General features: G+C 37.6%; 9 protein-coding genes and 1 long non-coding RNA gene across 15 annotated transcripts in view; 5 read left to right on the top strand and 5 right to left on the bottom strand.

Moving 5' to 3' along the window:
* LOC108252350 (visual system homeobox 2-like) overlaps positions 1–6,810 on the top strand; it is a 49,254-nt gene extending 42,444 nt beyond the window's left edge. For 3 of the 4 annotated variants that reach the window (XM_026823316.1, XM_026823315.1, XM_026823313.1), the window contains 2 exons: positions 1,933–2,029; positions 2,388–2,855. In XM_026823316.1, the coding sequence (XP_026679117.1) occupies positions 1,933–2,029; positions 2,388–2,553 (263 nt within the window). In that variant the 3' untranslated portion in view covers positions 2,554–2,855. Of the gene's footprint in view, positions 1–1,932; positions 2,030–2,387; positions 2,856–6,699 lie in introns of those variants that run through there. The other variant, XM_026823314.1, reaches the window with a different exon arrangement.
* Positions 6,811–57,519: 50,709 nt separating this feature from the next.
* Positions 57,520–62,241, bottom strand: LOC103508805 (probable asparagine--tRNA ligase, mitochondrial). Its single transcript, XM_026823309.1, has 8 exons — positions 62,180–62,241; positions 61,778–62,003; positions 61,331–61,503; positions 60,836–61,042; positions 60,120–60,372; positions 59,279–59,573; positions 58,061–58,260; positions 57,520–57,573 (listed from the first exon to the last, which is right to left on the bottom strand). The coding sequence occupies exons 1-8, from the start codon at positions 62,239–62,241 to the stop codon at positions 57,520–57,522; spliced, it is 1,470 nt and encodes a 489-aa protein (XP_026679110.1).
* Positions 62,095–68,024, bottom strand: LOC103508802 (set1/Ash2 histone methyltransferase complex subunit ASH2). Its single transcript, XM_008473377.3, has 11 exons — positions 67,862–68,024; positions 67,487–67,639; positions 67,089–67,267; positions 66,676–66,848; positions 66,299–66,458; positions 65,676–65,878; positions 65,072–65,249; positions 64,381–64,525; positions 63,836–63,971; positions 63,011–63,271; positions 62,095–62,351 (listed from the first exon to the last, which is right to left on the bottom strand). The coding sequence occupies exons 2-11, from the start codon at positions 67,633–67,635 to the stop codon at positions 62,256–62,258; spliced, it is 1,680 nt and encodes a 559-aa protein (XP_008471599.1). The 5' UTR covers positions 67,636–67,639; positions 67,862–68,024; the 3' UTR covers positions 62,095–62,255.
* A 573-nt stretch (positions 68,025–68,597) lies between these two features.
* Positions 68,598–76,774, top strand: LOC103508801 (peptidyl-prolyl cis-trans isomerase FKBP4-like). The gene is made up of 10 exons (XM_026823312.1): positions 68,598–68,822; positions 69,135–69,337; positions 69,793–69,935; positions 70,236–70,356; positions 70,592–70,732; positions 71,166–71,201; positions 71,334–71,404; positions 71,579–71,899; positions 72,041–72,229; positions 76,562–76,774. The coding sequence occupies exons 2-10, from the start codon at positions 69,142–69,144 to the stop codon at positions 76,574–76,576; spliced, it is 1,233 nt and encodes a 410-aa protein (XP_026679113.1). The 5' UTR covers positions 68,598–68,822; positions 69,135–69,141; the 3' UTR covers positions 76,577–76,774.
* On the top strand, positions 72,772–93,213 carry LOC103508800 (tRNA (uracil(54)-C(5))-methyltransferase homolog). Of its 2 annotated transcripts, none has more exons than XM_026823311.1 (10): positions 72,772–72,981; positions 83,827–83,955; positions 86,863–87,046; positions 87,894–88,024; positions 89,572–89,801; positions 90,249–90,486; positions 90,881–91,076; positions 91,321–91,580; positions 91,751–92,540; positions 92,715–93,213. In XM_026823311.1, the coding sequence occupies exons 1-10, from the start codon at positions 72,970–72,972 to the stop codon at positions 92,732–92,734; spliced, it is 2,190 nt and encodes a 729-aa protein (XP_026679112.1). In that variant the 5' UTR covers positions 72,772–72,969; the 3' UTR covers positions 92,735–93,213. The 2 variants fall into 2 exon arrangements, with proteins under 2 accessions (XP_026679112.1, XP_026679111.1); XM_026823310.1 differs by lacking the exon at positions 72,772–72,981 and adding an exon at positions 81,523–81,771.
* LOC113467238 lies at positions 86,857–88,562 on the bottom strand. The gene is made up of 2 exons (XR_003391387.1): positions 88,302–88,562; positions 86,857–87,108 (listed from the first exon to the last, which is right to left on the bottom strand). It is a non-coding gene; the product is annotated as an uncharacterized LOC113467238 (long non-coding RNA).
* A 3,067-nt stretch (positions 93,214–96,280) lies between the features above and the next one.
* LOC103508798 (translocon-associated protein subunit alpha) lies at positions 96,281–103,099 on the bottom strand. The gene is made up of 6 exons (XM_026823308.1): positions 102,958–103,099; positions 99,384–99,507; positions 98,469–98,571; positions 97,870–98,156; positions 96,999–97,278; positions 96,281–96,699 (listed from the first exon to the last, which is right to left on the bottom strand). Exons 2-6 carry the CDS (start codon positions 99,474–99,476, stop codon positions 96,617–96,619), a joined length of 846 nt encoding a protein of 281 aa, XP_026679109.1. The 5' UTR covers positions 99,477–99,507; positions 102,958–103,099; the 3' UTR covers positions 96,281–96,616.
* Positions 99,710–104,471, top strand: LOC103508804 (FGFR1 oncogene partner-like). The gene is made up of 6 exons (XM_017443920.2): positions 99,710–99,852; positions 100,198–100,303; positions 100,650–100,937; positions 101,223–101,362; positions 102,021–102,282; positions 103,969–104,471. Exons 1-6 carry the CDS (start codon positions 99,710–99,712, stop codon positions 104,059–104,061), a joined length of 1,032 nt encoding a protein of 343 aa, XP_017299409.2. The 3' UTR covers positions 104,062–104,471.
* A 217-nt stretch (positions 104,472–104,688) lies between these two features.
* On the bottom strand, positions 104,689–106,546 carry LOC103508799 (mitochondrial import inner membrane translocase subunit Tim13-like). Of its 2 annotated transcripts, XM_017443919.2 has the most exons (4): positions 106,304–106,546; positions 105,829–105,897; positions 105,342–105,477; positions 104,689–105,289 (listed from the first exon to the last, which is right to left on the bottom strand). In XM_017443919.2, exons 1-3 carry the CDS (start codon positions 106,403–106,405, stop codon positions 105,376–105,378), a joined length of 273 nt encoding a protein of 90 aa, XP_017299408.1. In that variant the 5' UTR covers positions 106,406–106,546; the 3' UTR covers positions 104,689–105,289; positions 105,342–105,375. The 2 variants fall into 2 exon arrangements, with proteins under 2 accessions (XP_017299408.1, XP_008471594.1); XM_008473372.3 differs by having other exon boundaries at positions 104,689–105,477.
* A 980-nt stretch (positions 106,547–107,526) lies between these two features.
* On the top strand, positions 107,527–113,160 carry LOC113467236. The gene is made up of 6 exons (XM_026823307.1): positions 107,527–107,643; positions 109,209–109,333; positions 109,618–109,870; positions 110,367–111,050; positions 111,518–111,660; positions 112,168–113,160. The coding sequence occupies exons 1-6, from the start codon at positions 107,598–107,600 to the stop codon at positions 112,876–112,878; spliced, it is 1,962 nt and encodes a 653-aa protein (XP_026679108.1). The 5' UTR covers positions 107,527–107,597; the 3' UTR covers positions 112,879–113,160.
* Positions 113,161–143,032: the final 29,872 nt, after the last annotated feature.

Here is a 143,032-nt window from a genome sequence, read left to right as displayed (position 1 = left end):
ACTTGCGGAAGTAAGAAATAATATCGTCATCACAGAAACAAAGAAGTGTAAAAGAACAATCTGTATTTTACAGGTGAAGCAAATTACGTTTTTTAGGGTGCATTAATCAACGCCTAAACTAAAAGTCAATAGATCAATATAACTGTTTATCTGGTTGTGCTACATTTACGCCTTTTCGTGCCGTAAAAAAGAAGATGCACAGGGGGACCTGTGAATCTTTTATCTCAAAATCGCCATTTTTTCTTTTACACTTCTTCGTTTCTAGAACGACGATAATCTGTATTATGAGGAGAACAAATTACAACGCCTTTTATCATCATTATTTTGATTTCCTTTCTTTCTGGTAACCCTATCCTTTTGTTGGCTTGTGAACTCTAGACTGTAAAAGAGAGAGAGAGAGAGAGAGAGAGAGAGAGAGAGAGAGAGAGAGAGATCGTGGCCATAGTAAAATAAATTATTAGAAAATTACTGCATTGGAAAAAAATGGCACATCCACTAGAAGCAAAATATTAATTACCGTGGACATTTCTAGAGTGATTGTAAAACTTAGTCTTAATGAGAAAAGTAAATATGACACATCCACCAATAAATAATTAATATTTGTTGGTAAATAGGTAATTCACTGAAGACACCACTTTTCGTCTGATCACTAAAGTTAAGCAACTTCAAGCATGGATATGGCTTGTTTGGTTAGTTCATGCTCGTATGTGTTTTCTCTGTATGATTTATTCGTATCAGAAAATTGTATGGTTATCTCATGAATGTCTTCTTCTCTGGATGTATGCACAGTAGAACCTCGTTATAGCGAAATAGTCGATATTACGATCTAGCCCATTTCGTTGCAATTCAAAATACCCATGTAACAGAACTTTGCTGTAGCCGAAACGCGTTATAAGGAACAAATCAGCATATCCCTTGAAATATTTCGTTATATGCAGGGTCTACTGTATAAATGCCAGCTTAGAATAGAGGACAAGAATGGTTCAGGATAGAAAATAGTATAAGAATACGGATAAAAGAGCAAGAGAGAGAGAGGGCAAGAAAGTGTATACTTTTCTCTCTCCCTTCTCTTCTGCTTCTTGCTCTTTTTCTAAAATAAATTCAATAAAAAAAATATACACCAAGTTATGTATCGTTTGTATCCCCCAGGGATGTCTTGTCTTATAAGCAAGGCGCCGACATAAAGAAGCAAAAGAAAGAAAAAAAAGCTAGTCGTTTTAACAAGAAAGAATTTCCCTACAAATTATCTTATTATAAGGGATACAAGCACAAAATGTATACAGCAAACTTATAATTTTATTTTATATAGGTATCTTCCTTCTTAAAATTCATTCTCCATTTTACTTTTTTTTTCTTCTTCTTCTTCTTCTTCTTCTTCTTCATCTAACTTTACATACCTACACAATGTTTTTCTCCTCTTTATGCAATAAAATTGTTACGTTATTGTGAGTGTGTAAGAAAATGGGAGAGAAGAGTAGGAAGGGGAGATGAATATTGACTTTCTTTCATACGTGTTTACTATCAAAAAGATCAGAAGTGTGAGGTTTTTTGGGGGGTTTACGAGTATTATAACGTAAAGATGAGAAAGATTTCGCTTCTCAGACCAGGACTACTGGTAGAAGATTTACTAAATCCGATAGACTGGTCTGGATCAATTATTATTGATATATTGCTACGAAATAAAAACGGCGGTGGAACACTCATCTTTTAAATAAACAAAACAAAAAAAAATACCTAATATCTAAATTTACTTATCGTATGTTTAATTAAATGGATCTTGAACATTTTAATTCGATTCTTTGGTTTAATTTCCAGCAAAAAATCACCTGATTGATTTATTTTTTTAAATATATTGTATTGGTTATTGGATGTAATATTCCCTCCCACAACTTTTATTAATTTTTTCTTGCCTTGATTTTGCTCTGTCCACAGGTTTAACCCATTTTCAACAAGATAACAATAAAGATTTTAGTACAGAAGCACTGGTGTCTTTTGGGAGCAGTAAAAAGAAAAAGAAGCGGAGACATAGGTAAGACACAAGTTCATGTATTCTTTGTTTTTTCACAATTATTATTTAGGCCTGGTTGAAAATGAAAGCAAAATTATGGATCGAAAAGAACTTGTTTCCTTGGTGGTTACTTTATTTGGTGTAAAAATGGAATTGGACTTTGAGGAGATTTCAGATCAGTAACCAAATTTCAGGAGGATTCCAACTACAGTTCCTAAATAGCCTAATAAGAAACACTGATCATGTGGGTGACATCATCACTGCCCTTTACTTGTAATTCTTTTAGACCCAATATTAATAGGACCTTATTTGGTTACCAAACTGATTAAATTTCATGATCAAAGTTACTTTTATATTTACGATTTCATTCTGACTTCAGGACAATATTCACAAGCTACCAACTAGAAGAATTAGAGAAGGCATTCAAAGAAGCTCATTATCCTGATGTGTACGCCAGGGAAATGTTGTCCTTGAAAACAGATCTACCAGAAGATAGGATACAGGTTAGTTTACATATTAAGTTATCTACTCTATTTTTTTTTTAATGAAAGTACCTACTTATTTCCAGGTCTACAATCTCTTTTGGGCTTTGGGCTTTTGGGAAATATATTTTGGGCTTTTAAAATACGTCCAAAATCGGACACACATAAAGTTAACATAAGGCTGTAGATCTGGGGCTAGTATTTTAGTAGAATTTCCTTGTGAAAAAACTTTTATAATATTTGAAATCCTCAGGTTTCGGTCACTTTTGGGTACTTTGTTTAATTTTGTCAGATTGTCTCGTGGAAAACCTGCCTCGGTGGCGTAGTGGTCAAGACGCTCGCTTGGTAAACAGGAGGGCGTGGGTTCGATCCCAGCCGAGGCATGGAATTTTATCCTCATTTATGTGAGATTTTGACCACATAATAATCGAGTTCTAAGGGTTAGCTGGTATAGAACGCCTCCGGCGTTAACCTCGCCTAGTGGTTACCTTCCACTCAAGAGTTTATTATTATTGTTATAAAAATTGACATTCGATTAATTAGATACGAAATACTAGTTATTTTTCAATTACATTATTGACTGTCTATTATGTTTGCTACATAATAATTTAATATCAACATAATAATGAAAGCTAACCTAGCTAGAGTGTTGGATGATTGGTCATACTATTATAGTGATTATATCAACAGTTAGTAAACGTATCAATTTTCATTTGATTACTGTAAAAAAGCGGTAGCGGTTTCCTTTTGATTTATTGTACCTCCTACGCATTCGTAAGAATATTTATCTAGAACTGATGTGATTACCTACGTTTATGATATTCTGTGACAAAACAGTTAGTATACCACGTAATATGGTGGCCATATTCTAATTGGAAAGCAAAATTTTCCGTACACCCCAATCCGCGAAGAAAATGAATAATTTATGTTATTTCTGAATAAATTTTCTAACTGAAAAGAGTCATAAATAATGTTTAATGTCATTATGAAATTTATGGAATCAAAAATTGAAAATGGAGGATTTTTGCACTTAGAGAAAGAGAATTTTTTTATGCATGGGTTTTTTTTATGTATACAAATATTTGTAAAAAAAAAACATAATATATATGTATATGCTTTTAATTAAGTATAAAGTATATTCATAATTTGAATATGGCTGCCAGCGACTGCAATAATGGCTTCTAATGTTGAAAAAAAAGTAAAGAAAACAAGGCCTGAGTTAGGAAGGGGTTCGGAACGAAAAAGTCGAGAAGTGAAGTTGGTAATGGGAAGGGAAAGAAATGAGCAAAGATTCTTTTCAGTAGTGACACTAAGAGAGTAGAAAATTGAACTTTTTGTGCTAGGAAATGGATTCTTTTGCTGCAGCCAAAAAGAGAGAATTTTATAGGTAAGTATCTGAGTAAAAACAATACTTTCCAATACCATAGCAGGTATACTATACTTCGTATTAGGACAAAGAAAGTAAAAAGCATGTTTTTTTTACAGCTTTAAGAAAAAAAAGTTAATTGGGAGACCGATGAGTCAATGACCGACCAATAAATAGGTTGAGCTAAAGTTTGATGCCGAATGATATAAAAAAAGAGGAATGGTTTTAGGGAAAAAAAATAAATAAAAAAAATAATAAGACATGTGTATTTGTAAATCAAATCCCAAATCCTTCCCTCTTATTCTAGAGCCTGTTTCAACTGCAAGCCATAATGTGTATCCAACATTGCCTCAATTATGAATAACCTCACTTTACCTCCGCAGCCTTTTTATAACTCAGCGGGGGTTTATATCCAATGTCTAATATTGGAAAAATTAATATATTGATTTCGACTTCAAAACATGCGTCTACGATTTCTTCGATGAAATTTTGGTAGGTGCCGCGAAAAGAGGGACAAGATAAACATTTGATGTTTCTAAGAGACCTATAATACCCATAATTCAGGATTTAAATGTTCACATTAATGCCAAGCTGTTACCTACGAGTATTGGACTGGATTGGTTTATCTTTAGGAGTAGATATTATATTAGTCAGAAGTTCTTTTTTTTCTTCTTCTACTACTATCCTTTATCTGTCGGAAAAGATTTTCCCTCATTCGATAGCCACTACACCAACCTAATCACCCAACACAAGTAGTCACAAGTAGCCCACAATCTCTCCAATAGTGGAGCAAAAAATAAACAACACCCCATCAGTTCTGTCAATAGAGTACAGAAATAAACATTCCCCCTTACGTACCGGCCTCCCGACTGTAAGTTTGTAGCACAGAATATAAAGTGGAATGTGAGGCAAAAGAGAGAAAAGAGTTAATGAACAGACTGGGAGTTGACAAGACAGTGAAATGTATACAACATAGATAACTTCTCACTATTATGGGATGGAACAGTGAGACGACAATGGCGTCTTGCCATGTTCTCTCGGTCAGATTATCAATCGGTTTATTTCTCCTGTAAACTCTGTAAAGTAGGCTGGAACCTGAAATCTGGAAATCAGTCCATTTCTTATCTGAATACAGTGGAGTGGTGAGAGAACGGAACAGTAAATTCAATAGGTAGGAGATGCTTTGGATGTGATGACCTACGTAGACTGTGATTCTTTCTCTACAGAGACCAAAATGTGGCTCCGCGAATATAAGCAAGAAGTCAAATAAAACGAAGACGTGAAACTAGTAATCAAAGAAAGATTCTTAACAATCAAACTTCCGAGAGTTTGGTGCCATACACCAAAAATTTAAGTTGTCCACTTGAAATCTGGCTCCTGTCTCAAGTGTTGGATGATTTAGAGAGGTACTTGTACAAATTATTGTGGATCATTTTGAAATGATACAATGGACTTATAGATACTCAGTTCGTTATTAGAAGACTCGGTTAAAAAAGTGGGTGGTTATCACGTGAGTCTTACATAAAGCGTGTGGTTGATCATAATTAAATCTACTGGTTTGATTATCGATAGGTATGTTGAATAGTTCATACTTGTAGATTTATTGTTTTTAATGTCCTGAATTGAAATTGAGAATATTTGAGATCTATTCCGCTAACAAAGCATAGGTACGCTGAACAACTGAACATAGATTTGTAAATATGACCCATCCACTAAAACAAAAATCACCTTTTTGGACTCGAGGTGCCCCTAAAACATTCTAATAATTTTATTAGAGAAAAAAAAATCCTTTTCTCTTTTTATGAAAATTAGGCTCCGGAAAAGTACCAACTCATCCTCATTTTTTAAGCACAAATCTTGGACTCGTGTCTTTTCTTAAAAGCAATAGCTGCTGTTATCTAATTTAAATAATAATTCAATTAGAAATTTTAAACGAAAAAAAAAAGACACGTTTCTCACGACTAAAAACGTTAATGTTGTAAAAAATAAATTAAATTATATCAAGAATTTATTTAAGAAAGTTAAGGTTGTGATTTTTTTTATGTTATCATTTAATTATAGAACAATATTCGTTGTTAAGGAAAAACATGCAATGTTTAAAGACTAATTCAATAAGATTGTGGTTAATGTAGCGATATTAATGTCATTAGATTTTGAACTCTCTGTTGATGGGATACGCAAAGATGTTGCTATATTGTTTAACTAGGGTGTCGTAACAGCTAATGAACAAAATTTGATACTTCAATGTTTTCATATTATGTATGATGTGTAACCAGAAATAACGTCGCCATTGAGGTCGCAAGAAGTACCTCATCAAGCGAAATATTTTCATACTTGAAAACCCACTGATGGAACTCATGTGGAAATTCAAGCAGGAGTTTTTACCGTTATTAATATTTTTCCTACGACCCTTGTCCTTGGGCAGCCTTTTTACATGTATTAATGGTAGTAATAATGGTTTATTTCTTGTAGGTAACTCAAACAATCTCTTTCTGATGTTCCTATATAAGTACACATTAGTACTTTTCAGGAAACAGTCCAATCTGACCAATTTCTGATAATAAAGACATATTTTTCAGTTTTTTATTTGGATACATACTGATATATAAAATAATACGTAGATTATATAGGTAGTTATGTAGAAATTAAAAAAAGAAGAAAAAAAATACGAATAAGATATATAATACGAATAAAAACACTAATATTGTAGTTATAATAAAAGCCAAAAAAAGAGAGAAAATAGTGTGATAAAAAGATAGGTAAATAGGATGTAAAGAATATTCTGCTACAGAATATCATAATATCGTTGACTTATTAATTATTCTGGGTTTTTTCCCTTCTAGCCCAAAAAGAATATTCTCGAACCTCTCTGCAAAATTTGAGCGACCTTATTGTCTTCACGGCTACTTGTATCATTCTGATTCAATGATCTCAAACACCCAGTACTGAAGGATAATCTACCCTATCTGTTTAAGAAGTAAATATAATTAAACGACAAGTGTGTGCGGATTATGTATTTTAGAGAATGGGTGACAATGTTATTGTCCCAGGGGTCTAGCTCCTTGTTGAACATCATTTAATAAAATATAATAGTGTAATGTAGCCTGTTTATATTTATGTGTTCGTGTTCTGTGAAATGAAATTAAATTTTGATACCCCATAATGATCTTGTATTTTTATTTACATTTATTGAAATTTATTGACCAAGCATTTATTGATCTGGGAAATGACGAGGCTTAAAGCACTCACCGTGGAGAGTTTTATAATATTGATCATGAATTGGTGGAGATGTCAAATTTCCCTCATATCTTGCAGGGAAATGCAAGTTTCTCTCTCATATGAATACAAATTTGAGTTAATATTCGATTCAGGATGAACATGATTTAAATGGCTAGTTGTACTGGTGTTGGGATAGTGTCTTATAGTTCTTGCTCTAGTAGAATTTCCGAATATGTTCTGTGGAATATTCTTTTGTAGGTAGTTGTTGAATATATTGTCCTTTTGTTGCCATTTTTTCGAGATTGTATAAATGAAAAGTACAGTTTGGGGTAGATTTACTTGCTAGCCATGTTGTATTAAAACCATTGAAATCTCTGGTAGTTTGCAATGAATTTTGAATACGAAAAATATCTGAAAAAGTCTCACATTCCGAAAAAACATCAGTCAAATTTCTGGCGGGTTGGAAACTTTCGCTCGTAGAAATATTATGATTGACGTTGAAAGGGTTTGCCACATTATTTGAGTTTGCAGTAGAATGAACAAACGGTAATACCGAAAATTTTAAATTCCTGGTAGGTTGTGTGGACATTGGCTTTATAATGGGAAGATTAAAAAAATTAGCTCTTTCAAACACACAAAGTGGACTATAACCGTTAACTAGTCCTGGGGAACCTTCGTTTTGGGGTAGTTGTTTCATTTCCTCAGTTCGAGTTGGTATATTTTGTTGTTTTTCAGATATCAAAGATTCCTTGTGCTGACGAGCTATTCCTCTTGTTGATGGTTGAATATTTCTTTCCTCAAATATGATTGACTTATTCGGATTAGTTGTTTCCTTTGGAACAAAAATTGGAGTCTCCATTTTTTCATTGTTGGTACGTTTCTGATTTGCTAATATCACTTTATTTGGAAAATAAAATCCTTCCAATTTTTCTTCCTCCTCCCCCTCGTCTTCTTTCTCTTCTCCTCGTTCTTCCTTCTTCCATTTCTTCTCTCTCTGCTCTTCTATAATTACCAGTTCCTTTCACCGGATTTCTATCGATATTTGAATCTGCCTGGGAACTTTAATTTCTAATCAAAGTTTCATACAATATAGGACAATATGACGAATTATTTACATTGCTCGTATCTTCTCCATTACTTGTGTTATCAGTTATTTTTGCAATGATTTCTTCGGTTTCTTCACTTTCATTTGCTTGGTCTTCTTTGGTTAAAAGTATCAATATCTTTCGAATAATCTGTTTTCTTATTTTCGCTGATACTTTGTGTTTGGCGTTCGTCTTTCTCTGATTAATGTTTCTTCTATATTTTAGTGTCATTTTAAAATTCTTTCTTTGCTCTATCTTGGATTTAAGGTCTCTTATTGGCGTTTTCATGGAAGATTTTGTGTTTCTTTTCGGTTTTAATGTTGTACTGACTCTTCTATTTGTCATTGTTTGCTAGTTCATCAACAGATAGGTACTATTTTTCTGCTTATCTGATTTTATCAATTCTCAACATAGATACCTATAACAGGAAATTAAAAAAGTATATTTCATTGGGTCCCTTCCCCTATGACTGTTTTCAGAACCATTTAGTAAAATCTGAAGCAACAATAGATACTTCTATAGATATTAAAATTTTGCTAACACTTACAAAATTCAAATAAAAGTACATTGTTATAATACAAATTCCATTATTTGAAAAGTACCAATTAGTAAAATAATAAATAGAAAATACAATGGCAATGATACATAAAACGAATGGGGAAAAAGTTCACCCGCAAAAGAGGAGATAAATGGAAAATAAGAAAGAAAATTAAGAGAGGAATATAAAAAAATGTGTAAAGAAGAAATATAAAAGTCATTAGTGAGGATGAAGGTGTTTGTACTTCCTCAGCAAATTTAAGGAAATTCAGCTAAAAATGTTACTTTTATATATTTTTAAAAACGAGATTTGAACACAACTACCTACCCTCCAAGACCATCTCATCTTCAATCGTACATGAATTTAGATTAAAACCTTACCTTTGTCCTGGTTATACAATTTTCAAGTGATAAAAACTTGGGTATTTCTTAGCTGTATTATGGAAATTGGTGGTTCTTCATGATAGGCTGTTGGAAAAAAGGAAAAGTTACCTGATATATCAATTTTAAAGAGGGGAATAGAAATAAAATAAACCTATAGTTACCTAAACGTTATAAAAGTTAAATAACGGAATAGCATAAACAAGGCTTTTAGGTAAACATCACTCAAAAAGAAAATTGAGCATTTTCCTTTTTCCCAAACCTATAATTTAGTACTTATTGTATTTCTCTCTTCTTCCCTCTCACCCTTTGATGCTTTTATTAACCGATAAAACGTTCAGAGTATTTTTGGACTCAATGTTTTATAGGTTTAATAATTCCTTTTAACCTGTTAGAAACAGTTCAACGAATTTATTCATACTATAAGCGTATAACGTCCATAACGTACACTAACTGGAGCTAATAAAAAAATGACTTCTCTATCAAAAAAAAATTACAGTTTTGCAATGAACCAAGAACTTCCCTTACCTTAATTAATTCAAGTAGAAAATTTGAAATTCATCACATCACACATGAGTGTCCACCTATTTTGACTCACTAGAAACAAATGACCAAGCTGGACTGTTCGTCAAAAGTTCTCTAGCCCCGATAGTATTAGCCTGTTATCACCAAAGTGAGTCATAGATTTTGCTACTTGCCAATGCGGATGGATGCTGAAATATGAGCTGAAGCAGGCAGTTTCATAGCACCTCTTTGTACCCTAGTGTTTGACTGTTGACAATTTGTAAATCATTGAGAAAAAAAATCCCATAGGTATTTACGTATAAAATGAAATCCAGTGAAGATAACTTGAGTTCAGCTCCAATTTCTTCAAATTATTAAAGGCTTCATTTGAGCAGTCGAGGGATAATGGCTTGGAAAGAACAGGTAACAGAAAGCTAGAGGCTAAAAAATATACACAGCCATGCTAATAAATTCAAGATAGGTGAAAAATACAATACATTTTTATTAGGATGATTAGAGCACATGGAAAAAATAGGTAGAAAAAATATTCAAGACCACTCAGGATTTGTATACAAATATCTGCTAATGGAATAGAATAGAATAGAATAGAATAGAATATACCTTGTTTATCCTGCCAGAATGAGACTGATCCTGCCAGAATGAGACTAATAGGATCATTCAGAAAAGAAAGCGGTTATAGAATAGAAAAGCAATGGAAAAACTAATATTTCCCTACTCGGAAATTCAAGCTTAAAAATCTGGAACTCATTTGATTCTTCAGGATAGGCCTTATGCTCTGGCCTCACAATTTAGTCAGCAGGATCTGAAGAAGACAGATCGATATTGGATTTACATTAATCTTTCGATTCTGATTTCTCTCCTCCAGAGCTAAATGACTAATGATAGGAAAATTAACAGCCTATTACACGTTATACCTACCTATACGTAGGTCTACAACAATCGACAGTACAATAAATTTACCTATGATAGGGGAAAGGGGGGAAAATTAGAAAACATCAAGTGTACCTAGGTATCAAGTTTTGGGAATAATGAACGTAATAAATTTATTGTTCCAGAGCTAACCTCGGAAAAGTGGGCTGGAAGTAAGAAAAATTTCAGGAGGGGAAATCTTTTGAGAGCGTCTCCTGGCTTTTTTCTTATTTGCTGAAAAAATGCTCTCCTCTCCATCGTTCTTATTTTGATTATAAAATCCAGTACAAACCAAGTGTAATGGTCTGTATAACGTTTTCAAACTTTTTTTCTAGCCAGTGGCGGAGCTATCGTTTCAACTATTTGGGGAAAAATGAGAACAAAGGATCAACAGAAAGTATATTCCGCCAAAGAACGACCTAATAGGAACATCAGGTTCAATCTACCTCCTAGTTTGGAAATTGTTACAATATTGAAGTTGTTATTGGAAAAGTTAGTTGTATCTAATTCTATTCTGAAGTTGAAAGATTTCCAATCATTGTAAAAGTTATGATCTGTAGTGTGGTCAATTTCATGATTTTGCCTTCGTAGGAATACTTTAATTTGGTTATTTTTTCTATTCCACATATTACAGTTATTACAATTCCTTGAATTTTCTAGACAATGTTAAATTTCTATAAACTCTTATCTTTGTCTAATTCCCTCCATTATTTAGTGCCTACCTATTTCCCTTTTGACTCTCCTCCTCTAGCTTTTCACTTAGTTACTCGGTCATTTCGCCACTGTTGCGATGTTATTACTTAATTTCATCTTTTTTGTATCCCTTATTCCCTTCCCAAAATCCCCACCCTACTTTAAGCTGTTTAAACATATCTGTATAAATTCTTTTTAAGTTTTTTCCTCTCTTGTCGTTTTTTTTCTCTCTTTTTCTTTAACGTCTCCATTCTCCATTTTCCCTTCTTCAAATAATTTGAAATTATCTTCTCTTTTTTCTCCGTCTCACTCCCTTTAGCTGTAACAAAAATGTCAAATTTCGTCTCTCCCTCTTTTCTTTCCACGTTTTCCTCTTCTTTTTTTCTGGATGATGTAATAAAAAATACTAAATAAAAGATATTTATAACTACTATAATGGTCGCTGTGATTTGTCTAATGTAATATAAAATTCTATGCTTTTCTTCTTTCGAAGGGAATCTTTCGGGACTGAGGGGAATACGAGTACATACTTTCTTTTCGCTATGAAATGTATAGGCCACCGGTACGATCTTACAATGATGTATGGTTACATATAAAACTTTTATATCTATGTTTCGTTTTCTAGCAGCCAATCAGAACAAGGAAGATAGAGGCTGGGCCTAGTATCGAGATTTTAGAGGGACGAGTTATTTTTGCTCCGACGGAACAATCCTAAATCCTAGATGGGTCGACTTTATCATCTCGAAGAATATAACATAGTCCATCTATGATTCTAAGCTCCAAAATTTAGATTAATTTTATGCAACAAATTTGTTTGAATACTATTTGGTCTAATCATAGCCACTAATTTGGTAATACAGTCGAACCTGTCTAAGTGGGACTCGTCTAAGTGGGAAACCTGGATAACTGGAAAAAAAAATCGTGGCCCCTTCATTTTTTACTAAAAAAACCTGTTTAAATGGGAAAATCGAGCCTCTAATAAATGGGAATGACTTTTTCTAGATACTCGGTCCGGAGCCTCTGTAACTGTAATTGGGAAAGGTTGCCATTTTCCTAGGTCGGGAGCCTTCTACGGACCTCTGTAAGTGGGAATTTGTAGGAAAACATAGCATTTTCCACTTCCTCCAAACCAGTCTTCATATTTACCTCTATAAGTGGGAATAGTGAAATGGCAACCTCTCTAATTGGGACACTTTTCAACTGGGAAACCTGGATAAGTGGGAAAAAAATTGTCTGTCCCTTGGATTCCCACTTAGACAGGTTCGACTGTATTATGTATGTACCTATATTTATCAACCAGAAGGGTCCAATTCTCCCTTACTGTTTTTGTCAACTTTTACCTGTTTCCTTTTCCCAGATGACTAGGTATCTACTATCTTCTTTGTTTTCTCCTATTGGTCTATGAAGTATAGCCAACATCTGTCTTTTCTGGACATCTTTGCTTTTTTTTTTCAACTTTCACTTTTAAAGTGGAGTTTTCAAGGACTTTTCGTTGTCTCTCCTACATTTTTTATCTATTGCTTTCAATTGCTCAATATGTAGGTATCTACTTCTTTCAATATTTTCTCAGCTTCAATGGTTTCAAACAGGTGGCTTTCACTTTATTGTGACTGTGTATGAGACGTATTTTCTCTTTCCACAATTCATTGTTTCTAATGTTTCCTTAGTAGGTGAATATGTTTAGAACGGTTCAATGGCTGATAGTAAGATTGAGCATCAGTATAAAAATATGTATTAAGTATTGCCCAAATGCTTCATTCAATATATCATTATTTTCTTTACCTCTTAATGTTTTGGCTAACAGTCTTAACTGGCAGACATACTTAGTCATATTTATAAATTCCATTTCAAATACAATACAGATAGAATAATTTTATTTATACTGTAACTCAGTATTCTACGTGCATAAGTAGATGTGTTTCGAACGTAGATATTTATAGTTGATATGTATAGTTATAATAAAGTAATCATGAATATGTAGTTGTATGCCTTCATAACTTTTCAGAAGGTACCTATCTTGAAGACTTGTTGGCATCCTCTTCTTTTGTTATCTCCTGAATTCTCATGCACAATGACAAGAGGTATGGAAGTTAGAATTATAAGCAGAAATGATTGACTATTAGAATAGTAAAGCAGCCATGTTTTTTTTCTAACTGCCTGGCCATAGCACGATGAGTTTTGTATATTATGTTAATTGTTAGTTGAACAATATAATTATTAATTTTATTCGAGAAATAGAAACACAAGTAAAGGAAAAGAATAGGAAACCTCTTCAGTGAGATGAACTGTTTAAAGTTTCGTCTCAAAAGAGGGGATGTGTAAGAATTTGCTTAACGGAGTCATTTGGAACAAAAACATCCACAGCAGGGAGATTCCCAAAGCAAAGACAGGAGACATACATATAATTATTATATTTACCTATCATCAGTTGGACTCAACAACAACAAGTCTTAACACGTTAGTTATAGCCTTTGCAGGAATAAATAGAGGTTGGAATAATCACAGGAATAACTATTTACTCCTTTACAGAAATGAATTGATGTTAGTTTGTATTATTTTTTCACTACAAAACAACCTACATTTGGCCACGTTCTAGAAATGTAGTCAAGGGATGGAAGAGGTTTTGGAATAAAATAAATAGAATAATACAAAGCCGAGCTGTGTGGCGAGAACTGGCGTGAACAAAATGCAACCTCATCGTAATTATCTTGTCAGAATGATGGCTAGATCAAGAGTCTGTTACGCTCCTCGTTCTGGCTTACAGGGTTTCTGGGAAACTACAAACTTCCACGTTCCATATCGGACATAACTGGGTTTATAAGGGCCTCTAAACGTATTTTGGTAATGAAAACTGGCCATCGAAAATTTCAGCCGAATACATTACTTTCCTTCCTATAAGCAAGGAAAGTAAAAAGGAAATTTAATTGTGTCAAGCATACTTAACAAATTCTCGACAGATTGAAAATTTGTACACTTAGATAAACATGTTTTCCTTATGAATAATAACAACTATGATGAGGCTGAAATGTGCTGGCTGTAAAAAATAGTGAAGGTAGGTATTTAAAATCTGTAGTAAGTATACCTACTCGTATTGTACAAGGAAGATATACATAATAAGTTGATACTAAGTAGTAAGTACCTGTCATTATGTCAATATTTTGTACTCGTGTTCCAAATAATTTGAAAATAGGTGTGTACTTTTTTTAATTAACTCGAAATAATGAGTTTTAATTACATACAAGTGGCATTGTTTATTTTCGTTAAGACTCAATAATTTATGCAAAAAAACAACGTACCTATTGGGTGATGCCAAAATTAACCCTTTGGTGATTGGTTACAATTTATTTCATCCAGGTAGCTAGTTCAAAGTCAAAATCAAAATTATACATATGGTAATTGTATAATTACCAGAGTTGTGGTAACATAACAAATAGATACTTAAGTAATACCTAAATCTACATTTTATCAAAATGATAAGCGAGAATAATACCATAGGATGTAAAGAACATTTTGAATAAAATGGGAAGAAGAGAGACCGCTTTCACAAATAAATAATAAAACATTCAAATGAGAAAATTACAAATGTACCAAAAAAGCATAAAGACACTCCTAAGCCTAAATCAATAGGAGAAGTTGGAAATGTAACAACAAAACAATGTTAATCTTGTTCATTACTAATTTAATTATTTAACACGCGTTATAAATTATATAACACGAAATAACCCTTTTATGTGTGTAGAAACAAAATATTGTGAATTATTTTTTGTCATTTAAAATATATTGCGTGAAAATAGCTGAAATTTTACACCCCAAGATATCGAAGGGAGAGGGGTAGTAAACCCTCGATCGGCTCGAAAATGCCTGTAGAAAGACACATATTATTATTGTTGGTTGTTGGTGTTGTTGGTGTTGTTGGTGTTGTTGGTGTTGTTGGTGTTGTTGGTGTTGTTGTTGTTGGTGGTGTTGTTGTTGTTGTTGTTGTTGTTGTTGTCGTCTTCGTCGTCGTTGTCGTCGTTGTCGTTGTCGTCGTCGTTGTCGTTGGGTGTTGTTGTTGTTGTTGGGTGTTGTGTGTTGTTGTTGTTGGGTGTTGTGTGTTGTTGTTGTTGTTGTTGTTGTTGTTGTTGTTGTTGGGTGTTGTTGTTGTTGTTGGTGGGTGTTGTTGTTGTTGTTGGTGGGTGTTGTTGTTGTTGTTGGTGGGTGTTGTTGTTGGTGGGTGTTGTTGTTGGGTGGTCCCGATTTTGAAAATTTGGACCGATTGCAATACTTTCATTACTAGTATAGCTCCGCTATACTGTAGTAATAGAAAGTAAAAATGCACCGCTAACTTTTCGATTAGGTAAGAATCCCATTTTTCTTTTTCCTCGATTTTTTTTTCTTTTTCTTTATTTTCGGAATTGGAATTCGGAATCGAAAGATATTCTTCGTCTTATAAGATGCCCTCTGGGTACAATTTGGAAAAAAATAAATTGGACTTTACTTTTTTGTTTTGAATTTGGAAGACAAGGAAGAAAGAAAATCAGTGAAAAGAGAAAGTTGAATAAGTTTGTTGTTGTTGTTGTTGTTGTTGTTTTGTTTTGTTTTGTTGTTTTTATTATTATTTTATTATTCACTGTAATCTACATACCAAGGAACTAACATAATATCAGCGCAAATAGGGAAAATCAAAATAAATAAAGCCCTAAATAAAAAATTATTAGGTTGAATATTTATGTTTAATCGATAAATTTTTAATCAAAATAATCGATTTATCGAATAATAATCACCTCATCAAAACAATCGATAGTATAAAAACTTCTTCTTCTTCTTCTTCTTCTTCTTCTTCTTCTTCTTCTTCTTCTTCTTACTCTTCTTTCTTATTCTTCGTCTTCTTCTTCTTCTTGCTCTTCTTCGTTTTCATCCTTTTCTTCCTCCTTCTTATTTTTCTCCCTCTTCAATTTCTTCTTCTTTTTTTCGTCTTCCTCTCCTTTTTTCAGTCTTCTACTAATGTTCCCTTCCACACTTTTTTTTCTTTACCTCCCTCACATTCTACTTGTTCTTCTTAATCTTGTTGTTGTTGTTGTTGTTGTTGTTGTTGTTGTTGTTGTTGTTGTTGTTGTTGTTGTTGGTGTGTTGTTGTTGTTGTTGTTGTTGTTGTTGTTGTTGTTGTTTTTGTTGTTGTTGTTGTTGGTGGTGGTGTTGGTGTTGGTATTGTTGTTGTTGTTGTTGTTGTTGTTGTTGTTGTTGTTGTTGTTGTTGTTGTTGTTGTTGTTGTTGTTGTTGTTGTTGTTGTTGGCTTGTTGTTGTTGTTGTTGTTGTTGTTGTTGTTGTTGTTGTTGTTGTTGTTGTTGTTGTTGTTGTTGTTGTTGTTGGGTGTTGAGAGATATCCGAGTTTCTGTGAAACTTCTCAACCAGTACATCCGCTATTTTTTTCTTGTCTGTGATGGTTTCAGTGCCAATGATGTGATTTTCAGCTAAATTTAAAGAACATCATATCAAACTTTTTGTAGCCTCGTACCTACTTGCAAACCCATTTACATAAGAAGAATATTACACCATGTAAATATGTACTTATAATGTTTATTCTCTAACCACATAATTTCTGTATAAATTTCTTCTTAAATCCCTACCTAACTAACCTACTTTAATAAAAAACATTTCCGCAGAAGGTATTACATATTTATTCAGAATTAATACCGAATTTCATTAGATGAGTATGTTAACCACCAAGAAAATTCATGAGCAGGTATTAGGTACTACCCACATATTCAAGAAGTTTGATAACCATCAGCACTACATACCCTAATGGCATATACATATAGGTACGTATACCCATCAGCACAAACAAATTAGTCGTGTTCCCGCAATATTTAATGAGTTGAAACAAACAAGCTATGAGTCTGTGGGACAAAATAAACATATTCCCCTGGTGGGAAGAAAATTCAGGGGAAGAAACCTATTAAACATAATAATTACGCCCTGTGGCTTTCCTAAGAGACCAATAACTAAGCGTCTTTGAAATTAACTCTTCTTTTGTGATAGTTACTTTACTTTCTGTGTCAGTAATAGTTGTGGGGCGGATTTCACCAATCTACATTTTAGCCCCTAACAGCCCATTATCAAACCTGTTAATCCTAATCAAATTAAATGGAACTTAACCCATTAGCGCCTAACATTACCATAGCATTGCCATATGGCAACACTTGCACTTGTCTCAGTTTTTGCTAATCCTAGATGGCAGAACATATTAACAGTAAATAAAAATCAGAGGGGAAAAATAATTCAGGCACTAATGGGTTAACAGGTGGTTAGTTTAACGGGCCTGTGGATATGAGAGAGAGATAGAGAGAGAGGAAGAGAGAGAGGGAGAGAGAGAGAGAGAGAGAGGCAGGTCTCTCCCACTAAAAATATCATGGATAGTGTTAGAAACAGGGAAAGACATTATATCAATAAAGAGGTGCTCTATTAAACTATTAGAATAATAAGACATCTCTCGGTCTTAACTTACAGTCCAAATAAAGCACTACTTATATTGATAGAGAGTGACAGAATAAGAAAATGCAAGAGAGAGAGGGAGAGAGAGAGAAAAAGAAAAATCCTTTGAAATAAAATACATTAGAGAGAAAATCGAGAGGGAGAGAGAAAGAGAGGGAGAAAGAAAGGGAGAGAGATAAAAAACAAAAGGAACTTACAAAGCAATGTAATAAATTTAATGCTCAATAAAATTCACAGCTGTTTGATATGACAGCAGCACTACGCTCCATGCTCTATCTTATCATCTATTGTGTTTTCGCTTGACGAATCACCATTATTGTTCCGGGAATCTTGCTAATGTTCTGGAAATCAGGGCATTGTTCCAATGCATTTTATTCTTGAAATTTTGGTATCATTCCGGGAACCCTGCTATTGTTCCAGGAATCAGTGATATTATCTCTGATTGAAAAGAACAAGCACAAGTACTCACGATGGTTGACTGCGGTTCAGGACGAGCCAATTAAACATGGCTGCAGACCATCACCCTACCTAGTGTATGGCTTATAAAAGAGATATTTTCTCTAATTTGTCAACACTTTTCGGCTATAGCTAAAGCCGCTACAACAACAACAACCACAACGATCGATTAGTACCTTACAGGAACTTCGCTTCTAATCTCACCAAACGTTTTCCCACCTGTATTAACTCCTCCTATATTCCTCTTGGAATTACACACGCACCCCAATGAAGAACAAAAGAACAAATATCCCTCTGAACGAATCCAATGGTAAACACTATAAAGCTCAGCTATTTGTAAAGCATAAAGCTCTTGTTTGTAAACAATAAACCCGGCGAGTAGTGTAGTTTCGAGAACTGCTCTTTGTTATTGAGAACACGTTTTCCTTCTCTCTTCGATTTCGGGACGATAAGACCATAGCAGTTAAAGTTCCCTCTGTCAAACCTCTTAAAAAAAAAAATAAATAAATAAATAAAATTTTAGTAATAAACAGTTCGTCATAATGTTGATGAAATTTGGCGAAAATATTCGTCACAAAGGAAATTTTTTAACACGTAATTTTGTTTGTACTTTTTCTGAGAAATTTCTACAGTTCTATTGGCAGAAATGTCGAAAAAGGTGGTTACTGGTCGGATTTAAATTGGTACATCGGGAAAGTACAGTCTACACCTGACTAATTTGACAAAACCATCCATGCAGGAGCTCAGATATTTCCCTCAATGTACACGAGCAGAAAAATACAATGCCCTACAAATGGGGCACAAGGTTTTCCCCTTTTAGAGTGCCCTATTTTTTGCCCGTTTCATTTTTAACATCTTCCATATTAAACTGCATGACACATTGTAAGTGAAAGAAAGCGTTAGGGAGAAAAATTAGAATGGGAGGGAGAGAGAGAGGAAAAGGAAGAGATATAGAGAGAAAGAGAGTAAGAGAGAGGCATGATGTTTAAGATTTTATCAAGTCTCTCTCTTTTTTCCATCCTCTTCACATACTTTCAAGTTACTTTATACTTTCCTTCTCTTTTTATCACCCTTAAAAAGTAAAATTTTCTCTGATACACACAAAATGAATTTGGCTTTCTTCCTGCCTCTCTCTCCTTTTCTCTCTCTCTCTCTCTCTCTCTCTCTCTCTCTCTCTCCATCTCTCTCTTTCTTCCTTTCTTGTTTTTCTCTGAGATAATTTTGCTTTTATTTCTGAGATGTCTTCTGTGAATTTTCGTAACTTTTCGTCCCATCTTCCACCATTTGTATCGAAGAGGTCAAAGGAGCATTTTACGTCAGTCTCGCTGAAAAGTGTAACGAAGCATGTTCTAAGTTTGATTAGACATGAACGAGAGAGCATGTGACAATATCTGACATGTCACAAGATGACTGACAACCAGGCTGCCTGCCTGCCAAGCCTGACTTTGCCTGTATTCCTGTCAACCAGCCCCCAGCCAGCCTACCTCCTTCCTCCCCTACCAACCAGCCTTCTCAAATACCAGTCTCTCTTCCAACCTCCTATCCTTCTCTCTTTCCTGTCTGCCTTTTTGCCTGCTTGCTTGCCTGGAAATGTCGTTTTGTTCCAATTGAAAATCCTCCGTCCCTTCCCATATGCCTGAGAAAAAAGTAAACTATACCTAGGTAGGTTGAAAGGTAGGTCAACTGATTGAAAAAGACTTGATTTTATTATTGGGTATTATTTTTATTTTATTTTATTTATTTTTTTTTTTTTTTTTTTTTTTGTGACAAAACCACGTCTCTCTCTCTCTCTCTCTCTCTCTCTCTCTCTCTCTCTCTCTCTCTCTCTCTCTCTCTCTCTCTCTCGCTCGCTCTACTTAATCGTAGATTTTCCAGTTTTTTAATGAAAAAATGTGCACACATTAATGCAATGAAAAAATATGCATGCAAGGTTGGATTTTCAAGGTTTTATTCCATAAATATTCCTTTATCATATTACTGTAGAATTTTACTGCCTGAAAGAAAAACTAAGTAAAGAAAAACATAATTATTTTGTTTCATCTTCTCTCCCTCTTCGTCTTACTTTTTTTCTTCATTTTGTCCTAATTTTTTTTTCTTTTCCCCTTCTTTCCTCCTTCTTCTCTTCTCTCTTTACCTCATCCACCACCATTTTCTCTCTTTACTTTCTCATTCTACTTCTTCTCTATCTTTTCTTTTACATTTCCAGTCTCTTCTTTTCGTAATTATTCCTTCCCTTTCTTTACCACCTCCTTCTGCTCCCCTTTATCTCCTTCTTTCTTTTTCTATATCTCCTGTTTTTCTAATTGTTCTTCTTCCTCTTTCTCCTCTTCCTCCTCCTCAAAACCTCATCTCTTTCACTTCTTCTTCCTCCTCCTCCTCCTCCTTCTCTTCCAGTTGTTTCGTTTTCTTCCTCTTCCCTTTCCACCCTTTCCTCCTCCTGAATGTTCTTCCTTTTCTCCTTGTCAAGATGTAAGTAAGTATGTGAAGACTGGGAATAAAATGCATACAGGAAAAGAAAATCTCAACAAAATCCCTCGTCATCTTTTCCAACAGCTAACTCAGCTCATGGAAAATTCCTTTTGATCAAAAGAATCTGACAAAATATAAGTACCGTGGAAATATTTTCTAATTACTACACAAAACCCTTAGAACAGAAGCAAAATACCAACAGAAACAACAGCTATAATCTCACAACATCAGGTAAACACCTAGAAGAAAAGCTAAAGAGCAACAACTATAATCAAGGGTATAAAACATAATCTTACAGGAAAACACAACTAGAAAAATCTGGAACATCACACGACTTTCTATTACATTTACACAGAATACGTATTTTTGGTGGAAAATTTTATATCTCAAAATACTCCCCATGTAATAAGGAATCATTTAAAAGTGTCCAAAAATTGAACTTTTTTTTTAATTTTTTTCTAAAATCGGCCGCCTGTGGTGGTCCGTTGTCTGAACGTATACAGGGTGTTCAAACAGATTTACCTACGGTTTTCTAGTTGTTTTTTTTTTTTTGTTTTTTTTTTTGTTTTTTTTTTTTTTTTTTTTTTTTTAACACAGCAGGTACCGACTTACAGACCATTTTTGTGGCCTACGAAGCTTTTAGCTTTTAGGGTGAGTCCCTCGGGCTGAAAAATGGAGCATCCACCCTCCATTCTTTCAAAAGAAAAAAAAAAATTCTGGATACGGGCCTTTTCCCCTGTGTTTGTGGCCCCCGCAGAACCTTACTTCTCATTTCTTGTTTTTGTAAACCTTGTTTATTTTGTATTTAGCTAATGTGCAATGGAGTGGGGTAGATACTTATATTTTTTTTCAGGAAAGACCCCGTGGCCCCATAAGATTTCGGGACAAAAGCCCAGGGCTGGCATAGACAAAAGTCATTTTGGTAAATGTGATTTATGTATCTACCTAACTATTGAGTCCCGTGAAATGAAGAAGAGAAAGAACAAGCTGGGTCCGTCCCTGCGGGAATTTTTTAGCCCGTAGTTTATTCGATCGTGGTTAAAGAAAATCAGTACCTGTTTACCTACCTAATTTGTTTAATATTCAGTTTATTATTTTTTTATTCATTATTTTTTTAAATTATATAAAATTACTTAGTTTATTAAATTTGTTATTACTATTTTAATTTTAATAAAGGAAGGACGGACTAAAAATCAAAGTAGATAATTCATTTATCTGTACTCACCTATCGACACCAATGGCGGCCAAAGTATACACGGAGACAATAACTGACACGTGTTGCATCATCATAACCACAGGACAGAACCAGGTGGGAAATAGCCATCGCCCGTACAGAAACCTGTAAATATCAGACACTGAGATGAGTATTCTGAGTAACTTAGCGGCTATTGTCTCCGAACACCCTATCCCTAACCCATGAGAGCCGATACATTGAAGTCACACCAAACCTGACCAAACCCTTCTCCAGTGGCTTAGCGTCCATGTAGGGCGTGTATGGCGGCCATACACTCTAAATTTACTCAAATACCCTTAAATATTGACTTTAAATATTTATGAAGAAGCATCTGCATAACTTATGTAGTAATGTGCATGGTGATGGAAATTAGTGCCCTACACGCCTTACACTTGACTTTAGACCACGCTACGCCACTGGGAGAAGGATAGGAGAAGAAAGGAAGAGAAGGAGAGGAAAAATAGGAAAAGGAGTAGAAGAAGGAGAGGAAAACCACAGGAATAAATAAACAAAATGCAGCTGGTAAAATTTATAGTTTTAGTTTGCCTGGAGGTACAATTTGTTTGAAACATGTTCCATAGCTTACTTGTAACTAGCTTGAGATACATTATAGTAGATATTACTGTATTTTAAGAGTACGGGTACCTATAGCTAGCTAGCTACCTAGTAATATGTAGTACAAAAGAGACTTGGCTCACAATTCATTCCCTCAATTTGTGCCACATTCAGGCTCGTTTCACACAGATACGGTTTTCATTCCGTTCGATTCGTTTTCGGTCCATTTCAGACCAAAAACGAATCGATAACGAACCATAGTATAGGATACTTATAGTTATAGTATGTCACCAGAGAATGTGTAGCTGTAGTTTGATAGAAGTCCGATATACTTTGCGAGTTTGAGAGAATGAGGTGAAAAGTTTCATGTCAAAAAGCTTCAACTTCAAAGTTATGAAATAATGCATCGGAGAGAGAGAGAATGAAAGAGAGAGAGGGGGAGAGAGAGAGAGGAGGAAGGGAGGGAGAAAGAGGGAGGGAGAGAGATGGAGGGAGAGAGAGAAAGAGAGATTTGTTCGGTGTCTGTGTACGTGATTTTGGTTTGATCCTGGGTTTTAATTGAATGGTTTTTCCTAGAAAATTCTGGAGTTCGTAGGTAGATTCGTATAAGCTTAACCCATGTTTTGGGGGAGTTACCCCTACACCTAAGCCTCAGAAAGAACTTTTTGTGTATGGACTTAATCTAGCTCCTAACTAAGCTTGAGTTTTTCCGGGAAAATTGGCGAGTTCGTTGAAATCCCAGCAAAAATTAATGACTGGGCTACTGAGGTTGCGAGGTTGCTCTAATGACTGAGCTACTGAGGCTGCGAGGTTGCTCTAATGACTGAGCTACTGAGGCTGTGAGGTTGCTCTAATGACTGAGCTACTGAGGTTGCTCTAATGACTGAGCTACTGAGGCTGCGAGGTTGATCAATAAAGAAAAAGAGGATTCTTATTTTAAAGCAGAGGTTCTCAATCTGTGGTACGCGGAAGTATTTCTGGTGGTACGGCAGCCCTATACTTTCTTTACTTAACCCCCAAACCAAACACCAAAAGAACCTTGAGGTGTCAGGTGATACTCAAAAGTTTGGAAACCCCTGTTTTAAACCAAGAGTTTTAGCATTGGAAGCAAAAAATGTTTTTGGCATTAGAAGCATAAAATGCGTGTCCCAATTTGACCCATAAAAAAGTGTCTGTCGTATTTTAGTATCTGAAAAAACTGCTGCACTGTACAGCTGTACACATACCATTACAGTTTGGGTCGTCAGTTTTACGTAACCCAACTACATTAGTATCATAAATAAAACATGCAGCTGTTAACTTACTTTGAAGAGAGAAAAAACCCTAGGGTTGTTCTATTTTTTCCAGGGACTCCGTCCCTACAGACTGGTAGTTCATTCTTCAGTACAATTCACTCGGAAAAGAAAGTAAAAATGAAATGCAAAATTGTTGAGTTACAGGAAGAAGGACAAAATTTTGCCAACATTCTTGCCTAAAAATTTCTTAGGCCTGGTCTACACAAGTTCATGTGAAACTTTTTGTCTCTCGGAGACAGTTCTCCGAACGGTCTCACAGATCCTTTGACCTTTGAACTTTTAGCTCCGGACTTTCGGGACGGAGCCCTCTGACCTTTCACTTAAAATGGTGGAATTATTATTTCCAACTAGGTATATTACCTTCCCCATGAGTTACTTTACGTTTGTAAATTATACTAGCAGTACTAGCCATGAGAGAGGAAAAGACCATGCAGGGTGGCACGCACAATTTAACATATCTCCCTCTATGGTGTAGTGGTCAAGATGCTCTCGCCTGGTATACAGGAGGGCATGGGTTCAATCCCAGCTGAGGTATGGAATTTTATCCTCAATATAATTTGACCACAATAATAGTACCTAGGAGCATACTGCTGCAGTAAAGGGACTTTTTCAGTCCTATATGCGAGCAGGGTATGTATAAATAAGCATTATTATTACATCTACCACTAGCTTGATTGAGGTCTAACATTATGCTCAGGTTTTTACCCTCCATTTGACGACTAGCAAACAAAGCAAACCACCTTCTCACAACAGTATGCTGGTTTTGCCATAATGGTCACCCATCCAGTTACCAACCACGCGCAAAGTTGCTTAGTGAATCAATGGGAAATAGTACACTCAACGTACCATAGCCGCTGGCTCTAATTAATGGTGTACACATGTTTCTCGTCCATCCCCATCCAATGGAGGTGAAGAAATGAAGATGCCACGTGTCCTCAGCCATTTTTAAACTTCCTCCTCCTCCCTCCTCCTCCTCCTCCTCCTCCTTCTTATTCCTTCTTCTCTTCCTCCTTGTTCTCCTTTTTTTTGGCATTTCAAGATGGGAATAGGTGTACACTTTCCACTGTTCTCTTACAAATATCTAATGGAGTCCAAGAGTTCCAATTGGAGGAGCTAATATTAGGAGGAGAGGGGGAATATGAATTAGGGAAGAAGGAAGAAAATGAGGAGTATAGTATTTCGTGTGACTCAACAAGTGGGTAACTCGGTCTACCGCAGGGAATTGGGATGGTTTACATACTCGGATATACAGGGTGTACCAGACGAGAAGGTATTTTGGGTTTAATTGAGGGGAGGGGGACAACAACAAACAATCCCCACCCAAATTTAATTTGGGTGGGAAACTTTGGTACAAGATTCTACACACTAAGCAAAATATTTTAATGCCGAGAAATCTTAAAAATCCAATGAAAAATGTTGTAAAAATTTACAAGGAAGGATGGTTGTAAAACTAAATCTAATACTCTGTGATAGTGTGATAATAATGATAAATCTTCTAGGAAACCGTTAAAAAATCGACAAGTTTTAAAAAAACCTTTTCCAAAGTCATCGCTAGGAAATAAAACAAAAAAAATGACGTAAATTTACTGTGGTGACTACCCCATTTTCAATTGAGGTCATAAAATTTTATGGAACGTCCATAAAAAAACGAGCGAGTTGAGCAGAAAATGTATACATAGTTTTTTAAGTGCACTATTTATGTGTATTGGTAAGACGCGGGTAGTTGGTAATGAAAATATTCACAGAGCGGTATTCGAAAAGGGGTCTGTCTGTCTGTCTATTAGCTAACATTGGCATGCATGTTGTCAAAACGAAAAAAAAAACACATTATGAACTGGCTAAGATTCCAAAAAAGCCGATTTTTCTGATCGTAAAATTGAAGATACCTTTTCCCTAAGTACGGTGTGGGCGTATCGTACCGTCTTTAAGGAAAACTCAACTCTTTTCCACAAGGAAGGGGGAGCTACTGTCCCACTTTATTCCGGAAACGTATCTTTTCAAAATCTCTAATTTTTTTTTTTTTTTTTTTTTTTTTTTTTTTTTACACGTGAACATTTCTCTCTTTGTGATGCACTTCGCATCCCAACAGCGACATCATAAAATGAAGAGGATGGTTTAGTTTATCTCTAATATTGAGTTGAAAGAAATATGTATGTACATAGATTGTAGATTCATTTCTCCTAATTGTAAAGTAGGTACCTACCTACCAACCTATTGTTTTAAGATGCAGATGCTTAAACTAGATCAGGGTTGTCCAACCTTAGGGCACCCGAGGGCCGCAAGAGACCAAGGTAGAGAGTTGGCGGGGGCCAAAAACTCAACTCACGGGGGGGGGGGATGGCCTGGTGTAATGTAATTATAATATAATTTTATTTTATTATGAAAACTAACTATGAAATTTAAAAAAAAAAAAAAAAAAAAAACACTCTTCAGGTTTAAAAATTCCGGGTTCACAGTAATCTGAGAAGAGCTTTTTCAATGTAAAAACCATGGGAAGATAAAAACATGCCCATTTCGGGCTTTAGCACGGTGTGTTAACACGTTGACTCCCATGTAGGTACATCAAATGGGTGAAGAATATTTGTCCTATTATCGGCTTCGCTGTGGAATGTGTAGTAACTTTAGTAAGAATAAGTGTAGAGCAAAATTTTGAGTGTGAAAAACAGCTCTCTACGTGTTATGATAGTACAGAAAATATTTACCTACATAATATAATAAATTTTGTCTTTGCAAAGGTATTTATACCTACATAAAAGGTACAGAATTTTACTGTGTAAGTATAGCAAAATTTACTTTTATATTCTTCAAATCAAACAAAACTGAGGCCTTCATTATAGCCAGAAAAGATAGAGGGAAAATTTACTTTTATATTCTTCAAATCAAACAAAACTGAGGCCTTCATTATAGCCAGAAAAGATAGAGAGAGAGAGAGAGAGAGAGAGAGAGAGAGAGAGAGAGAGAGAGAGAGAGAGAGATCATTCAATTCAGCTGGTCCCCCTGGAAGTGAACGTGTTGAATTTAGCAATTAAACCCCATGGAACACGATATAATGGAGTAAGAGGGAGAGAGAGAAAGAGACGGAGAGAGATAAAAGAAAGGGAGAAAAGGCAAAAGAGAGTGAGAGAGAAGCTTAGAAACAAAATAACCGACAACCCAGCATTTTAAAAAAATCTTCTTAAATTACACAACACTTTTTTTCCTTTAAAAAAGTGCGTTTTAAAATTCCAAACATGTACCTACCTATACCTAGCTGTTTACAAAAGCGTAAAAGAAATAAGGCCCCCTATTACAAAAAAAGCCTCTGTAAAAAAATATCCATAGATTCCATAGATATTAGATATCGAAATTGTGCCACCCCAATCTCGTTTGTAAAGTTTGTAAGATCCTTGGAAAATCCGTATTACCTGTGTTAAAGGCCCATTAAAATTCTATTTGTATTTTAGGGCACTTTATTCCACAAGTTCTCATTAAAATGTCGGGAAAAAACGGCCTGTTTTCAGACAAAACCACATTAACAACTTACAACCCTTGGTGTGTTTTGTATGTTTTCGAAAATGGTTGCCGAATAAAAATAAAACATGTTGTCCCCCAAAGGAAAGACTAAATTTTATTTCAGAGGTTATATCGATTCTGAAGAATATTGTAGAATTGTACATAATATGATGAACACAGAAGCATTAGGTACAGAAAATCAATGGCAATTATGAATACCTACCTGATGTACTCGTGAAAATTACAGCGAAGATAATAAAAGCAGTGTAAAAGGGATTCTGGAGCATTGTCCATTAGGACTCGGAAAGAGCCTCCTTAGAGAGAGAGAGGGAGGGATAGGGAGGAAGGGAGGGTTAGGGAGGAAGAGGAAGGGAGGGAGAGAGATCGGGGCTGTGTAAATTAATGTCAATAATAAACATTATTCTTACCGTTTCTATTATTACTGGATACTAGGTAATACCTAGTATCCAGTAATAATAGAAACGGTAAGAGTAATGTTAATACATAGGATGTCTAATATAAACCTAACAAATAATCGTCAATAATAAAATAAAGTATTATTTTTTAAAAGCTTTTTTTACGAAATTCTACTGAAATAAAATACTGGTACATTTTCTCCGATTTTCAGTGCAGTTTAGGTATGTAGCAGTTTTTTTAACACCAAAGTTGAACACGTGCTGAAATTTATTGTTGATCAACTTCATCATATTTAAGAATTATTATTATAGGTACCTACCTACCTCCTTCTTTTTTTTTTTTTTTTTTTAAATTTTAAAAATTTTTTTTTTTGGTCCCCCCCCCCCCCCTTTTTTTTTTTTTTTTTTTTTTTTTTTTTCCTTTCAATTTTCGGTCAAGTTGTGAAATCATGCTCTATCCAATTAAACTTCGTGTGATGTCCGAATTCTAACGAAGTTCTTGATAAAAATGACCCAAGCTTAAATTTATCAAAAGACGATATTGTGTGCCGAAAAAAAAAACTCAACCCCGTCCCAAAGTTTTTACTTTTGCCGAGAATTGAATAGCTCATCCCCTAAAGGGGATTTAGCCATTTAGGTATTTAGCTAATTAACTATGTTGAACCACTTCCATAAAAAGAGTAAGCCGCGCAAGATTCATCAATTGCACAATAATTGAAGGAATGAAGCACGTACGTACTAAGTTAATAGAAAGACAAGATAAATCCATGCTATTTGCATGCATTTCATTAGAGATAAACGAGATAAAAGGACAGAATGCTTCTTGTCAATTGATAAGAGAAAGTCTCTTGATATCTTGACAGTATCTCTGAGCTCTGAGCGGAATAGTTTGAATCTAACTCGACAAGAAGAAAAAGAACAAGGAGAAAAAGGAGGAGAAGAAAGGGGTGGGGAAGGAGAAAAGAATGAGGAAAAAGAGATGAAGGGGAAGAAGAAGGAAGAGGAGAGTTAGAAGAAAAAGAAGAAGGAGGAGAGTTAGAAGAATAAGAAGGAGGAAGAGAGTTAGAAGAAGAAGAAAAAGAAGAAGGAGGAGGAGGAGAGTTCGAAGAAGAAGGAGCAGAAGATAAAGTACGAACAGGAGGAGAATCAGACGAAAGAGAAAAAAAAATAGGGAAAGGAGAAGAAGAAGGAGGAGGAGAAGGAGAAAAATAAGAAGGAAAAGAAGACGAAGGAGAAAAATAATGGCAGAAATAGTTAAACATAGTAGGAAAAGCTCACCATTAGAGCCTACTACTGAAAAAAAAAAAATATATGAAAAGGAAATAAAGATAACTAAAATAAATGCAAATATGTAACCTAACATTACGAATAAAACTGAAAAGCCTGAGTGAGCTTGTCTCGCATTCAATTTAGCGTTTCACAACTTGCACGAGCAAGTCTCAAAGGCAAAAACAATTGGGAATTCAATCAAGTTCAAGCGCGTACTTAATCATCAACAATGAAATAGGGCGCTGGGTCCCGCCCCTCATAACTTTCTGTGCAAAAAAGCTTATAATCAGCGCTTTTGCCCGGAAAAAGTTGAAAATCAGGGAAAAGAAAAGTTAGGCAAAATGCATGAAGGTATCAAAAGTTTTCATCTCAAAGATGTGCAAGGAGAAAACAGATATAGAAAGGAGGGAGTAAAGGGGCAAGGGAGGGAGAAAGGGAAAGAAAAGGGAGGGAGAAATAAAGGAAAAGGGAGGGAGAAATAAAGGAAAAGGGAGGGAAAATTAAAGGAGAAGGGAAGAGAAAGACAGAGTTGAAGACAAAGAGCTTAGAGAGCGCTTAATTTTTCCCAGCATAAATTATAATTTTTATCTCTGTTCTTGTGCTTGTGAGTGAACTTTTTTTTTTTTGAACAAATGGAATTTCTTACTGAAATCTACCTTATGCTGAAAACTCTTCAGGGTTACCGTCCCCAATGTGACTTTTAACGGGTAAAAATTTTAGTGACAAAATTTATTCTATTCGGTGACAAGTTTCCCGCAATATTGCTTGAATTTTTACTGGAGTTTACCAACTTGGGATTGAGATGAAAAGAGGATTTCCCTATACTTACCACCCAGGTCAACCTCGTATTGAGCTCCCTCGGATCCTGAGACAATCCATGCCAAAACTCGACTTTGGTGATCTATTGGGAAGGAATCTACATAAAGAGATCTATAGCCGCCCTTAGCCGCTGACATATTTAGGTTTTTTTTATTATTTATTTATTAAGGGCTTTAACATCCAGCCAATGGCGTGGTTTCTCATTTTATAGCTAAGTGAGTCTGAGTAAGTGGGCTTGAAGAGAAAGGTGCAGATGAGTGCTTAAATAATTACACAAAAAGAACTTTTCGTGTACCTAGATTTATATATCTTTTCTTCTTTTCTCCCTTGAAATGAAGCAAAAAACTGAGAGCTTTAGAATTTCCTCAGGATGATAAAAGGTGAAATTCCATCCTTGTCATCAGTTTGAGAAAATGACATTTTGAAAAAAAGAAAAAAAAAGTCCTTTTTCCTATTTCTCCTATTCCTTTTCTTTTCCATCTGCTCTTCCTCTGCCCTCTTCGTTCATTGGCCCATATACATCCTTCTCATATTTCTCCTCGTCCTCCATCCCACCCTTCTCCTTCTTCCACTTCACCTTCTCCTTCTCCTCCTCCTTATCCTCTTCGTTATCCAGCTTCTCAACCTCCATTTCGCTTTTCTTCCTCTCCACCACCATATTCTTCACTTCTACCTTCTTCTCTTCCGTCTCCTTCTTTTTCTACTTCTCCTTCTCGGCTTCTCTTATGCCTTATTCTTCTCCTCCTCCTCCTCCTCCTCCACCACCTCCTTCTCTCCGTGTATCCAGCACAGTCTCTCAGGCCACAACGTTTCCCAAATACAAACACTTCACAATATTCCGTGCCAGGAGTTCTCTCTGTGATTTATTACTTCGCTTCTCCAATGTTACCTCCAGTCCCTCCTCCAATGCTCCCTACTGACTCCTCCACCTCTATACCTCCTCCAGTCTTCATTATTCCTCCTCCAATTCTCTCTTTCTTCCATGTACCTCCTTCCACCTACATGCTCCGTCCTATTTCCTCCCTTCTCGTTTCTCCCTCCTCTCTCATAAACCAAGCTCCCTCCTCCCTGCTCCCTGATTCTCCTCCTCTATACTTCCTCCAGTCTCTCCTCCTAGCTCCCTTTTCTCCCACCTTTATGCTCTATGCTACCTCCTCCTTCTCCTCCTCCTCCTCCTCCTCCTCGCTCCCTTTCCTCCCTGATACTCTCTGCTCTCTCCTTCCACCTACATGATTCCTACTCTCTGATTCCTACTATCTCATTCCTTCCTACATGATTCCTACTATCTCATTCCTTCCTACATGATTCCTACTATCTCATTCCTTCTCGTTGCTACCTGCTCTCTGATAAACAATTCTGCCTGCGCCTTTTCCTCCCACTTTTTAATCTCTAATTCCAACCTCTAGTTTCAATTAGCAATCAGAAGGTCGTAAGTTAAGATCCGAGCCAAGGGATTACATTTTATCATTATTCTAGAATTGGACCCAGTTCGCCATGACCCAGGGGTTTCGTATATACGTAATATATGCATCAAATCGTACATGTCCTTTCTGAATGGGTTGAGACTCTCAACTCAAGAATGGGGTTCTGGTACCCAATTCTGCTTTTCACCCTCTTGTTTCGGTACCTACATTTTAGCCCCGTATAACTTTACCTTTTCTGAATCCTACTCTCTAGAACTGGGATAATTTTTATAAATTTGAAAATTTTCATGCATTAATTATTTTATTTAGTATATTTACTGTTATTTCTCATTTTCGTTAAAATTTTTTAGGCGGGCCTTCGCGGGCCGCAAAAATGTGCTCGCGGGCCGCGGGTTGGACAAGCCTGAACTAGATAGAAGTTTCTTTCTCAGTCTTATACAATATTTAGTTATTGTGAACAACGTTTTAGAAGAAAAGGGCTCCTTTCGTACGAAAATAGCTGCGAATTTGACCTTTTCTAGCAGAAATTTACATCAAGTTCCAACTTTCCTTCAAATGGGAAATTGGGAATGAACTTAGAATCCAAATTAATAATTTTCCAACAATCGGTCTGTCAGATTTCAAAAATATTACAATATTTCCCCAAACCGAACACTCTTGTCGCATAAATAATTCTGCGACATGAAAGTTTCCCCTTTTTCAAAAATTTTCGTGATTAAAAAACTTCCAACTTTGCTGTTTAATTTTTCTCCAATAAATGAATGTTTTAGTTTTGTGACATTTTCACAAAAAAAGTAAAAATCCCACCCAAATGTTGAAATTTTCAAGTTGAAACTACATTAAAAATTAAGAGCAGAAATTTCTGAGCAATGTATTTCATGAACGCATGGAGGGATTAGGTTTTTAATTTACTGGGGCCCTAATGACATTAGAATTTTATTATGTTTCGCCAAGAGCACCAGGCTTTATAATGAAAGTTACTATGTCATTATGTTTTATTTCTGGAATAATGTTATTAAAATGTTTTATTTGAAAATTTTGAGAGCTTTCTCCCGGTTTTTTCCTTCCTCGCGCTCATCGCCTTTTTTGCAATTTGTCCTCATGTCCTCCCGAGTAAATACATAGGCACCTAGGTAAATACATAAATATTGATAGAGGACTCAGTAACTTTTTGAAGTTCCATGAAATATTGAAATTAAAATCATTTTCTTTTATCATTTTCCAGTTATCATTTTCCTTTCAAGTACATATGTAAATGTTGTAAAATAATTTCATCCGATCAACAAGATGGCTTTCCCAATTAAGTATTGCCCTACTCAAAATTAGTATTCGTAGCCTTGGTTGCACAAAATGGATTGCCCTACTCAAAATTTTGGCACAAGCCCCACTTATTAGGCATGCTATTGCACAAAGTGGGTTTCCCTCCACAAGTACACACCCAAAATTTTGGCACAAGCCCTACTTATATTAGACGTGTTATAAAAAAGCATATCAGTATTTCAGCGTTGGTTTATGTTAACAAAGTACTTTCCACGTTGTTACCCGCTCAAAAATCTACCTTTTGTTTCGGACAGACAGAACGAGCAAAAAAAAGTAAAAACGAGAGAGAGAGTGTGTGAGACAGAGAGAGAGAAAGAGAGAGGGAGAGAGAGTTATGGTCGGTCACCTGGGGGTTTGAGTTAAAACAATAGAGAACTTGAAAAACAGGAAAAATAGGGGAAGAAGAGATGGTATCGCCCCCCATCCACAAAATGGACCCCTGCAAGTTCCCCCCCCTTTTTTCCCCCGAAGCTTGGAATGGATCCCGTTCTGTGGCGTTCTGCGAGTATCTCCCTGAACCCTGGCTTTTTCTTCCCTTCTCAATTTTTACTTTCCACCCACCTTCTTCCCCTCCTTTTCCCTCCTCCTCCTCTTTTCTCCCTCCTCAGCTCACTATTTTTCTCCTCTCCCTGAACCCTGGCTTTATCTTCCTTTCTCGATTTTCACCTACCCGTGACTATCCCTAACCCTATTCGCTCTCTCCCTCCTCTCCTTTTCTCCCTCCCCTCCTCACCATCTTTCCCCTCTCCCGCCTTTCCCTCTATTATCGTCTTCCCTCGATCTAGCCAAATCCCTGTCCACCACAGCCTGTCATTTCGTTCCTTCTTTCACCTACCCCTTTTTTCGAGAGCTACCTAACCCAACCCCCGCCATCTTACTGCGCCACACATCCATTTAGCTAAGTAAGTTTAGGCACCAAAACTTCCACCCATTCCTCCCTCCCTTCCGAGATGTAGAAAGGTACTACTACCTTTTTGTTCTCTTAATTCTCTCCTCTATATCCACCAATCTCCCTACCTATGTTCCAAACACCAAATCCGTCTCTCTCTCGCTCTCTCTCTCCCTCTCGCTCTCTCTCTCTCTCTCTCTCTCTCTCTCTCTGTCTCTCTCTCTCTCTATTTTCCTATCTACCAAATCTCTATTCATTTTACTGCCATATCTGCCAAATAGCTACCTTTACCCCTCCTTAGATCTGTTCAGGTTCCAAAAGGGTGAAATTTTCCAGTCCCTATCTTCCGTTCTCCCTCCTCCCCCCCCTTCGTCAATTTATCTTCTTTCTCCTCTTGTTTCGTCTTTAAGTTACTCCTCCTCCTCCTCCTCCCTTTTTCCTATTTCTCCTATTCCTTTTCTTTTCCATCTGCTCTTCCTCTGCCCTCTTCGTTCATTGGCCCATATACATCCTTCTCATATTTCTCCTCGTCCTCCATCCCACCCTTCTCCTTCTTCCACTTCACCTTCTCCTTCTCCTCCTCCTTATCCTCTTCGTTATCCAGCTTCTCAACCTCCATTTCGCTTTTCTTCCTCTCCACCACCATATTCTTCACTTCTACCTTCTTCTCTTCCGTCTCCTTCTTTTTCTACTTCTCCTTCTCGGCTTCTCTTATGCCTTATTCTTCTCCTCCTCCTCCTCCTCCTCCACCACCTCCTTCTCTCCGTGTATCCAGCACAGTCTCTCAGGCCACAACGTTTCCCAAATACAAACACTTCACAATATTCCGTGCCAGGAGTTCTCTCTGTGATTTATTACTTCGCTTCTCCAATGTTACCTCCAGTCCCTCCTCCAATGCTCCCTACTGACTCCTCCACCTCTATACCTCCTCCAGTCTTCATTATTCCTCCTCCAATTCTCTCTTTCTTCCATGTACCTCCTTCCACCTACATGCTCCGTCCTATTTCCTCCCTTCTCGTTTCTCCCTCCTCTCTCATAAACCAAGCTCCCTCCTCCCTGCTCCCTGATTCTCCTCCTCTATACTTCCTCCAGTCTCTCCTCCTAGCTCCCTTTTCTCCCACCTTTATGCTCTATGCTACCTCCTCCTTCTCCTCCTCCTCCTCCTCCTCCTCGCTCCCTTTCCTCCCTGATACTCTCTGCTCTCTCCTTCCACCTACATGATTCCTACTCTCTGATTCCTACTATCTCATTCCTTCCTACATGATTCCTACTATCTCATTCCTTCCTACATGATTCCTACTATCTCATTCCTTCCTACATGATTCCTACTATCTCATTCCTTCCTACATGATTCCTACTATCTCATTCCTTCCTACATGATTCCTACTATCTCATTCCTTCCTACATGATTCCTACTATCTCATTCCTTCCTACATGATTCCTACTATCTCATTCCTTCCTACATGATTCCTACTATCTCATTCCTTCCTACATGATTCCTACTATCTCATTCCTTCCTACATGATTCCTACTATCTCATTCCTTCCTACATGATTCCTACTATCTCATTCCTTCCTACATGATTCCTACTATCTCATTCCTTCCTACATGATTCCTACTATCTCATTCCTTCTCGTTGCTACCTGCTCTCTGATAAACAATTCTGCCTGCGCCTTTTCCTCCCACTTTTTAATCTCTAATTCCAACCTCTAGTTTCAATTAGCAATCAGAAGGTCGAGTACCTCCCCCCCCCCCCCTCCAGTTCCGGTAGTTCCTGTCGAAGGATTTCAACTTGTCAACTCCAGTGGTTTGACAGTTCGAAATTTTCAGCCTCTACGTGAGGAGAATATTTTTGGGGACAAAATTTTCGTCGTTGTTGTTTTTTTTTTTTTTTTTTCAACCCGAAGTTTTGGAAAACTCGAAAAGTTTTTCAGGGGACTAATACCGAAGATTATAAACCACAGTCTAGTAGCTAGATCAATATCGGAATTCGGTACTGATTGGGGACAAATGCGATGGGAGGTTCAAAGTTCAAATATGAAGGAGCTGAGAGGAAGGAGATTATCCGAGAGAGGGCGAAAAGATGGGAAGAGGGAGGAGATGGATAAAGGAGGAGAAAGAGGAGAGTTTGTAGAGAATTTGGAAATTTTCGAAAATTTACAGCATGTACATTAATGAAAGGATACAGGAGGTGGGAACCGCAGACTCCTCTTCGATCCCCACATTTGACTAAATCCCTTTGCTTGCCGTCACTGGTTGAGCAACGTTCCACGGGGTTGGCATCTGGATGGGTGACTATGTAGACAATCACATGCTGTTGATCTTTCCCATTGCTGCTGCCCCACTCAGGCTAAGTGGGGTCATGTGAGGAGGTGGGTAGCTTATCCCCGAACTTAGGGTAAAACCCCGTCACTGAAAACCTTAGCAGTTATAAAGTGACGTTAAACCCTTTAATAAAGTGTTTAATCAACGCTTTTAAAGTGTTCCAAATAAATAGAAACAGTACCAAAAACTCCCCTGAGTCCTGCGGGACCTGAACGGGATAAGAATTTCAAGTCCCTTTTCTTTACTTTAAGTTTTCAAGGAGAATAAAATTTAAAGTCATTCGGAATTCACAAATCCCGACCAAGGAAAAGGAGAAGGAGGAGAAGGGGGGAAGAAAGAGTCATGTTCTTACGGGAAAGAGGACAAGCCGTTTGCTTTTGTCATTACCATTAAAATAACTGACAGGGAGGGGAAGGTTAAGAAGGTTTAGGAAGACATAACAGGGAAAAGGGAGGGAAAATGAGGGAAAAGGAGTGGGGGAAAAAAGAAATGCCTCAAGAAAATACGAAAGAGAAAGTTTGGTGACTTTTGAAACAAAATGACCTGCTGGAAGGGACTGGATATTTTTTTGGAATTTCATGACAAATTCCGACAATGTGGTTACCCAAGAGATGCCGTTGTGGTTAACGCCTAGATGTGGTTAAGACCTAAAAAGGACCTATTTCCTGGATGTTTTCAAAATGGAGTGGAAGTTGTTCTTGCAAAACTGACTGTTTTATAGTCGTTGGTCAATTTCACTGTGGATATGGGATTTCGATAGCTATTGTTGCATCATAAATATTACTGTCCCTATTCCATCATATTGTATATCACATTATTGATACTTTCATACCTGTTTGGAAGAGCCATCTACTTTGAAAAATGAGTTTTAGTTCTTCAAACATGGGTCCATTTTGGCCCTTCCTCAGGACTTCATAAATCGTCCTTACGAGCCCAAATGTGCCATTTTTAAGCCAAATAGGAATCAATCTTGAACATGCTACAATCTATATACTAAGGCTAAGCCATCACGTTAGGTTTCTCCCTCCATCCCTACACAGTGAAGGTTAATACGAAGGTAAATATTATACCAAAGGCAGGTATATTTTATGTACGCATAAATTTAGTCAGTTCAGAAGAAGAATAGTGTGGAGGCCCTTTATAATGGTATACCTGCTTGTAAAGCTTTATAAATATAAAAGCTGTTAAACCGAGAATAAATTTACACTCTACCCAAATTAAATGTGCCTTTTACAATTTTCCTCCATATTTAATGCGTTTTTGCCTCTTTGTGCCTCGGTTCCTGGTACTGGACCAGCCGTTCCGAGAACAAACCTCAAGTGTTTCAGATAAAGTTCGCCCCAAGCTAGAATGGTACCCGCGATCTATCGCTTAAAAGACAGGTGCGGCACCCCCCAAGCAGTCCAAACTAACCAGGTTTGTTTTCAAATATTATGAGATGGGGAGTAGAGTAGGTAAGTTCGTATTTGTGAATTTCCTAAAACTAATAAAACTATCAATTCGATGGTGTAGTTGGTGTTGTGGTCAAGACGCTCGTCTGGTATACAGGAGTGCGTGGGTTCAATCCCATCTAGAATATGAAATTTCTCAATTGGTATAGAGGTAATTTGAAAATATGAGCTCACAAATTTTATTTCGGGTCCATAGGAAAGTATTGAAGAGTACCCACCTTGTTAAATGAAACGCTCTTTCTCTTTTTCTCTCTCTCCATCTTTCTCGCGCTATCTATCTCTCTCTCACACACACTCTTTCACTCTCTTCCTCTATTTCTTATCTTGTTTCTTTTTATCACGCTTCACTTTGCCATTATCATATTCCTCTCTCCCTTTTCTCTCTCTCTCTCTCTCTCTCTCTCTCTCTTTTCCTCCTTTCTCTTTCTCTTAGATCTTTTGCCGTACACTATTTTCACCATCTCTCTCATACACACTACTTGAGTTTCCAGATCCTCTCTTTCTCTCTCTCTCTCTCTCTCTCTCTCTCTCTCTCTCTCTCTCTCTCTCTCTCTCTCTTTCTATGTGAGAATCTAGCGAGATGTGAATTTGAAGTGTTTATAGGTCGAACAGGGGCGTTCAAATAACTACTGTTTGAAATCTCGGCTCTTCGAAATTGGAACAAAATAACCATAAGTGTAGGTATAGGGCCCTAACTAATGGGAATAGTGATAATAATATTATGTACTTTTGAAAACAAACTTAGAGACCTCAAAGCTCACTTTTCATCAAAATCGGGAGCAAAAAGTTATGAAATCTCGCCTGACCTTTGTTTTCAGGTTAAAGTCTTTGTGACTTCTTATTTTCTTCTCGAGAGATAAGAATTAAATTTCTCAACCTTCTTGAACGTAATGCGCGTGTTAAAAATATATCTATGCATTTGTAGAGACTAGAAAATATATAATATCTTTGTAGAAAATGTGTATTATCTATTTGTGTTAAGAACAGATTTAAAAGACAAAAAATTCTTCTCTTTTCATTTCAGAGCTCTCTCTCTATCTATCTCTCTCACTCTCTTTCTCTCTCTCTCTCTCTCTCTCTCTTGGATGACATAGATTTGGAAAAGTAAAAAGCTTTGTCTTACTTCAGTACCTACCTATCCACCTACTTATGCAAATACCTGATTTTGTATTTAGCTTTGTAAGTAAATAGTTAATGAAGGTACAAAAAATTACAAATACCTAGGTATGTAGGTACTAGAAGGTAAAATAATGATAATAGACACCATAGAATGATCTAGAAATCCTAGAATACCTAGGTACATTCTAATTGTTGAAGACAGAGCTTAAATTCGAATAGGATTTTTCATGGCAAGGAATTTGTATGAACGCCGTGAAACTTTGATGATTATGCAATGTGCAATGTATCAAAAATTAGTGGAGATGTCACATTTTCAACAAACGAAACTGTCACGTGCAATTCACCAGCCAGGTTTACGGCCTTTCCTATCTCCTCGGGAGCTGTGGACCAATGATTTATAACCGAGAGGGCTTCGGTTCGAATTCTAGAAGGGACATAAAAAATCGAGTCATTAGAGGCAATTTGTAAGACCAAGAAAAATGACGTCAGTGACGTCACCCATTTGATTTACACATGCCAGTATTTCTATAACATTGGATCAACTGAAAACTCTCTGCGCCTGTGGTAAGATCGATAACTGAGTAGGTTGTTGAGGTCGTTAAGTCATTTTATCAAGACATTCTAATGAGCGGAACCCCAAGTAATTAACAATAAAACTTAATCCAGACTTTTATTACCTTACTGAGAATATTGCCCTGATTGAAAAATCAATAAACACCGGATTTCCTTCTTTTTTTATTTTTCATTTTTTTTTCTTCTTTTTTCTCCTTACTCTACTTTTTCCTTACTTTTCTTCTTCCCTATTTTTTATTCCTTTCGCTCTATTTTTCTTCTTTTTCCATTACATATCTATTAATTTTATCGGAGAACTTCATAGGAAACTTATTAATTTGAACTTTTCACCAAGTGAATCAGATAAGTTCTTTTCTCTCTCTCTCTCTCTCTCTCTCTCTCTCTCTCTCTCTCTCTCTCTCTCTCTCTCTCTCTCTCTCTCTCTTTTAATTTTCTACCCTTCTCCCTCTTCGTTTTCCTTGGGAAAATTCGTTAGTCATTAGGAAGAGTGGAAAACAAATAAATTAGACTTCATTATCAATAGAAAAATAAATCGCTTCGTGAAGAAGAAGTAGGCGAAAAAAATCGGGAGTGAACATCACCCGACTTTTATTACCCACATTATATGGAATTCCAAAATTATTTGGACTTGGAAAATTGTATATGAAAGAAGAAATGGAAAATCAAAAGAAAGAAAAAGAAGAAACGAGATTATTTCAATAATAACTTACTTTAATAGGTGTAAGTTCGTAAGTCCGATTTCTACAGAAATATTACCGTTGCGTCCTTGGGTGTCCCCTGAACTTAATGTAATAGAAATACTGACCCCAAATAAAATTGGAAAAAGGTTCAATAAACGAAGGAGAAGAATGTAATAGAAAGTAAACAAGAGAGGAATAAATAATTACTATTAATTATTCCGCGTAATAATCTTTTGGAGCGGAGAAGTAAAACAAAAAGAACGATTCATCTTCTCGATAAAGGTTTTGTGCGCTGAAAATTCATAGGAATGTTTAGACAATGAACGCCATAGACGCGACGGCTCGAGTACCTAGGAGAAAACAAAAGAGAGGAAGAGAAGAAAAGGAAGGAGAAGATAAGAGGGTAGAAGAAAATAAGAGAGCGAGAGATAGAAAAGAGAATAGAAAGAGGAAGAAGGATGATAGAAAGAGGAAGGGGAAATACACGATGAGGGAAGAAAATGAAAAAAGAGGAATAAGAAGAAGAAGAATAGAAATAAGAAAAAAAGGAGAAGAAAAAGAATAGAGAGGAAGTCGAAGAGGAAAAAAGATAAGAGACAGAGGATGAACAAGAAGAGAAGAAGGAGAAAAGAAAGAAGGGGAAGTGGAAGAAGAATATAAAGATGACGACGAAGGAGAAGAAGAGTAGAGAGAGGAAGGGCAAAAAAAAAAGAATGAGAGAAAGGGGAAGCACAATATGAGGGAAATAGGAGAAAGAGAAGAAGACGAAGACAACGAAGAAGGAGAATAAGAAGAAAGAAGGGGAAGAAGAAGAAAAATAGAAAGAAGGGAGAGGAAGAAGAGAAGATAAAAGAGTAAACTGGGGCATTAGATAAATAGGACATCATAATGGGTTTCATTCATGAGTGATTTTCATTTTACATCAGACGGAGGGGAAAAAATATCTTTGAATGACTCAGCACATGTTTATGGTAGATAACCCATTTCTACGTACATAACTCACAAGTCTTACGAACACATAAACAATTCACTCCCACGTATATATAGAATTATCGTTTTAGTTATTTAAGCAGGGCTCAGAGCCAGGGTAGCATTTAGGGGGGGGGGAATCCGGCCCCCTCTCAAGGTTCATTTTTCTCGTTTACTGTAGGCCAGACTCCGAAAATTTGGAGCATCCACACCCCCTTCCCGGTAAATCATAGGCCTAGGTCTCTCAGACTGTGTGACAGAACCAGATCTGTGAGACCACAATCTTTAATAATATCTTTCAGACGGTCTGAGCGTGAATGGCTAAGACTGCCAATACTTGAGCTCCTGTAAGTTCCCTTCACTGTCACCAATTCATAATCACGCCCTGCTCCACATTAATGCAGATACAACGGTCAAAAAAGTGTAAACTTTATCACTAGAAATTAGAAATTCAAAAACACAGCACGAGTACGTTCGAATTCCTTTTTTATGCGAGTACGTACCTTCCTTTTTATGCGAAATCTGACTCCCTCCCATGTAGTGCCAGGTCCAGAGTACGAAATGGGACAAAAAACTAGCAACTAGCTCCCAACTTTTTGCACTATGCATTTTTTTTTTATCCATTTAACCTCAAGGGACTCTAGTTTAACTACGAGAACACACATTTCCCCTCTCCCCTTGCTCCTAAAGGAGAGGAGGGGACTCTATTTAATTATTGACCGAGGAGGGGGAGGGGGGGAGGGGAAGGATACTCTTGTGAGGAGCTTTTATGTTTCGCCAAGGACGAAATGGACAAAGGCCAAGACTTATTAAGCTGCAGGCGACATCCAAGAGCTTTACAAAAGGGCAGTAAATAGAAAAACTAGGATGAAAGGGAGGAAATGAGCTAAGGGGAAGAAAGGAGGTATAAAAAAGGAGGTAATCTAAGGAGAAAGGGGGAGGAAGAGGAACTAAAATGAGGGTAATCTACGGAAAAGAGGGGGAGAAGAAGCGATAAAAAGGGGATGTAGAGAATTAAGGCGGAGGAACTGAAATTGTTCCGGGATAAAGATCGCTCGGGGGAGGAAGAAGGGAGAAAGATAGGAGCAAGGGAGAAAGGAAGGATAAAATGCAATAATGCATCCCAGTAAAGTTTGCTACCACAGAGTTTTTAATACCTTCCAGCATCCTGGGATTCCCTCAGCTTTCTGTGGAATTGCGAAGAAATTTATCCCCCGCCCAAAGAAAGTTTTCTTCGCAAGAATTGGCAACATGGGTGAAAATTCTAGTGAAGGGATATGTGTCTGAAGCTCTGAAGATAATTATAATGGCACATGTGGCAACTCCCTCCACAAAATACATATTATGTACAAGTACATACATAATTATGTATATTATAAATGTTGATATACCCGTAGTTAGAATATAGTCAAATATTTTCATAATATTCTGCAATTTCCTTTATCTATGCACTTTTCTTCATCTATTCACCCACTTATGAGAGGAACAAGGGGGTATTCAAGGGAGTTCCAAGTCATTTTTTTTTTCTTTTTTTCTTTCTTACTTCATTCTTCATTTCCTTCCTTCTTACTTCTTCATTACAATTTATTTCTTCCGGTCTTTTTTAAGGAACTACTGCCCCTGTCAGCAATGAGAAAGCCAACGGAAGATTCAGAGAAGCACTAGGGTAAGTGTACCATTTATTCGCCCATCTAAAAAACGTACCATTTATTGGCCCACCTGCCCACATTTATTTTTCTAATTTTTGTTTTTATGACTACAATTTTTGAATAGCACTGGTTCGATAGCAGTCTTTAAGCCCTTTCTTTTGATGAAATTGGATCTTGAAAAAGTTCGTCCAGATCAGACTTATGTGGCGTATGGTACAGGTGGGCCAATAAATGGTACGTTTTTTAGGTGGGCGAATAAATGGTACACTTACACTAGTGCTTCTCTGAATCTTCCGTTGGCTTTCTCATTGCTGACAGGGGCAGTAGTTCCTTAAAAAAGACCGGAAGAAATAAATTGTAATTTTTTTTCTCTCTCTCTCTCTCTCTCTCTCTCTCTCTCTCTCTCTCTCTCTCTCTCTCTCTCTCTCTCTTTCTCTCTCATTCTGACTGCCATTCTCCTAATTTCCTCCTGGGACTTTGCCCGGGGACTCTGGCTTTTGAAAACAAAGAGCGAGTTCTAAACTCCTGTAATTCAAGTGACAAATGGGACACTATATTCTCTTCTTGTTAGCTGAATTCCGTCTTCCTTTCTTCTTTTTATTATTTTCCTTCTTCTTCCCTTCCTTTTCCCTATTTTCTTTTTATTTTTATTCACCTCATTCTTCTTCTTTTGACCTTTTATCTCTTTTACTTACTTCTTCCTTTTTTTACTCCTTCTTCCTTATTTCTTCTTCTTCTTCTTCTTCTTCTTCTCCTCCTTCTTCTTGTTCTTCTTCACCTTCCTGTACGTACTTTTCCCTCTTCCTTTTTATTCCACTCATTCTTCTTTTTCATACTTCCTTTCTTCTAATACCTACTTCCTCTTCTTCTCTCTTTTCTTCTTCTTATTTTTTCTCTTTCATCTTCTACATTTTTCCCTTACTAACCCCCCTATTCTTCTTCTTTTTTTTTACGAAAGCATCACTTATAAACTTCGTTTTTTTTTTTTTTTTTTTCTCGTATGTTCTCTTTTCCTTACTTTATTTCCTCAATCTAATAAATTTAAAAAATCTGCCTCATGGAATGAATTTGAAAAGGGAAATGAGAGAATGGAGAAGAAACATGGGGGTAAGATAGGGAGAGAGAAGAGGAAGGAATAAAGAAAAGACGACGAAGTTTTTTATTTAACGTAGGTGCCTAACCTACGTGTCCTTTCATGCTTTTTATTATATTATTATGTTATCGAAAAAAAGCGGAATATTGCACACATGAGTATTTTAGGCTTAACTTATAACTGAATTGCCTTGGATACTGTGATTATTGTGTTACAAAATCAGTGAAAAAATTGGTAATATGCTTTAAACTCTAACAATTCAATAGTGCTAAATACCTAATTGTGAATTTTATTTAAACTAATCTCTGATAACGATAACTGATAAGGCTTTCCTACATTTCAAATGACCCCCTCATATCTCCTAGAAATGATCTCCTATAAATTTTCTTGTTACCTAGGTACCTGCTTCCTACGAGTACTTTGAGAAATAAATTATGAAAAAAAAAAAATAATAATATTTGTAAAATAATTAAATAACAAACGAAGAACTTTGAATCTTGTAGAGGGTTTCTAATTAGCACCAGATTTTAAAGAGGGGGATTTGTGTGGAAGAAAAAATAAATTAGAAAAAACAAGCATAAGAATGAAACTGGTGGAGTAAAAAAAAAAAAGAACATTTGTTAGGGGCGAATAATACAAAAAAATGAATCTCATAACAATTATGAAAAGGATGCAAAAGGAAAACGAGGAAGGGGGAGGAAGGAAAATAGAAGAAAGAAAAAAGGAAACTGAAAAGAATTTAGAAAAATAATAATGGGAATTATTATTCAGTTCCTTTATTATGAAAATAGATCAGAGGAAAAAGGAGCGTAATTGAGAGAAAGAGAGAGAGAGAGAGGGAGGGAGGGAGAGAGACTATTAGTGTAAGTGTACCATTTATTCGCCCACCTAAAAAACTTACCATTTATTGGCCCACCTGTACCATACGCCACATAAGTCTGATCTGGACGAACTTTTTCAAGATCCAATTTCATCAAAAGAAAGGGCTTAAAGACTGCTATCGAACCAGTGCTATTCAAAAATTGTAGTCATAAAAACAAAAATTAGAAAAATAAATGTGGGCAGGTGGGCCAATAAATGGTACGTTTTTTAGGTGGGCGAATAAATGGTACACTTACCCTATTGCCTTTGTCACACAGTGTGCCAGTCCCAAAAGCTTTCCAGTAGCTTAAAAGTAATCCTCTGGGTATAAATATATCGCTACTGACTGTATAGGTATAAATACTGTATAGGTATACTTATTCTTATACAGAATTTATATTTTAAGTTTCATTTGTCATCCTTAGGACACCGAAAACTCCGAAAAGAAAACAATTCAAAAAACTTTGGATCCTTAATTATCCCCCTCTCTCTCTCTCTCTCTCTCTCTCTCTCTCTCTCTCTCTCTCTCTCTCTCTCTCTCTCTCTCAGCATCATTTATGTCTCATGTCATTTCCAAACATCTCTCTCCCTTTTCCTCTCCTCCTATTCATCCCCCCTTTTTTCCATCCTCATTTGAGTTGCACTCTATTTTTCTCTCTCTCTCTCTCTCTTTCTCTCTCTTTCAATCTCCTTCTCTTTCTACCCCTTGGCCTTTTTAGGAATATTTTGGGGTGCACCCCATTTCCAAACATATCCGTCTTTTCTTTCCCTTTTACTCCTTGTTTGTCTCTCTTTCTCTTTCTTTTTTGCTTTCTCTCTCTCTCTCTCTCTCTCTCTCTGTTTTCTATATTATTTTATTTATTATTTTTCTTTTTGTCATTTTGAGTTGCACCCCAATTCCCACTCACTTTCTTTTTCTCACTCTCTTTCTTTCCCTATGTAGTTCTCTAATTTTTTATCTCTTCCCTTTTAAAACTTTTTTTTTTTTTTTTTTTTTTCTCGTATGTTCTCTTTTCCTTACTTTATTTCCTCAATCTAATAAATTTAAAAAATCTGCCTCATGGAATGAATTTGAAAAGGGAAATGAGAGAATGGAGAAGAAACATGGGGGTAAGATAGGGAGAGAGAAGAGGAAGGAATAAAGAAAAGACGACGAAGTTTTTTATTTAACGTAGGTGCCTAACCTACGTGTCCTTTCATGCTTTTTATTATATTATTATGTTATCGAAAAAAAGCGGAATATTGCACACATGAGTATTTTAGGCTTAACTTATAACTGAATTGCCTTGGATACTGTGATTATTGTGTTACAAAATCAGTGAAAAAATTGGTAATATGCTTTAAACTCTAACAATTCAATAGTGCTAAATACCTAATTGTGAATTTTATTTAAACTAATCTCTGATAACGATAACTGATAAGGCTTTCCTACATTTCAAATGACCCCCTCATATCTCCTAGAAATGATCTCCTATAAATTTTCTTGTTACCTAGGTACCTGCTTCCTACGAGTACTTTGAGAAATAAATTATGAAAAAAAAAAAATAATAATATTTGTAAAATAATTAAATAACAAACGAAGAACTTTGAATCTTGTAGAGGGTTTCTAATTAGCACCAGATTTTAAAGAGGGGGATTTGTGTGGAAGAAAAAATAAATTAGAAAAAACAAGCATAAGAATGAAACTGGTGGAGTAAAAAAAAAAAAGAACATTTGTTAGGGGCGAATAATACAAAAAAATGAATCTCATAACAATTATGAAAAGGATGCAAAAGGAAAACGAGGAAGGGGGAGGAAGGAAAATAGAAGAAAGAAAAAAGGAAACTGAAAAGAATTTAGAAAAATAATAATGGGAATTATTATTCAGTTCCTTTATTATGAAAATAGATCAGAGGAAAAAGGAGCGTAATTGAGAGAAAGAGAGAGAGAGAGAGGGAGGGAGGGAGAGAGAGAGAGAAAACGAGCGAAAAAGTAAGAGAGAGAATTACGAAAATAGAACCAACTGGGGGAAGAAAAAGAAGGGCAGTGAAAATGAAAACACAATTATTTTGGTAATTTCATTATTGAAGAAGAACTAGGAAAAGATGGAGCAGAAATTGGGAGAAAATTGATGAAAAAATTCAAGGCTTCCTTTTCGAATGACGTCTGTCTCTACGTGACAAAGTATCACACTAGGCTTGCAAACCGGAGGTCCCTGATCCGGGCAGAGTCGTAGTTTTTTCGGCTCTGTACTGGAAATACAAGGTACACTCGGGCTCGTGAAGACAATATTGGAGAAAATCAAGTATCGACCAGTGGCGGCATGACCAAAGAGAAAAAATCGAAAAATATATAGATGGCAGAGATAGTAAAGGAGGCTCTTATTAGTAACCTTGTTATGTCTTCAATTGACGAAATTCAAATTGCAAAGTTTTTCCTGAAATTGATTCCTTTTCCGCCATCACTGTAAGTGTTTTCTGGAATAGCCTCCTATATTTCCACCTGATATTCCGCCGTTAATATTTTCCAGAATGGTCTCCCATTTTTGGCTGTCACTAGAGTCTTTTCTGGAATGGCCCCTAGATTTTCCTTCTTTTCTCCGCCGCCACTGGGATTCGAACGGAGCACGAAGCGTTTTATCTTCGCCGCTTGTTTTTCAAGTGCAATTTCTTCAAACTTTCTAATTTATGTGTGCACATCCTCGCATGCTTTTCTTCAAAATGAATATCACGAGTCCTCGTGCTAGCTCCGAGAATCCGAGATGTCTGTATGTTGAAGTCATTCTACCGTATGAAGAGTTAGAGAGAATAAGATGAAAAGAAAGAAGAGAAGACGAAGAAAGAGGAGGAGAAGCAGAACTAATATAAGAAGAAGAGGATAAAGGATAAGAAGAAAAAGAGGAAGGAGAAGGGGTGAGAAGAAGGAGGAGAAGGATAAGCAGAACTAATATAAGAAGAAGAGGATAAGGGATAAAAAGAAAAAGAGGAAGGAGAAGGGGTGAGAAGAAAGAGGAGAAGGAGAAGCAGAACTAATATAAGAAGAAGAAGAAGAAGAAGAGGATAAAGGATAAGAAGAAAAAGAGAAAGGAGAAGGGGTGAGGAGAAGAAGGAGAAAAGAAGAAGGTACACACCTACTGTACGTTAAATTATTACTTACAAGAGCCTCCATTTATTGTTGGTGAAACCGTTCTTACCTGCAACAAATACAAAAAGGTAAAATAAATAAAGTAAGCATTATAAGATACGGGTGACTCTTCCCCCGATTAATACAAATCCCTAAATTTCATACCATGGCATGGACTCACACCGCCAAACTCTGCATCTGACTACGTTAAATACTACACCAGTACACCACAAAAAGGTAATTAGACGGAAGGAACACAAAAAATACGAGGAAGTGGCAAGGAAAAACAGTTGGAAGAAATGAAGAAACTGGAAAACGAAACGATGAAGAAAATAAATTCATAGTTCCAAAACATTAAGTTTAAACCTGTACAACTACAAACACATCTCGCGATATTTTTACAGCTCAAATTTCCTCGTAAATAATGTAAATTTGCAGTAACAACTGCGTTTGAATGAATAAACAATACGTTTCAAACCCTTCCTTTTGGCCCTTAGAACCTCCCCCTTGGCCCCTTCAGAACCCCTCAGGGCTTCTCCAGCCCTTTATTGCCCTTATTTTCCTCACAGAACTGAAAATAAACAAATAACTCCCGCGAGTTAACTTTATGGCTATGGGAGGTACTTTGAAATAAATGCTCATAAAATTAGAATTTCCACATACTTCAAGCAGTTCTATTCTTCCCCTAGCTACATAGGATCTAGAAGTTTATGTATGACTGCTACGAATAAATGAGAACTGAATGTGTGACAATACTTTTCAATATGGGTATTGGTATTTTTATTTGCGTTTTTACAATGAATTTAAGTGTCTGCATGTGTCTAAGTGGTTATCAAGGGCATGAGTTGGCGTCAATCGTAAAGGCTAGGAATTTATTTATTTATTTATTTTACTTGATAGAGGGAACAGTAACTGCTACGCGAAGAGAGAAAGAAGACAAGATAGGAGAAAGTCAGCCGTTCCGAGAATGAACCTTTATTTGTTTAGGATAAAATCCGCTCCGGACGGGAATCGAACCCGCGATCTAGTACTTACTAGGCAGACAAGCTACCTCCCAAGCTAACTAGGCTGGCGATGACGAAAAAAACTTCAAGTATAGGTACTTGATTTCTTTTACACAGATCCATTTATCTGTATTTTTTTAATCAGCATTCAGCTTACGGTAATAACTCTGGATTATGTCCTGCTTTTCCATTACGCCACTGATTAAAAGCTCAAAACTTCACAAGTGGAAGCAACATGATATGAAGAAGAAGAAAAAGAAGAAGAAAGGGAAGAATAAGAAGAAAAGGGGAATAAGAAGACGACTGTGTTGGAAACATGAGAGAAGCTGATAAGAAATGGAGATAGGATAAGGGAAAATAGGAGATAGGGAGAGAAATAGATGTAGGAGGAAGAGAAGATAGAGAAGGGGAAAGAAGAAGGTAAGAAAAAACGGTTCCGGAAAAGGAAGGATCGTGCGAAGGAAGACGGAATATTTAGGAATTCTGTTGTGCTAGAGGTCTCAACTTTGACATTTTCATTAAATTTTGTGTAATTTATCATTTAGGAGGAAAAAATTCACTTCACAATAAATTTTTATCTAAGAAAAGAAGCAGGAAAAAACCTCGAGCTCCGTTCAAAAGCTCAAAGTTTCAAGAGGAAGAGGAAAACGCGTGAAGTTAACGGTGCTTCCTCGCTAAACGCGAATAAAACGGGGAGCTTTGTGTTTCTGAATCTTCACAGTGGTGTAAACTCGAAAAAATGGATTTCACATGGACAAAGCCGGCCCAGTTAGCTTGGAAGGTAGATCGTCTTCCTTGTAAGCGCTAGGTTGCCGGTTGAATTCCCGCCCGGGGCGAACTTCTTAATCCTACATAATATGTGTAATTATGTAGATAAGGTTCGTTCTCGGAATTTGCATTTTGCACTCATGCATAAAAAGATCAAACAACTGAATATAGGTATATTATACGAAGCTTTTTCTCCGTTTCTGCGAGAGGTTCTCCGTTTTCGCCAAGTGTTCTCTCCGAACAGTTGGCGTTCAAGCACGTCCCAGGCTGACAATCCCTGATAGAATATTTCAGTCCTGAATATTTTCTGGATTCATTCTGGACTGAGCCAGGATTAATAAAACAGGCAAGGATTATTGCAACGAATCCTGACAGACATGATTAATTACCACTATAGGTACCTGTACCGAAATGAATGACATTTATTCGCGTTTTTTTTTTTTTTTTTTTTTTTCAATTTGACTGACAAGTTTTTGATTTGTGAGGACTCCATGCAAAAATGTCATACATGGGAGGAATTTGAATTTTTATGTCGTTCCCAAAATTTGCGATGTTTCCAAACATTTCCGATGGTGATGATTAGGTTCCACAAAACCGTGGAACCGAAATTTCGCTTTTGCGAAATAGTCTGGCCCTCAACCTAGTTAGGAGGGAAGGTAGAAAAGAGAAAGGAAAAGAAGGACAGAAAAAGAGAAATAAAATAAAGGTAGCCACAAGGAGTCGAGTTCAAATTATAGGAGGAGGGAAAACCAAGGAATTTTGACTGAGTTGAGGCACAAACGCTTCAAACGATATTACTATCGTTCCCTGATCAATTTTATGACTTGGACTTGAACCACCAACCTCGAGTCGTCAACGCTAACCAATACACCACTGATGTTGGTGAATAAAACAACCTCCAAATTTACCCATTTCTCATAACCCAATTTCTCGCAATAGCTGTACCATGAAAAAGGTTCAAAAATAGCCTAATACCTAAATTATTAAGATAGGCACTAAGCACTTAGTTACGAAAATTTTTGAGGTAGGCACTAAGTCTCTACGTCAATTGGACCAGGTCAGTTTTCACCAAAATCCTGACCACCATGCACAACCAAATCCGAGGCAAAAACACAATACAATCCAGAAATAAAAAGCAAAAACGATCCCAAATTCTCCGCCCGAAAGTTCTCCAAACTACTCGCATTCTTGCTGAGTCTATTGTTATCAAATTAAACTTTCATACGATCCAGCACATACAAAAGTTTTTCCGCGTATAATGAGATTTAAGCTTGAGCTTTTTTGTACAAAAGAGGCTTTTGTACAGCACACATACGGCTTTTGTATCGGGCTTTCCTAGCAGCACCACATCCATCGGCGCTTAGAAAATGAAACCACCTATCAGGAGAAGTTTTCGATTTTTATGGTACCTAATGTAGAAGATCAGTTATTTTTTGAGCGAAATTTACATGGAATTGTGGCTGAAGTGCAGGAGGCATTTCCACTACTTTGTGTGTGGTGTATGGCGTATTGCATACACATTATAGATACACGGCGTTCATACAATGCTCTCACCCGTTTTACCTTGTATTTGTCTAACTCTAACTAAAGTAGGTATTTGAGGGTAGTGCGGTGGCTTTCCCCCATCCTCTCCCACGTCTCTCTTCGGTTTCGGTAAGTTAAGAGCTCCGTTGTTACAGTTTGTTCTCTCTATCAAATCTCCCGAAAAAAAAAAAAAAATATGCATGTTTATTTTGTAACAAACGTCACATCGATAGGTATGCCAAATTATTTCTGAAACGCCCATAAAGAGGTTATTCAAAAGCCCAACAATGTGCTGGTGGGAGGCGCTTTTGTGTGTGACTTGTGATGCCCACTCATACTCCCCTCTATCCCTTGCTCTCTTAACTTCCCCTCTTCTCCTTTTATTTATCAAAAGCCAAGTATAACTCTCCGGCAATGAGTGGGACCCTGCCGTTTTTTTTTTTTTTTTTTTTTTTTTTTGTCTAAAAAATAAAAATAATAAAAAAGTCCTATGAGAAAAAATATTGACAGTAAAGAAGATAAGTGTCATGTCTTGGGCAAGATAGAACCCGCATCCTTCTATTTACCTGACGAGTACTTTAACCACTCTCCTGCTGAGGAAGGTACATTGTCCAGTTAACATCCTCAGACACCAACACCCTATCACACTCAGTCGGTCTGAGATATCTCGGTCGGACACACCACAGGCCTAAGGTCTTTCAGACGATCTGAACATGAATGTTGGGCATAAGAGGCTAAAAAATTAATTAATGAAATAATAAAAACTGAATTCCATAAGTATAAAAACGTACAAACGTACAAGCCAGTGGAAAAGCCCTAATACTCACTTTGTTGAGTAGAGAATTAGAGATATACCTACATAAAAAAAAATAGGTCATTTTGGTTTTCTATGTTCGAGTTGAAATAAATACCCCCCACGGCCCGTGAATTCACTCTAATTTATTACGATGATTATGTAAATTGATGCAAGCGAATGATTTTATACAGATTTTCTGTGGAAAAACATAAAATTCTCTGCACAAGCCTTTTACATGTGAGTACACAAACACATTAAAGTTCGTCTCCTATTGGCAGTATGGGCTTTTCGCGTTTTGCTCGTTGTAACGCGTTATGTGAATGGTGTATTCTGTATTCTATTCAATTCTATCAGTGTTCTGTTCTCAATTTCTATCAGTAATCTATCCTAAATTCCATCAGTATCTATTCTCAATTTTTATCAGTGATCCATAAATACTCAATCAGTAGGATATGGAAGGAACCCAAAGGGTATTGTTTATATTCGGCCAAGAGGAGTTTAAACCCCAATCTTTCCAACAACGTGAGATAGGCATCGGATCTAACGTAAATAGTAGGGGTCGAGTGGATTAGAACACACATCATGTCAGGCACACTTCATTTGTCAAGGGACTAGGTTTTCCTTGGAATTGTGGGATCAATATTTGAGGAAACCATTTACTGATGATTGATGATGATTTGAAATAGGTAGGTACCTACTAGTATAAAATATGTATATGAATATACTACTGAATCTCCGGAAGCCAGTCACGAAGTTACTGGCCTTTTTGGGGTACCCACAGTCAGCCTCGTGCGGACAATTAAGAAGCTAGTTCAAAAGTTCAAATCCCTGCGAAAAAAAGGTAGCTGTTAAAGTACCTCCTGATAAAGTTTTAGCAAACGAAAGAGTAATGAAGCTGAATAACTGAATGACAAAGGTCGGGAGTGTCATTAAAGGCAAGTATATTAATGGTATTACATCATGATGGGCTTTCACAAACAAACTTACAAAAGGAGCAATGCCTATTCGCTAATGTTTGGACACATTTGTACAGAGTGGCTCAGAAAAAGGGTGAACACTTTTCTAAAAAAATTTCTCAGATACAGGTTGGTTACTGAGTTTACGAAAATCAGGTTAACAGAAGAAAAAGATCTCTGAAACGCTCTCCAAATTACCACAAATAGGTAGTTTATGTCATATCAAACTCCCTGTATAACACTAGAATAGTGAAGATTAATTACTTGAATATTGTTTCATTGCAAATTTTCATCAATAAATGGTTTCCTCAATGATCCCAAGGGCAAGGAAAACCTAGAGACCCTTGACAAACGGAGTGGGTCTGAAGGCATGTGATGTGTTCCAATGCACTCGACCCACTCGAAGTTGTACCCCTATATACTTAATATTAATACACTGATCGTGTATCGTTCGTTCGTTCGTTCGTTCCGAACGACCGAAAAATCGTTCAAATTCTTGCAGTATGCTATCCCGCCAAGTTGTTGGAATATTGTGCAAGTAAAAAACCTATATGTATACTTGGACTTTTCTCTATCTTCTTGAATCCAAATCTCTTATCGTGTTGTGCCATCTTCTACAAACTATCAAACCGTGAACTGTGATCTTACATCTAAATCTCAAACGCCATTAATTCGCGACTCGTTCGAAAGCGATTTCCTTGAACCTCCGACTAACAGTTTCCTCTAGCTCTACCAACATATAATTTTCTACCTCTAGCTCTACCTCTAGCTCTACCAACACTACCATTCGTGAATTCTCCATGTATAATCAAAACTATGTTGCGACTATGTCGTGTATTTTCTGCTTATGTAAAGCAGGGTAGAGGAAAGCCATTAAGAAAATTGTTTTCTGCTCTTGTCAGCTGGAACTGTGTGTCTCATGTGGTGAGGCTGAGACCCCTTGTCAGGGATGTTTACAGCGCGGGCCCCCTCGGGGCCAACTCCAAAAATGAGGAACCTCGATCGCCCCTCGTCACAAAATTTTTACTAGGTAGGTAAGTATATTTTTCAAAAATCTTCTCCACAAATCCCAACAAATTTCCTCAAATCCAAATAGGTAGGTAAATGTAGATAATTCAAAAGAAGAATACCTACCTGCTACTAAGTCGTATTTTTTTATTTATTTGAACAAATTCACAGCTAAAGCTGTACTTTTTTTATTTCCCTTAAAAAAAAAAAAAAAAATAGCCAGCCTAGTTAGCTTGGTTGGTAGCGCGTCTGCCTTGTAAGCGCTAGGCCGCGGGTTCGATTCGCACCCGGGGCGGATTTTATCCTGATGGGATATTGTTCGGTCTCGGAACGGCTTTCTCCTATCCTGTCTTCCTTCTCTCTTCGATTTCGGGACGAAAAGACCATAGCAGTTACAGTTCCCTCTGTCAAACCTCTTACAAAAAAAATGCTGTCTCCGGGCGCCTTTTGTGATCAGCCCTGCCCCTTGTCTTAGCTCCTCCCCACACCCCCACCTTTCTGTATAACCCTTCCCCCCCTCTCCGTTCTACCCTCCCACCCCTTTCCTCAAAATCGTAACCCCTCTCCCTCTATCCCTTCATTCCCTTTGTTTCTATCATCTTTTGCTATTTCTCTACCCCTTCTATTTTCTGTCTTTTTTGTGCCGATACCCTCCTCTCTCTCTCCCTCTCTCTCTCTCTCTCTCTCTCTCTCTCTCTCATCCTTTCTATCACTTTCTGTCCCTCTTTCCAAGTACCATTCTTTCCCAGTAGCCCAGTACCATTCTTTCCCTTTTCTCGGGGACCATTATTTCCCTGTACCACTCAGTGTTTGTTTGATGAAATAAAATAATAATAATTGATTCTATTCTTCCCATGTACCATTCTTTCCCTCTGTCTCAGTACCATTCTTTCCCTCTGTCTCAGTATCATTCTTTCCCTCTATTCCCTTTTGCCCACTATAGTAAAAACGGATATATCCGTTTTGCTCTTTCGACCCTTGTATCGTCATTACAAATACATTAAATTCAGATTAAGACGAAGAAGGAGATGAGGGGAAATAATAGGGGGAGGGAGAGGATAAATGAGAATGTGTGGAAAGAAATGGATATTGTATAGGAGCGTGTAGGAGAGTGAGAGGAGAGAGAAAAGAGAAGGATAGAGAGAGCGCGCAAGGGAAGAGGAGGTTTATATGGTAGAAATGGGGAGTTGGGAGTGAGAGAGAATATTGAGAGAGATTCAGAATCGATAGAGAGGCCGAGGGAGGGAGAGAATGTGAGATAGGGGGAAAAGAGAAATTTGGAAATAATAAAGGTAGAGAGAGAGAGAGAGGGATACTTTTAGAACAAATAAAGAGAAAGAAATGAGAGAAAGGGCGGGGAAAGGAGAGAGAGAGAAAGTATGTGAAAGATGAAAAGAGACAGGAAATAAAGGGAGGAAGGGAGAGAGAGAGAGAGGGAGACGGACAGAAATATCTAAATTGTGATGTAAAAGTAAATATCGTTTGACAGACATAAAGAGATAGTGACAGAAAGAGAGAGAGAGAGAGAGAGAGAGAGAGAGAGAGAGAGAGAGGGTAGAGAAAACGAGAGAATTAGGGATAGAGGTATGAGAGAGGAAAAGAGAGACATAGTTAAAATAAAGGTTTTTCCCGTGTGTGAGAGAGAGAGAAGGATAGATAGAGGTAGGTAGTGTCCATGGAAAGAGTGTGTGTGAGAGAGAGAGAAGGATAGATAGAGGTAGGTAGTGTACATGGAAAGAGTGTGTGTGAGAGAGAGAAATAGAGGGAGGGAGAAAGAGAGAGAGACAAATAGAGGAGAACGGATCAAAAAATAAAGCTTTGATCTTTTTCAACATTTTAATGGTTTGCAAATATAACGAGTAAATTATTCAACAGAGAGAGAGAGAGATAGGAAGAAAAAATAGAGGGAGAAGGAAATGTAGGGAGAAAGAGAGAGAGGAGGAAAAATAGGGAGGGAAATAAAAATCATTAATTAATCAAACACAAGTTCATTGCTCTATTTTTTTATTTATTTGTCTATCTATGTGTTTATTTAGCTTATTTCACTAGAATTCTGTGCAGAGAGAGTAAAGGTATGTACTGAAGAGAATTTTTTCGCTGTAGAATTAAGAAACGCTGTAGATTAGAGACGGAAACAATGTGAAACGTTCTTCTTGCCAGCCTAGTTAGCTTAGTTGGTAGTGCGTCTGAGAAGAAACTTCAAAAAGCACCATTACAAGTGGGTAGGCACATAATTATTTCTCTTCCAACTTTCTCATAAAAAAGAGCACATCCCAAGCGCCCAATGCGTCATCCCAATCAATAATTCACCTGTTTTTCCCTCCTCCATCTCCTCCTCCTCCTCCTCCTTCCCCTCCTCCTCCATTCCTTCCCCTTCAAAATTAATAAGTCCTATTGGAAAATAATGCTCGAAGAGAAATATAAGAAATTCAAAGAAATATAGAAGTTCTGGGCTCTCCTCGTTTCAAATGCTCAAGGATCGGGTATTGGCTTGAAATAAATGGAGGGAGAATTGAGAAGGAGAGGGAGAAAAGCTACAATATGAGAGAAGGAGGAGGGGGAACAAGTGTAAGAAAAGTGGAGGTGGGGGGAGGGGAAATTGCTTATTTATATGTTCAGGGTGTGAAGGAAGATTTTGAAGATTTTTCTTAGGGAGTGAGAATGGGGAACTTTTGTTTGAATATTTGTAAAATGATTTTTTAGGAGGTTTGACAGAGGAAACTGTAACCGCTAAGAACCTATCATCCCGAAATTGAAGAGTGAAGGAAGACAGGATAGAAGCCAGCCGTTCCGAGAACGAACATTATCCCATCAGGATCAAATCCGCCCCGGGCGGGAATCGAACCCACGGCCTAGCGCTTACAAGGCAGCTCGTCTAGACGAGCTATCAACCAAGCGAACTAGGCTGGGAGGAAACTTTTGTTTGAATATTTGTAAATAAATTTTTTTTTTTTTTTTTTTTTTTTTTTTTTTTTTTTTTTTTTTTTTCAACGGCAGGGTTCTCCTGAAGGAGCTCTCTGTTTTTCGAGAGCGGCATTTGATATCAAAAGGATTTCATAACTTTTTTTTTCTTCTCTCAATTAGTCGAGTATTTCTCCAACCCTAATCTTTTTATATACTGTGTGAAGTAGTCATAAAAACCAGGGGTAAATTAAAAACAGAACAACTAACATTTTGCCGCCACGCATTTAATGGTCAAGTGGTTAAATTACCCTTCAGCAGACTTGACATGTGAAGGGTAAATAATATGACCCTACAGAAACAAGATCAAAGAAGATTTGAAGGAGAAAAACATGGATTGCAGCCTCGCCCAAAACTGAGCAGCTTGGAAAACACAAACACGAAATGTCGACCCCACTTGAGTGGGGAAAAGACTAAGTAAAAGAAGAAGACAGAAATCCTACAGAAATCTGAACCCTACAAAAAACTCAGCTTTAAAGGGTATTTCGAGGGATTCAAGATTCACACTAAGAATATCCCTCGCTATTCAGCGGGAGAACTCGGCAGCCGTCATGGGAACCCTAGAACTTCACTGGGTTCTTCAAAACTGGAAGAGATTTTTTATTATTATTATTTTTTTTATGTAATCCAGTTTTACAAAGTTCAAAAAAATAGTCAGTCCAGGTCGTTTTAAAATAGACATAGGTGTACGTATGTACGTAGGTCGAATTTATGTATGTTATCAACTTATAACTTATAGAGAGAATATTTGTTAGATATTTCATATACCTACCTACACACATTATGTATGTAACTAACTGCATACACAGCAGCCAAGAGAGAGAGAGAAAGAGAAAGAGAGAGAGAGAGAGAGAGAGAGAGACCGACCGAGAGTGTCAATGACACTTATAAGGATGATGGTATAGTTGTCACTGGTTCGACTATTGGAAAAGTACGTACCATAGGCTGTTCACAAAGTACCTCTATTAGTCCAAGAAAGTTAGCGAAAAAGGGGCGTTCTCTTCCACCAAACCCTAAAAGCTCTATTTTGTTGTGGTCAATTTCTCAAAGGAAAAAAAAAATCAATTAAAGGCCTCTCCGGGCTCCAAAATATTGAGAAAATTTCCTTTGTATGTTGAACAACTGTACTAAATTTCATCAAAGTCTGACAAAAATGCCACTGTCACTGTGATTTGTTCAGAAAATTTCCGCCTCAAAGCCGGTTCTCACTTGAAACGTGTTTTGGCACTAAAAAATGACCATCGAAATTTTGACCCGATTACATTACTTTCCTTCCTATAGGATAAGGAAAGTAAAAAAGAAAGATAGTAATTTTGTCTCGAAACATTTTCTTTTCTTCTTAAGCCCTTCTTTCACAACCTTTCAATTAGGGCTTAACAAGCACCAGCCTATCTGATGGTGTAAGATATGCCATCGGGGACTAAAAATTAATGAAATTGTACAAAGTAAAATCGTAAAGGATCCATTTAGAATTGAAATTCAAGGCACGTAGAAAAAATGTAATCTAATAAATAAAGTTGGTTTATCGACAGTAAAATAAGGGCACTTAAAGGTGTGGTTAAAGGGTTACAATGAAACTTTATGCTCTATGAACAGGGCAACTCAAATATTCTCAATTCGAGGTACCTACACTCTACAGTCCCTAAATAGTTAAATAAACAAAGGGAGTCCTAACTTTTCGCTCAACAAATAAATGGTGGTTCATTTAGAATTAGACTGTCGTTTTTCCTCCTATTTAAAAAAAAAAAAAAAAAAAAAAAAAAAAAAAAAAAAAAAAACATACTGCGCGAGCGACCTTACTATCATAAGACAAGTGTTAAAGCGCCTAATCGAAGAAAACAAAACATTAATTTTTGGGTCAAATTTTTCCACCACCAAAAGAGACTCGAATCCAAAGGGTGACTTACCGTATAGAAGGGAGCAGGGGCACAAATGAATACGGGGGACGGTGCAGGTGGTGGTGCCGCCACTGTTGACACTGTCCGACTACTGCCTATCGTCTGGTGACCTAACCAGTGCCGGACCAGTTTCTGTTTGGAGTTGTTCGAGCTGCAGAAGGAGTTGGCCGGAGAGTCCGGATGCGTGGGCAGACTCATCCGGTCCTTGCCTGTAAACCGGACGGGAATTAAGGAAGAGAGGATAAAATTGGAAAAGACTGAAAAGAGTCAAATTCAATATATATCAAAAGATCAACTACGGTTTACTGCACTACCCATTAAATAACAGAATAACGCACGTTAGTGGAGATGACAAAATTCCCAAAATCAGCCAGCCTAGAGCAGCTAGTTAGCTTGAAAAGTAGCGCACCTTGTACTTAAGTGTTAGGTGACGGGTTTGATTCTAGTGGGGTGGGGGTGGAGGGGGGGGGAGAGAGGGAGAAACTTACTTCTTATATGCGCGAGAAAGAGAGAGAGAGAAAGAAAGAGAGAGAGAGAAGGAAGCAGCGGAATGTGACGTAAGAAAAAAAGTCTGAAATTATATAAACATCTCTCTCTCTCTCTCCCTCTCTCTCTCTCTCTCTCTCTCTCTCTTTCTTCCTCTTCCTCTCTCTCTCACACACACACATGTACTCGCATCTTATATGCTTTTAGTATATTATCCGTTTTTCCAATTTGTATTTTCCCCCCACCATTTTTTTACCTTCGTCTCTCTCTCTCTCTCTCTCGCTCTCTCTCTCTCATTCTTATTTCCCCTAAACACACATACTCACTCTCTTCCTCTTGTTTTCTGTTTTTCTCACTCCTATAGCGCTCTCTCTCTCTCTTTCTCTCTCTCCCTCTCTCTCTCTTGTTAGGTAGGTGTCGTTGTTGATTGGAATGGATTTGAACAACTAGAAGCTATGAGAGAGAGAGAGAGAGAGAGAGAAAGATATACACAGTGTGAGTTAGATCTTCCCAATTCTTATACATATAGGTACAATGTATTTCGTTCATATACAATTTATCTTGTTAACATTAAAGGAGTAAGGAGGTGTACCATTTTGAAATCCCTCCCATTATTCCTACAATCACAGTCCCTATTAGATTTACATTCCGGGAATTTAATGGGTTTGAAATCATTGTTCTCTAAAATGGGCATAGACATTCATTTCGTTGGAATTTACTAAACTTTGGTCTAGCTTATACTTTTTATGGGACTTAAAGTTGGCACGTACAATTTACAATGGTGTGGGTATCTAGGATACGGAATCACATCCTTAATGTTCTCCTGGCCCAGGACTACCTGCACAAACCTCTCCAGTCCTACACCAAACCCTCCAGTAGGTACATTACCAAACTTCCTCAGCTCTAAATACCAATCCAGCTTCTCTTGTAGACCTTGTTCGTACAGGGTGGACTGTAGAATGGAATAGTCGTCCTCTCTTAGACCGCCACCACACACCTCACCTACCAGGGGACACAGTAGATCTACCGCCAATACCTGTTGTAGAAGAAGAGAAAGATTAGATTGGATTAGAATGTTATTAGTTATTAGCCAGCCTAAGTAGCTTGAAAAGTAGCGCCTGCCTGCTTGTTTAGGTCACAGGGCTCGTAAAATAAGCCTCAATTTATGTAAGTAAGAGGCAGTGTTTTTTTAAGAGGTTTGACAGAGGGAACTGTAACAGTGAAGGCCTTATCGTCCCGAAATCTCATCGAGAAGTAGGACAGGAAAAGAGAAAGCCAGCCGTTCCGCGAACGAACGTCATCTGTTTGGATAAAGTTCGCCCCGGGCGGGAATCGAACCTGCTGCCTCGTAAGCGCTAGGTCACGGGGTCGATTCACACCCAGGGCGGACTTACCCCTAATCAGACAAGGTTTGTTTTCGGAACGGGTGGCTTTCTACTATCCTGTCCTAAGCTCTTCAATTTTGTGACGTCATTTTCTCCTATCCTGTCTTCCTTCTCTTTCGGGACTATAAGACCTCCGTTCTCCGTTGTTAAGTTCCCTCTATCATTTTCCCCACTGAAGTATCTATTCTAGATCTTACCTGGTCTGGATCTTCACCGCTTCTCTTCATATAGAACGGCTTCACATGTTTCGGCCAGTTGATAATGAATATGGGCACATTATTCGTGTATTTGACCAGGAATAGTTCATGCTGTTTGCTTAGTCCACTGTCTGGGTTCACATCAAACCCATGTCGAGTCAATATAGTGACGGCTGCAGAGTAACTCATACGGATAAACGGATTATCATGAATACACTGCAGATCAGTGATGTTGGCGAGGTTGATCAGCTTCCTGAAACAAACACGAACACGTTCGATGAAGTATATTAAAGAAAAGTTACTAAAGTGTTGAAAAGAAATGGGAGAAAAGTTGATATAAAAATACATAAATATACTAAAACTTTTTTTTGTTTCGTGCGATAGGCAATCTTTTAACTGCTATGGATGGTATTATCAGGCTTTTCTGCCAGGGATTTTAGCTGGGATCCCAACCAGCCCTTCAATTATCCTCACGATGCTTAGTACAGCCCGAAATAGCCAGCAGGACGTTTTGTTCCATAAGAACACCCGGATAGTGTAACCTTGAACAGATACAAGGTTCGTTCTCGGAACAAACAACTGTCTTTCTCCTATCCTGTCTTCCTGCTCTCTTTGCTTTCAGAACAATAAGACCTTAGAAGTTATAGTTTCCCCCATCAAACCTATCTCTCTCTCTCAAAAAAAAAAAACCTAACTGGTTAGGTTTGGCAAAGTACCTGTACGTCAGTAGCTCTTCCTCATGACTCTCCAGTACTCTATTTAGTACTGATTTGATAAACTGTTCAATGGTATTACACAGATCATGAATATTGTCTAGAAATGCAAGTTCTGCTTCTATCATGTAGAATTCAGCTAGGTGAAGACGGGATTTGGAGTTCTCAGCGCGAAATGTTGGATTCAGAGTGTACACTTTGGAGAGAGATCTGAAATAAAGAAGATGAAAATAATTACTGTCCAATAAATAGCGGCAATGGATCAATGCACCAGTTCTCAATTAATCACTGAAGTTAAGCAATATAGTGAATGATTAGTGTTGAGTTAGGTGACCATCTAGAAAATAGTGCTATGGGTGAGGTTCATGTAGGTTAAAAACCCCTGTCCCAAAAGACCTGTTTAAATTCAGATTTGTCTGACATAGTTGAGAAGATATGAATCTGGGACTCAGCAAATTCAAGAATATTTTTATCAATCCCATTGCTCATAAAACTTACCTTGCCATTGCTTCTAAATGCAGTTGTCCTGATACAGTCAGGTATGCTTTCTCTCCAAAGAATGTTTCCTTAGGATCTAGGATTGGAGAGGAGGTACCTCTCATTGGGTTCTTATCTTTGTTGATTTGTTCTTGTGATGGCGTGAGCTCTGAGTCTGGTATCACAGTAAATACCTAGGAGAAACAAGAGTCAGCTTTTCATTGAGTCCTGTGGTTTATTCCACAAAGAAAGGAGGACTTTACACTCCAAACTTTGTAATCCTTATGCAGTTGAAATTAACAAAGGCATTTTTTTTTTTTTTTTAAATTTAAGCTTAAAACTCATGTAGAAATGGAACAACTTGTAAATAATATGTCCTTTTTTTACATACCTACTTATCAGAAACAAAATTGATAAAGTGGATATGGATACTAAGTCCACAACTCTATATTAATTTTTGTTCCTTACCTCTCCAGCACCTTCACAGTCATTTGATGTTAAAATAGGAGTGTGAATGTTTACAAATCCCTGCTGATGAAAATATTGATGAGTGTATTGGGTCATGAAACTCCTCAGTCGTAATAAAGAAGCAAAAGATTTGGTTCTACTCCTCAGATGTAAGTACTCTCGCACATAATCACTGTCATGAGATTTACGAGGTTGAAATGGATAGCCTGGAAGAAATTGAAGTGGTCTTATCGTCCCGAAATCGAAGAGAGAAAGAAGACAGGATAGGAGAAAGTCAGCCGTTCCGAGGCGGAACAGTATCCATTCGGGATAAAATCCCCCCCCGGCGGGAATTGAACCCGCGACCTAGCGCTTACAAGGCAGACGCGCTATCAACCAAGCTAACTAGGCTAGCAGTGGCACCCATCAAGTTGACAATGACTGGAGATCGAATAATGGAGACAGAATATAATGCTCACAGCCATCTGTTGGCTGATTTTCACAAGTCCAGTTTGAGTTTGCCACTGTTCTCAGTCAAATACAATACGTCCGCCATACTCTGCTCGCAAATACTTTCCTCTGATCTCTCCCACATCTGAAACACAATACAATAGAATTTGTTTTTTCAAGAGATTTGATAGAGGGAACTGTAATTACCGAGGTCTTGTCATCCCGAAATAAAAGAGAGAAGGAAGAAAGGATAGGAGAAACCCAGCCTTTCCAAGAACAAACCTATCGGCCAGCCTAGTTAGCTTAGTTGGTGGTGCGTCTGCCTTGTAAGCGCTGGTCCGCGGGTTCGATTCCCGCCCGGGTCGGATTTTATCCTGATGGGATAATGTTCGTTCTCCGAACGGCTGGCTTTCTCCTATCCTGTCTTCCCTCTCTCTTCGATTTCGGGACGATGGGACCATGGCAGTTGCAGTTCCCTCTGTCAAACCTCTTAAAAAAAAAAAAAACTTTATCTCGAATCGATCCTGCACCATAGCGCTTAGTAAATTAGTTGGTTCAACTCATGAATGCTGTCAATCCTGCTGATTTCTATTACCATTAGAAATGTATTAGGAACCTGTATAAGGCATATAAGGCAATGAGAAAGTATTGCAAATAGGTCCATTTTTTTTAACCATGTTTTTTTTTTTCAACAGGTTTTAATTTACCTTGTGATCTCCGTTTCTTTCTCATCTTTTTGTCTTCAGTATTTTTCCTTGCAGTGCGCGCAAGCATACCATCTGTCTGCTGTTCATTGGTACTCACCCCTCGTACATTCGGAAACTCCTCAGTGGGCAGTGCATGTTTGAAGTGAGGACCAAAGTTGACCGACACCGTACAGTTCTTATGCAGAGATACGCACGGGTAATAATACCCGGCATAGATGTCCTGGAATGCAACGCCCTGGGATTTGCCATTCTTGTAGAACACGATCTGACTCTGGTCTAGTGTTTGGAGACGTTTGAGCGCTTCAGTTACCTTGTCCTTCTCCTCGTAGTACAGATGGCACTTGAACTTCACCAGGGGCTGCCGAGAGAGGGAGAGGGGAGGGAGAGGGGAGAGAGAGAGAGAGAAAGGGAGAGAGAGAGAGAAAATTGGAAACATTAGAAACCTATTTTATTTTTTAAAGGTCGAGTGAATTGGAACACATGCCTTCAGGCACACTCCATTTGTCAAAGGTTCAGGTTTTCCTTGCCCTTGGAATCAATTTAATTTGAAAACCCATTTACTGATGAAAATTTGTAAAATGATTTACTTAAAGTCTTTAATTTTTACTCTCACTTCTAGGACGACAAAGGCCTATTCAAGCAACAGTTTAAAAAGGTTTGATTTCTTTACATCAAATTATCAATTATACTTCGATAATTTAATTAACGAAGTGTTTCTAGGTAACTCACTAAATTTTAGGGCCACCCGGCCGATTGCGCTTTGGGGGCCCCATAGCCATGGGTCTCTTTTTGGGGCTCCGTGGGGACTTTTCTGAGCGAGTTCTATCTATGGTGGTCCTTCTTTTGTGTAAATCCTAGAGTTCACTGGACTACACGTTTTCTGGTGTAGTCAGATATTAAAGAGCCAAGACTCAACACTTACTTTATCTTTGAAAGTTCTCGGTACGTATGAGTTCTGATTCCGGTAGGGTAGATGTATGAGGAACCCCAGGGTGTCCCCTTCTGAGTAACCCTCGCTGTAATGTTTACCCCGACACTCGTGAAACCGGGTGCCTTTCCTGAAATCAGACAGTACGTTTTCTATTAGAATTAGATAATATCGGAGCCCTATTTCACGAACCACTCTACACTCCCAACTTTTCCCTCCAGGAAGGAATCTGCACTTCTCACTCACTTTTTTTGACAGAAACGTCGTTCCATTTGTCAATATTTACTAATCGAGGAATAATAAAGATAGTCTTGCGTGGAACAGACCACAAGTGTTATTTGATCCAGCCGAGTTAGCTTGGAAGGTGAGCCTGTCTTGTAAGCGCTAGGTCGTGGGTTCGATTCCCGCCCAGGGCGAACTTTATCCTAAACAGATAAGGTTCGTTTTCGGAACGGCTGGCTTTCTCCTATCCTGTCTTCCTTCTCTCTTCGATTTTAGGACGATAAGACCATTTTTTTTTTTTTTTTACTAGAAGTTACCTGGATCGCCAAGAGTATCCAAACTTGTCATATCCCAGCGGTGTTTGCAGGTTGGCATATTCCTGACCCCAGCCCATCCTGGTGGCTGACCCTTCTGGCATTTCCTCTATGGTAGCTTCCCAATACCATGTACCGTGACCTACGTCTGAAAGGAAAAAAGAGGGCAGAGTTGAATTTAATAGAAGTTGAGCGTAAAGAGGTGAATAATTATGAAGCTTGTCTCTCTTAGGTTACAATCTTAGCCTTGTAAAAAGGATAGATTTTTCGTGGAAGTCAGAAACTGACTTGGGGGGGGGAAAATACGTCAAGTATAGCGAATAGCCCCTTCACAACAAAAGTTAGGGTTTCCTTCGAAATTTCTTGTCATTACAAGTTAGGGTTTCCTTCGAAATTTCATGTCATTTCTTTTCAATCTTTGTACATAAATCATGCTGCCACTGGTCGCTACTCATTCGTCCTCAGAGTCTGTGTGCACTCGCACCACTCAGAACTCCAAGCAGAATCTAATTAACAGTAAAAAAAAGTACGACTTCGCCGGAAATCAAATCCGGGACTTCCGGCATAACTGCCCTAGTATACTCACTCGGCCACGGAAGTAACTCTAGTAAAGTAAGTATCTATCAAAGATTCTACCTAACTATTGAGAGAGAGTTCACTGTATACAATTATCGCGCGCGTTAACGTTACTTACAGTTAGTAGCGCGCACCATACAATATCCCTTGTCTCCAGTCACAGCCAGTCTGTCTTCGCTAATCCGTAGCTGCGGTGCTCTATCATGTAGTGCTAGCAGTACATGGCTAGGGGCGAGGGTTCGATACAACCAGCCAGGGATGGGCTTACCAGCTGTTTCCGTGGACTCGTCAAACTCCTGAATGTGAGAAGAGAAACGAAGATAATGTGAATTAATAACACTTGCACTTGCACCAAATAACAATGTAGTATCATAGCATCATATTGTATGCAATTATGAACAGGGTTGAATAAAGAATATTCCTCTGGAGTTAGGAAAAAAATCGCCCTTTCCTTGAAACCAAGTTTTCTTAGGCCAGCCTAGTTAGTTAACTTGGTTGGTAGCGCGTCGACCTTGTAAGCGCTAGGCCGCGGATTCGATTCCCGCAAGGGGCGGATTTTATCCTGAATGGATAATGTTCATTCTCGGAACGGCTGGCTTTCTCCATAGGGAAATACCTACCAGGTTTGAGACAGCCAAACTCCCTTTTCCTTTAAAGAGATTCACCACAAAAGGTACTTGAAAACCTAATTCAAACTTACAAGAAAGCTTTTTCTCACTCACCTGTCTGAATGGTGCATGTGGATCTGGTTCTGCCAGTATGTACCGATAGCCATCCTTGTTGAACGGGTGGTCCAGTGGGTACCCATGGGCTGGTAGTTTGGGAACCGCTGCATCCCCTCCTGCCCCTCTTCCTCGCTTAGATACCACTCCTGTCTCCCCGGGCATTTTCCTCTTGGCTCCGCGACCCTTGTTACTACCACTACCTGGAGGGAGGGAATGTAAATCAGTAGATATGATGAATAAGCTTGTGAATGAATTAAAAGTGGCAAGAAGCATTGAATGTTTTTTTTTCATTAGACTTGTGACTTCCATGAAGGTAGCCTTCTATTTCAAGACAACAGTGATAGCAGAGAGAATGTTGAATACACCAGTTCACAATGGATCACTAAAGTTAAGCAACGTTGGACGTGGTTAGTATCTGGATGGGTGGCCATCTGGGTAATTACAAAAGCTGCTGAGAACTTAATGTGAGGTAGGTAGCTTCAGCTAGCTTGTTGACAAATGGATGGTTGAACCCATATCACTAAAAATGTCACACACACATTTTTTTTTTAAGAAAAAAAAAAAAAATCAACCATGGAGAATTTCACATTTTTTTTTTTACCTCCTGAGACAGTTCTTACTTTGTATCCCCATATCTGTGACTTTGATATGTCCTCCCTTGATCATTTGTTCATAGTTTGGTTTAATATGAGCCAAGTCCTTATCAATTAGGCCATACTGCTCCTGTGACTCGTTGCAAGTAAACAGTACATTGGTCTCCTTGGCCAGAGCTCGGAGAATCTGAAAAAGGGTACATCTATTGAATATTTCTGCCAACTTACATCAAACTTGAACAAATCTTTCAAGAGTTGTGGTTGAAACAAACAACCTAAATGCAAAATCACCACATTAAAATGTTGGAATTATTTAATTTACATGTTTTCCAAATCATTGTATCCAAAACTACTGGTAAGTAAATGGCTATGTTCCAATTATTCCTCCATTGAATTTCACTCACCGTCAAATGCCAGGACTGTGTCACTCTCCTTGGTGTTGTGGTCATTCCGTCCCAATGTGCCTCAATGAACGGGATAATCTCTTTCTCCTTAGAGAATGTGAATCTTGGATTACCCTCCTTGATGCTGGTCTGCATGAGGTTGCCAATGGCTGTGATGCACATCTGAGGAAACACTGGAAAAAATAAGAGTAAAATAAATAAAAACAACAATAACAAAACAATCTGGAAAAAACTTACTTTTTTCTCTGGATAGCTCAAGTTCTCAGAAGACTTTTGCCAGTTGGTTGAGAGAATGACTCAGAAATATTGATGTTAATTCCAGCAAGAAAAGCAAGGAGGCACAAGGTCTGATAGGACCTTATACTCCTCAGATAGGTAAAAAAGATCATAAAAAACAAATTATGTACGCTTACTTGCTTGGTTTTTCTTGAAGCTTTCAAGACCAGTGTTTGAACAGTTCTTGCAAATGAAAACATAGTTCATCATAAAAGGCACAAGTTTACCAATCTGGTAGCTGATACACGACTCGTGAAACCAGCATTTGCAATTGGCACAGAAGAGTTCTATTAAGTTGAAATTGCGTTCCTTTCCACTGAAATCAAACACAAATTACAATCAAACACAGTCAATGGATAGCTGAGTAATCATTTCTTTTACTTTTACACTCATGAAACAGGACCTTCAACATGTGAGTTTCGTGTAGAATTGTAGATTGCTACTAAGAGTAAATTATTATCTTTCCGTATATTTTATCCCTATGCCATTGTAACCATGAAATAGGCAATATAAAAACTTAAAATGATCATCTTACCAATAACAATTTCCTTCTCTTTCAGCACTTGACTTGGAATCTTCCTCCATCTGTTTCTTTGAGTCACTAGAGGAGTCTTTTGATTTGTCTTTGCTATCTTTATCCGAAGATTTTGAGGAGTCCTCGGACTTTTTATCTTTCTCACTCATTTTGCTAAGAGAAGGGAAGAAAAAGGATAGAAATTAGAATCATGGGTTAGATTTAATGAGGATTCATAGACATAAATATGGTAAATTAGAGTACTTCTGTCAAAGATGATGTATTCCATGTATACTTTGAACAGTCAGATTGAACCCAGATAGTTTTCAGTGGATTCTGTAAAGGGGTAGGAATGATAAAGGCATTTTAATTTTACATTTTTATTTTCTAGCTTACCTGATGGCTTATGGGCTTATGCAGTCGGCAGTTATTGATAGGTACACATCCAATCGCCTGAATCGCTGAATCCTTTTAAAGGATTGCTATCTGAAGAGGAAGAGTTCTTTTCCAAATCCAAAAGGCAAAAGCAAAAAGATTTTCCGACTTTCACACTTTTCCAAAAAAAGTGAGTATAGAAAAATATTAAGACTGGCTTAAGTAAAGGGGGGGGGGGGTGGCCTGGCTTTTTAATTTTATTTTTTAATGCAAATGTGATTCAGTGACTCTATTGGTAACACTCAGACACTAACTCATAGTATTTATGGCCTCATTAGGCTGAGTACCCTTGTGCCCCAAATTATCCAGCAGCATGTGATGTCTCATACAGTCACCCATCAAAATACAAACTATGTTGCCACACTTAATTGATCCAACAGGAACAGGTGCATTCAAAGTTTATTCCTAATAAAATATTTTTTGTCCTTCAGGTAGAATTGATAAGCTGGGAAGCAGAAGACATTAGTCCAACACGGGTATTTAGAAAACCAAACTGAAAAAAATCCCACAGTCTGAGGGATATTGAGGGGCTCCTTCCTCTTTAGTGTGCTGCTCCGCCAAAAATCGGTAAGTTTTACACTGTTGTCAAATTCGCACTTTTGATTTATCGTACGGCGTACGGGTTACGGGACGTACGGACGTAACCCGGTGCATTACCGTACACACACTATCGTGCAGTGTTTTGGCAACAAGGCAGCCGGGCCAGCCGGGAAAATTCCAGAATCCAGAAATTTCTCGATCTCACGATTCTCGATACAGGAATCAGGAATCTCAAAATCATTTTCCTGCAAAAGCTAAAAGGGAAGAAGTACTATTTTTCTGCAAATCGGAGGAAAAATTGAATCCTGTCATCTTTCTGTTGAAATATCTTCCAGTCTTCATCTTCACAGTTCACCTAATTTAAATTTAACAACAGCAAAAGGTAAGTTTCGGAAGTTCAATTAATTTCTTCAACTGGATATTTCTGTGCACATTGTTAATCATTACCTTCAGGTAAGGAGATTGATAAATTCAGTTGAATGGAGTTAACCAGATTCCAAGCAGTTCAGCCAGCCTATATATCTGCCTCTTATGTGACAGGTTGTGGGTTGAATTCCTCTGATGGGCCAAATTTTATTTCACCTTGGGAATGGCTGGCTTTCTCTTACCCTGTTCTCTTTCTCTCCACAACTCCAGGACCATTATATGTCTTTCAATCTTTACATCTCTAATATTCTCATATTTTGTATTTCAGAATCAGAATGGTTGAAAGCAAAGCCATTGATCTCACAGACGATGGCGGTGTATTGAAGGAAATCAAAACTCCTGGAGTCGGAGATACAACACCCAGTGCAGGATGCAAGGTCAAAGTTCACTACACAGGAACATTGCTTGATGGAACAGTGTTTGACAGTAGCAAAACGAGAGGAGAGCCTTTTGAGTTTGACCTGGGGAAAGGTAAGTGGTTCTTTAAAGTCTCAGTCAGATCTGTAAGTAAGAGCCCATTCCCACTTGTCTTTCAGAAAAAAATCATGTTGTGTGTAGTGGGAACACTCATTTAAATTATATTGCCTACAGAACATTGGGAAAAAATTGTATGAAACTCACAAGTGGGAATTGGCTCATACTTGTGTTTGCAATGAGGCAGATTGTATTCAAGGGATGTTCAACCAACTTGCATCTACTTAGCTGTATGTCTACTTGATCATGGGTGAGGCTTGAAAATTGTTTTGGAATAAGGCTTTAATGTACAGTACAAAAAGGAAATTGTTATTAGAAAAATGACCTTTAAGAAAAAATTAACTGACATATCTGCCTTTTTGTGCTCATTTCCCTTTTTCTCATTGAAGGAAAAAATATCCTTAATATGTTTATATTACAACACCTAAGACTAATGTTCTTGTTATTTCCAGGCCAAGTCATCAAAGCATGGGACCGTGGCATTGCTACAATGAAGAAAGATGAGGTAGCTGTGTTCACCTGTAAACCAGAGTATGCCTATGGGAAACAGGGCAGTCCTCCAACCATACCACCAGATTCTACCTTGGTGTTTGAAGTGAGTATAGAAAAATATTAAGACTGGCTTAAGTAAAGGGGGGGGGGGGGGCCTGGCTTTTTAATTTTATTTTTTAATGCAAATGTGATTCAGTGACTCTATTGGTAACACTCAGACACTAACTCATAGTATTTATGGCCTCATTAGGCTGAGTACCCTTGTGCCCCAAATTATCCAGCAGCATGTGATGTCTCATACAGTCACCCATCAAAATACAAACTATGTTGCCACACTTAATTGATCCAACAGGAACAGGTGCATTCAAAGTTTATTCCTAATAAAATATTTTTTGTCCTTCAGGTAGAAATGATAAGCTGGGAAGCAGAAGACATTAGTCCAACACATGATGGTGGTATTCGGAGGGAAATTCTGGAAGAAGGGGCCTCATTTTCTACTCCTAAAGATGGCGCCAATGTTGAGAGTAAGTGCTTCTTACAAGAACTCAGTGGGCAATGGGTATACTTGTGACAATTTTGTCTTCTTGGTAGGAGTTTTCTCATTTCTGGTTTGATTTAAATTTCACATCAAGTTAATAGCAGTTATGCTATTCAGAAATAGATTAAATTGGTTAAAACATATCTATTGTGAAACTTTAAGGAAGAAATTTGAATGTCCCAAAGAGGTAATTTTAATTTGTCTTCCATTCTTTCTTTCAGTCACACTCAAAGGTGAATGTGAGGGGAAAGTATTTCAAGAAGGCACCTTCTCGTTCGTTCTTGGAGAAGGCTCAGAGTATGATATTCCTGAAAATTTGGAAAAGGCATTGGAGAAATTCAAGTACAAAGAGAAATCCAGATTTCTGGAAGAAGGGGCCTCATTTTCTACTCCTAAAGATGGCGCCAATGTTGAGAGTAAGTGCTTCTTACAAGAACTCAGTGGGCAATGAGTATACTTGTGACAATTTGGTCTTCTTGGTAAGAGTTTTCTCATATCTGGTTCTATTTAAATTTCACCACAGAAAGTTAATAGCAGTTATGCTATTCAGAAATAGATTAAATTGGTTAAAACATAACTATTGTGAAACTTTAAGGAAGAAATTTGAATTTCCCAAAGAGTTAATTTTAATTTATCTTCCATTCTTTGTTTCAGTCACACTCAAAGGTGAATGTGAGGGCAAAGTATTTCAAGAAGGCACCTTCTCGTTCGTTCTTGGAGAAGGCTCAGAGTATGATATTCCTGAAAATTTAGAAAAGGCATTGGAGAAATTCAAGTACAAAGAGAAATCCAGACTGTTTGTCCAGCCACAACATTTGTGGAGTGGGAAGGGAAATGACAAATTGGGAGTTCCTAGCAATAAACCTGCCACTTACACTATCACCATGAACAATTTCGAAAAGGTAACTGTTTCCTATTATTATTCAGGCTCATTGTGTTTTTTCTTATTAATATTCTTACTAGGAAATGACAAATTGGGAGTTCCTAGCAATAAACCTGCCACTTACACTATCACCATGAACAATTTCGAAAAGGTAACTGTTTCCTATTGTTCAGGCTCATTGTGTTTTTTCTTATTAATATTCTTACTGGTGTGGACCAGAATTATGTATTTATTATTATTTTTATATAACAAATTATAACTATCCCTCCCATTGTTATTCTTTAATGGTTTCTTAAGTACTGATAAAATATTTGTTTTGTTTTAGATCAAAGACACATGGCAATTGAACTCCGACGAAAAGCTAGAGCAGGGGAAACTCCTGAAGGAAAGAGGAACGACCTATTTCAAACAGGACAAGTTCGAGTTGGCCTGTAGAAACTACAAGAAAGCAATCCCCTACTTGGACTTTGACGGTGGGTTTGAAGGGGAACAAGAAACGGAGAGGAAGAAAACGTTGACTGCCTGTCATTTGAATGCTGCCATGTGTTTGTTGAAGTTGAAGCAAGCGAAACCAGCCAAGGACCAATGTGATAAGGCTATCGAGTTAGAACCAAATAATGAGAAAGCCTTCTTCAGACGCGGTAATGTAAGTAAGAGAGCTTAGGACTCATTGCCTTTGTTCAATCAGAATTTCTATGTTTCTGATATCACACCTTGACCAACTCAAGTTCGCAAATTATATTTACCCCGTCTTTTTTCTTACATTCTTCCTTGTGTATATTTGCAGGCCTATCTTGATCTAAATGAGCCGGAACTCGCTGAGAAAGATTTCCAGAAAGTTCTCCAGATTGACCCGAACAATAAGGCTGCTGTACAGAAACTAACACAAACCAAACAGAAACTCAGGGAGCAGAAAATAAAAGAGAAACAAGTCTACGCCAATATGTTCGACAAGTTTGCCAAACATGACACAGAGGTAATGTATAATGAGTAGTACTATATATAACTATACTTTGTAATGCAATTGGGATTTTTCTCTCAATAGTCCATTCATCCTTTCGAGAGATTTGAAGAGACACATTGCAAAACGTGATTTCTTTAATATATTTTGTTCTTCAATTATTTCAATTTTAGTATTTGCTCTCTTAAAATGGGTTCTAATCGATAATATTGTATTCTTTTAAAGCCATCAGATAACTAACATGCTAAGGGCTAAAGGTGACGGGCTTCCTGCTATAATTCATCAATGTAGAAGAATTAATGTACATACATACAACTTACAAGGTATATTTCAAACTAGTTGTCAACAAAATTGTTATGGGTTAAGATTAGTGATGTTTTATTTATGTATTTTTCATGTGTCCACCAATTTGTTTGTGACGTTTTCCAACTCAGGCCAACTGGAGGTTTGGATGGTGGAAAGGTGATGAGGTTGAAGTGGAAAAAGAAGATTTCGTCGAAACAGAAGAAGACATCGAAGAAGAGCGTAAATTGAAAAGAAAACAGAAAGAATATTTCATGAAGTCGTTTGGTGACTTTACTTTACTCATTTACCTACTCTACTTTTCTGAGTTTTCTGACTCTGTAATCTGTGGCCCAAGTTTAACTGTCTAGTAATCTTTGGGATTATTGGATTCTTGTTCTAAAGACTAAAGAATCATCACAGTAGGCCCTCATACTAGCTGTTCTCAAGGTCGATTGAACTTTCACTCAACAATGGCAGCAACGGTAAGCTTTCACCCCATTTTCCTACCTTTGTTGTTTGCAATCATCCCCTAGGTCTACAGTCATGTGCTCCCGACTGCTCTGTACCTCTGTAGTCATAGAATAGCAACCAAATTTTGACAGATGTTGTGCCCAATGACCAATGTCCTCAATTGTGGACATGTAGTCTTGGCAGTAGTAAATAAACAAACCTATACTCTAAAGCAGGCATGTCAAACTGGCGGCCCGCGGGCCGCATGCGGCCCGCCTGATCGAATTGTGCGGCCCGCTGCGAGCCACAAGAGTATAATATTAAATAAATTAATAATATTTCACAAGGAGACATTTCATGAAGAAAGCAGCCGAAATGAAAGCAAAACGCGAACAGTTGTTGAAAGAGCAAGGAGTTGCAAGCGAGGATGCATGTAAATTAGATGAAGACCAGAAACAAATTGAAGGGAAAACTTCAGATGTGAATCTTCAGGATGAAAAAACTGGTGCCCAAATTTTGGAAAATGGAACTCAAGTCAATGATGTAGACAAGAAAAACATTGATAATAATAATACTGATCAAGTAGCACCAGGAACACAATCAGAAGATCAGGACAAAACCATGCCATCAAATGGTAAGACAGACGAACTAGAGATAAAGAAAGAAGGTAAAACTGTCGACACACAAACCAACAAACTTAAAGAAAAGGATACAAAAACTGTCCATAATGACTCTCAAAAGAAACTTATAGAACAGATCAAAACCAAAGACTGCAGCAAAAGCCATGAGACATCAAAAAATAAAGGGAAAAGTGAAGGTAACAATGCGGCAAAAATAAATAACTCAAACACCAACAGTAATAATAATCAGTCCCGTGGAACTAACAATCAACAAATCAAGGGAGCTAAGAAAACTCAAAGCAAACCCCAGGATGAAAAGCAGCATACAAATTCTAAATTTCATGAAGAAAGCAGCCGAAATGAAAGCAAAACGCGAACAGTTGTTGAAAGAGCAAGGAGTTGCAAGCGAGGATGCATGTAAATTATATGAAGACCAGAAACAAAGTGAAGGGGAAACTTCAGATGTGCATCTTCAGGATGAAAAAACTGGTGCCCAAATTTTGGAAAATGGAACTCAAGTCAATGATGTAGGCAAGAAAAACATTGATAATAATACAGATCAAGTAGCACCAGGAACACAATCAGAAGATCAGGACAAAACCATACCATCAAATGGTAAGACAGACGAACTAGAGATAAAGAAAGAAGGTAAAACTGTCGATACACAAACCAACAAACTTAAAGAAAAGGATACAAAAACTGTTCATAATGACTCTCAAAAGAAATTTATAGAACAGATCAAAACCAAAGACTCCAGCAAAAGTCCAGCAAAAAATAAAGGGAAAAGTGAAGGTAACAATGCGGCAAAGATAAATAACTCACACACCAACAGTAATAATAATCAGTCGCGTGGAACTAACAATCAACAAAACAAGGGAGCTAAGAAAACTCAAAGCAAACCCCAGGATGGAAAGCAGCATACAAATTCCAACCCTAATAATAAAAAGAAATGATACTTATCATTGTTTACTATAGCAAATGAGATTGTAAATATTTGTTGAACTATTGTGTGATCGTGCGAAATCTAACCTTAACAATATCAACTTACTACTAACGGAGAAATCATAGTGGGAAAAGTTTTTCAAGTACTGTGGAACTTGAAAAACACAACCAAATATTGTATCAACTCATCTGATTTCAAGTAAACAATCCAATCGTGAAGATAACTATAGCAAGGTAAACATGGCTCTGTGGTGAATCTAGCAGCCCAATCAAGAGTGTGTGTCCTAACGACCTAACCCAAACAGGATTGATGGAATTGATTATTTATCTGTAGTGCAAATTGGATTTCTCCAAATCCAACTAACATGTCTTGCCTGTAATCTACCTGTTGTAGCAATAACCAGAGTGATGTGCAACAAAATTTACCCTTTGTCCTATGTGTCTTTGAATTTTTAACCTAAATAAGCGACTCCTTTGTTTAAAAAATTTGGATTAAAATCACTAGCACGCTGGATCTAGTTCAGACGTACGAGATTTGCGCAACTGATCTATTGTAAATTTTTATGTAGGTACCTACTACTTGTATGTTCAAAATAAAATTATTGCAACCCAATAAAACTTCTTTTTAAAAAACAAATGAATCCCATGATTTTTTACAACATTTTTTTTTACTAGGGGGGGGGACCGGGGGTGAATACCTGCGGCCCGCAAATGTTAGACAAATATCAAAAATGGCCCTCTATACATTTTGAGTTTGACATGCCTGCTCTAAAGTATACTCTAGTAATAGAAATTCAAACCTTCAAAAAAGCTGCTGTAAATTTAGGGCTAGCTTTACTCATATAAAAAAAGAGATGGCCACAATCATGGACATTGGTCATCTATCCATACAAAGGAATTTTTTGCTTGGTAATGAGCAGGTTAACACAGAGGCCGTGGTTATGAACAGGGCTGAGATAGGCCATTCTGAGATGTTCTTGGCAAGTGGAAAATGATGTGGTAACTTAACACAGAGCCTTCAATTGTAGTGCAAATTGGATTTCTCCAAATCCAACTAACATGTCTTGCCTGTAATCTACCTGTTGTAGCAATAACCAGAGTGATGTGCAACTGTCCCTTTGTCCCATGTGTCTTTCAACGCCACGCCTCCTATTGGTTTTTCTTTACTAACATCATCTGTTTTGTCCGAAATGTAATAGAGTTCAGTTTACGCTTGACATAATAATTATAATCATTAGGACTCTCACCCCAGTTTGTGAATCATCTTGTGTGAGGCTTATTTTGTTTTTGAAACTCATTGAATATCTTTTTATTTATATTTATGTAACGGCTTGAGGAGAACAAATCCGTCACAAGTAGCTGCAGAAGCAAAGAAAGAAGAGGAAGGAGCAAATAAGAAGAAAAAAGAGGAGGCGTGAAAAGAACAAACCTGTTGGTGTCATACTCTAGTTTATATTTTGTGTTTTGTGTGTTCTCTGTTCCGAGAGGAGAGCCTTTTGAGTTTGACCTGGGGAAAGGTAAGTGGTTCTTTAAAGTCTCAGTCAGATCTGTAAGTAAGAGCCCATTCCCTCTTGTCTTTCAGAAAAAAAATCATGTCGTGTGTAGTGGGAACAGGAACACTCATTTAAATTATATTGCCTACAGAACATTGGGAAAAAATTGTATGAAACTCACAAGTGGGAATTGGCTCATACTTGTGTTTGCAATGAGGCAGATTGTATTCAAGGGATGTTCAACCAACTTGCATCTACTTAGCTGTATGTCTACTTGATCATGGGTGAGGCTTGAAAATTGTTTTGGAATAAGGCTTTAATGTACAGTACAAAAAGGAAATTGTTATTAGAAAAATGACCTTTAAGAAAAAATTAACTGACATATCTGCCTTTTTGTGCTCATTTCCCTTTTTCTCATTGAAGGAAAAAATATCCTATGAACTACGAAAAAAAATAATCATTTTAGAAGTATCGAACTGTGGACCTGCTTCCTACGACCCTAGTCGATTTACCATTCAGCCAATGTTTAAGTTGAATTAAAAGTTTCTCTGTTCCAGGTAACGTCCAAATAGTAGTGTTGTGTTGTGTATTCTAATTCTCACCCATCTCGTTCTGTTTCTGTTTCAAGTAAGAAAGAGGAAGAAGAAAAGAAGAAAGAGCCGGACGTGATGAAAACACTGGGAGAATGGGGAGCGGAAGAGCGAGGGAGAGAGTCGACAAATTTCGAAAAGGAAAATCCCAACATATTCATGTTGGATGGTACGGGCGATTTCAAGAATATGTAAAGGAAAATCCAACGGTATTTAATGCCCCTATTGTTGGATATGATTCAAGGCTTCGTAATTCTGTACAAAGTCAAAGGTATACCACCCAAGATTTCAATGATATGTTGAAAACTTGAATGGTTACTTGGTCTATGGCGTAGAATATATCTAATAGGGCTGTCGAACTTTCTTGACTTGGCGGAGCGGAGCGCTACCGTGCTCCTTAATCCGACAGTATCTACATATATGTTGGATAGGCAATGCTTTAAGTCAAGATCGAACGGTACCAATTCAAGTGTTGGGAAACCTGAATGATAAATATTGGATAAGATGGGAAATTTCCCCATTAATGCATGTAGGATTTCTAAAGTCCATGTTTGATTTTTTTTTTTTTTTTTTTTTTGGGAAAATTCCCCTTTTAAGGATTGTGGGTTTTTAAAAGCCCTTTTTTTTTTTTTTTTTTTTTTTTTTTTTTGTATATTACGAGCTCATGATGGATTTCCTTCAATATTTTTAGTCTCATCAAATGTACTGTAAAGTTTTCTAACGAGCTGCAGGATATAAATGTTTCTTGAGAGATATCGAGATATAGTTTCAAAAAATACCTATGCCTTAAAATCTTAAATGTAAAAAAAGAACTCCCTACATTATTACCAAAGCTTTTAAAGAAACTTTATTCGTGGCCCAAGTTGTTTGAATACGGTATGTAAATGCTCATTTTGGCCATCCAGGATTTGAATAAAGTTTCAGTAACCTATCTACTTATTTAAATTAACTGCTGATTTTTGAATTTACGTATTCTAAGTAAATTTTGGAATCCCCACTCTACAGTCTACACATATTCAATATATGATTCAATTCTACAGTATTGATAAATAAATAACGTGTGACCATCACTTTAAAATTTTAAATTACATTTTACTTTGTATTTTATATTTTATCTTACATCATGTTGTATCGGTTGGTCACTGTTAGAACTAAGTGAACATGTCTACAAATCCGCGAACAAAATCGCCAAATCCGCGAACATAATCGCGAAATCCGCGAACATAATAGCGAAATCCGCGAACATAATCGCGAAACCCCGCGAACATAATCGCCAAATCCGCGAACATAATCGCGAAATCCGCGAACAAAATCGGCAAATCCGCGATTCAAGTGCCCACAAAAAATAAACAAAACTCCATCCCACCCCAAAAAAGATTAGAAATCAATTTTGTACCCCGCCTTTTATTCACTTCAAAATTTGTGTGCTCCTCCTTCACGTAGTACCTACCTTTCTTTCCCCTCATTGCACTCCTCTTTCCTCTAATATTACTTCTGCTTCACTGCATTGGCGGCGTGCCACCTACCTTTCTTTACCCTCATTGCACTCCTCTTTCCTCTAATCTCACTTCTGCTTCACTGCATTGGCGCATAATCGCGAAATCCGCGAACAAAATCGCGAAATCCGCGAACAAAATCGCCAAATCCGCGAACATAATCGCGAAATCTACGACCATAATCGCCAAATCCGCGAACGTAATCGCAAAATCCGCGAACAAAATCGCGAAATCCGCGAACAAAATCACCAAATCCGCGAACATAATCGCGAAATCCGCGAACATAATCGCCAAATCCGCGAACAATCGCAAAATCCGCGAACAAAATCGCGAAATCCGCGAACATAATCGCGAAATCCGCGAACAAAATCGCGAAATCCGCGAACAAAATCGCCAAATCGGCGAAACTCTTTTTTTAAAAAAAAAAAAAAAATCGTCTGGTTGAAAACTTGCTTGCTGGCCTCATATTTTTCTGGAAGCACTCGTCAGTTTGGTGAGATTGATTAAAGGATGGGGGCCATTAGGGGTTAGTAGTTAGGACCAAGAAACAGTTGATTTTTCCGACTAGTCCTGTAAACTCGAAAAAAGGTCACTTTTAAAGGCCCAAAATCTTGAGAGCAATACCTATGAGACAATAAAAACTTCAAGATTACAAAATATAATAACATAAGTACATACGTAAATATATTTATCTATACACGAAACTCACACTATTATAAATAAACCTACAACCAGACCAAGTCAAGATCAAAGCCATACTAAAAAATTCGCACACAGTGTACCTACACTGGGGCTTGTACACTGTACACATTAAGTGTAGTTGAAATTTAATTTCGACAAACGTGCACTCTGGAAATCCAACCACAGAGACGAGAAAACTTCAACCCCGCCGGGAATCGAACCCGGGACCTCTGGCGTGCAAGCCTAGTGTGATACCCACTCGGCACGAGGATTTTTCAGGGAATCGAACCCGGGACCTCTGGCGTGCAAGCCTAGTGTGATACCCACTCGGCACGAGGATTTTTCAAGAGGGAACTGTAACTGCTAATCACGTAGTACCTACCTTTCTTTCCCCTCATTGCACTCCTCTTTCCTCTAATCTCACTTCTGCTTCACTGCATTGGCGGCGTGCAATATCTCTATTAGTAGCGCGGTCAAACTTTCTTGACTTGGCGGGGCGGAGCGCTACCGCGCTCCTTAATAGAAATACGGAGCAACCTCCGTGGCCGCGTGGGTATCACAGCCGAGTGGTTATCACACCAGCCTTGCACGCCGGAGGTTCCGGGTTTGGTTCCCGACGGGGTTGAAGTTTTTTCGGCTCTGTGCTTGGAGTTCGGGGTGCACTCAGCCTCGTGCGGACAATTGAGTAGCTACTATCGAGTAGCGATTAGTGGCGACATTACCAGTGTAAAATAAAGATACGAGTAGACGAGAATTAATAGTAAAGGAAGCACTTAGTAATACTGTTACACCCACCAAAGTTATGAAGAAGCTCTACACTTTGTCACAAAGAATTCACAATTTGATTTGGTTTTTGATTACTTAGATAAAGTTAAAGCATGTCAATAAATACTCTCCTTTCAGTAGGATGATAATCTGGCTGTAATTCAGGCGTTCTTTAGTACCTACGCAGCCAGCCAACATAATCGCGAAATCCGCGAACAAAATCGCCAAATCCGCGAACAAAATCGCCAAATCCGCGAAAATAATCGCGAAATCCGCGAACTTAATCGCGAAATCCGCGAACCTAATCGCGAAATCCGCGAACATAATCGCCAAATCCGCGAGCATAATCGCAAAATCCGCGAACATAATCGCGAAATCCGCGAACATAATCGCGAAATCCGCGAACAAAATCGCGAAATCCGCGAACAAAATTGCCAAATCCGCGAAAATAATCGCGAAATCCGCGAACTTAATCGCGAAATTCGCGAACATTCGCAAAATCCGCGAACAAAATCGCGAAATCCGCGAACATAATCGCGAAATCCGCGAACATAATCGCGAAATCCGCGAATAATCGCGAAATCCGCGAATCCTGTCTTCCTTCTCTCTTCGATTTCGGGACGATAAGACCATAGCAGTTACAGTTCCCTCTGTCAAACCTCTTAAAAAAAAAATTAGTACCTACGCAAACTTCAAGGTATTAAAGGCGGTCTATTATTTTTTTTTCTAGACACAAGACCCGATTCGATATTAAACCCACGCAACTCATTTCGATCGCAAAAAATTCCCTACCTCCAATAGTCATCAATGAATCCTGTTGATTATTAGTAATCGCGGTCCAGTACCGATTTAACGATTCCCGGTAGCCTGGTACCTACTCACGCATACACCCTGTATTAATGTACGGTATTTTCGGAAGTACGGTAATTCTTGAGGTTTGTAACATACATGGCAACACTGCGTTCACGCCACTCCAATCCAAAACAAAAGTTTTGGTTTTCCTTTTCCGGCTTCGTATCGTTAAATTCGTTTCTCGTTATTTTATTCGTTTGGTGTGTGTGGTATCACATCAGATGAGATTTATCTCATGAGATATCTCATGAGTTAAATCTCATGAGATAAAATTCATCGTGTATGGCCGGCCTTAGAACTAAGTGAACATGTCTATACAAATACGGAGAAACCTCCGTAGCCGTGTGGGTATCACAACCGAGTGGGTATCACAACCGAGTGGTTATCACAACCGAGTGGTTATCACAACCGAGTGGTTATCACAACCGAGTGGTTATCACACCAGCCTTGCACGCCGGAGGTTCCGGGTTTGGTTCCCGACGGGGTTGAAGTGTTTTCGGCTCAGTGCTTGGAGTTCGGGGTGCACTCAACCTCGTGCGGACAATTGAGTAGCTACTATCGAGTAGCGATTAGTGGCGACATTACCAGAGTAAAATAAAGATACGAGTAGACGAGAATTAATAGTAAAGGAAGCACTTAGTAATACTGTTATACCCACCAAAGCTATGAAGAAGCTCTGTGCTTTGTCACAAAGAATTCACAATTTGATTTGGTTTTTGATTACCTACTTACTTAAATAAAGCATGTCAATAAATACTCTCCTTTCAGTAGGATGATAATCTTGCTGTAATTCAGGCGTTCTTTAGTACCTACGCCAACTTCAAGGTATTATAGGCGGTCTATTATTTTTTTCCAGACACAAGACCCGATTCGATATTAAACCCACGCAACTCATTTCGATCGCAAAAAATTCCCTACCTCCAAAAGTCATCAATGAATCTTGTTGATTATTGGTAGGTAATCGCGGTCCAGTACCGATTTAAATGTCACGATTCCCGGTAGCCTGGTACCTACTCACGCATACACCCTGTATTAATGTACGGTATTTTCGGAAGTACGGTAATTCTTGAGGTTTGTAACATGGCAACACTGCGTTCACGCCACTCCAATCCAAAACAAAAGTTTGGGTTTTCGTTTTCCTTTTCCGGCTTCGTTTCGTTATTCGTTTAATTCGTTTGGTGACTTTACCACTTTACTTTACTCATTTACCTACTCTACTTTTCTGAGTTTTCTGACTCTGTAATCTGTGGCCCAAGTTTAACTGTCTAGTAATCTTTGGGATTATTGGATTCTTGTTCTAAAGACTAAAGAATCATCACAGTAGGCCCTCTTACTAGCTGTTCTCAAGGTCGATTGAACTTTCACTCAACAATGGCAGCAACGGTAAGCTTTCACCACATTTTCCTACCTTTGTTGTTTGCAATCATCCCCTAGGTCTACAGTCATGTGCTCCCGACTGCTCTGTACCTCTGTAGTCATAGAATACCAACCAAATTTTGACAGGTGTGCCCAATGGCCAATGTCCTCAATTGTGGACATGTAGTCTCGTCAGTAGTAAATAAACAAACCTATACTCTAAAGTATACTCTAGTAATAGGCTGGATGATACTTACGTATAGAAACATGTTGTTCGTAAAATATTGAGAAGCATGAGAAGATGATAGGGTAAATCTAAACTGAATTAGGTATCCACATGAGATATGTCAAATGTTAAAATCAAATTTAAAAGGCCAAAACTTGTATAAAATGAACTTTCAACTTTCTTCTTGAAAAAGTTCAAAAATGAAATTTTTAAAAAATAACTGTTGAATGTTTTTGTTTACTTTTAATTTTTTGAGGTTAGGAGCGCGCGTAAAAAAAGTCCGGTCAAAAAATATGGCCGGAGGCTAGTCGGCCATTTTAAATAATAAAAATTGAGGCCGTGGTTATATGAACAGGGCTGAGATATGCCATTCTGAGATGTTCTTGGCAAGTGGAAAATGATGTGGTAACTTAACACAGAGCCTTCATGAGCGTGTAAAGTTGGCGGGAAATTCGAAATTTTGATTTTTTTTCGCAACGCGTACAATCTGAATTCATTTTTTACTTTTTATCTCTAGTTTGCACGTTTATATTATACTTTTCATTTAAATTAGATATTACAAACAAGCGAATTACAAAGCAAACAAAAATAAATATAAAATAAATTTTAAAAATTGCCGCCGGGACAGAGGGTTAGAAAAAAAGCCCAACAATACCACGCTATCCTTGCTTAAGTTACCACTCCAATGCAAAACTGTAGAAACAATATCCTATCTCACCTCGTCCGAGCTCATCTCAGCCCTGTTCATAAACACAGCCTGAATAGCCCTCAGCATAGAATTTGGGAAGCCATGCCTAAAAGTGTGTCCATTGCTTAATGCTGTGGCATGATCTGTTTTCATTTGTTGAAAAGAAAACAGATCATGCTGATTGTCAAATGCCAAGTGAGTAAAAATGCACCATTAAAAAGCATTATTAGAGAGCATTGTTTGTGTGAGATTGAAGCTATGAACTCATCTTACCAAACAGAAAGTTTTGCTCTACTGTTAAACTTTTGCTCTAAACATTATACAGTCGAACCTGTCTAGGTGGGAATACAAGGGACAGACAATCTTTTCTCCACTTATCCAGGTTTCCCATTTAAAAAGAGTGAGAGGTTGCCATTTTCCTATTCCCACTTATAGAGGTAAATGTGAACACTGGTTTGGAGGAAAAGGAATCTGTTATTAAGTTACTATGCTTTCCTACAAATTCCCACTTACAGAGGTCCGCAGAAGGCTCCGGACCTAGGAAAATGGCAACCTCTCCCACTTACAGAGCCTCTGGACCAAGTAGGTTTTGCCATTTTAACAGGTTTTTTAGTAAAAAAAAAAAAAAAATGAAGGGGGCATGATTTTTTTTCCAGTTATCCAGGTTTCCCACTTAGACGAGCCCCACTTTGACAGGATTGATTGTTTTCTCAATTATTATTTTAAATCAACTTATTAATCAAAAGACTTTCCGAATACAAGGGACAGACAATCTTTTCTCCACTTATCCAGGTTTCCCATTTAAAAAGAGTGAGAGGTTGCCATTTTCCTATTCCCACTTTTAGAGGTAAATGTGAACACTGGTTTGGAGGAAATGGAATCTGTTATTAAGTTACTATGCTTTCCTACAAATTCCCCACTTACAGAGGTCCGCAGAAGGCTCCGGACCTAGGAAAATGGCAACCTCTCCCACTTACAGAGGCTCTGGACCAAGTAGGTTTTGCCATTTTAACAGGTTTTTTTAGTAAAAAAATGAAGGGGGCATGATTTTTTTTCCAGTTATCCAGGTTTCCCACTTAGACAAGCCCCACTTTGACAGGTTTGACTGTTTTCTCAATTATTATTTTAAATCAACTTATTAATCAAAAGACTTTCCTTTTTTTTACAGAATGGTGGATTAAAACGAGAAGCAGAAAGTGGGCTGGGAGGTGAAAGCGGAGCCAAGAAAACCAAACCTGATGAAGCTGAGAAAGAACTGTCCAACCTGCCTTACCGGCATATGAGCTATGAAGACCAGGTGAGTCCTTTATCTTTTTATAGAATTTGAATTCTAAATGCCAAGAAAACCAAACCTGATGAAGCTGAGAAAGAACTGTCCAACCTGCCTTACCGGCATATGAGCTATGAAGACCAGGTGAGTCCTTCATCTTTTTATACAATTTGAATTCTAAATAATAATAATAAAAAAAAAAAATCAAAATATTACTATGATCTTCAACAGAACTCCTCTACATTGTCACAACTGGGTCAATCAGTGTCCATGTTTGTTTTAACCCCTAGGGCACAATGCACACTAATGAAACACTTTGTGTGAAACATGTTATGTTTCATGTCAAATTTCATAACATTATTTTTTTTTTGTACATTTGTAAATAAATAAAAAGTACTAGTTAAAAAAAACACGCACATGCACACACACAAAAAGTGGTTGAGCCCCATTCGAACCTTCAAAAAAGCTGCTGTAAATTTAGGGCTAGCTTTACTCATATAAAAAAAGAGATGGTCACAATCATGGACATTGGTCATCTATCCCTACAAAGGAATTTTTTGCTTGGTAATGAGCAGGTTAACACTGAATAGCCCTCAGCATAGAATTTGGGAAGCCATGCCTAAAAGTGTGTCCACTGCTTAATGCTGTGGCATGATCTGTTTTCATTTGTTGAAAAGAAAACAGATCATGCTGATTGTCAAATGCCAAGTGAGTAAAAATGCACCATTAAAGAGCATTGTTTGTGTGAGATTGAAGCTATGAACTCATCTTACCAAACAGAAAGTTTTGCTCTACTGTTAAACTTTTGCTCTAAATATTATACTGTCGAACCTGTCTAAGAAACATTTAAATCCAGCAAAATCTTTCGAATACAATCCACAAGTTGTTGAGTAGTATTCACAGTGACTCACACTACTGCCAGGTAATGTCTACTGTGGACGTAGCTTGAGGACTCAACTTGCCACTTACTTTTCAGGACGGGGCTGAATAAAGATTGACTTGATAGGGTGCTTCAGAGTATAATCATCCGTGTAATATTTCACCAACTCGTTCTTCCGATCTTTCAGAATGTCCTGTGTATCTTCTCTCACAATCACAATCACCATGTGATCGCCGGCCTTGGTGGATCTTATGAACAGATTCTGCCATGGACAACTCTCTTCCAGATAGTTCCATTTGTCCAAAAAGTTAGAGAAGTCCTGACATAATGAAAATAAGAAAAAAGATTAGAATAGAACAGAATATACCTCATTTATACTGCTAGGAAGTCCCTTTAGCCCTTTACCCCCACAGTCTAAAAATGTTGTTGTTTACAAATGTCGGGGCATTGACCATTAGGCCATTTTCCTGGGCGCGTCCCAATATTTTTCTACAATGGAACTGCTGGCTTCCAAGGCTGGACAGGAATTTAGGTGTGCTTGGTTCATGGGAGAGTTAAGGGAACATAAAGGACAGTTAGGAGCGTTTTTGATACCTATTCTATGGAGATGTTGGTATAGATAGTCGTGCCCCGTGAGAAGTCGGAAATGAGCGACAGATGCCTTCCTAGGTAAATTAGGAATGATGTTTGGGTTATTAACAAGCGCCTGCCATTTCTTCCCTTGACAGTCTAAAAATAAGGTCTTATATTTTTGTTTCCTTATCTTCAAAATCCCTCATAATATACGAAATTCTCTCATATTCTGACTTGGGCCAGAGTGCTACCATGCTCCTCAGTACACGTGTTGAAGAAAAGTACTTTTTCGATCTAATTTTTTTCAGGCAATATCCCATAACTATAGAAAACCTCCCATTTACAGCCCTTTGATAGAATGTATCCACAAAATTGCCAGTCAGTAGAATAATTTATTTACTTCAAGGAATACCTCCTTGACTTTTTTACAGCCACTATCTGAAATGAACTGAGTTAAAAATACTTAAAATCCGCGAACGTAATCGCGAAATCCGCGAACGTAATCGCGAAATCCGCGAACGTAATCGCGAAATCCGCGAACGTAATCGCGAAATCCGCGAACGTAATCGCGAAATCCGCGAACGTAATCGCGAAATCCGCGAACGTAATCGCGAAATCCGCGAACGTAATCGCGAAATCCGCGAACGTAATCGCGAAATCCGCGAACGTAATCGCGAAATCCGCGAACGTAATCGCGAAATCCGCGAACATAATCGCGAAATCCGCGAACGTAATCGCGAAATCCGCGAACATAATCGCGAAATCCGCGACCATAATCGCGAAATCCGCGACCATAATCGCGAAATCCGCGACCATAATCGCGAAATCCGCGACCATAATCGCGAAATCCGCGAACATAATCGCGAAATCTGCGAACATAATCGCGAAATCCGCGAACATAATCGGCAAATCCGCGAATATAATCGCCAAGTCCGCGAACATAATCGCCAAATCCGCGAACATAATCGCAAAATCCGCGAACATAATCGGGAAATCCGCGAACATAATCGCCAAATCCGCGATCATAATCGCGAAATCACATAGGTACGATATGTACGATAGGTGATAGGTAACATACCTATTATTAAAAACAGATAAACAAAATACCGTCGAACCTGGATAAACGAGAATCCAAGGGACCAGCTCATTTTTTCGTTCAAGGCGGTTTAATACAACATTTTCTCGTTTATAAAGGTTTAGCAAAGTGGAAGAGCAAACTGATGTGCGCATGACAAATTTAAACCAAGTTAAGAACAAATTCTGATTATAGAGCCTAATTTAAAGTTAAAAAAACGCGTCCCGAATTTTTTCTGGGACAAAAACGAAAATTCGGGACAAAACGCCCCAAAATGAAAAACTGAACGGGACGCCGGGACACCCCCTGAAATTCGGGACTGTCCCGGCCAATTCGGGACGTTTGGCAAGCCTAGTCTTACTAGTGTTCATTGCTCATCTAAGAAAACAAACTTGTTCTGTTTCAGTTGGCAAAGAAACAAGGTGAAGTTGAAACTATATTCCAATCATTCAACTCAATATTCCTCAAGCGATATCCACACTTCACGCAGTGGTACAAGGAAGTATTTCTTGAGACCCGTTTCCGTCTTGATCCCATCATGAAGTCCACTCAGATCAAAGCATACAGGAATAAATGTGAACTAACCATTGGTGAGTCAACTCTCCTTGAACATGCATTTTGGATAGTAAATTGTTTTTCAGTCAATACAGGTCTAGTGGGTGAAAAATGTTCAACAGATTTGAAGTTCAAAATCTACCACCAAAAATTGAAAATTCCATAAATTGAAAAAAAAAGAAAAGAAAAAAAAAATATATATAGAGAAAGGCTCTCCCCACTAATTTTAAAATTTGAATATCAAGCCCTTATCACTAGGTACAACAAACTAAAAAGGCAGACTGAAAATGTCTGGAAAATATTTCCCTACATATCTATTATAAAATGTGAAAATTCAATCTTTCAATTGGTTTCACAATAAATGCTGTCAAACAACATTCAAAACTCACCACCAAAGCTTGGTGCACAGAACAAATCTATTAAACCAAAATGAAAATTCAGATTTTGCTGTCACTTGCTAAAAGTTTTACAATGTTACACAGCACACTTAACAATATGAACATCAAGCCCTTATCACTAGGTACAACAAACTAAAAAGGCAGACTGAAAATGTCTGGAAAATATTTCCCTACATATCTATCATAAAATGTGAAAATTCAATATTTTTATTGGACTTGGTTTCACAATAAATGCTGTCAAACAACATTCAAAACTCACCACCAAAGCTTGGTGCACAGAACAAATCTATTAAACCAAAATTAAAATTCAGATTTTGCTGTCACTTGCTAAAAGTTTTACAATGTTACACAGCACACTTAAAAATTCTTTGGTTTCATTGATTTGGTTGACATGGCATTTGAGCTGCAACCTAGCTCTCTTGTACCTACCATATAAAAAATTAATCTTTCATACTTGATTATTTCTCATTTGATAAATTTTTAGGATATAACCCTGAACTAGGCAAATTATGTGCGGGACCCCGGATAGCAAACAGTGAAGACGGAAAGGTTCAGGTTGGACCTTGCAATGAGGATCTAATACATTTGCCTCCTTCAATGATTGAGATTGCACAGGTAAAACTCCAACTATGGAAAATTCAAAAATACATGTTTACACTTCTTCAAAATTATGAAAATATAGGTAATCAGTGCAATTTAAATAATAAAATTTCTTTACTAAAGACAAATAAAAAAGTGAGTTGGTACCAAAATGAAAGTTTCATTTGAAAATATGGATTCCTCAAGAACATTTCATGCTCAATTTATGGTTCCAAACAAAACTTGAACCCAAAGTATGCAAAAAAGTTGAAAGGTAGCCACTTGTGAAAATTTTAAAATAGACTTCACTCACATTTTAATTTTGTTGATACTAGAAATTTTACTTTGCTTTGTCCTATGTTCCTCCTGTCCAAATTTTTCTAGCCTGTCCACATGTGGTAGGTATCTTTACATTTTTGGATGTTATTTGTTTTGTGATATGTTGTGAATTTCAAGAGTTGTGGTAAGTACTCAATCTTCCTCCTACTTAGTAAGTATTTTTAACTCAGTTCATTTCAGATAGTGGCTGTAAAAAAGTCAAGGAGGTATTCCTTGAAGTAAATAAATTATTCTACTGACTTAGTCTCCAAGTATGCTCAGAGAACTGAGTTGAACAAACACTTTAACATGAACCTAAAGTATTGAAGACCCGAAGAACCTACTGTCTATTGTTTCAAAAGCTGAAAGTGAAAGCTCCAAACAACAAATAACCAAGCCGTTTTTATTAACACGAATGCATTTTCATATGTTCTACTGACTGGCAATTTTGTGGATACATTCTATCAAAGGGCTGTAAATGGGAGGTTTTCTATAGTTATGGGATATTGCCTGAAAAAATTAGATCGAAAAAGTACTTTTCTTCAACACGTGTACTGAGGAGCATGGTAGCACTCTGGCCCAAGTCAGAATATGAGAGAATTTCGTATATTATGAGGGATTTTGAAGATAAGGAAACAAAAATTTATGACCTTATTTTTAGACTGTCAAGGGAAGAAATGGCAGGCGCTTGTTAACAACCCAGACATCATTCCTAATTTACCTAGGAAGGCATCTGTCGCTCATTTCCGACTTCTCACGGGGCACGACTATCTATACCAACATCTCCATAGAATAGGTATCAAAAACGCTCCTAACTGTCCTTTATGTTCCCTTAACTCTCCCATGAACCAAGCACACCTAAATTCCTGTCCAGCCTTGGAAGCCAGCAGTTCCATTGTAGAAAAATATTGGGACGCGCCCAGGAAAATGGCCTAATGGTCAATGTCCCGACATTTGTAAACAACAACATTTTTAGACTGTGGGGGGTAAAGGGCTAAAGGGACTTCCTAGCAGTATAAATGATGTATCTTCTGTTCTATTCTAATCTTTTCCTAAATTCCTGTCCAGCCTTGGAAGCCAGCAGTTCCATTGTAGAAAAATATTGGGACGCGCCCAGGAAAATGGCCTAATGGTCAATGCCCCGACATTTGTAAACAACAACATTTTTAGACTGTGGGGGTAAAGGGCTAAAGGGACTTCCTAGCAGTATAAATGAGGTATATTCTGTTCTATTCTAATCTTTTTTCTTATTTTCATTATGTCAGGACTTCTCTAACTTTTTGGACAAATGGAACTATCTGGAAGAGAGTTGTCCATGGCAGAATCTGTTCATAAGATCCACCAAGGCCGGCGATCACATGGTGATTGTGATTGTGAGAGAAGATACACAGGACATTCTGAAAGATCGGAAGAACGAGTTGGTGAAATATTACACGGATGATTATACTCTGAAGCACCCTATCAAATCAATCTTTATTCAGCCCCGTCCTGAAAAGTAAGTGGCAAACTGAGTCCTCAAGCTACGTCCACATTAGATATTACCTGGCAGTAGTGTGAGTCACTGTGAATACTACTCAACAACTTGTGGATTGTATTCGAAAGATTTTGCTGGATTTAAATGTTTCAAATTTTTCTAGAATTCATCTATTCGTTTTTTTATCAACAGTTCAGTAAATAAGTCAACCTACGATCTGTAGCTTCTACTGAAAGAGAAAATGCCGTTTTTCCACTGCTTTATCAAAATAAATTTCAATTTTTTCCAGTTCAGTGAAAAAATCTTTCGAGCTAGAATTCCTGCATGCTCACGGTGAGTAGAATTCATTTTTTTTTTTTTTTATCAACAGTTCAGTAAATAAGTCAACCTACGATCTGTAGCTTCTACAGAAAGAGAAAATGCCGTTTTTCCACTGCTTTATCAAAATACATTTCAATTTTTTTCCAGTTCAGTGAAAAAATCTTTCGAGCTGGAATTCCTGCATGCTCACGGTGAAGAGTTCTTGGTGGAAGACGTGCTTGATTTGAAGCTCATTGTCACTCCGGGTATTTTCTTTCGTATCAATACCTACGCGGCTGAGATTCTCTACCAGAAGACATTGGACGTGGGAGATTTGATGAAGAAGAAGACACTGGTTCTCAACCTATGGTGTGGCTGCGGAGAGATGGCATTGCTAGCTGCCAAGGTAACTATTTCTCCGTCTTGAGGTAGGTCTTTACTGTAATAACTCCTATTTAAACTTTCCGCATTCTTGCCAATGTGTAAAAGTGTTGAGATTTGTTTGTCCATCAGGGTAGAGTGAATTGGGTACACCTAGATGTCTTGCGATGACCAAGGTAACTATTTCTCCGTCTTGAGGTAGGTCTTTACTGTAATAACTCCTATTTAAACTTTCCGCATTCTTGCCAATGTGTAAAAGAGTTGAGATTTGTTTGTCCATCAGGGTAGAGTGAATTGGGTACACCTAGATGTCTTGCGATGAAGTGTTTTGCACATCAGTGTTTTTACCCTATACAGATAGATGGAAATTACGTAACATCCAGGTTCCCCTATTAATGAAATATCTTTTCTCCCTGCAGAGAGCTAATTATGTGGTTGCAATTGACCCATCCAAGTGGAACATCAAGAAAGCCCAATTCATGGCTCGATACAACAAGCTTCGCAATATTGAGTTCATCATTGCCAAGCCAGAAGATGGACTAAAACAGATTTGGCACAAGTTGCCCATGGCAGAGGAAATTGTCATCATAGCAGATCCTCCAACCCTGTGCAAAAGTAAGTTCTTATTCTATCGACCTACACACATAAGGTACAAATAAATTGAAAAATACGCTTTTGTTGGACAGTATTATTACTCTTCAGCTATTTCAGCTCTTTAAGTTTTTGTTGTGTATAACTGTGGTTTCTTGAACTTCCTTCGATTCTAATCATTTTGTTGTTCCTAATGTTGGTGTTTGTATTGATTCAAAACTAATTGATTAGTGACTCTAATGTTTTATGATGAATTTGTATGTTCCAGTGTTCATGTTGGGTGAAATGGTCGCCGAGATGCCCAATGTGAAGCGTTTCATCTATCTGTATTCAAGTCACAAGTTACACCTGATCAAGAATTTGCTTTCGCTCACGGAAGCCTCTTTCCTCCCAACTCGCGTTATTCCCGTGGATGTGTCACCTCACAATGTTCGTCTAGAACTGATTGCTCTCCTCAAGAAAGTGGATCCGTATGAGCCTGCTGTACCAGAGAGTGTTGCCATGCCCCCACCCGATTGGATTGAAGAGATTGAGAGACGTGCGTTCGCAATGGGGATGGCCAAGGCAATGGCTGCTAACCCACGGGCACTGCCTTCTGTTCTGGACGATGAGTTTGGTTACGGTTCAAGAAAGTGGATCCGTATGAGCCTGCTGTACCAGAGAGTGTTGCCATGCCCCCACCCGATTGGATTGAAGAGATTGAGAGACGTGCTTTCGCTATGGGGATGGCCAAGGCAATGGCTGCTAACCCACGGGCACTGCCTTCTGTTCTGGACGATGAGTTTGGTTACGGCGGAGGCTATGGACAGGAAGATCCTTATGGTGAAGCATTCCCACCTGCAAGACCTTATGGTGGCGCTGCACGGGGAGGATTTGCTCCGAGTAGAGGACGGAAGAGTTTCGAACCACCTGCTGCTCGAGGATTTGGTGGCTCTGCTGCTGCCAGCAAATTCGGGGCCTCTGGATTTGGTGGCGCTGAAAAGTTTGGAGCTCCCTCCGGATTTGGAGGATCGAAGAGCTTCGGAGCGTCTGGGTTTGGTGCATCTGAATCCTATGGAGCATCTGGTTCAGGGTTTGGTAGTGGAGGTCGTGCCAAGGCAGGCGCTGCAGCATCTACTCGAGGATTTGGTGGTGCTGCTGCTGTGCGTGGAAGTCGAGGAGGTGCTGCTGCAGGTGTTGAACGGAAGAAGTATGGTGCATTTGGTGGTCCAGGGTTAGGTAGTGGTTCTGGTGGGTTTGGTAGTAGTGGTGGTGGGTTTGCAGCAGCAGAGACTGATTATGCTGGAGGTTATGCCGGTGGTTATGATTATGATGAGTATGAAATGGGAGGCACTGCATTTGGTGCCCCTGCTGGGAAAGGGCGAGGAGCAGCAGCAGCCGCTGGAGGGTTTGGCAGATCAGGATTCTCTATAGACCCGACGCCGGTTGAGAGCTATGGTGGATTTAGAGGAGGAAGAGGTGCTGCTAGGGGAGGCAGGGGTCGCGGTGGTAGGGGGGCGGCTCGTTAAATATCGCATGTGGAAATGGCTTCTAATGAGAAGATTGCAACGAACAAAGGAGACCGTGGAATTTTTGGTGGCACTTATCATATTGGAAAAAAAGGAAAGATATATAAATTAAACTTGTTTGTTGTGCAATTTATTGGCAAAACGGGTCGCGGTGGTAGGGGGGCGGCTCGTTAAATATCGCATGTGGAAATGGCTTCTAATGAGAAGATTGCAACGAACAAAGGAGACCGTCGAATTTTTGGTGGCACTTATCATATAGGAAAAAAAAAGGAAAGATATATAAATTAAACTTGTTTGTTGTGCAATTTATTGGCAAAAGCCATGTGAAAATAAGTTGGGAATTTTTTGAGCTTCCCAATAAGTGAACAATAATCATAGTTCGTAATGAAGTATCTGCTTTATCTCTTAGTAGGATAGTTTGCCCATCGTCTGTATCAGTCCTCGTTGATAGTATTATTAGGTTACTTTGTCCACATTGACTTGAATACTTCAAATTTCCGGGCTACATTTTACAATGTTGCAACTGTAAATAAAGCATAGTATAAAACGTGCTACCCCTGGAATTACATTTGTAGTATCATTTATGAATCTTATATTATAAAAACAAGATTCCCCATAAGGCCCGAACCTTCTTTTTCTTGTTTCTCCTAAAATGATTGTCTTTATACTTTTTGACAGTAACCCATGTGAAAATAAGTTGGGAATTTTTTGAGCTTCCCAATAAGTGAACAATAATCATAGTTCGTAATGAAGTATCTGCTTTATCTTTTAGTAGGATAGTTTGCCCATCGTCTGCATCAGTCCTCGTTTATAGTATTATTAGGTTACTTTGTCCATATTGACTTGAATACTTCAAATTTCCGGGCTACATTTTACAATGTTGCAACTGTAAATAAAGCATAGTATAAAACGAGCTACCCCTGGAATTACATTTGTATTATCATTTATGAATTCCCCATAAGGCCCGAACCTTCTTTTTCTTGTTTCTCCTAAAATGATTGTCTTTATACTATTTGACAGTTTTTTGTGTTTTTATTCCGATCTCAGTAATTTCTGACACTTTGTGTAAATATACAAACATACCCCTCAGAAATTCACGTTTTGTCTTTTTAATTTCCCCCCTCTTTATCCAGGTGACAGGTCTCTTTGGCATCAATTTATTATCAATGCAAAATTAACCCTGCGAAAATTTCTTGAGCATAGTCTCCAAGTATGCTCAGAGAACTGAGTTGAACAAACACTTTAACATGAACCTAAAGTATTGAAGACCCGAAGAACCTACTGTCTAGTTTCAAAAGCTGAAAGTGAAAGCTCCAAAAAACAAATAACCAAGCCGTTTTTATTAACACGAATGCATTTTCATATGACATCTTTTATTTTTAAATTTAAATTAAAAATTTTGAATTATCTGTACAGGTTGGTTTCTTAAGTTCTAGAGTGGTGCTTATCCTTGGCAGTTGAGTTCTTTTCTCCGCGAATCATTTCCCTAGAAGGTCTTGGACTGAGTTTTGTCGGTGTTGTAATGGTTTCCTCAAGTTATTCATAACAGAATCTCCACAATTTTCCGTTAGGAAGTTGTTTACGAGATACGAGTAAAAGAAAATGAGAATCTTCGGAGATAGAACTCATTCAGACTTAACGTAGAACTGTTAAAAAACTCAAGGAGGTAAAATTTTGTTGTTGTTGTGAGTGTTGTTGTTGTTGTGGTGCCATCAAAGCATTTTCATTTGTTCAGCAAAAAGGTTTTCTTTATGACTAATAAAAAGTTCAAAACTCAAAATTGATAAAATAGAGATTTAACACTTTGATTTGGACTACCAAAAAATATTTTTTTGGCTTGCCTATCAAATATTTTCTTGCTGAAAAATGAAAGCTCCGGCCAAACAAAACTTCTGAAGCAAACCCTCTTGGGACTTCTTCAAAAATTCAACATAGTCGTGAAGACTTGGAAATCATAGATACTGAAAAACTCATGGACTCTTTCTAGGGAATTAACTAGTCACAAACATACGTATTCGTCATGCTCAAAGCATTAAGAATCGACAGTAGTTACTCTAATCAGATGGTTGATGGGTCAATTCTAGTTCAGTAAGACAATTTCTTGGATTTTCTGAAGTTCTGGACACAACAAAGAGCCAAAATTATGATTCAGATAAGAAATCAATTCCTATCCTTTCAAAATTTGATATTTTTATTGTCACTCTAATCAGATGGTTGATGGGTCAATTCTAGTTCAGTAAGACAATTTCTTGGATTTTCTGAAGTTCTGGACACAACAAAGAGCCAACATTATGATTCAGATAAGAAATCAATTCCTATCCTTTCAAAATTTGATATTTTTATTGTGTATATCACTCCACTTTTTCAAGTAAAACTGTTTGAACAATGTTGAGTAGTTCATCTTTGAACAATGTCGAGTACAAGTTTGAGCTTAGTTCAAAAAACGGAAACCTACTCTATGTCGGTTGTTTATCGAGTTGGTAAATTAATATTGATAGGTACCTACTGCAAGCCACCAACGGCCGAGTTGACAGTCTCATGATGCCTTTACATTTGTATTGATAGTAAATCCATTTTTATTACTTTTTTCTGAAAATTCTCATGTCAAAATAAATTCTGAATAAGTCGATTGGGTATAGAATAGTCTTTCTTGACTAAACAGACGGTTTAGTGTTTGTTAGCATAAAGTTATGAGACTGTAGACAAGGCCGTATCATATTCTTACGTTTAAAATAAAAGTAACACAACCAATAAATAACCTATTTCAACTTTTCAACTATTGCTGGCATTGATGATAAATAAATAATTTTTTGATGTATCCACAATCATTGAAACAGTATTAAAGAAAGGTTTTCTACCTAGAGTTATTCTTGTTCGGACAAATATTAGGATGAATGAAAACTTAGCCAAAAGTTGTATGTCTAAAACTGCATCACTGACTGTGCATAAGACCGAAGTCTTAATTATACTAGGCAAAATATCAAATTAACAGAGAGCTCCTGATAGATTGGAGTATGTAATACGTGAAAATCTTAAAGGATGAATATTAAAGATGGTACAAAATTAAAGATGGTACAAGATCCTTCACAAGCAAGCTCATAGTGTTTGGGAGTTTGGGACGAGTGACAATTAAGTATACTGACGTTGAAAACAATAAATTAAATCTACCTACGAAATAAACACAGCCATGTATTTATGCTATAACTCGAAGTATTTCCCGTAAATAGAGAAAGTGTGAGGCATTAACTGCAAATGGAGACATTGTGAGACATGAATTTTGTTGAAAACAATAAATTAAATCTACCTACGAAATAAACACAGCCATGTATTTATGCTATAACTCGAAGTATTTCCCGTAAATAGAGAAAAAGTGAGGCATTAACTGCAAATGGAGACATTGTGAGACATGAATTTTTTAGATTTCCTCTTTACAAACTAGTTTCCTTCACAGGATATAAATATGCTCGAGTTATAGCATAGACAGTGGCGATAATTTATTGCAAAATATTTACAAAATGAAAACAATAATGTGATTCAGGTGTTTGTGGGTGTGCTTTTAAAAATCTGGAGATGTTCTACTGCAATCAGTTATGTATGCAATATTTACAAAATGAAAACAATAATGTGATTCAGGTGTTTGTGGGTGTGCTTTTAAAAATCTGGAGATGTTCTACTGCAATCAGTTATTTATGCATGGAGTTGGAGCCTTGTTTTTCAGGAGTCTGTACAAGGAACCATTTTTGTATTTTTCATTTGTTTATTAAATTTAATGTGAAACTTGAAGCATCACTTCACAAAAACACCGAATCATAATTATTCCAAAGCTAATCCTACAACAAAATATTTACAAGAAGGTTCGTACTAAAATATAATAAAGTTCTCTTCCGTAGAAAATTGTGCTCTCAGTCATCATCTACCTTTTAGTGTTGAGATAAGGAAGAATTTACAAATCTTGATCAAATTTCCAGTGTTGAGGAAGAATTTACAATGTCTTCTACTAGGATCAAATCAGTAGAAGTGATTTTGTCCATGATTGTAATGAGAGTTCAGTCTATTTCAATCATCCCCAGCAGTTCTCTTCACTTTTCTTTGTCTTGGGCTGACTGGATTTTTGCCTTTGGGACTTTTTGGTGAGTTTGCTGAAAGGAGAAGAAGAACAATGGATATTATTAATAGTAAAAAAAAAGGTATTTCCAAGGAAGAAAGGATGTCATTTTATTACTTCAAGTACTGTGAAGTAGGTATCATGTCTATCTTATGGACACTGGGACTTTTTGGTGAGTTTGCTGAAAGGAGAAGAAGAACAATGGATATTATTAATAGTAAAAAAAAAGGTATTTCCAAGGAAGAAAGCATGTCATTTTAATACTTCAAGTACTGTGAAGTAGGTATCATGTCTATCTTATGGACATGGAAGAGAAAAATGGCAAATACTTACTCAGATTCTTCAACGAGTTCAATGATTCTTTGGGAATCCAATCATAATCAATATCCTTGCTGTTCTTGGTTCCTGTCTCCACAGTTTGTTTCTTGCTCTGTGCTGTGCCGACTCTCTTCTTGCCTACCGAGTAGAGGAAGTGTTGACCTATGACCAACAGGAGAACAACACAAGCTCCAAGGAACACATACAGGAAGAAAGTTTCACCATCCAAACCCTCGTCAATCTCAATAATGTTGACAGTTTCATTGTAGATGCCCTCGTAAAAGAAATTGTTGTGCTGTAAAAAAGAGATATTATGAAGTCATCAACACTTAAGTAATGCATAATAACAAAACTAAAAAACAAGAAATGTGTGTTCTCAATGGGAAATGGTGTAAATTGAACCAAAACCCTTAGTTTCCCATAAGTAGGTACTTAGTTCCTTGAAAAATTCCCAAGATGTTTGCCCACCATTAACTAGGTTTGGGGGGTAGATAATTTCTGCCAAATTTCAGTTTATGGGAATGGCTATCGCAGACTTACCTCATCTCTGTACTGAAGGTTCACACTCAGTCCAAAAGGTCTTCCAGCAACAGCCTCAGCAGGGACAAATGAGTATCCCAGTGTGATAATGTTGACAGTTTCATTGTAGATGCCCTCGTAAAAGAAATTGTTGTGCTGTAAAAAAGAGATATTATGAAGTCATCAACACTTAATACATAATAACAAAACTGGTGTGTTCTCAATAGAGGTGGTAGGGAAATGGTGTAAATTGAACCAAAACCCTTAGTTTCCCAAGATGTTTGCCCACCATTAACTAGGTTTGGGGGGTAGATAATTTCTGCCAAATTTCAGTTTATGGGAATGGCTATCACAGACTTGTTCTTACCTCATCTCTGTACTGAAGGTTCACACTCAGTCCAAAAGGTCTTCCAGCAACAGCCTCGGCAGGGACAAATGAGTATCCCAGTGTAGCTTCATGTCCTGGCTTGACAATACGGTTGTAAATGATGGTTGAGAAGTTCTGAATGTAGAAGTTGAAGTCCATTGGGTATCTTAATGAAGCATCCAGTGTGTCGAGGGTGAAATCTTGCTTGCCCTTGTTTGTAAAGCCAACAAGGAATTCAACCACACTGCCAGCAGGCAAGTCTGTAATTGAAGAAGAGGAATTTGATACTTAGAAAGTCTGTGGATAGCAAATATTACACAAGGAATTTATCTACAATCATGTCAAAGTGCTTTTTAACCAAGCATACCTACCCCAATTTAGTGTTTGTTGTTTCCAATAATGCTCAGAGGTTATAGACTTCAGCCTAAGATGACTTATACAAGGGATTTTTTTTTTTTTTTTTTTTTTTTTTTTATCATAGAGGGAAAATTTGTTGAACTGATAATGTTATATTTTTGTTTTTAATTTTCCAGGAGCATCAGTATTTGTGAGAGCTGAGGAAGATGAAATTGAAGATGATGTTGACGTAGAAGGAGAGCCTGATACTGACGGAACTGTTGTGGACGAAGGCGAGGATGATGGGTCTCGGAAACCAGGAGGTTCTCCTGATGCTGAGACAACAATCTTGTTTACCAAGCCAGCCTTCAATCAAATTTCCAATCTTGGTGAGTTTCTTACATTTATCCAATTTTGTATAAGTTATCTTAGGCTGAAGTCTATAACCTCTGAGCATTATTGGAAACAACAAACACTAAATTGGGGTAGGTATGCTCGGTTAAAAAGCACTTTGACATGATTGTAGATAAATTCCTTGTGTAATATTTGCTAGCCACAGACTTTCTAAGTATCAAATTCCTCTTCTTCATAATTTCCCCCATAAAAAAAAAAAAAAAAAAAAAAAAAAAAAAAATGCTCCATATAATAAACTAGGTAGTACTAAAAATCAAAAGGATTAAGGCCCTGATACTTCATTTGAAGATCTTCAAGTTTTTCAGCTTTGTACCTTACAAGACCCAGTGTACTTCAAAGCAGACTTACCAGATGGTCACCTACTGAATAACACTTGGATATAAAGTACCAGTAGGTAAGTACAGAGATTTTACCAATTCCAAAAAAATCGGAAGGACTTTAGAAAGGATTAAATGTAGTCTCCTTCTCACAGAGGATATCACTGTTCAAAGGGTACTAAAAGAGGAATCGGTTTCGAAGTACTCAAGTCCTGGCAATGTTCATAGTTCCAACTTTTTGATTTAAGTAGGTATTTTATGAAAGAGGTACTTACCACTAAATAGATTTTACCAATTCCAAAAAAATCGGAAGGACTTTAGAAAGGATTAAATGTAGTCTCCTTCTCACAGAGGATATCACTGTTCAAAGGCTACTAAAAGAGGAATCGATTTTGAAGTACCTACTCAAGTCCTGGCAATGTTCATAGTTCCAACTTTTTGATTTACCGAAGTAGGTATTTTATGAAAGAGGTACTTACCACTGAACGTAGATACAATAAAGGGAAACACTAAAAGACCAATAAGGAATAAGTACTTCATTGTGGTTAAGTTGTTGCAGCTCGTAATTCAACATCCTATTCTATTCAGATGTTGAGCCAGACAGTCGTGGCCTGTCAATAGGCGGAACTTGGCTACCGCCGCTTTTCTTGGAAGCTCGGTGATTATATTAGGTGTTGTTAATATATCCTTGGGGGGTAATGTTACTAGCTTCCATGGACCATTCTTAAAACCTTAAGTGCCCCTGGGTGGTTCAAAATGAGTAACTTATAAGCATGATGCGTCCCAATGTAAAACTTAATTCTGGAGGTAAAATAGTCAGCCAATCTGATCTCCGGGTGCAATGGGATCTGAATGCTTTATTCGAATTCTTCAGTGGAATGCTGGAGGATTCACACCATCCAAATGAATCATTGAAGTAGTATTCAGATTAGTGACCATTTGGACAATTGCTGCTGGCTTTTACCAACCCCAATCAGAGTTACCACTCCAATGCAAAACTGTAGAAACAATATCCTATCTCACCTCGACCGAGCTCATCTCAGCCCTGTTCATAAACACAGCCTTTGGATGAATGTTGCTTATCTAAATAGCAAATTTTGGGGTACTTCTCCTATGGTAACATAGACAATACTCTTCCCCTTTTGTTTTCATCAGTCAAGGCCCATCATGGTCCATATACAAAAGTTTCACACTTTGCTAAAGGTTACAACATAAAATTCAAGAATAAATACCTTGCATAACCATTGTAATAGCTGTTATGACATCAAAATGTGTATCCAGTAATTCATTATTCACGTTATCTTATTTTTCAGGCTGAGTTGAGAGCAAATGTGTTTTTGGCATTGGAAGGAAATGAAAAATTCAAAGTAAGTTAAACCTTTCTTCTTCCCTTTATCCTAGAGTAAGTAATTCTTTGAGATACCTCTTGTTGAAGAGGTAGGTATATCAGTGGTCGTTCATAAACATAAAATTCAAGAATAAATACCTTGCATAACCATTGTAATAGCTGTTATGACATCAAAATGTGTATCCAGTAATTCATTGTGTATCCAGTAATTCATTGTGTTCATCAAAATGTGTATCCAGTGGTCGAAAAATATCAATGTAAAGAAAGGGGAACAATAAAAAAGCCCATGTGTGGCTCCCTAATTTTCCCCTCTAGTTTATAAATTCTTGATGCCCAATAGCTTATACACAACATTTTTGTTTCAGGAGCAGCTGAGAAATAACCAATTAATTGTAGATCTGCTGAAAACAGAGGAAGGAGTATTAGCATTGTGTATTGTACAAGAATTTCTAGAGTTTTGTAATTTAAAATTCACACGAACCATTCTGGAAACAGAAATAGGAGTCCCTTCAAGTCAGATAAATTCAAAGAGCCGACAGCAGTTGATGAGTGACTTGAAATTAAAACAAGAGAATAACACACTGCCAGTATTATGTCAATTATTAGAAGCTAACAGTCAACACTTGAGTAACAAAGATCAAATCAGTAAAACGGTAAGAAAAACTCAAGTAATTCCATTGTTTGAAGTCACATTAGAGATTTTGCATCCTTCCCATAATCCCCATAACACAAACCCATGTTGATATAGACGCCATGTTCTTTTATCATGTTTTTAGATTTAGCAAAGCATGCAAAAACCAAAATACGATAAACCCAAGCGAACCTAGCAGACTAGTATCTACCAAAGACAATACCATGTTGATTTCTTTTGGTAAAACTACAAAATTATTTGCCCTTTCTAACCATGTACTTACAATCTTTTCATAACCTTGTTACAGAGTTCAATAGCACCTGAAGAAAATCAAGATCAAATCAACAAAAAATTAGTGAATGGTGAAAACCTAAATGAAGAATCAAGACTGAAAGAAAAATCAAGATCCCCTGAGGAACAATTAATTTTAGATTTAAATTTAAGATAGTAAGTGATTTTACCAAGTTAAAAAAAAAGGAATTTTGTGTCAAGTATAGTTCACAAATGGCACTTCCCATTTATTAACTTCTTCTTCTTCTTCTTCTTCTTCTTCTTCTTCTACTACACCTTTTCCCACTCAAGTGGGGTCAGTCACTCAGTGTTTTTCGCCAGCCTCTTCCAGCCAGCCCTGTTGTGCACTTCATTCCCCGTTAGGTTCTTTTCCCACAGGTCTTTAATTACGCAGTTTTTCCACCTCTTCTTTGGTCTGCCCCGTCCCCTATTTCCATCTACTATCATTCTCTCAACTCTCTTTCCTACATAGTTTTCCTCTCTTCTTTGAACATGTCCATACCACTACATTCTTCTTTCCTGGATTTTCTTTGACACCTCTGTTACTTTGATTTTATTTATTACTTCATTTCTGATCCTGTCCAGCCGGGTAACCCCACTCTGATCCTGTCCAGCCCCATTTAAGTAATTAACTAAAAAAAAAATCTGACTTGGACTCAAATCACCATTGACTCTTCTGAAGATGCTATGAAGAGAAATAATTAATAATCCTGTTTTAGAGCTCCAAATACACTAAAAAAAAAAGGTCAATATTGTTGAGGTTAAATAGAAACTTGGTGAAAAACAGATAATAAATAAAATGATTTGTTTTCAGCTTGAATGGATCTCAGGAGGATGAGCCTGCCTCTCCTCTCCTTCTAGATCATTTACCATCTCTACACAAACCCAACACCAACTTCCTCGCCAATACAACTAAACTGATAAACACTATAAATGATCTAAATCAGGACCCTCCCCCGATACTAGATAAGGGTAGTCCGGCTAAGAACAAAGGCGGGGGAGACACAGGAAGTGTGAGTGAAATTGAAGAAGATCTAGACAGTGCGGAAGACTTGCTCAACAGTAGTGGATCCTTGGTAAGTGAGAGCAGATTTCTTTGAGGCAATCTACACCAACATTTGGGGTGCAATAGTCCTACATACTGGACTCCGCACACAGGAATTTCGCCAGAAAAGACCCCCATTTCAATGTAATATAAAGTGTATACCAACCTTATTTAAGTAGGAAAAGGCTAGGAAGAAGAAGAATGGTAGAAAAAGGGGTTTACTTAAGTGCCCAACCAGCAGCATCCACTGTTCTCCCATCTGGGTGCTAAGTTAGGTAAATATGAATAAATATAATGTATAATTACACATTGATTGCACCGAAAAAGGGGTTTACTTAAGTGCCCAACCAGCAGCATCCACTGTTCTCCCATCTGGGTGCTAAGTTAGGTAAATATGAATAAATATAAAGTATAATTACACATTGATTGCACAAGTTCCAAATGAATTATTGAAGTTGTTGTTGTTGTTATCTAATGCTTGAGATTGACTATTATGTCATTTTTCTCCTTGCGTCCCAATATTTGGATACTATGTTGTCATTGTTTGTTAAGTTTGGGCAGACTGCAATGTGACGTAATTCAAAGGTAAGTAATGGGAAACTAAAGTTATTTCACAGACAGTATAAGATTTCGGCTACTCCATGTAAAAAAGAAATTTGTGATTTTGTGTGATGCTGTGATGTGTGTTTGATGTATCGTAATTCAAAGGTAAGTAATGGGAAACTAAAGTTATTTCACAGACAGTATAAGATTTCGGCTACTCCATGTAAAAAAGAAATTTGTGTGATGCTGTGATGTGTGTTTGATGTACCGTTGTATGATGTGAACGTACGCCACATTCGACGTGGAACTGACGTATCAGATGTTTTCTGTTTTGATTTTTTTGAAATCGCTATCACAGCGTTGCCAGATGAAATGGCTGAAATACCGTACAGAAAAGGGATTATCGTACGGGGCTGAAATTACCGCACAACTTGTAATCGTACATCTGGCAACATTTAAAGTACGCGTCAAAAAACAGCAGAGTGCGTCGTTTTGATTTTTTTGAAATCGCTATCACAGCGTTGCCAGATGAAATGGCTGAAATACCGTACAGAAAAGGGATTATCGTACGGGGCTGAAAGTTATTACCGCACAACTTGTAATCGTACATCTGGCAACATTTAAAGTACGCGTCAAAAAACAGCAGAGTGCGTCGTGGTTTTGGTTTTTGAAGTTTCCCTGGCGTTTTCCGCGTTTTTCTGTTCTGTTGTGCTTTTCCAAAATTTTCCAGGATTTTCTTCATTTTCTCTTCAAGCTAGAGTAAAGTCCCAAGGAATGTCTTCAGACGATGATAATCAGTTGAAGGACTTGGTCTCTCAAACCCTAGAGAACAAGGGAATCTTATCAAAGATAAGGGTAAGTTGATCTATTACTAGCACTCTACATTTATCCTCCTTCTCTCTTCGATTTCGGGACGATAAGACCATAGCAGTTACAGTTCCCTCTGTCAAACCTCTTAAAAAAAAAAAAAAAAATAAAATGAATCATTGAAGTAGTATTCAGATTAGTGACCATTTGAACAATTGTTGCTGGCTTTTACCAAGCCCAATCAAGCTGGTAGAGGTTAATGTGACAAGGTGGGTAGCTTGTTGTCAAATGGAGGGTAAAACCCCCATCACTAAAAACCTTAGCAGTCCTTCAATGACATTCAACACCAAATCTGATTTTGTTTCAGAGGGACGATGTTACCCAGGACAATTCAATATCAACTCTGTCTAGTGGTATTGGTGATTACATGGAAGATGTTAACCACAAGGTCTCACACTGATGTGATGTCTACTTGTCTACGTAGGATGTAGACACTACTTCTGTCCTAGCGTCAGTACAGAATTAAACATCGCATATCGAGGGAATTGAAATTTGTGGTAGTAACTCCAGACAAAATGTTATTGTTTAAACGGTGTAGTAGGTATTTGTTACCTTGTGCCAGCCAATCACGCTCAGATCTACACAGGTCTGTAGCTTTTTCCTCCGCACACATTCCAACTGTCCAACAGTCTGAGCATGAGTGACCGGCATTGAGATTGTTACATTATTTTAATTTAAGAGAAAGTTGAGGAAACAATGATTTCCTTTAAAGCATGTGGCTCACTCCGAGTTAATTTTAATAATTTCAAATTTACCAGCATTTATTTTTTTTCCAACTAGGAACCTAATTTATGTATTATTACCACCATCAAATAAAGTGCCTTATATTTTATGTAAAAATAAAATGTTAATTATTTTAATTTATTCGTGAGTAATTTGTATCTTTTATTTTCTCCATAAATTGGAACTTGGGTTTTCAAAAACTGAAACTTGAATGTTTGGAAAACAGAAGAATAAATTAATAGATAAATTAAACAACAGACTTTATTCCTCTTGGGACACTTAAAACAGAGTCAACCAAAACATATTTGGAATTGAGAACATGGAATATAAAGGGAATACAGTCAAATACTTATCCAAGATACTGTTGCTAAAGAAACAAAACCACTGTCCTATTGACAAGTGATGTGTTATTGTTTGAATAATCAATTTATAAGGAGTGCTTTATTTACACTGTTGGCTTAGAACAGTACTTCGAAAATGCAATAATCAAAGGCAGTTTTATTTCAAAAGCAACAACATGATTGTGGAATAGGTATAATACATTCTGATCTTCAAAAGAGAAGCAGGATTGTATTTAAGTTTTAAGGTTCTACATATAAGTAGAGTAGTTACCAATTCTCATTTTTGTATTTGTATTGGTCAAAGGAAGTGTAATATATCCACCACCCAGATATTGTTCTGGGGTTACAAACACTTTAATCCTCAAAGCTTCAACAACATGCCTACTTCATGGAAATGTAAAGAAAAGTATGTAATTTGCCCCATCAAATAGGATCCAATAGGTACAATTTTTGTTAAATATTACCCAATACCTGAGTCTTACTTCTCCATTTGCAGCTTTAAATTTTGTTTTAAAAGCTGCCATTCGTCTGAATATCTTAGCTCACCTCTCAACTATAAAGGAACGCGGTCAAACTTTCTTGACTTGGCGGGGCGGAGCGCTACCGCGCTCCTTAATATCTACAGCCATTTTGTAATGTGTTTATTTTGTTCACTGTATCCTCCCCGCCTCTTGCTGTATCCTATGCGAGTAAGTTTTTGAGACCAAATTTAACGAGTCCATGTATCGGTCCATGCACATTGCTACACATTTCTGTGAAGGAAAAAAACAATTTTTTGTTAATTATGTATAATCTACTTAAACATAAAATAATCTTTTCTCATCTAGTATGAAAAACTCTTGAATGAAACAAAAAGCACAAGTCTAGTTAGAGCACAGAAGTACTACTGCTTGCTAGCTCTTTCATTGGACCAATCTTTTATTGGGTCAGTCCTGTGTTATTTCTTGTCCATTTTATGGAGTGAGGAGGATGGGCTGTTTATGATTTAGATTGAACCCATAGCTTTTTTTTTGTTTTTTTTTTTTTTTTTTTTTTTTTTTTTTTTTTTTTTTTTTTTTTTTTTTTTTTTTACTAGGTATTATAGAATCAGACAAAATACTCACTTGTTCAGAACCAGATAGTGAAGTTCCTGGTTTGGGTATGCACTTGTTAAAGCATTTTTCTGTCATTTTCTGGAAGCAAATTAAATAAAAAAAACATTCACTTATCTGATGTACAAAATGCATGAGCATAAGGTTACCCAGATAGATAATACCATGTACTTACTTACCACTGACCAACTCCAATGGTAGACTCCAAAGGTCATGTAACTTAGATTATTTGTTGGTATTGAATGACTACAGGTGGGTTAAACTCCTACATGCTATATGAGCTATATCTGAAATGATCACCAGTTGGTCATGTTATTTCATACATGTTAAGTGACAGGGTTATCCTAAAGTAGCTCTTTCATATTCCCAAATGGTATGAGAAGTCTTTTAAGGCATTAACGTTAGTTTTTCATTTCCAACATGATGGATCTTACCCAAATGAGAAGGTAATGGAACAATCATCCTTTTTTCTTTTTTGTGAAATTACCTGAATGGTTTCCTGAAGATTAGCAATGGCTATTTGTTGTTTGACTTGGGCCATTACTTCAGCCTTTTTTTCATTGGTTAACTGTACACCTCCTAAATCCATGGTGACTTTTGCTGATGAAACTTGGTTGCCACTTGAGGGATTGGTTCTTTATGTGTAGACTGGTTTGTACGGTGGTTTAACACGGCTTATAGGACGTAGTTAAGAGAAAGAAGGGATTAAAGACTACTTTAACAAATTAAATTTTTTTTTTTTTTTTCATAAATTTATTTTAAAAGGGGCACGACTTCGATTGTCATTAGCCCCTTTCAAAATAGTTATTCATTTATTTATTGATAAATATAGGATTACAAGGAATACAAAGATAGTACAACAATACATAGAAAAGGAATGGGGTAGTAATTAAATAGGACATAGAAAAAGAAACATAGAACAAGGGGAAGTGAGAAAAATGAAAAATAATAATAAAATAGGGTATACAAATTAGAATAAACAGGAGAGGAATGAAGATTTACAAAAACAATCAAGGGTTAAAAAGGGATAGATAACAATAATGAAAATAAAACAGTAAAAAGGAACACATGTAAGGAAACAGGTGGGGGAAGAAAAGGGTAAAGGATAAATAACAATAATGAAAATAAAACAGTAAAAAGGAACACATGTAAGGAAACAGGTGGGGGAAGAAAAGGGTAAAGCCAGTGACAAATTAAATAAAAGCTCATCTGCTCATCAATCTTTCAAACTTTGCCCAAAAATTCACCAAAAAGTTAAAATTAAAATTTTCAAAAAGGAATGAATTTTTGAGGTTATGTTGTGATTTTGAAAAATTTAAAATTTTTATCTACAATGTTGCCAGATTTTTTCTAGCTTCGAAGTTCGGGAGATTTTTTACCCGATTTTGGATTTTTCATTTTTCTCATGTCTCATCTCATAAAAAATTAATAAAATGAATTTCACGTAATTTTTCATATGCATACGTAGGTATACACTAAATTTCTCCTGAGAATATTTTTTTACTTTTCATTTTCTTTTTTAAATCGAAATTAAAAGGAAGTTCAAAATAGGATAAATTACGGGGTAACCATTTAGGGTGATAGTGATAGGTGACAATTGGCAACACTGCTTTTGTGCTCGTTGCATTTGATAATCAGTTATCAAGAGCGCCAGTTCAAATTTATTTTCAATAGGTCAGGTGTTTTTGAAAATGTAGGTATCCTCGTAATTTATTATTATTATTATTTTTTAATAATACGGATCAAAGAATATTTAAGTGACCCCAAATGTTGTCATACAGATGATTTCTAACGATGATACTTCACATGAAATTGAAGAATGTCTAGGTAAGTAGGAAACCTATAACAGCTGTAGGTAGGAAAATTAATTTTCGAAGATCACAACCATTCATAGGAGTGCGGACAAGGTTCCATTTCGGAACGGCTGGTTTTCTTCTATCCTGTCTTCTTTCTCTCTTCGTTTTCGGGACGATAATATTAATACTAAATAAAATTTGTTTTTAATAATCGTAAGAAATATTTAAAAATTAAAATCAGATAAAAATAAATAAATTATTCTTATCAAGACAATTTCGATTAAGATGTTTTAAATTGGTGAGCTTACAAACAAGAATTCCCTTTCATCTTCGGAATGGGTTGCATTTTCATTTTGGTTACAAAGTGGGCAGGTGGGTGTGTCTCTGCATCCTATTCTATTCAGATGTTGAGCCAGACAGTCATGGCCTGTCAATAGGCGGAACTTGGCTACCGCCGCTTTTCTTGGAAGCTCGGTGATTATATTAGGTGTTGTTTATATATCCTTGGGGGGTAATGTTACTCGCTTCCATGGACCATCCTTAAAACCATAAGTGCCCCCTGGGTGGTTCAAAATGAGTAACTTATAAGCATGATGCGTCCCAATGTAAAACTTAATTCCGGAGGTAAAATAGTCGGCCAATCGGATCTCCGGGTGTCGACTGCAATGGGATCTGAATGCTTTATTCGAATTCTTCAGTGGAATGCTGGAGGATTCACACCATCCAAATGAACTCATTCAATATTCAGAGAAAACACGTCCAAGAATTATCTGAAACAATTATCAAACAGTCGTTACATATTCTTCACAATCATATCTACTCAGTTAGCAAATGACAAGAGACAAGAAATCTACGTGATTAGAAAGAAAATCCTATTGAAGACAAATATCTTATGATTGATTGGTATTCTGTGCTTTTTATTTGGCAACCAGCCAGAGGCTGGCAGATTGTTTATGTGTTTTTTAAAAATATATAATCTCTTCTTCTTCTTCAAAAGAATTTCTGATTCATACTGATTCATTTAGAATGTTTTAAAAATATCTCTTAACTCCAAATTAAAATGAGATAAAAATAAATAAATTATTCTTATCAAGACAATTTCGATTAAGATGATTTAAATTGGTGAGCTTTCGATGTCACTCAGGACATCATCTTCAGACCAAGATAGATGTTGACTCTATCGCAGCAGGAGTAGAAGTGAGGAAATTACATGGTATCGATAAGGTTCTGGTATATGCGTAGGGTATTATTCACGTCGGATCTATAGTTTACTGTGTTTGAATTTTTATTGATATGAAAAGCTTCAAGGAATTTTCTTTTTTTAGGGTTTTTCTCATTATCTATGATTTTTACATTATTGAAGTCGAAATTATGTTGATTTTCAAACACGTGATTTGTTAAGGCTGACGCATTTTTCTTCGTTTTTATGTCATAATTGTGTTGGTACATTCTTTTTTTGAGATATTGGCCAGATTCTCCAATGTATGAATGGGGGCAATTTTCACAGTCAATTTTATAAACAACACCAGATTTAAATTCATTATTTGTAGTATCTTTTAAGTTTATTAATACTAAAACATGTCTATTTTCTTCCAGTGAAAACTATAAATCGGAGAATTCTACTAGCAGTATCTCTGGCAATTATAAGAGCTAAGCCTGAGAAAACAAGCTATTCCGAGTATTGCAAGGAACTGAAGGAAGAGACATTAAAAACTTTAAGAGTAGGTGCTTTCATAATTATAATTATTATTTTTCAAAGTGATTAAGGAAGGTATTGGTAGTAGAAAATCAAACTATGTTTCTATTTCTACAGAGGACAGAGGACATCTGGATGGTCGAAAGTCTGGCCTGCAGTTTATAAAGAAGAAAAATAAAGCCCCAGGGGGCCCCTAAATACGGTCGTACTTGGGCTATTCAAGTACCTACGTCTTATTCTTGTAGATACCTACCTACTTTTATTCTTGGTTAAGAAGCAATAGGTAAATAAAGTTTCCTTTTCCTTCAGACAAACGATCCTCACGGACTTCTCATTCAATATCAAAAGCAATCCATTCTCAACTGCATCAGAGATCTTATCCCCATCACCTCTTCCATTACTTTTGACAATGATTCACAAGCTATCCACTCCCAGCCTGAACCTAGTTCCCAATATGACTCGGGTTTCCAGAGTGGTAAACACAATGAAATGCAAGATGAAGATCCTAAACCTCTGGAAGTTCTGGAGGAGTTTGATGACAATACGAGCTTCTCCTTTATGAGTAAGTATAGTGTCATCAAGTTCCGGTTGGGTGAGGAGCTCACTATAAGTGGGAAAATCCTACTGCTGGATCAACACAAGAACACCAGAAAGTAAACAGTTGAAATTGAAAAACGAGTTTTTTTTTTCTTTCGATAGCGGACATAGAACCCAGGACCTCCAGTGTGGGAGCAAGCAGGTTATCAATGTTATAGGGGTCGAGTGGATTGGAATAGGGGTCTAGTGGATTGGAATAGGGGTCTAGTGGATTGGAACACATCACATGCCTTCAGGCACACTCCATTTGTCAAGGGTTTAGGCATTGCCTTGCCCTTGGGATCAATTTAATTTGAAGAAACCCATTTACTGATGCAAATTTGTAATGAATGGGCTAACCGTGCTCTTTTAAAACCTCTTGCACCTCTCATAAGATTTATTGAAAGAGGTATTAACTCTATTGTGCCTCCTATTCCCTTGAAGCTGAAATTTCATTCTATTTTCTGTCAATTCTCTTCCAGACGACAGCCCACCTGACTTGGCGTCAACGTTATTCAAAACCAGAACGTCTGAAATCAAATCCCACGTTGAATTCCTCAAGAAAATCCTTCACTTGAAAGCACTGCTCAAGAAAAACTCTGATATTCCGACCAATAGCTTGGTGGACCTTGTGTGGCCAAATGTTGCGTCCATAAATACTCAATATGGAAACATTGCGTCCACGAACAATGTATTCGGAAATATTGCGTCCATAAATAATCAAAATGGAAATATTGCTCATACAAACATACAAAATATTGCGTCCACGAACAATGTATTCGGAAATATTCCGATCACAAATTCTCAAAATGGAAATATTTTGTCCACAAATACTCTGTATGGAAATATTGCTTTCACAAATACTCAAAATATTGGGTCCACGAACACTTTGTTTAGAAATAGTACGTCCACAAATTTTCAAAATGGAAATTTTGCGTCTACAAATAATTCTCCATGTGAAAATATTGCACCTCAGCTCCGGGATTGTAATTTGTGTGCCGCAACGCCATACAGCAGTGTAGCATCACAAGTAGTAGAGTATAAACTACAACAGGTGAACAGTGATCTCATGATAGATACGTTGTTCACTCAAGTGCTGGACTTTCTAGAAGACAGTGTGTTCTGTAGGATAAATGAGAACAGAGAGCTGCTGTTTGAGTACAGAGGTAAGGGAAACCTGGAATTTTTTCCGATTTTTCAAGGTGTTATTGTTATAGTGGTGGTGTTCAATGCACCGAGGGGGGTTCGATGGTCTCTAGCCAAGATTACTTGGGCCGTCCCGAACCGCAGTCAACCATCATGAGGGCCTTTGCTTTTCCTTTGAAGCATGATAAATCCTTCGTAACTTCCAGCTAGCCAGGCTGGTTAGGGTTTGACTGCTTTGATTCTTCTTTATAGTCACTGGTCTGCTCCCTGTTTAAGGTCCCCCCGCCAGACCAGGTAGGTGTAACTGATAAGGTTTTTAGTGGCAGGGGTTTCACCTTCCATTCGGTGACAATACTCATATTAACCTCGCCCAACCTAAGCGAGGCCGGGAAAAGCGTTTCCAGCCGGATGCCAACCACGCGCAACATTGCTTAACTTCCACTTCATGTAGCTCTTTCAACTGATTTTCTCCTATTTTATTTCACAGGCTCTGACTTGGAAATGTATATCGATTCGTTTCTCGAGTTACCACCTCTGACTCCAAAACACTACCAGAATAAACTGTACCAGTTCCTTCTAAAACAAACCAAACACTTCTTCCTGGACTCTGAAGTTAAAACTCAACGCGAGGTTTGTACTTTGTAATTCTTACTGAGGCTGTGGTGGGTCAATGAACTGTAGAACTGGTAAAAAGAGCACCTCTCTAATTAAGATACAAAAGCGGCTAAGAACCATTTCGCAAGCTTATCACGAGAAGCAAGTACCTACTTAAAACCGATTTTTTTCTAATGTGGGTGGCGAATGATCTCCCCTTTTTCCAATTTAGAATTGCGAGGTTCTAGAGTATCTAGAGCACCAAAATCCAACATGATTGCCTTTCTGACCAACGTGAAATCCATGAGGTTTAATTACAAATGTAACAAGAAAGAACAATGATAGACAAATCGTTAGAGGGCTATGGAAGAAACAAACTAACAGACTAAATGAAAACTGTCGAGGTAAAACTTACACTTCTCTTGGGGGTGCAATAGTCCTACATACTGGACTCCCCACACAGAAATTTCGTCAGAAAAGTCCATTTCAATGTAATGTAGATTTTCTTTGTTCGTTCCACTAAAATATCCACGTTCATTCCAGGTTCTAGAACAACTTGCACACCTCTTCTGCAAGCTCTGCAACACTAAGCTGGTCCTCATCAACATGGTTCAATTCATCCTGTCCTCCTTACTAGTCCTAGCTGAGACTGTCCAGTCCCTACCCTGTCCCGACTACATGTCTAGTCCACCTCATACCCATCTCTTGGGGAAGCTGCATAATACACCGTACCTGCTGTCAATGGCCAGGGAGTGTTTGGTGAAACTAGAAGCTATGGGACTTCAGGAGAGTGGGGGTAAAATGGGCAGTGGTATAGACACAAAGATGGGAATTAAAATGGGCAGAGATCTAGATAGAGAGATTGGAATTAAAATGGGCAGAGACCTAGACACACAGATTGGTAGTAAAATGGGCAGTGGTATAGACAAAAAGATGGGAATTAAAATGGGCAATGATCTAGATCGAGACACAAAGATTGCAAGTAAAATGGGTAAAGTTCTAGGTAACACAGAGAACATTGCGAGTAAAATGGGCAAATTTTCAAGTGACAATGAAAATAATGGAGGCAGTAAAAAGGGAAAAAGTCTTGGTGACACAGAGAGGAATGGAAAGATGGGCAAAGTTTTCAAGTTGTGGCACCGAAGACATAATAAGGCAATTAAGTGTTTGAATAAATATTTCTTTCTGTATGTGATTGAAAGTGAGGGATTGTTTGATTCGGGACGCAAGCCTTTGATAGTGCCCAAATTGTAAAGCCAGGGGGTAAACCCTTGCATTCCCAAGCCTATTTAATAACTTGCATTCCCAAGGGAAAGGAAAAAGGAATTTTAATCGTGTGCAAAAGTCATTCTCCAATTAATACATCTTTCTAATTTTATGACGTGACTTGAACCACCAAGCTCCAGATCCGAAGTCCATCGCGCTAACCAATACACTTCGCATAGGCATAACATAACAAATATTTTGAATAAATATTATAACAATTACATAAAATAAAAAATAAAATGTGTGTAAATCCAATAAAATATATGAGTATGATCAATTAATTATGAATAAATAATAAAATTCCCTTAAAAATATCAATAAATGAACTGGTTTGTATTGAGAAAAAGCAATTTCGTACATAAATATTCCTCTCAGACGCTTAGCTTTAGGGACAAACAGTCCTAAAAGTTGGGTCAAGCTTCTACAAAAATTTAGGTTGATTTTTGGAGTCCAAGTCAAAACATAAAATTTATTTAAGTGTAGAGGGGAGGACAAAAGTGGGGATAATCATTTGTGACACGCATTTAATTAAGTATGGTTAACACAATAAAAGAACGAGAAAAAAGCAAGAGTCCACAAATGAACTTGAAATACGTGGCCGAAGGTATAGTGCAATAGGCTTTCACGCCGGAGGTTCCGGGTTCGATTTTCGGCAGAGTCAAAGTTTTTTCGGCTCTTTGCTTGGAATACGAGGTGCACTCGCTTTCGTTCATTGTTATTTGTATTTAGAGTACAAAGTGATGAATTATACTTATTCTCACTGTCCGTTTTCCAGATATTTGGATCTCCTGTCATCCGGGTTCGATTTTCGGCAGAGTCAAAGTTTTTTCGGCTCTTTGCTTGGAATACGAGGTGCACTCGCTTTCGTTCATTGTTATTTGTGTTTAGAGTACAAAGTGATGATTTATACTTATTCTCACTGTCCAGATATTTGGATCTCCTATCGGTTCACGGTAAACTGGATCCCCTTGTCAACATAGACCTGAAACCCGAGCGCCACGTTAAAGTGACAATCAGATGCGGCAACCTACTACAAGAACGAAACATCGATGTATACAAAACCGTTCAGGATTTGAAACAAAAACTGGAAGCTCCCTTGTCAACATAGACCTGAAACCCGAGCGCCACGTTAAAGTGACAATCAGATGCGGCAACCTACTACAAGAACGAAACATCGATGTTTACAAAACCGTTCAGGATTTGAAACAAAAACTGGAATCCTTCTCAAAGATCCCGGTGTCCAAAATGCGACTGTTCTACTGTGACCAGGACATTCTGGGACCTGAGGAAATGAAGTACCCTGGTAAACAGCTGTACAGTTATAATATTAGCAATGGTGATGAAATCATTGTTGACTCCAAACTGTAAGGATTAGTTTTATACAAAGGTTTCGTTAGCTTTATACGAAGCTAGTCGGTTTACTCTATGAAGAGCCTAATGTGGGTGTGTGCCCAATTCCTCAAAGGATATTTTTGTTGGTCAAGAGGAACCTACTATTAATTATCAAGGGACATTGAATCCTAAGGTATGGGGCACAATTCAGAGAGAAAAAGGAGTGTCAAGTGGTCAGATTGATTACTGATTGATTTTTTTTTTTTAATGAGGGAGTGACTTTGTTTCCCGAGGAGAGAGAGATGGAAAGAGAGAGGGAGAGCATAAAAGGAGTTCTTTTTTTCCACAGGCCGCGGTTCAATTAGATGCGTATTCATTACGATTCATTTATACCTACCTTATACCTACATGCGTATTCATTTATACCTACCTCGGTGTTGTAGTGGTCAAGGCGCTTAGGCAATTTTTGCCCATCCACCTTTTCCTCTATATTTAAATATGGAACAAATTTTGCCTTCAAGTTACAATGACGTCCCAAGTTGGGACTTTATTGTTCTTTGAGGGCATCATTGTCCCTTCGGAAAATAGGGTAAATGGCGGGTGGACAATGTTACCCTTAAGGGCCAAAGATACCCCAGTTCACGGTATATTGGACAATTAGACATATTTACTTTCCTTATCCTATAAATAAAGTATCCTATAATTCCCTATCCTATAATCAGGAAAGTACCTAATGTGTTTTTCTTCTCAATTTATAAATGAGAAAATATCAACATGAAAGAGGTAGGAGGAGAAGAAGGAGGGAAACAGGAAGGAAGACAAATCAACATAATTAGGAGTATTGTTCAATATCACTTTGGTCCTGTGAGCGAACAGAGAGATTGTATGATTAGGTCCGCTGGTAAACACCTTTGGGGAGGCTACTGAATAAAAAAGCTGAGGAAAGATTTTTTTTTTACAATGGATTAAAGTTCTAAATGCTATCAATTTTTTGGGTCAATTTGATATATAGGTCGACCAGGTTTGGATAAGTCCTTCTATGGGGACAGACTGACAGACGACACCGAAGCGAATACAATAGCCCGTCCCTTATACCTTCTATTATTACTATCGTAATAATAAAGGAAGGAGGGCTAAAAAGGAAATGGCGAGGATGTTTTCATCTTATTACGGAAGCAAAAGAAGAAGAAGAAAGGAGGAGGACGAAAGTAAAAAGAAATCTGACGGTACCTAGGTAATAACTAGTTTCTCATGTCTGTTTTTCGCCTTATTTTTACTCCTCCTCCTTCCTTCTTTATCTGCTCCTTCTCCTTCTTCCCCTTCTTCTTTTCCCTCTTCTTCTTCTACTTCTTCTAACTACTCATTCTTCTTCTTTACCACCGCTTTAGTGATAATGAAGAAAGGAAACAAGCCAAAAGAGGAGGAAAAACAGTATGGGTAGACAACTAGACACACAGGAATGAAAATGAGATATCAGACAGTTTTAACCGTAGAACTTCCCTTGGTGCCAAATTAGGTACCTATAAATTAGGTGGATACTTTCAAATTAAGTACCTAGGATTACTTTGGAGACAAAAAAGGCAGAATTTTTTCAACCCCATTGTTTTATGCATCAGTTATCAAAAGGTACCAAAAACCAAAGCGGAGACACCGTTCTCGTGAAACGAGCCGATAAACCCAATTAAAATTTACTGACTAAAACATAGAAGTCACTTCTTTCGATTATTTATTTCCATTTTATCATCACATACCGTGTTGGCCCAAGTTAAAACACTCATAGGTACATAATTAGATAAACTCTAGGTAAATAAATCCTCTTGCCACATGCACGGTCAGTTTTAAGAGGGCAAAGGGGATTAATTTATGCTGTCGTTTTAACAGGGATATTTCCCCTTTGCCCAGTTTTCCCTCCAAGGGAGGGGAATATTAGCAAACATACATCACCACTTGTTAGGAGGGGGGATATTTTTCTCTCCCGCTTCCCCAGTTTTTCCCCAAAAAGGGAGGGGGGATAGGGGAACATCACCACTACATGGATGGGTGATTTTTTTTACATAATGTTTGAACGGGTGACAAGCAAGAAATTTCGAGATCAGAGCTCATTTGTGTGAGAAAATGTGAAAAAAATCCCCCAAAAACCAGTTTTTTTGGTTTTTTGCCAACTCCTTATCTTGATTTTGTTTTCTCATGAAATCAATCAATTTATTTACCTGTAAATACTCCCGTAAAAATTGTGGCGTGCAAAATTGGTACATCATCAGGATTCAGGAATGTTGGATTTCCTTTTCCTATGTACTGTCAGAAAAGATTTGTCACCTAACATCAGGTGATAGTAAGCAGTTTCACAGGTGATGGTGGGCAGTATTTTGATAAGTAAACAAATAGTAAGGTATGGATAGTAGGAAGTATTTTGATTTATATGAACGTCCCCTGAAATAAGAGTCAGAAAACTCTAAGTTTTAGGTGCATGATTGATACCTATTGATAAGAGTAAGTACGTACATGGATCTTTCATGAGGCTCCCCCGAATTTCTAACGAGCTTTAGACTTTTAATAAAAGCCGAGATAGAACCGATTTCTCTAACATTCTCCGTGTCATAATCATCCCCGAGAAACATACATAATTATCAGTCGTTGTAAGAGACGGCACCACATTCGCATGATGCATGATTGTGTTCTGCTGTTTCTAGTGCCTTCTTACAGAGCCAACCATCTAGATTTTTACTTCATGTACTTTTGTTTTTTGTTTATTTGTAATTTTGTGGTTGTTTTCGTGATATTTGTATTTTTCCCTCTTGTAGGTATACTAGAATAAGTCAATCAATAAAATAAAACTATCAAATTATAATTTAAGTCATTTGAAAACGATTGTAAAGTGTCTTTCATTATTGTTTAAGCATAGGACGTATAGCTTAGTCTGGCTGGGTGACTTTAAGCAAGGAGTATACCAGCCTGAATTTCCCTTGCTAAAAAAAGCAATGGTTGAGTGCGAAGGGCATCCACTCGTGAAATTTGTAGCCAAAACCAAATGTCCAATGTCCGCCCACCGCCCAAAGCAATCTCCAGTTAGGGCTGATTAAGAGGCTGGCGAAAAACGCCTACCTCTCGTCTGTACACGGGAAAAGGCGAAGAAAGAAGCAAAAATTATTATCGCCCTGTATCTAGGTATGCAATATGCAACGATCTCAGAATTCAATGGATTCGTCCATGAAGATCTCTTCTAAAAATATGGGTCAAGGTCAACTGGTTTTTCAAAAGGTCATTGAACTCTGATCAAAATTTTGGTTGTTTGTTTGGGATCAAGGAGGTTAGCAAGCAAGAGATAAGTACATTTTTGTCTTGCCGTCATCGCGTCATCTTGCCGACCATTTTCATAAGCGAGAAGTCGCTAACTTCACATTAGACAGCGCTAACATCACAGAAGTCGTTTATGTTTATTTGTTTATCTTTATTTTTCAGTTTGAATTTTTTCCTGTGATTTTTTTTTTTTACCTTTTGACGATTTTAGCCTTTAAATTTTCTTTTTTTATTTCCTTTAATTTTCAACACATCAACTTCTCTCTACAGAGTTCGGGAGGGAACAGGAAAATCTGTATCAGTACCTTCAGCTGGGGGCTCAAGTGGATATTGTGCAGTTACATGTGACCGCTATACAAAAACCTGTTCATCGTTACCACAAGAAAGCTTCCAAAGGTCAGAGGTTTGATGAAAATTCAGGTACTGATACAGATTTTCCTGTTCCCTCTCGAACTCTGTAGAGAGAAGTTGATAATAACAATCTTCTTTGCTAAACTCAAAGGGATTAAACTGTTCTGCTGATTCAATCAGTATTCTCTTCTACAACTTGTCTCATGAGTTTTATGACTAAATCAAGGTAATACTAGTCAGAAAGAAAGCTAGATCATGTAGAGATCCCTATACTGCCATGCTAAGCAAAAATTCTGTATGTTAAAATTGATTTTTGGTTCTTGGTGCCAAATAGTTCCTATGATCCTATATTTTTTTCTTTATCCTAAACCCCTTAAAAACCACTAAAATGTGTTGTATCTCAAAAATGTATGTTTGCCGTATAGATTGAAATCTTTAAACTTTCCCGAAAGTAGGGTTTTTTGACATACAGCATTTTTGCTTAGCACGGCAGCATAGCTTTCACCCCGTTCAGATTTACATCTAGCTAGTATCGATGTAGGTACTTATTGTATTACCTACCATGTTACACAAGTGGGTAGGTAGGTATGCTTACTATAAATTTGAAACTTACAAAGTTTGGGGTTGTATACCTGCCACACAGACGACAACGAAGCGAATACAATAGTCCGTCCCTTATACCTTTTTATTACTGTTGTAATAATAAAGGAAGGACGGACTAAAAACTCAAAATGCTTACAAAGGTGAAAATCCCCCCTCCCTCTTTGAAATGGACAGAGGTCAGACTCTCTTTCTTTCTCTCTCTCTCTCTCTTCTAACATTTCCCATTTTACTCTTGCAAACCTTTTCAAAAGATTAAAACTAATAAAATATCATGCCCATAATACTCTCTCCCTCTCTCTGCCTACTTTATATTTGATTTGAGCAAACAGCAAAGCCATGAAGAAATTTAGATCTACCTACACAGGAGCATGGGTCGATATACATACAGGTATAAGTAAGAATTTTATTATACCTAAAATATCAAATGAATCACTCAAAAAATTAACATTTTCCTCCAGAGATTTTTAGATTACCTCGAAAAAACTTGAATTTTCTACCCTTCGATCCTCTCCTCAATTTTCTTTTTCAGCAAAAAAAAAAAAACGTGGTTATACCTACCTAAGCAGGTCCATTGTAGGTACAATATTTTATCAGGAACCGAAAGATCCCTAAAGTAAAGCAATATTTAGTTGATATCTGATCTATTCATATTTGTATATTGCAGGTACATAATATGTAGGAAGGTACGCATGCTAAGTACATGGGTAGGTACATAAGCGAAAATTCAACATAGTTTGGTACACGGTACATCAAGCTAAACCTAAACAATCAAAATGCCACCCTAGCATCAGCAAGTAGAGCCAGGGCTTCAGCACAAAGTACATTTCCATGTTTTTCTCCATGTGCTGATGTGCCGGGGAGGACAAAAACAAAGTAGCCTAACAGGAAAATATTTTATTAAAAAAAAAGAACATAATATGCGACTTTTATATTAACCCTTACAGACCCATGGGTAGGTAGGGCACTTTTTTTACAAATGCCTACATGAGATTTTTTTGGATTATCTAATTTTTGAAGAGAACTGTTATGTTGTCCTTTCCACAATACATACAAACAAGGCGAAAATATTATTGGACATTTTATATTGGACATTTTCTCTCTCTTCTCTCTCTCTCCCTCTTTCTCTTTTTAACGCACAGACTCTCTCTTTATAATGAAAACATTGCCTCTGGTGACGACATGAATATCTTTTAAATAATCCTAGCATAGCATTGTGAGCTAATTTTTAACCATTTAATCATCGAAGGGTTAACACTGTCATAATTTTCATTTTCCCTCATGTCTAGAGGTCTCATAGGTTGTGAATTATGAAAACTCAGTAGGTTCTAGGTTACCCCTGCCTCCCTATGAAAATATGTTGTCATCAGAAAAAAAATACAGCTTTTATTTTTAGCTCATGCCATTAGGATTTATGTCACATCCAAATTGTTTTAATGTTTATTTATGAACTCATTGTGTACCTACATTACCTGCAAAGCTGTTTTTGCCGAAAAGGATTTGCATTTGTACACACTATGTGCTGAATTCCTGTGACTTCTGTATGCCACAGAACTAGAGAAATCCAACAGCATCAATGTCCAACGAAAGAAGGAGAGAGCAGAGAAAGAGAAGTGGGAAAAAGAAATATAAAGAAAAAGAAAAGAGAACGAAAGGAGATAGGACAAGCGAAGAAGGAGAGAAGGAAGAGAAAGAACTGGGAAAAAGGAAGGATAGATGGAGAAGAAAGTGATAATAATATTTTAGAAAATATTCGTATCGTATTATCATATTTTTAATTAACCTGTCACTTGAGAAGTCATCAGGCATATCAGCATATCACAATGCACTAAATTGTGTAATGTTACGGCCCGTCACACTTTGCCCTTTCTGAATTTTCTAAAGAAAATAATATCAAGAAATCCCTCCCTGAACTTTGCATCTCCCTCCTTAAATTCTATACCTTCCTTCCCTGACTTCTATCTCTCCCTCCTTAGTCTACATCTTTCTTCCTATATTTCACCCCTTCTTCCCTAAATTCTTCACCTCTCTTCTTCCCCTAATTCTTCACCTCTCTTCTACCCTAAATTTTCTCTTTCTTCCCTGAATGCCACCTCTTCCATTCTCATTTCTTTCCCTTCCACCTCTTTTCCCTTTTAACCTGATTTTCTTTCCCTAGTTTCCACCTCTCCCTCCCTAAATTCTTCTCCTCCCTCTATCAATGTTACCTCGCCTATCTTCATTTCTTTCCCTTTCTCATCCTCTTCTCTTTTCTCCTCCCCTCCCTCTCTCCTCCTCATTCACCTCCAATCTCATATTTTCTTATCACGGGGAGCGAGTATTTTGATATTAAATTCCTTCGGGCGGGCGTGATCGGTAAGTAATATGAAAGGAGACCTAATGTAATAAGTGCTGTATGGTAATGAGATGTCTTGTGAGATTGGGTGTGAATAACAGGGCTGACTTAGGGACGTCCCTGCAAAGGGGAGTAGAAATGGACTTGACTTCGAGGAAATAACTAGATTTCACCCTACTTACTTTACATGTACAGGGTCACCAAACAAATGCCGTCATATTGAGTCCTGCCAGTACTGCACGACTCGTATCGCATAAAAGAAGGTTTAGCCAGAAACACTTCGAGCTCCCTAGGGCAAATTTTAGCTCTCAAGAGCTGCTAATAATTTGGAAGTTGTTTCTACTTTCTAATCTTTCATGATGGACATTTAGGGAAAGTGTCTAGGGTGCATTCCATAGTCATACAAGGCAGCGCAGCGGTTGATCTAAGTCAGACTTTGTGAGTAGGCCTATCACTTTCAAGTTTCAACGTGTACGTCCGTGGACCTACACCTAGCTACGCCCCTGATGTCTAACTTCATAACAGAGGCTTCGTATCTTATATCGTGAAATCACGAGATGCTTTCAAATGTTTGGTATTTTTATAAAAAGCGCAGATAATATTGGGTGTAAACTTGTCAATAATACTCATAATATCTACCTACACCAACATATACATAAGTACATATTACACCGCCTAAGAATGAAAAAATATGAATAACAATAGATAGGTAGGTACCTACCTACACCTCACGTGAGAAAATATTAGAAGTCTATATATTAAAATTGAAAAAAAAAAAACCTTTTCGCGGGTTCGATTCCTGCCCGGAAAAACTTATAACAAACAGATGAGGTTCGTTCTCAGAACGGTTGGCTCTCCCCTGTCTTCCTCGAAGAGAATTCTCCCTTCGATCTCGGTACGATATGACCTTTGTTGTTAGAGTTCCCTTAATTAAACCTCTTCAAAAAATTGTTAGAATTGCGACAATTTTCTCCGAATATTATGATGCGTCGTTTTGGCAACCCATACTATGGACAGTCCTTTGAAAAGTATCTACTCTTCTCTTATTAGGTGCCAAATAAAGTCAAAAAGATCGTCCAAATTAATTAAATGTAATGGCTATCTGTTATCTACATCAGTTACGTACAATCAAATGAGCTTTTTGTACAAAACGATGTGACAAAAGCTGTACAAAAAACACATTTTTCTATTCACATTTTTTGCCATCTGCATTGCAATATTTCTAATTGAATAGAGAGAGCGAGAAAGCGAAAGAGAGAGAGAAGAAGAAGAGGGAATGGGAGAGAGAGAGAGAGAAGAGGGGTGGAGGGAGGGAGAGAAAGAGAGAATTCATCATGTAAAAAAAGAGAGAAAGAAAAAACTGGCGAGACATTGTAAAGAGAAAGGAGGGAGGGAGAGACAAAAGTGAAAAATAGGCTTCAGTTAGGCAGATTTCAAAAATTAAATGGAAAAAGTGAGAATAGAAAGGGAGAGAAAGAGGGAAGGAGAGATTAAGGGAGAGAGAGAGGAAGGGAGGGAGGAAGAGAGAGAGAGAGAGAAATGAACAAGATTAAAAAATGAACATTCACGCTGTTCTGTCTGATTCACATTTCATTAGTCATGTACTCACATGTTATATGGTTAGAGTGAAATATTTTCTTTTTATAATTTTCATGATAAACATGATAATAGTAATTTTATTCTTGAAAATAAATAATCAGTTGGTGTATTTACTCTTCAAGTTTCCAGCAAAAACATAACCCGCATCTTATACCCCGACACCATTGATGTCCGAAAATGGGCTACCAAATAGGTATCACCCCCACAAAATTATAATCAAAGGTAAAATCGATATGTTTTGTGAGACCTACAAAATTTTGAAGAATTTCTAAGTTTGGACGCACGCATCATAAATAATAGTCTTGGGACTCTTTTGCACACTGATTTTCTAAAATGTTGCAATAAAACTGTATCTAATGCCAGCCACTCACACTCAGACCACCTGACAGACCCAGGTCTGACAAAGTGGCCGACATAAGGCTAAAAATCAGTTCATCTGTGATACAACCGAGACTAAGGGAAACTAGATGAGAATTATAAATTTTGAGATGAGACGAGACATTTCTCGACTCGTTGTGCATCACTAAGTCACTAACTAAAATGTTCCTCGTGCCATATCAATTTCGTCATAGCAAATCATAGGTACTGAAGTTTCCACTTGTTCACATCTGAGTCAAACTTCGGGAACAATGACACAATTGTCTAGCTTGAACACAAAATTGTGTTATCTTCTGCAATACAGGCGTCAAGTTTTGCGGTCACTGGCATTGTGCATTGTCTAGAAATTTTAGACTGAATGGTAGGCATTTCGGTTGCTATTACTAGTATTACTACAAAGAAGTAACTAGATAATAAGCTGCCGGTTGGAAGACTGTCTTCCAGCTTTTCAACCCGTTCTTTCGAAATATCGTTCAAAAGACTAAGTCAGCTATAACCAGTAAAGATATAAGACCACTCACTATCAGGTAGACCTGACAGGTACGCCTGAACAGGTCTACCTGATACTTGATGAACTCACACAACACATACTATCGCTAGACCTGACAGACACGGCTGAATAGGTCAGGTCTACTTGATACCTGATAGTGATCTTGCACAGACATCTATCCACCGAATGAGGTATAACGTGACCTGAAAATCTTTACTAGTATTTCAAAAATGTAGGGGTGGGGGGAAATCGAACCTAGAATGTTTCTGAAAGGTGATCGACTAATTAATAACAAAATTAATTAACTTTTATAAAAAGTATCAAAGTATAAAGCACGCTGAAGCTGATTAGGAGAAGAAGAAAACAGCTGCCTCCTTCCATTAATAAATTAGATAGGAAGGTGCTTGTAATTTTCATTGGTCGTCAACAAATTTTAAAAATCTACTTGTAATTAGTTCGATTTTTATGTGTACCGGTGGACACACTATTCCCTACTGAGATCGGTCGCAAATCGGTACAGAAATACCCACACGGTGATAGTGGTGTAACGATGGAGCACGGATCATTAAATCAGTCTGCCCTAACAATTACTAGTAGTATTTCTGAACTGATTTGTATTATCAATATTGACATTCGCCCTCGTCGTGTTTTTTAATATTTCATAAATTACAACATTATTCCCAATTGTAATTCAATCTGAATTATTTGTATACCTTTCCCTTTCTCATACCTTGAATTCCATATTTACCTGTATTTACATATAAGTATTTGAAGGCAGGTTCATAATTGTACCCTAATATAATTTGAAAACCTACATTTCCATATTGACAAACATTTTGAGTTTTGAGGACGGAACGTAAGATTTCCTGATAGGTACTTGAAGATTTTGATTAAAATTTCTTGTTGAGTATTACTATGCTCAACAAATAAATAATCCGAGATATAGATTCACGTTTTTTCTGGCTGGGGTACGTTAAAGAGGGAGCAGACCAGCTTAGTCTGGCTGGGGGACTTTTAACAGGGAGCAGACCAGGTTAGTCTGGCTGGGGTACTTTTAACAGGGAGCAGACCAGGTTAGTCTGGCTGGGGGACTTTTAACAGGGAGCAGACCAGGTTAGTCTGGCTGGGGGACTTTTAACAGGGAGTAGACCAGCTTAGTCTGGCTGGGGGACGTTAAACAGGGTGCAGACCAGCTTAGTCTGGCTGGGGGACTTTTAACAGGGAGTATACCAGCTTAGTCTGGCTGGGGGACGTTAAACAGGGTGCAGACCAGCTTAGTCTGGCTGGGGGACTTTTAACAGGGAGTACCTATACTAGCCCGAATTTCCCTTGCTAAAGAAATAGCAAAGGTAAGTGCGATATGCGAAGGGCATCCACTCGTAAAATTTGTAGCCAAAACCAAATGTCAGCCCAAAGCAATCACCCTAGTTAAGGCTGATTGAGAGGCTGACGAAAAACGCAAACCCCGTCTGTACACGGGAAAAGGCGTAGAAAAAGAAGAAGACACACAAGAACGATAAAATGAGCAATCAGCTGATGGAAATGATTCAAAATGTCGCAAAAGCTTATCAAGTTATCATGGAGGATAAAAACAATGTGTGTGTGGATTTGATACGTGTTTACGCATATCATCAGAATTATGACGGCACATGAGAAGCATTATGTATACAGGATGGGATAAATGAAAAGTTCTTACATATTTCAAAAAGTTTTATTTGAGGCGAACTTAATATGTTACTGTCGTCAAGAGCAAAAGTGCTCGCTTAGTGATAGTTTTCAAGCGGTGTGGTCTCGTGATATTCTTGCTTACGTGATATTCTCGACTACGCTCCCCAAAGGAATTTTAATTGTGTTAAGCATAAATGCTTGCCACAAATTCCGTTTCCTGCTTACTGCACTACGCTAAATTTTAGGACTTGACTTGGACTCGAACCATCGACCTCCAGATCCGAAGTCCACCGCAGTAACCATTGAGGTTGGTTACGCTCCCTAATGTGTGAGATCCCTACATTTTCCTACATACATTCTTCTCACACCTTGATGGCATAACGTCGTAACTTCTCTTAAGGTACGTCCAAATATAGTCGACCGGCCGTTGATAGATGTCGACCGATCAGGCGAATCTATACGTATGTTGTTGAGGCAGTGTGAACGGTTCAGTCGACATCGATCGATGATGTCGATTGACGGCCGGTCGACCATGTGTGAACACACCTTTAATAGCACTTGAAAGTTTGTCTAACCTCTAAACCATTCTGTAGGAAAGAGGAAATGTAGATACAAATGTGACGGAAATTGGGCATAAAATGGAGAGGAAGCTGTCAAAATATTTTCTAATCAATTGAACTTCGCTGAGTGGATGACTGAAAATGTGAAAATATTCATGGTTTTGTTTCAATTTGTCTTCAGTCTCTGCTCATGTTTCCCACTTTTCCTACTACATTGGTCATTTATTTTCCTCTTTACTCGTTTGTGGGCATTGTGGTTCAAATTTAGAGTCAGTCAACTACATCAACGTGTACGCGGTTTGAACCATTCAGTACGTCATAATTATTTAGCCTCACTTGACGTCACATACTTTTGTTAAAAGATATTAGTTGTCACCACGTAGAAATGGTTTAGATTGCTTAGTTTAGCAGTCCCTGATTGAGGACATCAGAGAAGAGGACAACCTCTTCTCGTCAAATCCGGATGCTTATGCGGTGAGCCTTCTCTTTAGCAACATGCACTGTTTTATCACTGCATCGGCACTCAATCGGTAAACATTGGATATTTATTTTCCTGATATCCTGATTTTCTTGATCCTTCAACATCAGCACTTCAAAGTGGCGTTTCAAAACGACTCTAACGACTCTACAAAGGACAAGTCCAACGTATCCGTGTTTCATGTCTTATTCCTACATACCGGATTACGGAACCTGCACCCATACATACCGTCATCTAAACCGTACACAACCCCTGCGTTTGACAGTTTATTTATATTTCTCTTTTAATTTTTTCCAACCGATTATGTTATTTCATTTTTTTCCTCATAATTATTTAGCCTCACTTGACGTCACATACTTTTGTTAAAAGATATTACCTAGTTGTCATCACGTAGAAATGGTTTAGATTGCTTAGTTTAGCAGTCCCTGATTGAGGACATCAGAGAAGGGGACAACCTCTTCTCGTCAAATCCGGATGCTTATGCGGTGAGCCTTCTCTTTAGCAACATTCACTGTTTTGTCACTGCATCGGCACTCAAACGGTAAACATTGGATATTTATTTTCCTGATATCCTGATTTTCTTGATTATCCTTCAACATCAGCACTTCAAAGTGGCGTTTCAAAACTACTCTAACGACTCTTCAAAGGACAAGTCCAACGTATCCGTGTTTCATGTCTTATTCCTACATACCGGATTACGGAACCTGCACCATACATACCGTCATCTAAACCGTACACAACCCCTGCGTTTGACAGTTTATTATATTTCTCTTTTAATTTTTCCAACCGATTATGTTATTTCATTTTTTTTTTCCTTTTTTTTCAACTCTAACATTTTTTCCCTCTGTTCCAAAGAGCTCCGAGGCTATTTTAATACGCTATGCCAATCCATGAAGAGCATGGATGATGGAAATTAGTACCCTACACGCCTTACACTTGAATTTAGACCACGCTACGCCACTGCATGCAAACCTTTATATTTATACCCATGCAAACATATGAAGTGAACGGTAGAGGAAGTATTTCCACGCCTACCTGTCTTAAATCATCTCGCGTACGTTTAACAAAGGTTTCTCTGTGTTCTGCATATGCCAGGACTTTGCTGTAATGACTTCACATGTGTGTGTATGGCGTATGACTCTTCTGTGTTGCAGGTACACTATGTAAAATGTATACGTAATATATCAGAGGGAATTCAGGAAGAAGGGTGACCTCTCCTTTGGTTGGACAAAATCAGGTACTGCCCTTAGGTGGGAGCTTGAACGCTTATGGGCTTCTGAACTTTTTTTCTTTTTCTTCTTCTTCTTCTTCTTCTTCGTCGTCGTGATTTTGAATGGAAATGAGGACCAGATTTCGGCCCAGGAATGGAGCAAGAGGGAGGGACGTGACAAGCATGACTTTTGGTGGATGTGACCAAACCACCCTGACAAAAATGTTATAGAAACATTTTGACAAACTTCTTGAAGTCTGGTCAATACCCACTTTGCCCAATGGCTCAGGAGTATTCCGCTGGCTCAGGCTCAGGACCTTTGCCTTCCAGAAACGTCCCAAATGTAACACAGCCTTTTTTTTTCGCCTGTGATTTTCGCCCCCTCCTTCCACCAAATCTACTCCTTCTTCCATGGGATCACACAGTCGTATGGAATAATAAAATTCTCGCATTTTAATAGAAAAATAAAATTATGACTGAAAAATGGAACAAATTGCTTCGAGCAAGCTTTAGGATTAATCTACAGGAGGGTGGGGAGGATTAGGAGGGGGTGCAAAGTGGTCAGTGAATAGGGGGAGGGGGTAATATTGAATGAGAATGGGTCAGTGGTGTGGTTGATAAAATGGGAATTTGAGCTGGGCTTGGTGACATTTAGAAAGTAAAGAATTTGGGGGCACGATTTTCCTTTTAAAATAGACGAGAAAAAATCTAGACTTTATCTCTCCATAATACTGCTCTGCCAAAGGGATCTTGAGAATGGCTGTTTGACTAGGTAAGAGAGAATTTCCGATCTGAGGGAATTCTTGAGTAACGAAGCGACGCGCTTATGGTAGGTTAGATCAGATATCTGACAACTAGGACGTCGAAAGATGTCGAACAATGTGCATAATCGAATGTGATGGGTAGGTCTTTGCAGATGTGACAATTTTGTTCTACTAGATGACACGAAGGCATTTGTTCCTCTGGATAGCCATCAAATCTCTGACATAGTACACACATCCACCACTGAGCGGAAGTATAGATTTAGATGTATGGCGAGTGTACAGAAGTGATAAAATGCATTGCATTGTACTCTGTGTACTGTCAGTGGAGGAGAAGAGAGGGCTGAAGGGGTCACACTATGAGATATTCAGTATTGTAGAGTAGGTACTATAGTGGGTATAACCGTAGTAATTTCTATATGCATCCTTTTCTATGTATGTCACATCCTGAATATGCTATTTGACTGAAAGTCTATTCAAAGGTATTGTGATAGGTAGGTATTCATTTATTCAACCTTCCGGATACATAATTAGTTGCCAGATGTACCAGAAGTCTTCTTAAACAATATCAGTTTCTTTTTTTTACATCAGGAGTTCTTGTAATCATTTTGACCAAAGCCTTCTTATAGATAAGAGGACTCAAAATTCAACCCTATTTTCAATTTTATAGAAAAATCAGTTGGTTATCATTATCAACCTCATCTTTTGGATGACTTTCGCTATGGGAAAAGATAGTATAGATTTAGATGTATGGCGAGTGTACAGAAGTGATAAAATGCATTGCATTGTACTCTGTGTACTGTCAGTGGAGGAGAAGAGAGAAGGGGTCACACTATGTGATATTCAGTATTGTAGAGTACTATAGTGGGTATAACCGTAATAATTCCTATATGCATCCTTTTCTATGTATACTCTGATGCCACATCCTGAATATGCTATTTGACTGAAAGTCTATTCAAAGGTATTGTGATAGGTAGGTATTCATTTATTCAACCTCCCGGATACATAACTAGTTGCCAGATGTACCAGAGTCTTCTTAAATAAAATCAGTTTCTTTTGTTTACATCAGGAGTTCTTGTAATCATTTTGATCAATGCCTTCTGGTAGATAAGAGGACTCAAAATTCAACCCTATTTTCAATTTGATAGAAAAAACAGTTGGTTATCATTATCAACCTCATCTTTTGGTCGACTTTCGCTATGGGAAAAGAATTCTAATGGCTTGGTGACTTTGTTTCCTTCTTGTGTACCTTTGCGGTATTCCTCAGCTACCTTTGAGCTTCGAGAAAATAGAAAACTTTGTGCTTCGTGCTAAATTATTTCCGTCTTCCGTGTCAGGAAAATAGAGGATTTTCTAGTGTCAAAAGAAAAGATGTGACCCTCTATTTCCTACATTCCGACTATTTGAAGATTTTGAAGAATTCCAAATGGCAACCGAAATTTTACAGATATACAGTACAAATCCATTCCATCTTAGCTCAAAGTTGGTTCTGTATTCTATTTTAGAAGGGGAAACGACCTATCCCTAATTATTATTTATTTTTTCTCTCCTTAAAAAGTTAAAGCTTCGCGTGTTCAGTGCCCGCCAATGGCCAATGTATTAGGAAAACATAAAAATAACAGTCCCTCCCTCCCCTCTCAGCCCCTAAAACCCTCCCCTCCTTGGGGGCACATCATCGGGTCTATACGATAAATATTTTAAAGCGTTAAAAGTTTAAGCCTGAGGGTTTTTTACGAGCGATAATTACCGAAATGAGCTTTTAGAATTAACGAGACTGTCCATGTCCCCGCCCAGACATTAATAGTTCTGTGCGTTTGTGTGTGAGGGAGGGGGAGGGAAGGATAAGGAAGAGGGGAAGGGAAGATGAGGAGGAGAGGGGAAGGGAAAATGAGAAGAGGGGAATGGAAGATGAGGAGGAGGATAGGACAAGGGAAGATGAGACGGGGGAGAGAGAAGGGAAGATAAGGAGAAGGGGGAGAGGGGAAAGAAAGATAATGAGGGGAGAGGATCCAGGAGGGATAGATAAGGAGGGGAGGAGTCCTATTTATGGGATTTAAAGAGGGATGAAAGAGAGACGAAGAGAAGATAAAGAAAGGGAGAGGAGGAGAGACAGAGGAGGGGGAAATGAAGGAAAGGTGTTAACATTAGAGAAAGGAAGGAGTTTCTAGGTCTCCTCATAATTTCACCACACTTAATTACTCGTACCACCTCTCTGTTTACATAACATACATTACACTTTATCTAACATTACATAGTATAACAAAGGTTTCTCTGTGTTCTGCATATGCCAGGACTTTGCTGTAATGACTTCACATGTGTGTGTATGGCGTATGACTCTTCTGTGTTGAAGGTGTACTATGTAAAATGTATACGTAATATATCAGAGGAAATTCAGCGAAGAGTAACGCCTCCTTTAGGTGGACTAAATCAGGTACTGTCCTTAGGTGGGAGCTTGAACGCTTTTGGGCTTCTGAACTTTCCGTAATGGAATGGGAGGAGAGGGATTTCGACACATCCACTAAAACTGTACTAAAGAATGGAACCCTAATTCAAAGTAATTTTGGAATTTTTGGAACATCCACCAAACCTGTATGATTCAAAGTAATTTCGGCACATCCACTATTTCTACTCTGAAGCCTGGAACCCTTATTCAAAGTAATTTCCGTACATCCACTAAATCTACACTGAAACCTGGAGCCCCAATTCAAAGTAATTTAGACTGCACATCCACATTAGCCACGGTAGATTAGAGCTCGGAATTCTATTTGAGACAGTGTTAATTTGTCACATCCACTAAAGTTTTCATATCTCCCTCTTTAGAAAGGTAAGAGTGACAGGGTCAGATGATATGTTGTGTTGCTACAAATTGGAAACTTTGATTTCGTCTTTTATTTACTCTAAATATCTCCATTGAAATATTTTATTATTAAATATTAAATCCCTTATTATTGCTGACTTTCTTTTGTTACTAGCTCACTTTCTTTATGATTTGTATTTTGACTCTTTGAGTTTACCATCTAGGTAGGTACCTGTACTAAGTCGTTGGGGTTGGCGAAACATAACGACAACCATTATAGTATTGTAGCTTGTAGCTCACTAGAAATAAAGATACATAAAAAGATTTCCCAGGTACTTACTTCAATGAACTTAAAATGATACCTAGGTAAATTAAGCACATCCACTAATAACAAAGGAGATTTTATTTGTTTACAAATAAAATATGTAGCTGCATATTTTCAGTAGGTACCTACCTACTAGGTCCAAATTTGTTTTCATTAGGTACAGAGCTGTTCCCCAAAATGGTCATTGTTGGTAGCTATGATGGCACTATGTGAGTTCCTACCTGCTTCATTTTTAATATCTCGGTAAGTACCTAGATAGATCATCTTGGATGAGATAGCATTTCGAATGCGCCAGCCATGAAGTACTGTCTCCCTATTTAGAAAGGTAAGAGTGACAGGGTCAGATGATATGTTGTGTTGCTACAAATTGGAAACTTTGATTTCGTCTTTTATTTACTCTAAATATCTCCATTGAAATATTTTATTATTAAATATTAAATCCCTTATTATTGCTGAGTTTCTTTTGTTACTAGCTCACTTTACTTATGATTCGTATTTTGACTCTTTCAGTTTAATAATTTGTAATTGCCTTGAGGGGCGTAAAATCAATTGAAAAAAAAGGTACCTACCTGTACTTGGTTTTTGTAGGTTGACAAGGCCAAATATAACTTCAACCATTATAGTATTGTAGCTTGTAGCTCACTAGAAATAAAGATACCTAAAAAGATTTCCCAGGTACTTCAATGAACTTAAAATGATACCTAGGTAAATTAAGCACATCCACTAATAACAAAGGGGATTTTATTTATTTTTATTTAAATAGTTATTTCAAATAGGTACCTATCTTACTGTGTCTAATGTGCTTTTATTGTTTAGAAAACCCGAAATGCTCATTATTAGTATCACTAATACATAAGATCTTACCCGCTTTATTTTTAAGACCTATAGGTAAGTAGATCATCCTGGATGAGATAGCATTTTGAAAGCGCCAGACATAAATACAAACAGTGATGAAATTTTCTTCTGATTTGTATTATCAATATTGACATTCGCCCTCGTCGTGTTTTTTAATATTTCATAAATTACAACATTATTCCCAATTGTAATTCAATTCAATCTGAATTATTTGTATAGCTTTCCCTTTCTCATACCTTGAATTCCATATTTACCTGTATTTACATAGGTATTTGAAGGCGAGTTCATAATTGTACCCTAATAAAATTTAAATACCTACATTTCCATATTGACAAACATTTTGAGTTTTGAGGACGGAACGTAAGATTTCCTGAGGGAAAAGAATAATCCAGGAAACTACCTATAGGAAATAGCAAGTAAAAATCAGATAGCAAATGAAGTTCATCACTTACCAAGCGTCTGTCCTAGAACTGTCCTTCCATCCTCTCCCAAGCAGGCAGATCTGGCGTCATGAGGATTGGAAAACTGAATGAAGGCGTAGCCTTTGTGCATGGAAATACCTGAAACATTCGAGGAACAAATTGGCAAATTTGAGGACTTGCTTGAATTTAGCCTCATGCTCAAACGGTAAATGTAGGAGACGTTTCGGTCTGACAAACCTAGGTCTAGGGGGGGGCTGTCGGGGGGGGGGGGGGGCGAGAGGGCCAGGCTCCCCAATCGAGCTTCATTTTCTCCTGTACTGTACGCTAAATTTGGAGCACCACTGTGAAGCCCTGTGAAATATCAGCCTATGCCACCTGCTTCTGACGGTTGTCTATTCATGCTCTTTTTTCTAATCAGATAAGAAAAACAAGAGGAAACTCCCTTTTTTCCTGCATCTAATTCAGGTTTTTCTATAATATTCACCTTTTTTCACGAAGGGGAAAAATGCTTTCTTATAAAAAAAATTAATTAATTTCATGCTAAGACAGGTTTCCTTTTCTAGGGAAAAGAAACCTCTTTTATTTCCTAATTGCCTATTAGAAATGGCATTTGTAAACCATTTTTCGCCTTTCCAGGCCATTTCTAATAGGCAATTATGAAATAAAAGAGGTCGGTCTCTTCTCCAACGAACTTTGCCTCCATGACTTCCCCTATTTTGCCTATACTTTCCCCTATTTCTCTTCCAATTGCTGTCGGGGAAAAGAAACTTCTTTTATTTCCTAATTGCCTATTAGAAGAAATGATATTATGGACCAGTTTTTCGTCTTCACAAGCCATTCTAATAGGAAATTAGGAAATAAAGAGGGTATCTTTTTCAATCAAATTTGCTTCTATAACTTCCCCTATTTTGCCTATACTTTTTTTTTTTTTTTTTTTTTTTTTTTTTTTTTTTTTTTTTCTTTCTTTCTTTTAATCATCAATATTTTAGGGGCAAACAAAATCCAATAAGCATATGAAACTTAATACACCATGTATATACCTATGTAAATTGTAAATACATACCTACTTCTACCTACTCTTATTAGGTAGGTAGATAGGTACTTCGCTAGGTACTTTAATATGCTTTTCAGCATTCAATCTAATATTACAAGATTGACTACACACTCTTCTATCATATACGACAAAAGTCTTTACATGTGGAATTACATTGGGAAGTACATAGGTACTTATTGGATATTGAAAGAAGAAAAGAATTCAATTGAGATTTACATGTCAAGTGCATGAAACAATATCATTCGTTCCCTTCATTCCACAATGAAGAAATATTGTGAAAGAATACACCCCGAAGTTTCTGTATTCCATCGAATGTGGGATTTCGTTATTGAATTCTATTGAGATTTACATGTCAAGTGCATGAAACAATATCATTCGTTCCCTTCATTCCACAATGAAGAAATATTGTGAAAGAATATCTACACCCCGAAGTTTCTGTATTCCATCGAATGTGGGATTTCGTTATCCCGTAATGGAATGGGAGGAGAGGGATTTCGACACATCCACTAAAACTGTACTAAAGAATGGAACCCTAATTCAAAGTAATTTTGGAACATCCACCAAACCTGTATGATTCAAAGTAATTTCGGCACATCCACTATTTCTACTCTGAAGCCTGGAACCCTTATTCAAAGTAATTTCCGTACATCCACTAAAACTACAGTGAAACCTGAAATTCTCATTCAAAGTAATTTTCACAATCCATTAACCACGGTAGATTAGAGTTCGGAATCCTATTTGAGACAATGTAAATTTGTCACATCCACTAACGTTCTCATGTCTCCCTATTTAGAAAGGTAAGAGTGACAGGGTCAGATGATATGTTGTGTTGCTACAAATTGGAAACTTTGATTTCGTCTTTTATTTACTCTAAATATCTCCATTGAAATATTTTATTATTAAATATTAAATCCCTTATTATTGCTGAGTTTCTTTTGTTACTAGCTCACTTTACTTATGATTCGTATTTTGACTCTTTCAGTTTAATAATTTGTAATTGCCTTGAGGGGCGTAAAATCAATTGAAAAAAAAGGTACCTACCTGTACTTGGTTTTTGTAGGTTGACAAGGCCAAATATAACTTCAACCATTATAGTATTGTAGCTTGTAGCTCACTAGAAATAAAGATACCTAAAAAGATTTCCCAGGTACTTCAATGAACTTAAAATGATACCTAGGTAAATTAAGCACATCCACTAATAACAAAGGGGATTTTATTTATTTTTATTTAAATAGTTATTTCAAATAGGTACCTATCTTACTGTGTCTAATGTGCTTTTATTGTTTAGAAAACCCGAAATGCTCATTATTAGTATCACTAATACATAAGATCTTACCCGCTTTATTTTTAAGACCTATAGGTAAGTAGATCATCCTGGATGAGATAGCATTTTGAAAGCGCCAGACATAAATACAAACAGTGATGAAATTTTCTTCTGATTTGTATTATCAATATTGACATTCGCCCTCGTCGTGTTTTTTAATATTTCATAAATTACAACATTATTCCCAATTGTAATTCAATTCAATCTGAATTATTTGTATAGCTTTCCCTTTCTCATACCTTGAATTCCATATTTACCTGTATTTACATAGGTATTTGAAGGCGAGTTCATAATTGTACCCTAATAAAATTTAAATACCTACATTTCCATATTGACAAACATTTTGAGTTTTGAGGACGGAACGTAAGATTTCCTGATACTTGAAGATTTTGATTAAAATTTCTTGTTGAGTATTACTATGCTCAACAAATAAATAATCCGAGATATAGATTCACGTTTTTTCTGGCTGGGGTACGTTAAACAGGGAGCAGACCAGCTTAGTCTGGCTGGGGGACTTTTAACAGGGAGCAGACCAGCTTAGTCTGGCTCGGGTACTTTTAACAGGGAGCAGACCAGGTTAGTCTGGCTGGGGGACTTTTAACAGGGAGCAGACCAGCTTAGTCTGGCTGGGGGACTTTTAACAGGGAGCAGACCAGCTTAGTCTGGCTGGGGGACGTTAAACAGGGAGCAGACCAGCTTAGTCTGGCTGGGGGACTTTTAACAGGGAGTACCTATACTAGCCCGAATTTCCCTTGCTAAAGAAATAGCAAAGGTAAGTGCGATGTGCGGAGGGCATCCACTCGTAAAATTTGTAGCCAAAACCAAATGTCAGCCCAAAGCAATCACCCTATGGTTAGGGCTGATTGAGGGGCTGACGAAAAACGCAAACCCCGCCTGTACACGAGAAGAAAAGGAAGAAGACCAATCTAACCTTACTGTTTCTCTCCGGTGCAGGAGGACAAAAAAGAAGCAGACAAATAAGAACGATAAAATGAGCAATCATCTGATGAAAATGATTCAAAATGTCGCAAAAGCTTATCAAGTTATCATGGAGGATAAAAACAATGTGTGTGTGGATTTGATACGTGTTTACGCATATCATCAGAATTATGACAGCATATGAGAAGCATTGTGTATACAGGATGGGATAGATGAAAAGTTCTTAGATTTTTCATCGTCGTCTAAACTTCACTATACCGCGTAAGTCGATTTTGAAAAATAAAAAATTAAAACACTTGGTGATTACGAGTTCACAGTTTCGAATCCCTACCCAAGGCATGGAATTTTAGGACTCTAGCACATTAAAAGCGTAGTCTGAGGTTTGAGTTTTCTGTCGGTGTCAAGCGACTCCGCGCAATTAAAAGTCACGCAACTACGCTTTCAACGTGCCAAATTCCTAAATTTTCCTACATACCTAGGTACCATACATTCTTCAGTTCTTTACACACCTATGGATGTATGTACCTATAAAATTGTAACTTCGCCTACACCTAGCAAAAGTTTGTCCTAAGCCATTCTGTAGATAAAATTATGCGTCGAGAAAAGCAGAGGGATCACACAGTCGTATGGAATAATAAAATTCTCGCATTTTAATAGAAAAATAAAATTATGACTGAAAAATGGAACAAATTGCTTCGGGCAAGCTTTAGGATTAATCTAGAGGAGGGTGGGGAGGATTAGGAGGGGGTGCAAAGTGGTCAGTGAATAGGGGTAGGGGGTAATATTGAATGAGAATGGGTCAGTGGTGTGGTTGATAAAATGGGAATTTGAGCCGGGCTTGGTGACATTTATAAAGTAAAAAATTTGGGGGGCACGATTTTCCTTTTAAAATAAACGAGAAAAAATCTAGACTTTATCTCTCCATAGTACTGCTCTGCCAAAGGGATCTTGAGAATGGCTGTTTGACTAGGTAAGAGAGAATTTCTGATCTGAGGGAATTCTTGAGTAACGACGCGACGCCCTTGGTAGGTTAGATCAGATATCTGACAACTAGGACGTCGAAAGATGTCGAACAATGTGCATAATCGAATGTGATAGGTAGGTCTTTGCAGATGTGACACTTCTGTTCTACTAGATGACACGAAGGCATTTGTTCCTCTGGATAGCCCTCAAATCTCTGACATAGTACACACATTCGTTCGTACCTTAAACTTAGATCCACCACTGAGCGGAAGTATAGATTTAGATGTATGGCGAGTGTACAGAAGTGATAAAATGCATTGCATTGTACTCTGTGTACTGTCAGTGGAGGAGAAGAGAGAAGGGGTCACACTATGTGATATTCAGTATTGTAGAGTACTATAGTGGGTATAACCGTAATAATTCCTATATGCATCCTTTTCTATGTATACTCTGATGCCACATCCTGAATATGCTATTTGACTGAAAGTCTATTCAAAGGTATTGTGATAGGTAGGTATTCATTTATTCAACCTCCCGGATACATAACTAGTTGCCAGATGTACCAGAGTCTTCTTAAATAAAATCAGTTTCTTTTGTTTACATCAGGAGTTCTTGTAATCATTTTGATCAATGCCTTCTGGTAGATAAGAGGACTCAAAATTCAACCCTATTTTCAATTTGATAGAAAAAACAGTTGGTTATCATTATCAACCTCATCTTTTGGTCGACTTTCGCTATGGGAAAAGAATAATCCAGGAAACTACCTATAGGAAATAGCAAGTAAAAATCAGATAGCAAATGAAGTTCATCACTTACCAAGCGTCTGTCCTAGAACTGTCCTTCCATCCTCTCCCAAGCAGGCAGATCTGGCGTCATGAGGATTGGAAAACTGAATGAAGGCGTAGCCTTTGTGCATGGAAATACCTGAAACATTCGAGGAACAAATTGGCCAATTTGAGGACTTGCTTGAATTTAGCCTAAAACTCATGCTCAAACGGTAAATGTAGGAGACGTTTCGGTCTGACAGACCTAGGACTGTCAGGCAGCCGAAACGTGTACGGCGGAAAAATCTTCCGACCTAGGTCTCTACCCTTTGTCTGTCAGACGGTCTGACCCCGTGAATGACTGGCATTATAAATGGCAGTCCCTTTAGGGACACGCATCATAAATAATAGTCTTGGGACTCTTTTGCATACTGATTTTCTAAAATGTTACAATAAAACTGTATCTAATGCCAGCTCACACTCAGACCACGTGACAGACCCAGGTCTGACAAAATGGCCGACATAAGGCTAAAAATCAGTTCATCTGTGATACAAGCGAGACTAACGGAAACTAGATGAGAATTATAAATTTTGAGATGAGACGAGACATTTCTCGACTCGTTGTACATCACTAACTAAAATGTTCCTCGTGCCATATCAATTTCGTCATAGCAAATCATAGGTACGAAAGTTTCCACTTGTTCACATCTGAGTCAAACTTGGAGAACAATGACACAATTGTCTAGCTTGTACACAAACTTGTGTTATCTTCAGCAATACAGGCGTCAAGTTTTGCGGTCACTGGCATTGTGCATTGTCTAGAAATTTTAGACTGAATGGTAGGCATTTTAGTTGCTATTACTAGTATTACTACAAAGAAGTAACTAGATAATAAGCTGCTGGTTGGAAGACTGTCTTCCAGCTTTTCAACCTGTTCTTTCGAAATATCGTTCAACAGACTAAGCCAGCTATAACCAGTAAAGATATAAGACCACTCACTATCAGGTAGATCTGACAGGTACGCCTGAACAGGTCTACCTGATACTTGATGAACACACACAACATATACTATCGCTAGACCTGACAGGCACGGCTGAATAGGTCAGGTCTACTTGATACCTGATAGTGATCTTGCGCAGACATGTATCCACCGAATGAGCTATAACGTGACCTGAAAATCTTTACTAGTATTTCAAAAGTGTAGGGGTGGGGGGAAATCGAACCTAGAATGTTTCTGAAAGGTGATCGACTAATTAATAACAAAATTAATTAACTTTTATAAAAAGTATCAAAGTATAAAGCACGCTGAAACTGATGAGGAGAAGAAGAAAACAGCTGCCTCTTCCATTAATGAATTAGATAGGAAGGTGCTTGTAATTTTCATTGGTCGTCAACAAATTTTAAAAATCTACTTGTAATTAGTTCGATTTTTATGTGTACAGGTGGACACACTATTCCCTGCTGAGATCGGTCGCAAATCGGTACAGAAATACCCACACGGTGATAGTGGTGTAATGATGGAGCACGGATCATTAAATCAGTATGCCCTAACAATAATTACTAGTAGTATTTCTGAATAAAATGTCTAGGAAGCTAGGAACAGTTCTGAGGACCCAACCTATTCAAAGAAGCCACATCAGTTTCGTAAGCTCCAGCGACTGTCAAGGAAATTGTTCTCTTAAAGGCATTCTCTACCGCCTCACAATGAGCTTAATGAACGAGGTTTTAAATTGAGTTTGTACATTCCGGGGTTTCAACTATTGTGTCGTACTGTCAGGTTTCATTATCAAAAGTTTAAAATAATCCCCCGAAACCTGGAAGCCTTGAAGTCGGGGGAGACATTAATTGTCTGGATTGACTTGACAGCTGTACTCTTACCACCACTACCTATCTATGTATCTACTTAACTATCTTTGGCAATGTCTGTATCTTTGACAATCTCTAGTCTCCTGATAATTGAGAGAATGTCTTTATTGACTTTATTCAGATAATTATGTATGTCAAAGGTAAGTACCTATTTGGAAATGGGGGAGGTGACAGAGATACTCGTAACTTACAAGTTTGATTATTTGATAAAATGTGACAAGCTCCGCTAGAGAAAATGAAGCCTTCAAGACAATCAGACTTGATGCCTCTCAAGTGAAGAGCCATGTGTAACATAATTAGCGCTTACATTATTATTTTATTCAAACCCCTGCCAACTTCCAAGCTGTCAAAGCTCTCACGATGTTCAAATGAACTTGTCTGATGGGGATAAAACGCCACTGTAAAACTACTAAGGTTCCGCGTGACGTGATAGTAGCCTCCATTCGGTAACAAGCCTCCGTCTCCTCACATTAATCTCAAACAGTGTGAGCCGCTGAGCGGAGAAGGAATGGTAACAGTTAACAGCACGCGATTGTCTAAATGGTCACCTAATACGGACATTTTTCAAAACAACTCGATCTTTCAGCCCTCATACGGTCATACCTCTATTATGTATGCGTACATTAATGTACATTAATTCCGGGAGAAGTGGACCAGGAGGGGGAGCACAAGGACGGGAAGGAGCAGGGGGCCGGGACGGAGCAGAAGGCCAGGAAGGAGCAGAGGGCCGGGAAGGACCGTACATTTTGAAAATTCACAGGACGGTGCGACAAGAGGGTTCTATAGCGGAAATTTAAAACATGAGGGTAACATTTGGCGGAACAATAATTACTAGGAGGGACAAAACATTATTTCCACTGTTAGCGAGTTCTCTACTTTTCCCTCGGTTCCTTCTTCATCCTGCCCCCTCTTGGTTTCAAGTCTCCTTGTCCGTTCTATACGGTCATTTAATTTAGTCAAAGAAGCCACATCAGTTTCGTAAGCTCCAGCGACTGTCAAGGAAATTGTTCTCTTAAAGGCATTCTCTACCGCCTCACAATGAGAAATCCGCCCCGGGCGGGAATCGAACCCGCGGCCTAGCGCTTACAAGGCAGACGCACTACCAACTAAGCTAACTAGGCTGGCCCTGATATCTTTGACAACGTGTTTTCCCGATTTTCTTGATTGTCCTTCAACATCAGCAGTTCAGTTCAGTTCAAAGTGGCGCGTGGCATAAAGTGACGTTACAAAACGTTTAATTTAGCCCCCTATTCCCATAATTATTTCAGAGTCGACATTCCTATTAGGGGATCAGAAGAAAAATCACCTATTTGCCTTTCCTACAGCTATAGCCTTGTTTGATGTGGCCCCCTAGCCCTAGTCCTATGGTTTCAAACTAAACATTCATAGCACTATGGGCTCTAGATAGGTATTAGGTACGTAGTTCATTATTATTATTATTTTAAGAGGTTTGACAGAGGGAACTGTAACTGCTATGGTCTTATCGTCCCGAAATCGAAGAGAGAAGGAAGACAGGATAGGAGAAAGCCAGCCGTTTCGAGAATGAACATTATCCCAGCAGGATAAAATCCGCCCCGGGCGGGAATCGAACCCGCGGCCTAGCGCTTACGAGGCAGACGCACTATCAACTAAGCTAACTAGGCTGGATGGGTACATAGTTTAAAAACGATTTAATTATGACGAAAAAAGTCCAAAAACGTTTTACGTGATACCTTTATACCCATGTAACAGCCTAAATCGGGGAAGTAACCCAATAATAGAGTTCTTCCACTCTAAACGTGTGGCACCCTGTCACATTTTTTTTCCTCAGTGTAGATTACCTAGTCCCTGATATAGGACTTCAGAGAAACTCTTTGCGTCAGCTTCGGGTTCTTGCGCTGATTTCTGATCAATCTCTTTAGGAACATGCACTCGTGTATCACTGAGCTCAAATCGTAGAAATTGGATATTTATTTTCCTAATATCTTTTTTTTAAGAGGTTTGACAGAGGGAACTGTAACTGCTATGGTCTTATCGTCCCGAAACCGAAGAGAGAAGGAAGACAGGATAGGAGAAACCCAGCCGTTCCGAGAACGAACATTATCCCATCAGCTTAGTTGGTAGGATAAAATCCGCCCGGGCGGATTTTATCCTACCAACTAAGCTAACTAGGCTGGCAAAAAGACCAAGTAAACAACCTAGCCCCCTAGCCAAGGGCCGTAAGTAGGTAGACAATCTCAATTAGCACTTATGACCTAACTTATACCTTAGATATGGGTACCTTATTCCTAGTGACAAAATAAGTAAGTAGGAGGTGGTATAGGTACTATTTTTTTTTTTTGCTATTAGTGCGTTTTTTCTCATTCAATTATGGACGAACAATCAGCAAAATTGCTGCCATCAGCAACAAAACAAGACACCAGGCAAAAAAAAGACATTTCAATGTCAATCGGTTAAAAAAAAGACCTTGTGGGCCTACAGTTCCACACTAATAGAATAAGTAAGTACTTCAATTACAAGCATTATTACGTGTATAGAGTTACTTCCAGTGCTGTAGTGGTTACCACGGTGAACTCTGGATTTGGAGGTTGGTGGTTCGAGTCCAAGTCAAGTCATGAAATTTTAGCGTAGTGTATTAAGCAAGAAAAGGCATTTCTGACAAGCATTTATGCTCAACACAATTAAAAAATCCTAAAAACTTGTTTTGACAAAAAAAAAAAAAAAAAAAAAAAAAAAGGGGGGGGTTTTTCGTAAGCTCCAGCGACTGTCAAGGAAATTGTTCTCTTAAAGGCATTCTCTACCGCCTCACAATGAGCAATGAGCTTAATGAACGAGGTTTTAAATTGAGTTTGTACATTCCGGGGTTTCAACTATTGTGTCGTACTGTCAGGTTTCATTATCAAAAGTTTAAAATAATCCCCCGAAACCTGGAAGCCTTGAAGTCGGGGGAGACATTAATTGTCTGGATTGACTTGACAGCTGTACTCTTACCACCACTACCTATCTATGTATCTACTTAACTATCTTTGGCAATGTCTGTATCTTTGACAATCTCTAGTCTCCTGATAATTGAGAGAATGTCTTTATTGACTTTATTCAGATAATTATGTATGTCAAAGGTAAGTACCTATTTGGAAATGGGGGAGGTGACAGAGATACTCGTAACTTACAAGTTTGATTATTTGATAAAATGTGACAAGCTCCGCTAGAGAAAATGAAGCCTTCAAGACAATCAGACTTGATGCCTCTCAAGTGAAGAGCCATGTGTAACATAATTAGCGCTTACATTATTATTTTATTCAAACCCCTGCCAACTTCCAAGCTGTCAAAGCTCTCACGATGTTCAAATGAACTTGTCTGATGGGGATAAAACGCCACTGTAAAACTACTAAGGTTCCGCGTGACGTGATAGTAGCCTCCATTCGGTAACAAGCCTCCGTCTCCTCACATTAATCTCAAACAGTGTGAGCCGCTGAGCGGAGAAGGAATGGTAACAGTTAACAGCACGCGATTGTCTAAATGGTCACCTAATACTTACCTGTCGCGTATAATATCTCTAGTAGCGCGGTCAAACTTTCTTGACTTGGCGGGGCGGAGCGCTACCGCGCTCCTTAATCAGGATTACAAAATTCATTTCAAAACCATTGATAGAGTCATTTTTACCAAAATGATATGAAACATGAAGCAATGACCAATCGAAATCAGTTCCGGTGATTAAAAGCTCGAAATTATCATTCAATCACAGGACAGTTAAAAATAACAGAAACATCGGCAAAGCATGTGATAATGGGATTT

The sequence above is a fragment of the Diaphorina citri genome, unplaced genomic scaffold (assembly GCF_000475195.1).
Source record: "Diaphorina citri unplaced genomic scaffold, Diaci psyllid genome assembly version 1.1 scaffold435, whole genome shotgun sequence".
In the NCBI taxonomy this organism is placed as follows: domain Eukaryota; kingdom Metazoa; phylum Arthropoda; class Insecta; order Hemiptera; family Psyllidae; genus Diaphorina; species Diaphorina citri.
Note: the sequence above shows the minus strand (reverse complement) of the source record. Positions and strands in the feature narration are given on the sequence as shown.

Bases quoted from the DNA above. Each gene is read 5' to 3' on its own strand.
- LOC103508798 (XM_026823308.1), bottom strand. From the start codon at position 99,476: ATGAAGTACTTATTCCTTATTGGTCTTTTAGTGTTTCCCTTTATTGTA. The intron at 98,572-99,383 runs GTAAATCAAAAA...ATTTGATTGAAG, and splicing joins TTCATAAAATACCTACTTCG to GCTGGCTTGGTAAACAAGAT. The intron at 96,700-96,998 runs GTAAGTATTTGC...TTCTCCTTTCAG, and splicing joins GAACTCGTTGAAGAATCTGA to CAAACTCACCAAAAAGTCCC.
- LOC103508804 (XM_017443920.2), top strand. From the start codon at position 99,710: ATGATGCGTCCCAATGTAAAACTTAATTCTGGAGGTAAAATAGTCAGC. The intron at 100,304-100,649 runs GTAAGTTAAACC...TTTTTGTTTCAG, and splicing joins AAGGAAATGAAAAATTCAAA to GAGCAGCTGAGAAATAACCA. The intron at 101,363-102,020 runs GTAAGTGATTTT...ATTTGTTTTCAG, and splicing joins TTAGATTTAAATTTAAGATA to CTTGAATGGATCTCAGGAGG.
- LOC103508802 (XM_008473377.3), bottom strand. From the start codon at position 67,635: ATGAGTGAGAAAGATAAAAAGTCCGAGGACTCCTCAAAATCTTCGGAT. The intron at 67,268-67,486 runs GTAAGATGATCA...GTTTGATTTCAG, and splicing joins AGAGAAGGAAATTGTTATTG to TGGAAAGGAACGCAATTTCA. The intron at 65,250-65,675 runs GTGAGTGAGAAA...TCTCACATTCAG, and splicing joins CACATGCACCATTCAGACAG to GAGTTTGACGAGTCCACGGA.
- LOC103508801 (XM_026823312.1), top strand. From the start codon at position 69,142: ATGGTTGAAAGCAAAGCCATTGATCTCACAGACGATGGCGGTGTATTG. The intron at 69,338-69,792 runs GTAAGTGGTTCT...TGTTATTTCCAG, and splicing joins TGAGTTTGACCTGGGGAAAG to GCCAAGTCATCAAAGCATGG. The intron at 71,405-71,578 runs GTAACTGTTTCC...GTTTTGTTTTAG, and splicing joins CCATGAACAATTTCGAAAAG to ATCAAAGACACATGGCAATT.
- LOC103508805 (XM_026823309.1), bottom strand. From the start codon at position 62,241: ATGGCTGTGAGCATTATATTCTGTCTCCATTATTCGATCTCCAGTCAT. The intron at 61,504-61,777 runs GTAAGGAACAAA...TGTTTCTCCTAG, and splicing joins ACTGTGAAGGTGCTGGAGAG to GTATTTACTGTGATACCAGA. The intron at 60,373-60,835 runs GTACTTTGCCAA...TGTTTGTTTCAG, and splicing joins GAAGAGCTACTGACGTACAG to GAAGCTGATCAACCTCGCCA.
- LOC103508799 (XM_008473372.3), bottom strand. From the start codon at position 106,405: ATGGATTTAGGAGGTGTACAGTTAACCAATGAAAAAAAGGCTGAAGTA. The intron at 105,898-106,303 runs GTAATTTCACAA...ATTTGCTTCCAG, and splicing joins ATCTTCAGGAAACCATTCAG to AAAATGACAGAAAAATGCTT. The intron at 105,478-105,828 runs GTGAGTATTTTG...TTTCCTTCACAG, and splicing joins CACTATCTGGTTCTGAACAA to AAATGTGTAGCAATGTGCAT.
- LOC103508800 (XM_026823311.1), top strand. The intron at 89,802-90,248 runs GTAAGTGGCAAA...ATTTTTTTCCAG, and splicing joins ATTCAGCCCCGTCCTGAAAA to TTCAGTGAAAAAATCTTTCG. The intron at 92,541-92,714 runs GTAGGGGGGCGG...CGGGTCGCGGTG, and splicing joins GGGAGGCAGGGGTCGCGGTG to GTAGGGGGGCGGCTCGTTAA.
- LOC113467236 (XM_026823307.1), top strand. From the start codon at position 107,598: ATGATTTCTAACGATGATACTTCACATGAAATTGAAGAATGTCTAG. The intron at 107,644-109,208 runs GTAAGTAGGAAA...ATTTTCTTCCAG, and splicing joins TGAAATTGAAGAATGTCTAG to TGAAAACTATAAATCGGAGA. The intron at 109,871-110,366 runs GTAAGTATAGTG...ATTCTCTTCCAG, and splicing joins TACGAGCTTCTCCTTTATGA to ACGACAGCCCACCTGACTTG.